Below are 144,179 nucleotides of genomic sequence, written 5' to 3'. Positions count from 1 at the left end.
TTGCGGAATTTGATTTCCCTACCTGTGCATGTGATGCCTATAGTGCTTACAGGGTGTGGCGCTTAAATCCGGACAAATTTCTGTTGGAATTTCTCGCCATACCGTAGCTCCGCCGGAGGTCACGATTGGCGTTCTTGAAAGTCCATAGGCACCTAGTTAACAGTCAGAATCACAAAATGTCCGAGATATTACAGGCAAGTGCGAAGTACAACCAAAGAACAGCGATTATCGAATCTTCGCTCTGGACTTTCACCCACCGAAATAGTCCGATTCCTCGTGTAATCGAGATCAATTGTTTGCGATGTTGTGGCCAAGTACAACGCTTCAGAGAAGTCTGGGGAAGCTTCATCTGACATGGCGAGAAAACCTCATTTGAGGAAACCTCATTCGAGGAAACTCGTGTCACGAATTGAGGCAGTCATCGAAAAGGCTTAGGCACTGATTTCGGAGGACCCGGGGCAATTGCAGAGGACATTGGCGTCAATATTGAATGTCAGTGAGCAAATAACGCGTCGCATGGCACAGGAATACCTGATACGGGCCATTTAGTCCAAAACTGGCTCTCGGAAAACGTTGACATTTTCCGGTCAAAGGAGTGCCGGCCCCCGAAAAGCACATATTTGAATTCCATCGGCTACTGTGTTCGGAGCGTAGTCGAAAGAGTTACCAAAAAGACGAAGCACTCTGATGTCACATCCCTACATGCCGTTACAGAAACGGCATTCGTGAGTATGAACGGCCCAGTTTTGAAGAGTGTGTGCAATCGGTTCAGGACGAGATTGGAGGTGTTTATTGTGGCTGAAGGGGGATACACCGAGTAATGTTCCTCTTACTCGAGTAACGTTACTACTTTTATGTAAAAGGATTTTCGTTTTCATTTATACTTTGTTTTAATAAATTTGCTTATAAAAAATGTTTCATTTGTCCGGATTTACGCACCGCACCCTGTATAGCGGCAATGACTTTTCCTCTTATTAGGTCTTCAAAGAATTTCTTTTTTCGTGCAGAAATCCTTAGCGTTGATAAAACACGAAGTGGCAGTGACCGAAAATATTAAGTCTTGTTTCTTGATGTCCCGTGTAGGATTAGGCTTAGGCCTCTTTATCTGTCGGCTTGCAGACATAGACCTGGATGTTATTCAAGAAGTGCATGATCTTCAAATAACGTCGCACGAAGTTTTTAGAAATTGGTTTTATTCTTTCCGTTATAACTGTCATACTTTATAGTATAATGCCGGGAAGAGCTCTTGTGAAAGCGCGCAGAAAGTCTTCCGTCTGATTACATTCCTGCTGTTGTGGATCCCAGGGAGTGATAGTTTCGTCAATACAATTAACTATTACAGTTTTGGGGGCTATGATGTGCTGTTCTGATCTTTCTTTGCATTTCACTTTGGTAGCAGAGTGACCATCGTTGCAGTTGCTGCATTTTGGTGTCTCTTTTTACAGATAAACTTTGCAAATAAAAATTATGTGTAGTCCACTGAATTTCCCACCACCGCGTCTATATCAGCAGATTTTCGAGGTGCGTCTGTAACTTTTGCAACTCCTGTGTTGCCTTGGTTGGTGGGGTAGGGTTTTAGATGGTTCTACCTTATGAGATACACAGTGTATTTTGAAACAGTTAGCAAATTTACTACTTGCGATTAGATATACGAGGGCTATTGGGAAAGTAAGGAATGACAGGTCACGAAATGGAAACCACAGTGAAAATCTAAACTGTTTTATTTGCAACAGTTAGCTACAACTTCCAGCTGCTTATATCCGTAGTCGCCAATCCGACTTAGACGTTTGTCGTAGCGTTGTACGAACTTTCCAATACCCTCGTTATAGAAGGCAACCGCCAGTGCTTTCCACCAATTCTCTACCCTGGCCTACAGCTCGTTGTCTTCACAGCCAGCGGTTCATGTTGTAAGTAGGCTGTTTATGTTTTCTTATTGGCAACGTTACGTAGCGCTCTGTATGAAAATCACTGGCTGTGCTGTGTGCAGTCTGTGGCTAGTTTGCATTGTTGTCTGCCATTGTAGTATTGGGCAGCTGGATGCGAACAGCGCGTAGCGTTGCGCAGTTGGAGGTGAGCCGCCAGCAGTGGTGGATGTGGGGAGAGAGATGGCGGAATATTGAAATTTGTAAGACTGGATGTCATGAACTGCTATATATATTATGACGTTTGATGACTATTAAGGTAAATACATTGTTTGTTCTCTATTAAAATCTTTCATTTGCTAACTGTGCCTATCAGTAGTTAGTGCCTTCCGTAGTTTGAATCTTTTATTTAGCTGGCAGTGGTGCCGCTCGCAGTATTGCAGTAGTTCGAGTAACCAAGATTTTTGTGAAGTAAGTGATTTGTGAAAGGTATAGGTTAATGTTAGTCAGGGCCATTCTTTTGTAGGGATTTTTTAAAGTCAGATTGCGTTGCGCCAAAAAATATTGTGTGTCAGTAATTTTTCTAAGGGGACGTTTTATATGTCGACCCTTAGCCGAGGATACCTGACTGGAATCATCTGATTTTTTCTTGTAGTTTGTGTAATTAGTGAAGCTTTTGTTTATTGCTAGCGCGTAATTGTAGAGAGAATTTCCTTTGTAGTTGTAGTTTTTCATTCTTGTACAGTAAAACAGTTGTGGCATGCATGTAGATTTGCACCAAGTATTTCGCAGCTGCGCTAGCAATTAACGAGGTATCATTTTCAATGCTACGTTAATGTGTTTTCTTATTTTGCTCTTCAAATTGTGCTTTTCTGTGTTGTCGTGTGAAATATTGTGACAATAATGGCGTGTGAAAAACATAATACTAGGCTCCAAAGTAAACTGAGAAATGACAGTGAAGACGAAAGCAGTGTGATAGCGCCACCGTGTAATGAAATAACTAATGTTTAAAGTAGTAATTTGGTAATCGTGCATAGGGAAATGGAGCGGGCGGCAAACAATGGTGTAGACAGTGAAACAATTAGTGAACAGGGAAGCATTATCGATCGATCGGTCGGCAACAGCCCGCCTCAGGAATCGGGAATGACAGGATACAATTTTGCAAATACTGCAGATTCAGGTTTTGGGTCCTCACCGTTTTCTCAAATAAGTCAAGACACATTTTCTGCTTGTCAAAATGTGAATGTTGCCGGTGCAACTTCACTGCCGAAAAGCACTGAGGAACATGTTTCAGACACCAGTGCATTGCTGTTACAGTTAATGCAACAAATGAGACAAAGGCTACAAAAGTTAGACACAATGGAACAAAATCTTCAAAAGTTAGACACAACGCTTGAACAAAATCAGAAACAAATGGGACAAAAATCTTCAAAAGTTAGACACAATGGAACAAAATCTTCAAAAGTTAGACACATTGGAACAACACCAGAGACAAACACAGCAACATTTAGACGCAATGGAACAAAATCATCAAAAGTTAGACACCACACTTGAACAAAAACGTGAAGATTTAACTACTGAGTTACATAAAATCGAATCGAAATGTCAAAAAGTCTGTAATGACGTAAAAACACAAATTTGTGAGCATTTCGAACCCATTTTTTCGCGTCATAAAAATGCATTACAGAATCACGAAGCAGCCATAAAGGAACTGCAAACTATTGTTCATGATAATCACGACACCTTGCAAGCTAAAATTAACTCAGTTGCATCTACTGATTCGGTTACGCAACTCGAAAAAACTCAGGAAAACTTAAAGGACACAGTAGATACTCTGAAAATTGGTTCAGAAAGACACATGGAGGAAATTAGTTCATTATCAGAGAAAGTAGTTGAACTTTCGGATCAGCTAAATAATTTATCTACGAAGGTAGATGATAATCTTAATGACCCAAAAACCAGTAGTCTTTAATGACACAGAAGAGTGCAAACAAATTAGGAAATTCAAACAAAATCTGAATCAAATTAATACGCAACACCAAAGAGAAATCCGGGAAATACAAGATCAGTTGACACAGGTAATACAGGAATTACATATGTTAGAGGCTACTCGTGCTCCAATACGGGAAGAGGGACATAGAAATACGGAACAGCCACAAAATAATAATTCAGGGCACTTCGGAAATTATGAAAGAAATTGGCAAGGTTCACCGAATTTTGAGATGGAACCGCCGAAACGACGTAACAATGACCGACATGCGATTCGCCGACATGATGGTTTTAACTATAAGCTGTTCATTACTACACGTAAATTCAAAACATTTAAGAATTCTGGCAACGACATTCATCCACAAGCGTGGCTCCATCAATTCTCTCATTGTTTTCCTCCCAACTGGTCATTAGAGCACGGATTAGAATTTATGTGTCGCTATTTAGAGAATGAACCAGCTGTAAGAATGCTATCGGTCATTCACGATTGCCACAGAGAAGGAGAATTTTATCATGCCTTCCTCTCAGCATATTGGTCTCAAGCTACACAAGACCGAGTAAAACATAGCATCATAATGATGAAACATTTCGAACAATCTGAATTATCCAGTCTTGTGAATTATTTTGAAGACATGTTGCACAAGAATCAGTACCTGTTAAACCCATACAACCCCTCAGAACTCATCCGCATTTGCTTAATCAAATTACCTGAACATTTGCGACAGATTATTGTGGCAGGACGTTGCAAAGACGACATTGAGGCTTTTCAGGGTCTCTTACAAGAGTTAGAAATTGACACTGCCAATCGCGGAACGCGAAAACAGGAACACAACAATTACAGATCACATCCGCCGCAATTCCGTGATGAAAGAAATAATAACTGGACACGACAAGGCTATTCTCACAACACAAATCGTGACCAAAACAGACTCCACCCGTATGACAACCGTTGGCAGAGTAGTAATAATTACAGGGAAAGATCACCTCTCCGTGGTAGTGACTATCACAGAGACAATCAGAGAAACAGACAATATGGGAACCAAAATAATTATTATCAAGGGAGACAGAATAGCTTTAGACGCAACAGTCCAGGGCGTAGTTACGATTCTGGGAGAAATTCTCCACCATGTGATCGACAAGAAAGGAACTATGGAATCTACCGACATGACGACAGACGATATGATCGTAACGACAGACCTGAATTGCATCAGAACTGGCGGGATTCCAACAGGGCATGGCCCTCTCGACAAGGTGAATTTATAGAAGTTAGGTCTCCAAATCCCAATATCGACGCGCGCCATCAAAGAGACAATAGGCAATGACTCATACCGCTGGTGCAGCCACAAAACGTACTTATGAAACTTACGACGCAGCTGCCGTAGCTAGTAATTACGTAAAAATGGAAGACATTAGAGACATCTTACTCCAGGAACACGATGTAAATCATAACAACATTGCATATCCTGTGATTCATATTACAGTAAATTATGTAAAATTTACGGCAGTACTTGTCTCTGGCAGTCCCATTTCAGTAATTAGTGAAACAGTCTTTAGCAAATGCAACAAATCGAATGATTGCCCCACACTTCCGTTACGTAAGATTAAATTACAAGGTGTAATCTTTGGAAAAAGTGTAGATGTACGCCAACAAACCAACTTAGAATTCTGTTGTCAAAGCCACAGCTTCTCTATGAACTTTCTTATTGTCCCATTATTGTCGACGGAAATTATATTGGGAGTGGACTTTTTTAATGAATACAAAGCAATCTTAAGCTTTCACGATGCTGAAATAAGTTTAGAGAAAGAAGGTAAGTCAATAGCTTTGAAATTTGAAGATTGGCTCTCAAACCATGACGAAGAAATTAATCGGCTTTACATCCTGTTAGACAACAGTATGGGATTTTCGACGGAACTTGACACTAACAATCACTCTGCAAGTACTGACAGGGATGACATCGATGGCGCATTTGATACTAATGGGTTAATTGAGAATAAAATTCAAACAATTTAGAATTGTAATGACACTGATAGGCAAGACCTTTTTGAGATTTTACAAGCACATTCCACAGTTTTTGCTCACAAAACAGGAACAATCAAGGGATTTCAATACCAATTTCGTGTTCATGAGCATACTAAATTTTGTGTTAGACCATACGTAATTTCGGCACATTATAGGGACCGTGTTAGAACAGAAATACAATCTATGCTTGACGAGGGTATTATTGAGCCTGCAGTAAGCTCATACAACAATCCATTACATGTTGTTGAGAAGAGAAATGGATTGATCAGGCTTGTCTTAGATTCGAGACAAATCAATACTATCATCATTCCTGAAACAGACAGGCCGCAAACGTTGGAAGACCTTCTGCAAAATTTTAATGGTGTAAAAGTGTTGTCTTCTATTGATCTCAGATCTAGCTTTTATCAGATCGAACTTCATCCAGAATGTAGAAAATACACAGCTTTCCTTTGTTTCGGCGTTTGTCATCAGTTTCGGAAACTTCCTTTTGGTTTGAACATTTCTTCAGCAGCATTCATTCGCGGGCTAAATTCCATATTACCTGAGTTCTTAAAACGTCACATCAACTTATATGTGGACGGTATTCTGATAGCAGAAACCTCATGGGAACAACACAATCGCAGCCTCAACAGCGTGTGACATATTTTTGCAGAATCTGGAATTACAGTTAACTTGGAAAAGTCTTAATTAGGTAGGACAAAGGTGAAGTTTTTGGGACATATTATTTCTTCTGAAGGCATTCAGCCGGATCCAGAAAAGTTAGAAGCAATCAGAGCCATTCCAGTTCCATCCGCAAAACAACAAGTCCGCAGTTTTCTAGGTCTCGTAAATTTTTACCGTCGTTTTCTGAATATGCAAATTCTAGTTACACCAAAACTTTGTTCTCTCACTGGAAAAAATACTATTTGGAACTGGGACGAACAAGCACAGTTGGAATTCAATTCTTTGAAAGAAGCGTTACTTAACGCGCCAATACTAGCTCATCCAGATCTGTCACAAGATTTCTGCCTTAGCACGGATTCTTCTAAAGTCGATCTTGGTGCCCATTTATTTCAAGAAGCCATAGAAAATGACACTACTGTTCAGAAAACCATTGCTTTTGCTAGCCGAGTGCTAACAAAATCTGAAAAAAATATTCCGTTACTGAATTGGAAGCTTTAGCTATCGTTTGGGCATTTAACAAATTCCGTTTCTTTCTTTCTGGTAAGCACGTAAAATTATACAGTGATCATCGTGCATTACAATTTCTTATGTCTTCAAAACTAAATCATGACAGGTTAAAACGTTGGGCATTGTTTCTGCGAGAATTCCACTTCACAATAGTCTACATTCCCGGCAAGGAGAACATTGTTGTGGACGCACTGTTACGCGCACCAGCTGGGCTTGAGAAAAGTAACACAGAAGGCAACCTCGAGAAAAATTTTAGTATTCTTTACATTCAGAAAGTCGCCTTTGAAAACTTCATCACCACATCTTTAAAGGACATTGCTCATGAACAAGATAAAGATCCGATTTGGAAAGATGTTAAAAGTAAATGGCATAAAAAGACACACACACAGATTCGGCATTATTATCTGGTTAGAAACAACATACTGTTCAAACGCTGCACTGTTGATGACAAGCTATGGGTACTTTGCATTCCAGATGATTTTGTTAATAAGCTCATTTGGTACATTCATTTCAGCTACGCACATTTTGGTCCACGATAATGTTATCATATTCTTCGGACGACTTGTTATTTTAACCATATGGAAAAGAGAATTCGAAGAGTCTTGTCTATTTGTAAACTATGTCAAAAGGCGAAACCATCTACTATCTCACATAGTGCTCCGTTGTTTCCTATCATTCCTTCTAAATTAAAAGAATTTGCTGATGTTGATCTCTTGGGACCCCTTGTCAGAACATCGAATGGATTTTCATACGTTCTAGTCGCTGTTGAACTTACTTCAAAATTTGTTTCTTTCACTCCGTTATGTAAAGCCACTGGACGGTCTGTAACCAACGTCTTTGTTAAAAATTTCTTACGTGAAGTTGGCCACGTTACTAAAGTCATTTCAGATAATGGACCGCAATTCAGATCTGCTGTTTGGTCATGCATGCTTCGGAACCATAAAATCAAACCTGTTTTTATTTCTTTGTACTCACCACATTGTAACCCGTCTGAACAGATTATGAAAGAAATCAATTAGCTTTGCAGGTTTTATTGTCACAGAAAGCATCAGCATTGGGACAGATATTTACACTTATTTCAAAATGTGCTGAATGAAATACCTCATGACTCCACTGCTTTACCACCTACTCTTGTACTAAAGAATGAAGAACCACCGAACATAATCAGAGAGCTTGTACCTTTCCCGAATACACGTAAACTGCGACACAAAGACATAATTGATTTGGCTATTAAAAATATAAAATCTGCAACAGACAAAAGAAGAAAACTACACGGTAAAGCAAATGCAAAGAAATTATATATTGGTCAAAAAGTTCTCATTAAAGCTCATTCACTGTCACATAAGAAGAAACACTTGAGTCACAAATTCTTTTTAGTTTACAATGGACCTTACAGAATCCGACGTATACCACATGATAATTGCGTTGAAGTTGAAACTCTGCGTACTAGGAAGAGTAAAGGATTACACCACATTTCACATGTAAAACCGTTGGTTGAAAGATAATCTGCTTTTTAACTTTGTTTTTGCCATAAAACTTTTCACTTCACATGTCTAGTATGCTTTGTCAGACTTAAGAAACTGTTACCATGCAACAATGTTTGAAGTTAAATATCCAGTCAAGAACCTGGGCAACTTATTTAGACAGTATTTACGAATGCATTGTTATAGTGAACAGACAACACAGTGTTATACATTCTTGCAACAAGTTGCACGACTACGTAACGACTATGAGGCTTACATAGAACTTATACTGCTAATGAGATTTTTGTGTAACATTTTGGTTTACTTGAAAAGATGCTCTTTATTCGAAGTTCATTCGGTGAGATTAAAGATGACTTAGCATTTGATTTGTTTGATAGCTACACAATGATATCATGATGCTATTAATATGTGACACAATTTACATCGTTGCTTTTGCGGTATATCTGTTTTATATCTGCACAATTTTTCTGTATTATTCTGGAAAGTAAAACATGTTTTAGTAGTAACTTTTGTGGTACAGCTACAATGAGACAGCCTTTTTCGTAGCACAACAATACGTCACATTATAGTACTTTCTTGATCACGGTAAGGTATGTAATAACCACGATATATATACGCAAAGCATTTCAGTTTCGTTTATGATGAGGTAAGTACATTGACTTCAGCAGAACTTTGCTTACAGAGGACGATAACTACGACACTTCCACAGAATTATCTTACAGCAAGAAGCACATTTAGCGCTACAGGACACGCATTTGAGTGATTAATTTTGCACTTAAACCATTTATTTTTTAAGATTTTTGAATTACAAAGAATGTTTTCTGTGATACATTTCCTTCCATTGCTGTAATCTGTAACACCTGAGGGTATAACTACATTAATCCTCAGGGGGGTACACGCTTACTTTGTGTATCATGTGTTTGGCAAGCACAAGGAGCCCTAGCTAATATGGTATTTGCTTATACAACTTTACACATCGGTACCATATTTTTCTAACACATAAATTACACAGCTATCTGATCATATAACTGGGAGAGAAAAACATTTATTTTTCTACATCAGTTACAGAGGTTTACGTAGTTACACAGTTGAATAAATTCACACCTATGGAACTGTATTTTGTCTGTACTTTGTGAACTGTTCATATTTTTTCGGAACCATTGTGATTCTATGAGAGCTTTGAATGATGTATTTGGTATGGGATCATGATTTTTAAAGTACGTTTGAGGTAGATGACACTATTGAAATGAGCAGAGAATTTTTTTTAGGTTTTAAAATTATTGCAGAAAGTTACGACGTTCTTGAGATTTGACTGAGGTGTTATGATGTTATTTTTACAACGACGATGTGTATTATGCTGTTGACATATGTTTATTATCAATAAGCTGATGCTATATGAGGAATTTGATTATGCTATCTATTTATTATGATGAAATATTGAAGAAGTGTCGACGAATATTTATATGTGTAACAAGGTAAGGAATAATGAGTAGTGGTTAGGGACTCTGACCTGTGAAAAATGATGTTGGAAACCAAGAATCGTACAATAAGAGTTATGAAATGTGTAAATGCGTGAATGTACCACAATGCCGACGAAAATTTTTTGGACAATGTTATAATTACAGGATTTTGTTTCTACACATCTGTAACGAAAATTCTCGACCTGTGAAATTTTATGTGAGACTGTCACAGTAGCGGAAACTGCTATTGTAAATATTTCGTTAAGCAAGGTAAGTGAACTTGACGTAATGCGTTTTGGGTGCCCAGCTGAGAGATAGTCGTCTGACAAAAGAAAGCCAATAGGTGGAAAAAAAAAGAGGCCATTTTCCTCGCTATTGACATTTCTTTGTCGAAAGCATGGCAAATACGACATGCTCAAACTTGAAAACATATGATTACACTGTGAAGCTCTTAATTTATGATATTTACTAAAATGCCTAACGAAATGATGAGAAACATTTTACATCTATTGCCTTTCTAGTTGAGAGATTGCTCATTTTGTTTAATATCTGGTTTCCAGCTGTGTTGCAGCATTGGCTTTATAAAATAAAATAAAGTTCATTTATTATGTGAACCCTTTCTGCCAACAGATCTATTAAATAATAATTTTATGATCCATATTCTTCGGAAAAGGAGCACTTGGAATGGAAATAACAATAAGAAGGGATTAATAACAATAACTGCATACATAATTTTCTTTTCAACTACTTGGTAATTTTTTTGGTAGATTAAGTTATCGTGATGCATCACTCTAATGTTAAGATGTGACAGGTATTAAACATGGCCATTTTTACTGTAATATTTTTTCTGCTTGAGCTTTGTCATGTTTAGGTATAAGCTATTGCATTTGCTGCTGCTGTTTGCCAGGCATAGTGCTACTAAATTTCTTTGTATTACTCTGTTAAGCCAGTTTTACTACTGATTTATTTTTCTTGTTGCTGCACATTGGCTCATATTAGTTGTAATGTTGCATTTGCTTGGTAATTTAGATTTACTGCTGCTTGCTTTGCCAATTTGCATTTTTTGTCATTGCTGTTTGTGTTAATTGATTTGTGCTGCTGTATTGCCTCGTCCCTTAGTTTAGCATCTGAGCTCAGTAGATTTAAGTTAGCTTAAGATGGGGTAGGCCCTATAAGAGAACAAGTTGGGATGAATTGGAAGAAATGCATTGAGAATCTATAAGAAAATGGTTTGGCCAAAAAAGTATTTTTGAAGAAGGATATGAACAAAAAAAGTAGGGTTTAGGGACAACAGGTTTAGGTAGGATTTTCTTGGAAATACATGATGAGGTAAGATAATGGAAAATAAATAATGAGGTAAGAAATATGTAAACATATCAATACAGAAAGCATGCTTGGATATGATTTTTTTGGTGGAAACAAATGTTGAAATAAGAGGAAGGATCTATGGAATGAAGTTTTGGGTTGGACTGCAGCACCAAATGTTACACTGAAAACGAACCCTGTCTTTCCTTTTGTATTATTCCGCTATGTGTTTATGTACCCTTGTGTATTTGTCTTTTTCCTATCTTTACGTGTTTAGCTAATAAGATTTATGTTGCAGAGTGTTTCAAATATTATGTTATTTTCTTTGTAAAGATGTTTAGGCATTATTTATTCTGTTCTGTTTCAATTGTCATGTGTGAAATTAATGTTTCCAAAACTATTCTCATTATTTTATGTATGTACTTATGTCATAATTCCTGTAACATGATGTATATGTTTATTTCTATTCTTTTGTAAAGCCCCTATTACTACAAATGTTATCTGTATTCTTATGTTCTTTAATGATGTATTTTGTACCTTTGTTATTGTATTCTCATGTTATAAAATTGTATTTGACACCAGTTCATCATATTATTAACTTGTAAGTAACATTTCACTGCACACGTTTCTGATGGTCATAGTATATGGACAATATGTGAGAAGTAGGGACTGTTAGTGTTTGCACGTGTGTTAATAATTCAGCAATGGTCTGGATAACAGCATTGCTGGTTCTAAGGACATTTAAAAAAATTGTGAGAGCACAAGTGGTGGTTTATGGACTTGCTATATTGTCCGCAAGACTCTTCGATGGTGATTGTGCACCTGCACAGTCGCAACAGATGGTTGCTGGCCGTCTCTACAAGGACTACAGTGGGTCTGCATCTTTGATGGCCCACCAATACCATTATTTCTACAAGGACCGCAGTGGGTCTGCACCTCTGATGGCCCAACAATACCATAATCTCTACCAGGACTGCAGTGGGTCTGCTCAGTGATCAGCTACCTACCAATATTCTTCAAAACTTCGACTGACTCTGCTGTGTACTATTTAACACAAAATGACATTAAAAATTTAAGTTATTCACGAGCTTCTAGTTGAGAATATGTATGAATTTCAAATGACAGGACGAACCGTCTCGTTCTGCATATGGATTCAAACCCAGGTCATGCAGACTAAGAAATGATTTCGTGACTGACGGAAACTAACAGTCATTCCTGACAAGGCACACAGAGAGTGATATACCTCGATTTTAGACAGTATCAGTTAGGAAATATCAACTTTAAATTACATAACGTAAACATTTTTAACGGACGCGAATTCCTACCCAGCATCTATTGTCCCTGTTAAAAAACTACGAGAGATGTCAAATATTGTTTCTTCACAAGTAGCTTACTTGAAATGCCGTGAGGTAAAGCTTTGTGTTGGACAGGGATTAGAACCCATAACCTAATCGGATTGATATCGAAGCACAATCAACTGTGACAGATCGGATTTCCTCGGCAGTAGCAACATGTTTTAACTGAAATGACGAGACGAAACATAATTTTTTTTCTTCCCAGGACTCCAACCCGGAACCTATCGCTGTTATATTCTAGAGAAAACGAACGTTAAATATGGGTTTGTTACACCAGCAGCGACATGTGCGCATGTTTGAACTACAAATTGTATGACGAAGAGCTCAGTGCTGGCTGGTAATCGAACACCACACATATCGTTGTTGACTACACACAAAGAGACGTCAGCTACCGAATCTTTCTCCACCAGCAGCTCGGAATAACTTCCTTGAACTTACGGTGATCTAGCAATTAGTTCCGTGTCTTACTGGGAGTGAAAAACGTCAGATATCGTTTGTGTCGACAACGAATGAAAATACATTAAAAATCCAAATTATTATCCACCAGCACGTAGGTGTTCTCATGCTAGAGCTTGATAACATATAATAAAACTTTAGTGCTGGGCCAGAATTCGAACCCATTCACGTGCAATATGTGGAGATGTTGAGGAATCTGCAGTTTTGAACAAACAACAAATTATAGTCCAGCTGTATTGTCACGAAGGGATCAAGTTCCACGTTAAGGTCTGAGTTGCATTCCCAGTTCAGAACCAATTTTATCAACATACAGAAGCTCAAATAAAAGATGGAATAAGTGTCCTGTGACCCTACGTAGCGTTTGTTTCGTCACTAGAAATAAATAACTAGTATAAGAAGGGTTACTGGTGATGGAGTTTCTACATGTCGCCACTCCCGACTTTAATGTGGTTCAATCAAATGTATACTTGGTAGAGAAGGAATGTCATGTTTAATGTGAATTTCACACCACAATGCCATTATAGCTTCTTCACCTGGCGTAGCCAGTAGAGAATAGTCTGTTTTTCCCTATCAAAAATCATCAGCAGCAGTTGGAATCGAACCCACACCACGTATGTATGAATCTATCAGCAATACAACAGACCACCAAATCCTCTTCTCTGTGGCACATTTTTCTTTTGTAACGCCGTTGCGCCACACTGGATAACAATTCGGACACACAGGCTCCTTGTAGTGGTTTGCAGCTTGTTCAGTACATTCATTTACGTGGTTGACCAAATCACCATGAACTAAATGCCTCGCCTACCCAGTGCATACATTCAACTCTATTCTATAATCACTGAAATAACATCACGTAACTGCCACCTACACTGAACTGCCAACAGTGTAGGATGCAGAAATTTAAATAGGCTGTGTTCCTTTGCACTTGAGCTCTATTGCGCAATCTGTTTGTTGAAAACGTCGTGCAGTGCAAAAGAAAATCTGTAACTGTCTGTCTCTCAGAAGTCTACATCTGGCCTTGTGCATTATCTCACAATACTGTAGAATGCGGAAGTTCTGGAGGGATTGTGTTCGACTTCTGGAGATGCTTTAGTTATGGTTCATCTAGTAGTGCAACGATAAATGCAGTGCACCGTAGACAAAACGTCGCGAGTTCAAATACATTCAGTGCTACATTTTTTAAAACGCAATTCTGCTGCCTTCTGAAGTTATCAATCTAGTGGAACTTTGAACATAATACCCTTCACTTCGCAACCCAGAATAGTCACATGTGAAAAAGGGCCAACTATTGCGACATTTTGTACTTTTCAGGTTTAATAGAAGGCCAGGCAGCAGATGCATCTCGAAACATTTGTATTATGTTTGGTGAGAGCGCATTGTGCCAAAATACGCCAGGAAATTATTTCCTACATTTGCTGTCATGTGGTAGTGGCATTTTATTCTTCTTCAAACTCTGACAGCTTTAACTCCGAACAAGTTTTCTACATGCATGTAATCAATAAACTGCATGTGCATTGTCAGACTGTTACAGATAACATCAGAGATTCGCAATTATCGTTGATGATTAATTTCTCTCTCATGTTTAAAATGATTTAAACAACACTAAAAGAAACCCCACGAAAATGCATAAGAAATGAAATAGAACTACCCACGATAACCTGACGACGAAAGTTAGTTTTAATACAGCTGAGTATCTGTACACATGCGTGCCTCTATCGAACATAATTAGTACAGTACTACTCACTTAGATTTCTATTTTTTATTGGTATACTATGTCATACTCACGAGGTATGCAAATGTAGCATTTCATACATAAAGTTACGTATTCCTAAAAATCCAAAATTTGCTTGTCAGCAACGGAAAGAGGCGTTTCCTGTTGCGCAGCATTGTAATCTTTTCACCATTGCACTATGAGCCGAAAGTATTTCCTTGCGTTTTCCTTATCGATGTTTGATCTGACTGCTTGTAGCTCTTTCACAGAAGGGATAAAAACGTCACGGTCAAGGAGACTGGAACCGCGAACCCCAACACTTTTTTTTTTTTTTTTACATGTCCACGTGTTACTAACTGGTATGTTCCAGGAATTCCTATTATTGGGCTAATAGTGGCTAGAACTCGAAAATCGCTATTTAAAGGACAAGTTTGTTTGCGATTTCCACGTGCAACGACTTTCCTTGGCTGAAAACCGTAAATTCACACTCTTTTGTTACAGCTCAAGCGATAATAACTCAGATTATTCAATGGAAATGACAGGAAAAAACAAGTGGACTTTGATGCTTAATTCCGTGCATACCAGGAAGTAAATCGTCGATCACAGAGTTGCCAGACATACCTTGCCTTGCTGCCAAATCTCAGTTACAGTACCAGCAGGAAGAAGACGAACCGATGTGTTCCTTCAGTGCGTTGGGAAGTGATCATAGCTGGCATCTCAAAGACGCGGCTGGCACGGCGTGGAATACGTAATGCGTCTGATTCGCGTTTCTGTAACCAGGTTTAGGGACTGGAGTGTAGGTACTAATAATATTCAGAACTGACTGTAAACTAAGCATCATAAGTCAGTAACTTTCATAGTTGTTTTATATTTCTTTCGTAAGTGTACTCAAAACTAAGAAACTCATTCATGGACGTTTTCGTGCCTGGCCGATAGTCGAGCACAACAAAGAAATAAAAATAAAAAAACAATGTTTGTGTGTGTGTGAGGGGAGAGAGAGAGAGAGAGAGAAGAGAGAGATAGAGATAAATATAAAATAGAATGAGAGAGTTAATAATTGTTGTAAAGAAATTGCATCATGGTATGTAAAGAAATATTTCATTAAAATGACATGTTCCACACCATTACGAAATGTCGTATTCATGATCTATGGAACAAATATTAATCTAATCTAATCTAATCATATTGCTGACTTGCCATGAAGAGTCATGAATTAGCGAAATTTTCGCCAATATCAGTAACCAAATCTAAACATGAAAATAAAAGACCACAGTTTTTGTAATAAACCAGGACTCCTATCAAGATCCTTTCGTCCCTGTTAACTAATCACAAAAGATGTCTGATATACCTTCATTCAGAAGGAACAAAGTGTGCATGCATTTAAAGATGAAGCGCATGGTGTGAAGTTCTGTGATGGAGGTACGAACCCAACACTTAATTGATATTTAACTAAATAAATTGAAATGTTATGTATCGGTTTTTCTTACCAACTGCTAGGTGTTTGAAACTAAAATAAGGATACAAATTTTTGTGCCTGAGCGACAATCGAATGGCACACCTACCGTTCTTCTTTATCATCCACGAATATAGCTGAAGTATCAACTCGTTACTCACCAACAATCAGATGTGTGCGTGTTTGACCAGAAATAACGACACCTATTGCGAATGTTGGCAACACATGAACAGCCATTAAAAATGCATGTTAGTTTTCACTAGCAGTCTGGTGTGCACGTGATAGGGTTTGAAATGAAATTATGAATATTTTTGTACTGGAACAGTATTGGGACCCACAGACTTAAGTTTGGAGGAGACCTACGGAAGATTGCAGTCCTGGGAAAAGAAACGAAATGATCAACTATATTGTTCCAAGAGACTCAGATCCTCGAGAGAGGAGATACGAATTCAAATCACAGTCCAGCACCACATTTTTCAACATCTGAAGTTCAATCAAGTGCAAGTAAAGTAAGAGCCCTGGTCCTTGAAATGGCTATCGGTTCATCAAGTAAAATAAAATTTTCTAATGTAAGTAAACTTAATGGCAACAGTATTTCTGTTTACCATGGCTTCCGCCGGTGTCACTTCCCAACGTAAACCGGCTCTGCCCAGTTGGTTATGGAGGAACGTGAAGTTTAATGCGGATTGTGAAATATAACGTCTTTCTCTTGAGGTAACCAGAGGTAAAGTAAATCTGTTTGTGCCACTTAAAAATAAATGCCTGAACCCATGCATTGCTGTAATGGATCATATGATTACCTTACAAAACTAGCCACTATGAAAAAAATGCGAGTCTATTAAGTGGTTAAGTAGAAGCAAGCTTCTGACACGGAGATTCTGCTGTTCTCATGTCAGCAGGATGTAAAGACTCTTCTAGGCATCTTATCCTCGATGTGAGCCATTTTGTAATTTTCACTAATTCAGCACATTTTTTAGTTCGGTAAAATCCACTGTGAAGTGTGAAGTTACCGCATAATTCGATTATTACCTACATTATTACGATCATTTACTGCATAGCGCTGCTGAAACATATATGCCTTTCGGTCGTTATAGAAGTATTTGCCGAAGAACAGGTTCTTTCCTTGTCTACGGAATTCTTTTCATGTTAATATCAAACATCAACACTTACTCGTAGATTACATTAAAACGGAAGTAATTGATGAATATGTCACTTTATAACAAAAACGCGCTGTCTTTCTTAGTTTACTTGTGCATAGAAATGGCTGCCGAATAGTGCCAAACCAAAAGCTAAGGTATCTTACTGCTTTCTGATATACGTCGCTGTCAGTTCTTCCATATGATTTGGTCGACGTGACCTGTTTCAAGTTGTATGTGATAGAGAGTGTTTTAGAAAATCAATTGTTTTCCTTTGCAATAAACAGAAAGATGTTCATTGTAAGCTATCCAAGTTCAAAATTTTCGCAATACTAGTTCAAATTTAATATTCGTTTCTGTAATGTGGGAAAGTATTTCACAGTTGCAAAAACCAGATTGACCCATTGACCTTACACTTAGTCGCTGACCGTAAATTCTAGCTCAGAGTGACACCAGTTTAAGTAACCTAATGTAGTGAAGGCTTTTTGCCAGTACTTTTTCTCACCGGAAAATTCGCATTTAACCCATTGGGGTCCATAAGTACACTGTAACAGTAATTTCTGTGTGTATACAATGCATATGGATTGTAGAATTTATTGGTTCTCTCTCTTCCACTTCTGTATACAATATGCCTGATTTAGACCGGCCCTTTATCATTATAGGTCCTGGGCAGTGGAACATCAGACTGACAACAGTAACTGCTAAGTATTCAAAATGATTATCAATCTAAGACTGAGTTCATTCACAAACTGAGGCGTGTTCATAATATTGAAGCTAGACTGTATACCCTTTTCTTCCTTGAGTGGGCACTGGAAGGCGTTTACACACATTTATACAATAATATTAAAACTTCAGACGCTATAGTTAACGTTGCTCTCATAAATAATTTTTTTTTAAATTCTTCTGGGTATCAGAGTGCAATATGTGTTCTAGATACAGTCTTAGACAAAAAAATTGACCGTCGAGTCGTTCAAGTAGGGTGGACAATACAGTCGTGCTCCCCACAGAATTGTATGTTCAGAAATATGCTCGATCTGTCAACATTGTAGGCTACTGCACTTCCTGGAGGAAGTCTTGACTGCTTTCTGAGTACATTAGTCTTGACTTCGACCTTAGTCTTGAGGTAAAACACGAGACTAGCTAATACGACATCTGTCAACAGAAAGCACATGTTGACCAAACTTTTATCGTCCCTTTCCTCTCGGTGCTGAATCTATGAGTGTAATTCAAGCGAATCTACAATATATTTCACTTTCTGTCACATTGGTAATAACAATTTGGTTCAACACTATTTTAGCGAGAGATTTATTGGCCGGCCATCTGCCTCTGAACACCGCATGTGTCTGAGTTCTCTGCGACCCGTTTGATGCCTAGCGGCGGAGGCTGAAGCACTGCGCTGTCTCGCCTTCTGCCGACAATGTCTGCTCCACTCCTCACTCTCGATGGTGGAACATGCTTTAATGTTGATGTTTTGTGACCCATAAAATTTGTCTGCAATTCGTGTTTCACACTCGATTGCAACGGAGGCACAAAACCGTTTTTATTTGATGAGTATTTTATTACACTGGTATGCAATACATCAGTGTGGCACATAAATAATTTCATTGTTCCTGATCAAGTGTGTTGTAATTAAAGCATCACATCCTGTTCTTTTTCCTTTCATATGAGAGTCTTCAAATAATTCATTTTTGTCGTGGATTCATATGTGTTAGTCAAGGCACAGAGAGTAAATGCAAAGTAATGTGTTTGGTTTCTTTCTTTGATTCCCTATGGTAAATGGATGTGAAACACTGTGTCAATATCTTTCAGAACCCGCTTCTATAGCTACTCAGGCAAATTGCTGGTTTTGAGGTCCATATATTAATTAATTGAGAAGTGAACGCTGTTCAAAAGTGATATTTATAATATTGAATTGGATTTAAGGCGACAAAATTGCCCATATTTGAAGTTACCCAGAGAAAAAGTAAGTTGCTAGAGCCGCCGTTAGCAAATGTCTGCAGAGAATTCCTAATTGCTACTGTGGAAATGTAGCATACAGGCCCTGTAGTAATCAAGAAGTTCATTTCCTTCATACTTATCAGCCCGGCATGTGAGTCTTAAGTGAAGAAAAATATTGAAATTCGTATCATTGACGGTCGATTCGAATTTCTTCAGAGACACTTCTATTGCGAAGCAGCTTGGCAGTGAGAAGGCCGAGATCTATGACCATTAACACAACTTGCTGTGTCGAGCTACCAAGAGCACTCGATGTGTAAAGGTTTTCTTCCGATTTCGTAGCAGAATTTTGTCTGGAAATTCGCAGCTCCATAAAATAAATCAGGAAAAAAGGTCGCACATACTGATCCCTGCCACAGTTAGAACTGACGACTCATTGAGCCGGTGTGACACGAGATACAGGTGGGGCACGGGGCTACGAACACACTGCAGCCAGCACTGCACTCTCATAATGGTATTGGTCACTCAGCCTCATTACACATCGTGAAAGATAATAAAACCTGTCACTTATGTGAAGAATAGCATTTCTTTAGCCAAAAATTTTAATTTTCAGTCTCAGTGTACATGAGGATTATATACCTCGAGTAATTCAAATGGAAAGGGAATATCAAGTGAATTTAGTGAGTCAGTTCATTATCATACTTGGAAGTGATGGCACTGTCACAGTACTGCCAAATTTTTGTGACTATGTTGCCAATTCTCAGTTGTGCTAGGAACAGCTCTGTAGAAGTATGCGAGGAGAATCCTGTGCTCATGTCATAGGACGATACGGAGAGGAGGCGCAGGGTTTGGTTAACATGCAGCGTTTATCCCTACCAGTCGCGTGAAACATTCAGGTGTATAAACTTGCATCACGATTACAGTTTCCCACAGAATATATACGAATAAATCACTTACCCTGTTACTTTGTGACAGTACAATAAAAGGTCTTTGGAAATCAACTTTGTCCAACTGTCACGTAAAGTAAGACAACAAACACTTAGCACCTCGAAATCGATGGCATCTATGTGCAGTCTTGTAATCATACAAGTAGAATTTCATGAATTGCACGAGAATGCAGAAAAATGTTGGTTGGAATGGGAGCTATGAAAAACACAGTTAACTAATTATACAGTGCCACGTAATAATCAATACATTTGAAAATTCGGAAGAGAAGAAACTAAAAATTAAGCCCATTAAGACAGAAACTAAAGTGCAGATGCGGGGACTGTGCAGATCTGCGCTTTTTCATCTTCAGATCTATACAAATAATGCATACTAACCAGCGTATTCATTGCTTTCGTACTGTTTCCCTCTTGTTTAGTCTTCTGATAATGAACTGGATCCACACCCATGAGTCTGGCTGTTTATTTGTATCCTTCCATCTACCATCTTTGTGTTATTGTTCGGTGTTCAAAAAGCAAAATGTAATGCCTGCTCCCACGAGGTATTAGAACGAGGTCGCATGAAAGCTAACGAAGTATAATCAAAATACACTCCTGGAAATGGAATAAAGAACACAATGACACCGGTGTGTCAGACCCACCATACTTGCTCCGGACACTGCGAGAGGGCTGTACAAGCAATGATCACACGCACGGCACAGCGGACACACCAGGAACCGCGGTGTTGGCCGTCGAATGGCGCTAGCTGCGCAGCATTTGTGCACCGCCGCCGTCAGTGTCAGCCAGTTTGCCGTGGCATACGGAGCTCCATCGCAGTCTTTAACACTGGTAGCATGCCGCGACAGCGTGGACGTGAACCGTATGTGCAGTTGACGGACTTTGAGCGAGGGCATATAGTGGGCATGCGGGAGGCCGGGTGGACGTACCGCCGAATTGCTCAACACGTGGGGCGTGAGGTCTCCACAGTACATCGAAGTTGTCGCCAGTGGTCGGCGGAAGGTGCACGTGCCCGTCGACCTGGGACCGGACCGCAGCGACGCACGGATGCACGCCAAGACCGTAGGATCCTACGCAGTGCCGCAGGGGACCGCACCGCCACTTCCCAGCAAATTAGGGACACTGTTGCTCCTGGGGTATCGGCGAGGACCATTCGCAACCGTCTCCATGAAGCTGGGCTACGGTCCCGCACACCGTTAGGCCGTCTTCCGCTCACGCCCCAACATCGTGCAGCCCGCCTCCAGTGGTGTCGCGACAGGCGTGAATGGAGGGACGAATGGAGACGTGTCGTCTTCAGCGATGAGAGTCGCTTCTGCCTTGGTGCCAATGGTGGCCGTATGCGTGTTTGGCGCCGTGCAGGTGAGCGCCACAATCAGGACTGGCTCAAAATGGTTCAAATGGCTCTGAGCACTATGGGACTTAACAGCTATGGTCATCAGTCCCCTAGAACTTAGAACTACTTAAACCTAACTAACCTAAGGACAGCACACAACACCCAGCCATCACGAGGCAGAGAAAATCCCTGACCCCGCCGGGAATCGAACCCGGGAACCCGGGCGTGGGAAGCGAGAACGCTACCGCACGACCACGAGATGCGGGCACAATCAGGACTGCATACGACCGAGGCACACAGGGCCAACACCCGGCATCATGGTGTGGGGAGCGATCTCCTACACTGGCCGTACACCACTGGTGATCGTCGATGGGACACTGAATAGTGCACGGTACATCCAAACCGTCATCGAACCCATCGTTCTACCATTCCTAGACCGGCAAGGGAACTTGCTGTTCCAACAGGACAATGCACGTCCGCATGTATCCCGCGCCACCCAACATGCTCTAGAAGGTGTAAGTCAACTACCCTGGCCAGCAAGATCTCCGGATCTGTCCCCCATTGAGCATGTTTGGGACTGGATGAAGCGTCGTCTCACGCGGTCTGCACGTCCTGCACGAACGCTGGTCCAACTGAGGCGCCAGGTGGAAATGGCATGGCAAGCCGTTCCACAGGACTACATCCAGCGTCTCTACGATCGTCTCCATGGGAGAATAGCAGCCTGCATTGCTGCGAAAGGTGGATATACACTGTACTAGTGCCGACATTGTGCATGCTCTGTTGCCTGTGTCTATGTGCCTGTGGTTCTGTCAGTGTGATCATGTGATATATCTGACCCCAGGAATGTGTCAATAAAGTTTCCCCTTCCTGGCGCAATGAATTCACGGTGTTCTTATTTCAATTTCCAGGAGTGTACATTGAGACGCCAGTTTGTCCGTCGTCGTGGTATTAAGATGATAGACATAGTCGGGTATTATTGCCTGCATCACCGGCATCCCATTGTCGTCTGCTCTTACTGAGATTTTCATTTTAACCTGAACACAAGACGCCGAGATAAATGTGTATATTCTCCGTGACGAAACATCCCACAATCCATTAATCCTGATCCATTCGTTACGTGCATCGGCAGCAATCAGTGATAGGAAAGTTGTTGTGAGATGACGAATAACAATAACGAAGGTAGTAGTAACAAATCAGTAATCAAGGATATTTACCGCATTACAGGCAATTGTTAACGATTAACAAAATAACCAAGAAAGGCTGAGTGTTCAATTGGCGCACTGCATAGATGTTCTTACCACTTTGTTACTGAATTCTGTTCTGGTTGTTTGCAGAGGGGAAAGAGAGAGAACCCTGTAGCCACACATATCGGTAGTACAACGAGATATTACCTCTCAACTATCCTTGCTTTACATCATGAGACGAACATGGCGTCACCGAGCTGATATCTGAAATACATTTTTGTTTTCTCTCTCTGTCTCTATTTCTCTCTTTAATTTTTATTTAATTTTATGAGGAAGGCACCAAGAAGCGCGAGTAATAGGCAAGCAGGCATATAATCTATTTACAGTTATTTTCATCGGGTTATATAATGGAAAAATACATCCTTTAGGTGTATTATTGCGTAATTCCAATTATTGACAGTATATTCGTGAGCTTGCGCGCATTCAGTGGGGTGAAGCCTATCACAGAAGCAAGCAAAACACAAATATTTCTTGCACCATGCGCAACACACAAAAGAAATCTCGCTGCACTGACGTGTTGTCAGATATATTGCTCAGAAAAAATATCTGATTCATGTTGCTAAATACAGCTCTATCAGATATCTATGTGGATGCCTACCAAGTGTATAAAAGTATATCTTGAAACACACAGAAAGACACAAAGGGGTATTCTGCTGATACATAGCCATGAACGAGATTTTAACTGGGGTCGACAGCATCGTCGTCTACCACCTTGACAACTAGAACGGTGACAGTGCACGACCGGTTACTTACGTTTACTGGTATCAAAGCTGCAGCATGAAAACGCAAAAATGTTAGTAACCTGAAGATCATTAACTTTGGAACCCATATTAAAGTAAATCAGTCATCAGTTAGAAGATGGGTTTGAACACTAGAGTGCTTTAATAGGCACAGTCCTCTTGGAGGTGGTATGCTGTTGCTTTCCCCCGACCTTTGAGTTGACTTGCCTAGCCAGTTAATAGGGGAACCTACAGTTTAATGTGGACAGTGCAACTCGGCGTTTTTCACTTCAACAAACACTGCCCGAGAGGAAATAAGTGTAAAATGGTAGATAAAATTCGTGGGACTGGCCAGGTATCGAACCCGAGACATTCGTACACGTACACAAACTATTTACCACTTTGCCGCCATGTAGCCACCACTGTTGCTTCCGCTTGGCATTAAAATTAAGGATCTCTTGTTTCTGCCTGCATTCTCACTTGCGCGTCCCTGCACCAAAGTAAAGAGAACTGAATTGAATGTAGTGTCTTCCAGTTGGCATTAACAGAAAAGGAGAAAAATTAAACAACATAAATGGTCTCTCTTTGATGCCTCAGTCTTCATTGCACTATGCGTCTTACGAGAAAAAAACGTACACTGGAAGGTCACGTTGTTTTATTTAAATGATTACAAAATCAGGTAAAACGAACAGTGGGATTGCCGGTAAGAACACATTACTGTTGTCACTATGATGTTGCACTGCCCAGGGCCTGTAATGATAAAGGGCCCGTTTAGATCAGGCATGTTGTACACAGAGATGGAAGAGAGAGCACCACTAAATTCTACAATCCATATGCACGGCATACACACAGAAATTTCTGTTACAGTATACTTATGGAGCCCAATGGGTTAAATGCTTATTTTCCGGTGAGAAAGAGCACTGGCAAACAGTCTTCACTACATTAGGTTCCTTAAACTGGTGTCACTCTGAGCTAGAATTTATGGTTAGCGACTAAGTGTAAGGTCAATGGGTCGGATCTGGGTTTTGCAACTGCGAAACACTTTCCCACGTTACAGGAGCGAATATTAAATTTGAACTAGTATTGCGAAAATTTTGAACTTGGATAGCTTACAATGAACATCTTTCTGTTTATTGCAAAGGAAAACAATTGGTTTTCTAAAACATTCTCTGTCACACACAACTTGAAACAGGTCACGTCGACCAAATCATATGGAAGAACTGACAGCGACATATATCAGAAGGCAGTAAGATACCTTGGCTTTTGGTTTGGCACTATTCGGCACCCATTTCTATGCACAAGTTAACTAAGAAAGCGCGTTTTTGTTATAAAGTGACATATTCATCAATTATTTTTAATGTAATCTACGAGTAATTGTTAATGTTTGATATTAACATGAAAAGAATTCCGTAGACAGGGAAAGAACCTGTTCTTCGGCAAATACTTCTATAACGACCGAAAGGCATTAAATTGTCTTCAAGCACATATGTTCCAGCAGCGCTATGCAGAAAATGATCGTAATAATGCAGGTAATAGTCGAATTATGCCGTAACTTCACACTTCACAGTGGATTTTCTCGAACTAAGAAATTTGCTGATTTAGTGAAAATTACAAAATGGCTCACATCGAGGATATGATGCCTAGAAGAGTCTTTACATCCTGCTGACATGAGAATAGCAGAATCTCCGTGTCAGAAGCTTGCTTCTACTTAACCATTTAATAGACTCGCATTTTTTTCATAGTGGCTAGTTTTCGTAAGGTAATCATATGATCCATTACAGCACACTCCTTGGGCTGGAAAATGTGGCCACAATGGCCTGGTGGAACGAACTATCACAGGTGAAATGCATGGGTTCAGGCATTTACATTTAAGTGGCACAAACAGATTTACTTTACCTCTAGTGACCTCAAGAGAAAGACTCTATAATTCCGAATCCGCATTAAACATGACGTTCCTTCAATACCAACTGGGCAGAGTCGGTTTACGTTGGGAAGTGACAAAGGCGGAAGTCGTGGTAAACAGAAATACTGTCGTCATTAAACTTACTTACATTAGAAAATTTTATTTTACTTGATGAACCAATAGCCATTTCAAGGACCAGGGCTCTTACTTTAATTGCACTTGATTGAACTTCAGATGTTGAAAAATGTGGTGCTGGACTGTGATTTGAATTCGTATCTCCTCTCTCGAGGATCTGAGTCTTTCGGAACAATATAGCTCAATCATTTCGTTCCTTTTCCCAAGACTGCAATCTTCTCTAGGTCTCATCCAAACTTAAGTCTGTGGGTCCGAATACTGATCCAGTGCAAAAATATTCATAATTTCATTTCAAGCCCTATCACTTGCACACCGGCCAGCTAGTGAAAATTAACATGCATTTTGAATGTCTCTTCATGTGTTGCCAACATTCGCAATAGGTGTAATTATTTCTGGTCAAAAACACACACATCTGACTGTTGGTGAAAAACCAATTGATACTTAAGCTATATTCGTGGATGATAAAGAAGAACGGTAGGTGTGACGTTCGATTGTCGCTCAGGCACAAAAATATGTATCCTTATTTTAGATTCAAACACCTAGCAGCTGGTAAGAAAAACCGATACATAACATTTTATTTTATTTAGTTAAATATCCGATTAAGTGTCACAGAATTTCACATCATGCATGCACACTTTGTTTCTTCTGAATGGAAGTATATCAGACATCTTTCGTGATTAGTTATCAGGGACGAAAGGATCTTGATAGGAGTCCTGGTTTATTACAAAAACTGTGGTCTTTTATTTTCATGTTTAGATTTGGTTACTGATATTGGCGAAAATTTCGCTAATTCATGACTCTTCATGGCAAGTCAGTTATAGGATTAGATTAGATTAGATTAATATTTGTTCCATAGATCATGAATACGACAATTTGTAATGGTGTGGAACATGCCATTTTAATGAAATATCTCTTTACATACCATGATGCAATTTCTTTACAACAATTATTTACTCTCTCATTCTTTTTTGTATTTATCTCTATCTCTCTCCTCTCTCTCTCTCACTCTCTCTCTCTCTCTCCCCTCACACACACACAAACATTGTTTTTTATTTTTATTCCTTTGTTGTGCTCGACTATCGACCAGGCACGAAAACGTCCATGAATGAGTTTCTTAGTTTTGAGTACACTTACGAAAGAAATATAAAACAACTATGAAAGTTACTGACTTACGATGCTTAGTTTACAGTCAGTTCTGAATATTATTAGTAACTACGCTCCAGTCCCTAAACCTGGTTACAGAAATGCGAATCAGACGCATTACGTATTCCACTCCGTGCCAGCCGCGTCTTTGAGATGCCAGCTATGATCACTTCCCAACGCACTGAAGGAACACATCAGTTTGTCTTCTTCCTGCTGGTACTGTAACTGAGATTTGGCAGCAAGGCAAGGTATGTTTGGCAACTCTGTGCTCGACAATTTACTTCCTGATATGCACGGAATTAAGCCTCAAAATTCACTTGATTTTTCCTGTCATTTCCATTGAATAATCTGAGTTATTATCGCTTGAGGTGTAACAAAAGATTGTGAATTTACGGTTTTCAGCCAAGGAAAGTCGTTGCACGTGGAAATCGCAAATAATCTAGTCCTTTAAACAGCGATTTTCGTCTGTTGTGGTTCGCGGTTCCAGTCCCCCTGACTGTGACGTTTTTATCCCTTCTGTGAAAGAGCTACAAGCAGTCAGATCAAACATCGATAAGGAAAACGCTAGGAAATACTTTCGGCTCATAGTGCAATGGTGAAAAGGTTACAATGCTGCACTACCTGTAATGCCTCTTTCCGTTGCTGACAAGCAAATTTTGGGTTTTTAGGAACACATAAAATGCAGACTGGCAATGGCAAGGAAAGCGGTTCTGAAGAAGAAAAATTTGTTAACATCGAGTATAGATTTAAATGTCAGGAAATCGTTTCTGAAAGTATTTGTTTGGAGTGTAGCCATGTATGGAAGTGAAACATGGACGATAATAGTTTGGACCAGAAAAGAATAGAAGCCTTTGAAATGTGGTGCTACAGAAGAATGCTGAAGATTAGATGGGTAGATCACGTAACCAATGAAGAAATATTGAACAGGATTGGGGAGAAGAGGAGTTTGTGGCACTACTTGACAAGAAGAAGGGATCGGTTGGTAGGACATGTTGTGAGGCATCAAGGGATCACCAATTTAGAATTGGAAGGCAGCGCGGAGGGTAAAAATCATAGAGGGAGACCAAGAGATGAATACAGTAAACAGATTCAGAAGGATGTAGGCTGCAGTACGTATTGGGAGATGAAGACGCTTGCACAGGATAGAGTAGCATGGAGAGCTGCATCAAACCAGTCTCAGGACTGAAGACCACAACAACAGCAACAACTTTATGTATGAAATGCTACATTTGCATACCTCTTGAGTATGACAGACCATAAAAATCGAATTCTAAGTGAGTAGTATTTTACTAATTCGGTTCGATAGAGGCACGCATGTGTACAGATACTCAGCTGTATTAAAACCGACTTTTGTCGTCAGGTTATCGTGGGTAGTTTTATTTCATTTCTTATAATACAGTGCACAATTTTCGTAGGGTTTCTTTTAGTGTTGTTTAAACAATAGTAAACATGAGAGAGAAATTAATCATCAACGATAATTCCGAATCTCTGATGTTATCTGTAACAGTCTGACAATGCACATGCAGTTTATTGATTACATGCATGTAGAAAACTTGTTCGGAGTTAAAGCTGTCAAAGTTTGAAGAAGAATAAAATGCCACTACCACACGACAGCAAATGTAGAAAATACTTTCCTGGCGTACTTTGGCACGATGCGCTCTCCCCATACATAATACAAATGTTTCGAGAAACATCTGCTGCCTGGCCTTCTATTAAACCGGAAAAGAACAAAATGTCGCAATAGTTGGCCCTTTTTCCACATGTGACTATTCTGGGTTGCGAAGTGAATGGTATTATGTTCAAAGTTCCACTAGATTGATAACTTCAGAAGGCAGCAGAATTGCGTTTTAAAAAATGTAGCACTGAATGTATTTGAACTCGCGACGTTTTGTCTACGGTGCATTGCATTTATCGTTACACTACTAGCTGAACCGTAACTACAGCATCTCCAGAAGTCGAACACAATCCCTCCAGAACTTCCGCAGTCCACAGTGTTGTGAGATAATGCATAAGGCTGGCTGTAGACTTCTGAGAGACAGACAGTTACAGATTTTCTTCTGCACTGCACAACGTTTTCAACAAACAGATAGCGCAATAGAGTATCTCAAGTGAAAAGGAACACAGCCTATTTAAATTTCTGCATCCTACACTGTTGGCAGTTCAGTGTAGGTGGCAGTTACGTGATGTTATTTCAGTGATTATAGAATAGAGTTGAATGTATGCACTGGGTAGGCGAGGCATTTAGTTCATGGTGATTTGGTCAACCACGTAAATGAATGTACTGAACAAGCTGCAAACCACTACAAGGAGCCTGTGTGTCCGAATTGTTATCCAGTGTGGCGCAACGGCGTTACAAAAGAAAAATGTGCCACAGAGAAGAGGATTTGGTGGTCTGTTGTATTGCTGATAGATTCATACATACGTGGTGTGGGTTCGATTCCAACTCCTGCTGATGATTTTTGATAGGGAAAAACAGACTATTCTCTACTGGCTACGCCAGGTGAAGAAGCTATAATGGCATTGTGGTGTGAAATTCACATTAAACATGACATTCCTTCTCTACCAAGTATACATTTGATTGAACCACATTAAAGTCGGGAGTGGCGACATGTAGAAACTCCATCACCAGTAACCCTTCTTATACTAGTTATTTATTTCTAGTGACGAAACAAACGCTATGTAGGGTCACAGGACACTTATTCCATCTTTTATTTGAGCTTCTGTATGTCGATAAAATTGGTTCTGAACTGGGAATGCAACTGACACCGCCCTTAACGCGGAACTTGAGCGCTTCGTGACAATACAGCTCGACTACAATTTGTTGTTTGTTCAAAACTGCAGATTCCTCAACATCTTCACATATTGCACGTGAATGGGTTCGAATCCTGGCCCGGCACTCAAGTTTTCATTACGTGTTTATCAAGCTCTAGCATGAGAACACCTATATGCTGGCGGATAATAATTTGGATTTTTAATGTATTTTCATTCGTTGTCAACACAAAAGATATCTGACGTTTCTCACTCCCAGTGAGACACAGAAATATTTGCGAGATCACTGTAAGTTCAAAGATGTTACTGCGAGTTGTTGGTGAAGAAAAATTCGGTAGCCTACGTCTCTTTGTGTGCAGTCAACAACGATATGTATGGGGTTCGATTACCAGTCAGCACTGAACACTTCGTCATATTATTTGTAGTTCAAACATGCGCACATGTCGCTGCTGGTGTAACAAACCCATATTTAACGTTCGTTTTCTCTAGAACATAAAAGCGATAGGTGCCGGGTTGGAGTCCTGGGAAGGAAAAAAATTATGTTTCGTCTCGTCATTTCAGTTAAAACATGTTGCTACTGCCGAGGAAATCCGATCTGTCACAGTTGATTGTGCTTCGATATCAATCCGATTAGGTTATGGGTTCTAATCCCTGTCCAACATAAAGCTTTACCTCACGGCAATTCAAGTAAGCTACTTGTGAAGAAACAATATTTGACATCTCTCGTAGTTTTTTAACAGGGACAATAGATGCTGGGTAGGAATTCGCGTCCGTTAAAAATGTTTACGTTATGTAATTTCAAGTTGATATTTCCTAACTGATACTGTCTAAAATCGAGGTATATCACTCTCTGTGTGCCTTGTCAGGAATGACTGTTAGTTTCCGTCAGTCACGAAATCATTTCTTAGTCTGCATGACCTGGGTTTGAATCCATATGCAGAACGAAACGGTTCGTCCTGTCATTTGAAATTCATACATATTCTCAACTAGAAGCTCGTGAACAACTTAAATTTTTAATGTCATTTTGTGTTAAATAATAAGTACGGTATGTTACTTTGAAGAGGAAATCATGAATACGACGAACTTTCTACGTGCATTACTTATGTGACGTAATAATGAGAGTGGTAACATTTCAGGTATGTCATTTATTGTAATAAATTTGAGCTTAAGGACAGTCTTATCTGTGATAAGGTGTTTCCTGCTATTTGTAGTCTCGTGGTATTACTCTTCATCTTGAGTTATTGCGATACAGAGCAGTGTTTTCTAGTGGTGATTTGTTGGAACCATTTTCAATAGTAAAACGACTGTACCAAGAATCGATTAGAGGATCTGCTAGACAACTGCGTTATGAGGGTTCTATCGGAATCAGGCGAAATGAAATTCAGGTCGTTCGGATACTTTTGAGCACGACTAAATAACGGTAAACGCATAAGTGAATCCGCGTTTGGAAGAAGGTAGAAAAATGCTGTGATATGTAAGCAGGGTTAATAATAGTGTACAATAAGGCACAAAAATGCGACGAAAACTAACGTAGTCAACAAAACTACTCGAACGACACAGCTGACTTCAGACCATCTAGTGGTAGGTAGGGTACTGTGAGTAAGACATCGTAATACCCTGCCAACACAATTTGATGGAGGCCCCATGCAGCGACTGCTAATATCCGCAACCTAGCGTAGTGCAGCCGTTACTATAAACATGACAGCTATCTCTAAATGTAGAAACATATAAGTTAGAACAAATGAGTCACAAATTCAGTAGCCGTGTGGGGTTAGCCGAGCGGTCTCAGGCGCTGCAGTCATGGACTGTGAGGCTGGTCCCGGCGGAGGTTCGAGTCCTCCCTCGAGCATGGGTGTGTGTGTGTGTGTGTGTATTTGTCCTTAGGATAATTTAGCTGAAGTAGTGTGTAAGCTTAGGGACTGATGACCTTAGCAGTTAAGACCCATAAGATTTCACACACAAAAACAGTAGTAAACAAGCAATGCATCAAACCAATCAAAGTAATACAAGTACGGCTTTGTTCATAAGCCTCTGAACAGTAACAGAAACAATCGTCTAGTGATTCCACACATAACAAGACAAAAGAATCACACACGAGTTGCAACGTAAGCGATACACGGAACAACTAATGTCAGTGGTACAAACTAAAAGAACATAGTGTGTCAGCTATGATCCACGCGTTTGCAGGCGCGGGTCGCCAGTAGACGGTGCGCCAGAAACCGTGACATGTACGCGCTTCCTGTAGATGGCATTTAGTGGCAGGCTCACTCTGATATGGTTGGCGTTTGATTTAAGTACACACTCGCGGCGATACTACACTCGGCACTCTCACTCTCAAACGCAGTAGTAGTCGTGTACAGCACATCTCTCCCCTGTGTGAAGAATGCGCCCATGGACAGAGGAGACGCCACTGATCTGGTGAGGGGGACATCCATCTGATCCAGAGCTGTGGCAACTGGTGCCACTGCCAGAGGAGGAAAACTATGCTGGGTGGCCACCAGAGCATACGGCCAGAACATGCAGAGACACAGGCATGCACAAGGACCAGCAATGCACATGACAGCTTCGATGAGGAGGATGCCATCGTCATCTCTCTGTCGTCATCAGCAGGCAGGTCCCAGTGGAGAAGACGAGCTGAACCAACCAGCATTGATGACGGAGGCCAGGGGAGGTGGCCCAACCAGAGCAGCATGCCCAAGCAATGGACACAAGGCTAGAGACAGACTGGAGCCCAGTGCCGGGAAGGTGGAGCTGCAGGATGCTACATGTGAAGGAGGCCGCCAGTGGGACAGGGGCGCTTCCACAGCAGGCGACAACGGGCTCGAAGCGGACGGCAGCATGGTGGGCTGCAGCATTGGGGGCCACATAGACAAACTGGTAACTTCTGGTGGGTAGTGGGGGCTTCATTGATCAAAGTGGCACGCCAACATCCAATTGGCCATACGCATGTCACAAGACACCGTACCTGGTGTTGGACATCAGTGGCCAATATCCACTTGTGCCAGTGGCCAAATCCTCGCTCACACTCTGGCGAGCCACACACAAAGCTGCTGGACAAACATAGATGGGGTGCAGGCTGCAGAAAGTGGAGTAGGATGTGTGGCTACTGGCCGTGAAGCAACTCACCCGGTCTCCGCTCCCCCACAGGCGTGAAGTGATAGGTGCTCAAAAAACGGAGAAGGGTGACGTCCAACGAAGAATCAACAACAAACTTTTCCATTTGGGACTTGAACATACCACTAGTCGTTCTGCCTCTTCATTTGATTAAGGGTGGAATGGCAGACCATAATATCACGAATGCCATCACATGAACAAAACAATTTAAAGGTGTGAGAAACGATCTGAGGACCATTATTAGAAACTAAGGTGCAAAGAAACCCCTTCGTAGAAAAAACTCTGAAAGTTATATGAATTTTGTGACCCCAGCTTTTGTCACAATGTTTGCAAAATGCATCTATAACCAAGAGCCAATAGGAATTCAAGAAGGTACCCATAAAGTCTTCAAAATGATTCCCCATGGCTCGTGTAGAGCAGGCCAGGGATACAGAGATGGTCTGGGAGATGCCTGTTGTCTGGCATATTCGTCACAAGCCACGACAAAACGGACAATTTCGCCATCAGTACTTGGTCAAATAACATATATCCTAACTAACAGGCTAGTGTACGAAACTCACCAAAGGCCCTGGTGGAAAGGGCGTAGAACCTCATACTGTAACGTGGCGGGAATGGCTACTCGGGGAGACAGGTCTTCTGTAGGCAACAGAAAAACACCATCAGAGGAAAAATAATTGCACAGGCTGTCTGGAGCCCGACCCAGTGGTTTATCTGGCCAGTCCTGTTGAACAAACCAAACCACCAGGCGGAGAACCGGAATGGTGGCAGCGCAACCTGCGCTTCCATATCAAAATGGAAGCAAATCAATTGTTCACAATCAAAGTCTCAATCAGGACCCACACAAAGGTGGAACAAGGCGTCTGCATTGGCATGTTTCGATGTCAGTCGAAAATGGATTTCGTAATTGTAGCAAGACAACAATAGCGCCCAGCGTTGTAGGTCGTGTGCTGCCTTTCCAGATAAGGAAATGCGAGGGTTAAACAAGGAAGCCAAGGGCTTACGGTCAGTAATAAAGTGAATCTTGGAACCAATAAAAAATAACATCAAATTTCTGGGGAGTATTGTCTATGGCAAGAGCCTCCTTTTCTATCTGAGAGTGACGCTACTGTGCCGGAGTGAGAGATTTAGAGGCGAAAGGAACAGAGTATTCAGAGCTGTCGGCATATCGTTGCACTAGAGCTGCGTCAAGGCAATATTGTGAGATGTCAACCGCCAAACGTATTGTGTGCTGATCTGGACAGAGCGTAGCTTAACAAGGGACCGAGAGTAGTTTGGATTTCAAAACGCACGTTCGCAATCCAGTCCTCAGCAAGAGGGTACATTCTTGCTTTACAAGGCATGTAATGTGTGGGTCAATGTGGCTGCCGCCGGCAGGAATATAGGATAGTAGGCTATGTTTCCTAGGAATGCCTGAAGATCCATCATGGCTTTGGGGTGAGATGTGGTCTGGCAGAACACACACACTGGTCTACTACGGAAATATATTATCTGATCAAATAATTTGTTCATTAAATACGAGAGGGAAGTCTTTAATATGTATTATGGTTCAAAATGTCAATGCTCGCTACTGCCGCGTCCGGCACAAGCCCTGTCCACCGATGTAGTGTTGGTATGCGCCTTTGGCAAAAGTAAGGAGTTGACAACATTTGGAGGTCGTGGTGCTATTCTAACTTACCTTTGCAGTGGACATGAGACGAAGAAGAACTTCCTTTGTTGCTTAGAATACACGAGAACAGGGATTGAGTTTTGCAGGAAAATTTTACCGAAAAATCTAGGTCTTATTCTTCTTTTAATTAGATCCATTCAAATCTGGACACATTTAAATACGAAGTCATTTGACTAGTTACCCCTTGATAAACGCATAAAGAGGTGTAAATTCTTACGGATTGTCAGCACCTCTTCTAAGAGTACTTCTCTTAATACATGAAGTCCATAACTTTTATCAGTGGCAAGTGCATTTGCTATCGCTTCTTCTACTAACTACTGAATCATTGGCCCATTGGTCTAACTATTCACTCAATGGGACCTTAGCCTAAATTATCGATCACTGGGCCCTTTGTCTAAATATTCGATCACTGGTCCTTGATCTAAGTCACTAATGGTCGTTGGGTCCTTAACAGACATTGAGGTTACAGGGGACAAGCAGCAATCAGTGTCTTGTTCCTGCTATTAACTGTCAAATCCTGGTAGTCTCCGTTCAGCGATATTTCAATGAAAACAAAAACATAAAGTGCTACTTATCTAACAGTTGTCTCTGTGTCCACCAGAACATTACCGTCATCTCGTAGCTGAGGGTTCCACTGCCGCATCAGTAGCTATTGCTAGGCGTCACTGCACAATGGCGTGTCGCTGGGTGCTCGTTGACTACTGCGTGAGTACTAATTCGATACTGACATTCTACGGCGTGTGGCTTCCCTTTCGTACACCATTCAAAGGACGTTCCTATGTAAGTGCAGCTTTCCCTAGCCTACTTGTCGGTGTTTTAGGAATATTCCGTCGCTACAGAACCACATTGACTTACTTCTGTCCGCCAGAGATCCTACTCGGAATCTTTCTACATGTACATAATGGTCCAGGACTTTAACCTTAGGTGGCCCACAGTGTATACCTCTGTAGACCTCGCCTCCCCACGTTTCCTGACCATCTAGTTCCAAAGTCGGTAGGTGGCGCATGAGGCTCAAGCTACTCACGAGTACCTACTGAATCTTTACAACATGTGATATTGTCTCTCGTGTTAGTTGTGATTTGCAATTAAAATAGTCGTGGGTCACGACGCTGCACTCTGGGTGCACACATTGTAAACAATCATTTCTGCCCACCAACGTCGACTGAAGTTTTCAATTTTGTAGTCACCGCAGCCAGTTTCCTGCAGCAGGCGGTAGGTATTCTTTTCTCATCCTCCTTATTTTGCACTTATTTTACATGTATAGCAGTCTAGAAAACTCATGCGAGCGTGCCAGTAAACGTTTCCACCTAAATCCTCAAGGCAGTTCGTCACATAATCTGTTTAGCATTCCGCACATCACCTAGAGTGTTTTGGAGTCTGGCGGCGGCCCCGAATGTGACTGCGTGACGCTGCAGAAGCTCCAAAGAATGGACAGAAGGAACGGTTCAGCGAGTCTCAGTGTCGTTCAGCTCTGTTGTCATAAGATCCACCTGACACCTACCTTGTGACGTAAGAAGATGGCGAATGACGTTATGATCTGCGGTTCCACTGCGTCCAATACGGCAACTCCTCCGTATCGAAACTTGCTATTAAGATTATGAGTGGTCGGTAAATCAGATATATGTTGTACTGTTTATGGCAAGGTATTTATTTGGGATGGATAATAAATTCTCATTGACACAAGTTTCATTTTCATAACTCTCTCACTCAGTTTTTATTTGGACAAATGTGAGATATTTTATTGATAACATGTCACACTTCACTGAGGTGACAAAGTCATGGGTAGCAGTATCGCACTTGCCCAGATGACGGTAGCAGCGCGTACGCAAGGTAAAAAAAGGGCAGTGCATTGGCGCTACTTAGGTGATTCATGTGTAAACGTTTCCGACGTGATTGCAGCAGCACGATTGGGATTAAAAGACGTTGAAAGCGGAATGGTAATTAGAGCTAGAGGCATGGGACATTCTGTTTCGGAGATCGTTTGGGAATTCAACAATTCCAAGATTCGCAGTGTCGATAGTGTACCGAGAGTAGCAAATTTCAGGCATTGCCTCTCACCATAGACAAGGCTATGGCCAGCGACCTTCACTTAAGGACCGAGAGCAGCGACGTTTGCATAGGAGTTCGTTGGGTTGTTTGGGGGAAGTGACCAAACTGCGAGGTCATCGGTCTCATTGGATTAGGGAAGGGCAGGGATGGAAGTCGGCTGTGCCCTTTCAAAGGAACTATCCCGGCATTTGCCTGAAACGATTTAGGGAAATCACGGAAAACCTAAATCAGGATGGCCGGACGCGGGATTGAACCGTCATCCTCCCGAATTCGAGTCCAGTGTGCTAACCACTGCTCTACCTCGCACGGTTTTGTGTAGAGTTACAGTGCTAAAAGACAAGCGAAAGGGCTTGAAAAAATCGCAGAAAAGAATGTAGGACGGATGATAAACATATGCGTTAAGACAGTGCAGCGATTGACTTTATTAATAGAACGACATCGTCTGTACAGCCTCTCTTGGGTTCGTGACCATTTGGGTTGGATTGTAGACGACTGCCATACCGTGGCCTGATCAGATGAGTCCCGATTTCAGTTCGTAAGAGCTGATGGTAGGGTTCGAGGATGCGCAAACCCCACGATGCCATGGTCCCAAGTTGTCAACAAGGCACGGTGAATACTGTTTGTGTCTTCATAATGGTATGGGCTGTGTGTACATGGGACATGGTTGTGTTCGACTACATGGAGACCATCTACAGCCATTCGTGGACTTCATGTTCGCAAACAACGATGCAATTTACATGGATGACAGTGCGCCACGTCACCGGGTCACATTTGTTGACGACTGGTTTAAGGAAAGTTCTGGACATTTCTAGCGAATGATTTAGCCACCCACATCGCCCGACGTGAATCCCATTGAACATGTTTGGGACATCATGGAGAGGTCTGTTTGTGCACAAAATCCTGCACTGCCAACACTTCTGCAGTTATGGACGGCTGTAGACGCAATATTACTCATCATTTCTGCAGTGTACTTCCCAAGACTTGTTGAGTTCATGCCACGCAAGTTGCTGCACTATGCCGGATAAAAGGAGGTACGGCACGATATTGTAAAGCATCCCATGACTTCCTCACCTCGGTGTAAGCTGTACATAATATTCCATTATAGTTTAACTTCAGGAAGAACATAAGCCCTTATAGTTCAAATTCCGGCACAAGTCCTTCATATCAGAATACTGTTTGTATAAATGCCTTTTTACATAATGTTCTTCCCTGTTTAAGACTAGCACACAGATTACACATTACTTTTTAACGTACGCTACAGTACCTTCATGTATCTCTCACTCATCAAGTCAACATCCCGACTCATAGACGCCATTACTCTAGTCTCGTGGAACATCGTCCTTTAACACTTTGCATTCACTTCGGGTTATATTTCACACAACTAATTAATTACTAGAGTCCTTTACTATACACAAACAGATGCTACCATGTTCAAATAAGCACATGATTTTATATAAAGGGTAAATTAGAAAACCGAGTCACTTGTTATTTGTTAGCGGACGCTGTTAATTTTGTCACTTCAGACAGATTCTATATTTATAGCTAATCACAGGCCTTAGCATGGTCTACAATGAAGAGATGAACACTCATGGAGACTACAACGTGGGTCTCGCAGCCAGAGAATGTTCATTTCTCCTCCTTTCCAGATTTCTCTCAGCTGCCGAACACAGCTCATGCTCTGGAATGGTGATGTTTGGGTTCAGCCACGCTAGTAACCTATTCTTGAGTACAGGTAGCGTTGTACCGTTGCAAATGAAAAATACGAACAGGAGTGGTCCCTGCATCATCGTAGTTATGTGTACATAGTACACAAACTGTGCTACTCCTTGTGCCTGATGAAATCCTATCCTAATAATCACACCTATCCCGCTCAAGAACACACTCTTAACCAACATAAAAACGATTTCTTTTTTTGAGCCATATTTTTTGTTACTGTAGATTCTGAGTCGAGTCATGGATTTCTTATTACGTAAGTAAATGTATCCCACCAGTCCAATAAAAACCAAATTCAAAGCTACTGAGAGTGAAATCCCTACGAGGAATATTATCCGACTGTACATCAGATAATATTTGTTAACCTTTTCCAAAGCAGAAGTTGCTGCACATGCTAAACTCCATGGTATTAGTGCACACAGCACCTGAAGACGGAATACCTTCGTTACTTCGGCAGGCAGTAGGTCGTTAGGAAGCTTAAGGTGACGAACACAAGCATACATTTGGTAGCAGAATGAGTTTAGCCAGATACAGCTGAGAAGTGTGAGGGCGCTATCGATCAGCACTGCTGTAGATAAGTCAGGGAAACCAGCCATACGATACACGACCTCAGAACACAGAATCTGGATTATACCGGTTATCTGAAACGCCAAAAATATCTTTCCTGGCAAATTACGTAAGTTGGGAAGGTACAAATATACTGCGGCAGTCAAAAAGCGGAAAATAATATTTACCGATATAAATGAGATTTCTAAAGGCTTTAAGCGGTCTATTTTGAAATCCTTGTATTTCAAGGTGGCGCTGATTAAACTGTTTTTGTAGTTCAGAGCTATTTCTGTTGGCTTTTGATGTTCTTCGCGGCCAAAAAGGTTCGTTATATTAAACATCACTGAGTACGATTCATCTGGGTAAAGTCTGACGCCACACTTCTCTGGAGGCTTAAACGAGGAAAAGTCGCGACACTTCAGCAACAGAATAGCTCTGGAAACAGCGCAGATGGCATCTGTAGCGTTAGATTCCAGACACGATTGGTCGTCAGGACAATCGAAATAGCAGCGAGCATCGTGCACGGATTGTATCATACTAAATGGGATGTCCTGACAAATGCTGAATGAAGTGACTGCCATCCAGGCCAGCAAACAGAGGTTGACGTTTGCCCTTTGCGTGTAAGCCAGGTAGCTGGTCACAGGTATGTCGGGCGACCTCTGAACCATGTCGTCCCACAGCTGCACACGGCACTGCTCGGACTGCTTAACGGCTTCCAATTGCAGGTCTTCCAGCGGACACGTGGGGTGGTCCAGGGCGTTCGCCAACAGGTGCATGCAGTTAGTATCCACCGAGAGCGTAATGTTGCTTCTGTCCTCCAGCTGCCACTCCTCATCTGCAAAAAAAATTACAGTAAGTAGGTCATGCTCATACACTAAACGTAGCTGAACTGAAAGTGTCCACTGGATGATATGATTGGGCGTTGTTTACCTAAATCGTCGAGGATCAGTGATTAGAAATGGTCACAACCAACAAATATCCAGTGTTCACTATCCGGAATAACGTAAGGCGGCATGTCAACACAAATTAAGAGTACTGAGAAAGACAGATATCAGAGTTTCATTGAGTGAATAATATGCAAGTCTATTTCATCTGCGGGGTTTCCAAGAAAACCCTGCATCGCTCTTGACTTAGATCATTTGAGGAAATAAATAGGTTTTATTGATACCTCTGCTTTGAAGCCGACAAAAACATTGTATTATTTTGTACTGTACTCTTTGAGTTGTGGATCAATTGTCAAATGGTTACAAAATTGTTCAAATGGCTCTGAGCACTATGGGACTTAACTGCTTTGGTCATCAGTCCCCTAGAGCTTAGAACTACTTAAACCTAACTAACCTACGGACTTCACACACATCCATGCCCGAGGCAGGATTCGAACCTGCTACCGTAGCGGTCGCGCGATTCCAGACTGTAGCGCCTAGAAACGCTCGGCCACTCCGGTCGGCAAACGGTTACATTTTAAAGCAGAGATAAGTGGAGTGTCTGTGGGGGCATGAACATCCACTGCTAGGAAAAACTGTGAAAGAGAGGACGAGATCATTTGCCACCGTCCACCTCGTACAGCAGCTCTGCCTGATTGAGAGAAATGTTTTTCTTTTTTTTTTTCTTCCTTTTTTCAGACAGTCTCAAAGACATGCCACGTATTGGAAGCAATAAAACGTGAGAGGAAACTCTTAATCAACTGAGCAGTCTCCAATGAAAGCCCTGTCCAAAATTGCAGTGGGACTTCAAGTATGGCGGTAAACAATGCACGACCGCACGAAAGGATTTAGGCGGTAGTTTGTTACTGAGTTATCTGACAAAAATATGGAGCAACAAGTTTCATCCTACCGTACATCGTTGTGACAAAGTCTGCCAAGCCTCGCTTAAGAGCATAGTTTTCTAATAAATGTGCGATTTTTCGCAGTTTGCACAAGTGAAACATTGTTTTCTGGTCTCGGGAAAAACCTCATTATCCGCAAGAGTAGTAAAGGAACCAACCTCATGTTATGTGGGCCAGGGTGGACTCACGATACCTGGTTGGACCACTTCTTTTTTGAAGCATACGTGAATGGGCACTTACATTTGACTGTCCAGCAGAAGTGTTTAGTACCTCAGTGTGATGACAAGGCAGTCACGGATCGTGTGTGGTTACAACAGGACGAAGATTGAGTACGTTTTGCTACTCAAGTGCGTGAGTTACTTTACGAACATCGTGGCATCGGATCGGGTGAGGGACATTTCAAGCCACATTAAAATGGTGACCACGAATTCCCATGTCAACAACCCTTGGAAATGGCCAAGACAAATTTCGGACCTTATCGCGCCAGCATCTCAATATGAGGAATAATTAAGTCCCATGTGGCTCAACGCTACAAGATTAATAGAAAATTGAACGTAAGTGTTGAGGAAGCCTTTCGAATCCTCTACATATCAAGGAAGATATATAGACACATAGATCTCTTTGTAAGGCGTGATCGTTCCTATACTGATGCGCTGGATACGTAGTTTTTATGTCTAAGCACTTAAATATAGAACACATTGTTTTGACCTAAGCACTCGGGGACTTACGGTCGTGCTGTACAAAGAAAGACGATGTAGGCCGAACTCCCGTCTTTATGATGTTTCAGTTTTTTCCAATAACCTAGTGACCCCATCACGCAGAGTTAAGAGAAGTGATGGAGCAGATGCGTCACCAGTTTGTTTCGTCAGTGCGAGGTTGTCGAGGAAAAGCATAATAAACTCCAGTAGCTGACGACTCAGGAAATATCTTTTACCACAATGTACCACAATGTACTCTTAATATTCTGTTAGCATAAATTCAAAAAAGCAAGCAGAGCAATGGAAAAGTATTACTGTATCTCTCATACTCCTTGTGTAATAAGAATAACGCAACAATAATTATTGCAATTCGGACATATCTTGCTCGGATTCTGAGTGGATGAAGGTGGGATTACAATTCCAGAGATCTGGGATTCAGGGATTCCTCCTGACATTTCTTCTGTTACTTATCACTTCTTCCACCTGCGACACTGATTCATCGAAGTCGAAAATGTCGGAACTGCAGCCTGGTTCGGAGACGCAATAATGCACCGAGTCTCACAACAATTAACTGGGTCGGCCACTTCAAATGTAGGAAGATGGCCAGTGACCACTACCAGCAGTAGCACCATGGCTGGCGAAGCACTGCAGTGACCAAACCAATATTCAGCTTGAGATCTTCGTTACCTGCTACACTCTGAGAAGTCCTCATCGTCGTTTTTCTCGAGCACCATTCAAGTTCAGAATGCAACTCAAAGAAAAATGCTACTGATACACCATACACCATCCACTATAGATAGTTCACTGGCACGTTGAGCGCAAGCGTAGACCCAGTAGGATGAACAGGTTCCAAAAGATACTTATACACAGGTAGATTCTGTGAAAGGCCGAAAACACGACTTTGACGTTGACAATTCATTTTCTTTATTATTCATTTCACTCCCACCACACGATGGGGTGCTGGTCAAGCTGCAAATATGTTGTTTCTCTTCAGACTATTGACGTTCAAAATACCTGTATATTTTTAATAGACAGAACGAATAAAATGGAAGGTTTCAAATAAATTTAAAAAACATACAGACGTGGATGTTGATGATGGTGCTATGGTGAAGATGAAGCTAGTGCTTCTGGCAAATCATTGGGAGGCCGGTCCCAATAACTACTAAGAGGGTAACTTAGTATGAGGGAGGTGTGGGCTAGGAAGGGTGTGTGAATTACATGATGTGGGAGTCGACTGGGAAATTCAACTCACAAGCTGTGTGTAAAAGGGAAGTGTGAAGGAGGGATTGTAGTGGTCAGGAAACTGGAACTGGAAGCCTTCATCTAGGGAGAATGTATAGAAGCTAGGATGTTGCTATGATATTAGCAGAATCAGCCAGCTAACTTTTCATTGAACAGGATATGGAAAGGGGATGGTTGGAGGAGGGTGTAACATGTTGGTATAGGCGCAGAAGAGGCCCAGGTATGCAGACGACTGAGGAGAAAAATATGGTTTTGAACCAGACGTTTATGGATTGTACAGAGTTTGTGAGAAAGTTTGCGGAACTTCAGAAGAGAGGGCAATCTAATTAGCTAGTAAGTATTGCGTTTGAGAGGGGAAAGATGATACAGAGTGCATGGAGTCCTAGATCTGTAAGGTCAATTCTTAGGGCTACAGATATCCAAGCTATGTTGGTGGAAGTAAGGCTGGGACAGTTAAAGGTTTTGGAAAAACGAAGGAAGAAACGAAATTATGGGCTAACGTCCTGTTGATGACAGAGCATCAACCGAAATTGGGACGAGCGGGGAAGTAGGTCCCTGTGTACCTCCAAAGGAACCGTCGTATCATTAACATTAAGCCGTTTAGGGACATACAGGGAAATTAATTTTGATGGAAAAATGGTTTTTAAGCCACCGTTGTACAACAGCATCGCCTCGTTCAGTGGGTTTTCCTACGTATAAGGGATGGTTGAATTATGGGATTTCCACATACGGCCAATTTGCTGTTGTCTTAATTCGAGTCTGTTATAGGCTGGGGATGTTTGATTAGTCCAAGATATTAGGAAGAGCGTGAGAATCGTCTGTCCATGTTGGCTGGGAGAAGTGGAGGGCAGGTCTGCCACCCAACTAAAAACGCTTATCTTCCTCCTCGTACATTGGGCACTAACCTTGTATTATGCGAGAATTGTGACTATAATGTATCTGTTGAATGTAAGTGGCTGTAATGGATGCGTTAACAGCTTAACGTCCGCAATTGAGAGACATGTTTTTGCGTCCTACGTTTACAAGCAAATAAATGAAACAGTCAATGAGCAGAACGCCTTACTGATTCAAAAGCGATATACTGGGTTTTAGCTTCTCGCTGCTGTGGCTTTGGGGGCACGTGTGGTATTAATTGAGATTCATTTACACATGAGTAGCTGAAAACACTGAGTAGCATTACAGTATGAGTCTGCAGCTAATGAACACTGAACGTTTACTGCAGCCGTGACGGATACGTGACTGTTGATGGTCCTTGACATTTCTGTACCTGCATGCCGGGACTAGGTTTGACTGAGCAATGTTACGATGACACTGCCCTCTGAAGGCAGAAGTGGAACTTCGTCGCTTATCTGCACTCGTGATGGAACTCCCATACACTCGTAGACAGAACAGTACTCAGAGTGGACTCCGACAGATCTCTTACCAGACACCGGCAGAACAGGAAACACTCGTCCCGCATGGTGCCTCGTGGCTGTGGGAAGAGTGCCTTACTGCTTCTTTATCATTGGCGACTGACGATGCCACTTAGAAATACAGCACGTCTGCGGAGGCTGATTAAGGATTTGCCGCAGGCATGACACCACACATGTCACCTTCAACAGCGTCACAGGCCCACATGGCATAAGACACTGAGGAGATATAATTTAATCTAGGACACTGACGGAAGAGGTGGTGATGGGAAACTTAGTACTTCCAGCCCCATCCCTTTACTGGGGAAATACTAGCGTTGGAAATATCTTACACTACCTGGATTTGAACCAGCTTACCTTCGAATCGGATGCCACCAGGGAGGCATCTTTGTGTGTGGTACGGTGGGAGACAGGGTGAGAGAAATGACTGGCAGTAGTTACCACCAAAACTGACTGTGTTTCTAACATAAATGATTTTGATGCAGCAGGGGCTACACCAAGAGGTGAAGTTTCGGAGAGAACTAAGGAAACTTGGAAGTCTGGTTTGGGGTAAGGAAGACAATGTTGTCGGCATCATGGAGCTGACAGAGCAGCTGGCTGGTGTATTTCAGCTTTGAAGAGGACATAGAGAACGTACAGATTTGATTCTTGACGCATTCCTGTAGACAGATCAAGATATGCTGTTGGGTAAAATTTTCAGTGACAAAAGATGGGTGATGTGTCAGACAAGGAGCTATGCGGCAGAGATAATTGATCGGGACAACATAGATTTGGAGTCTAAATATGGGACTTCCTTGCCACATTTCATCAAAAGTTTTTCGTTTTCTGGTGAATGAAAAATAAGCACAACCGCTTTTGCTCCTTATAGGAAAAGCAGATACTTGTGAACGTAACCATACTGGATGTTGTGAAGGCTTCTCTCGGTCGAGAACGCACTCTTTGCTAGTGCGACTCTGCTTTCTATGACCTTCATCTCAGTATAGTAGTTGCAACCTACATCCCCAATTACTTGCTGGATGTATTCCAACGACTGCCTTCCTCTATAGTTTTTCCCTTTGCAGTACCCTCTTGTACAGCAGAGGCTGTTCTCTGATGTCTTAACTGATGTCCAATCATACTGTCCCTTCTTCTTGTCAGTGTTTTCCATGTATTTCTTTCCTCCCGATTTCTACAAAGAAATTTCTCATTTCTCACTTTATCAGTCCACCAAATTTTCAGCATTCTTCTTTAGCACCACATCTCCAACGGTACGATTCTCTTCTGTTCCGGTTATCCCACAGTTCATGTTTCACTGCCTTACAGTTCTGTGCTACAAACGTAAATTCTCAGTAATTGCTTCCTAAAACTAAGCCCCATGTTTGAGGCTAATAGACTTCTCTTGGTGGAGAATGCACTCTTTGCTAGTGCGACTCTGCTTTTTATGACCTTGCTCCGTTTATGATGGATTATTTTGTTGCCTGAGTAGCAGAATTCTTTAATTCCATCTACTTTGTGATCCCCAATTGTGTTGTAAAGTTTCACGCTGTTCTCATTTCTGCCGCTTCTCATTACTTTCGCCGTTCTTCGATTCACTCTCAATCCATATTCAGTATTCATCAGATGGTCCATTCCTTTCAACAGATGCTGTAATTCTTCTTGAATTTCACTGAGGGTAGTAATCTCATCTCATCAGCTGATCTTACCACTGATATCCTTTCACCTTGAATTTTAATCCTATTCTTGAGCCTTTCCTTCATTTTCACCATTGCTTATTTCATGAATAGAAGTCTGCAGCTCGTGGTCGTGCGGTAGCGTTCTCGCTTCCCGCGCCCGGGTTCCCGGGTTCGATTCCCGGCGGGGTTAGGGATTTTCTCTGCCTCGTGATGACTGGGTGTTGTGTGCTGTCCTTAGGTTAGTTAGGTTTAAGTAGTTCTAAGTTCTAGGGGACTGATGACCATAGATGTTAAATCCCATAGTGCTCAGAGCCATTTGAACCATTTTGATGTATAGAAATGTATAGAGTGAACGGTGGCGGCAAAAGACTATACCCCTGTCTTACACCTTTTTATGTGTGCACTTCGCTCCTGGTGTTCCAGTGTTATTGTTCGCTCTTGGTTCTTGTGCATATTCTATAATACCCGTCTTTCCCTAAAGTTTACCCCCATTTTTCGTGGAGTTTCGAACTCCTTGCAGCATGTTTGATCGTCGATTGCTTTTTTCATGTTGACAGATCCCATGAACGTGTCTTGATTTTGCTCAGCCTTTCTTCCAGTTTCACCTGCAATGTCATAACTGCATCTCTGATGCCTTTATCTTTCCTAACTGCCAAAATGATCGACGTCTAACAGGTCCTAGATTTTATTTTTCATTCTTCTCTATATTATTCTTGTCATCAACTTGGATGCATCAACTATTAAGCTGATTGCACGATAATTATCGTATCTGTCGGGTCTTACTGACTTCGGAATTATGCGGATGATGTTTCTGTGAAAGTCTGCTGGTATATTGCCAATCTCACGCATTCTATCCCTCCTGCCTTATTCGATTTCACGTCGCCCAAAGCTCTATTCGCTCAAAGCTCTATTAAGTTATGAGTCTAATACTGAATCCCCTATCTCATACCTATCGACTCCTGTTTCTACTCCTGTCAAGTCATTAAACATGTCCTTATCCTCATAGAGGTCTTCAGTTTAATCTTTTCACCTATCCGCTCTCTCCATTGTATTTAACAGTGAAATTCACATTGCACTCTAATTTGGTTTCACTGAAGGTTATTTTGTAAATGCTGAGACACTCCTTCCCGCAATCGCATCTTTTTTTCCTTTCTTAACAGTTGTCAGGTAGCCATGTCCCCCTAGTTTCCGTGCACGTACCATTTATTTTATTCTTAAGTGACTTTTATTTCTCAGTTTCCCTGAACCTGTTTGTTCTTACTTCTTTCGTCGATCTACTGAAGTATTTCTTCTTTTATCCATTGTTACCTTCCTTATACCTATGTTTTTCTTCCCAGTTTTTTGTGATTGCCTTTATTTGAGTTAAACATTCTTCCTCATCTGAACTGCTTACTAGGCTTTTCCTTATCGCAGAGTTTATAGTCTCAGAGAGCTACAAGCATATCTCTTCAATCGTTAATACTTTCATGTCGCACTTCATGGCACACTGATTCTTCGTAATTAGTCTGTTAACAGTCAGCCTTCGCTTGATCAACCCTAAATTGTGATTTGAATCTACTTCTGCTCCTGGGTGCGCCTTACGACCCCATGCCAGATTTTGTAATCTCTGCCTCACTATGAAGTAATCTAACTGGAGTCTTCGTATGTGTCCCGGTCCGTTCCACGGACACCTCCTCCTCTTGTGATTTGTGAACAGAATATTCGCTATTACTAGTGAAATATATTGCAAAACTTACTTTCTCCTCTCTCATTCCTAGCACGAACCACATATACTCCCGTAACCGCTTCTTCTGCTCCTTACCCTACAACCACATCCCAGTCCCCCATGGCTATTAGACCTTTATCTCACTTTACGTACTAAATTACCCATCAGTATCCCCATATGCTTTCTGCGTCTCTTCATCTTTGGCCTGCAACGTCGGCATGTATGCAGGAACCTACGTTTTCGGTGTTGGTTTGCTGTCGATTCTGATGAGAATGACCATGTTACTGAACTGTTCACAGTAACTAACTCTCTGCCTCACGTTCCTATTCATAACGAATCCTGCTCCCGTTGCACCGTTTTCTGATGCTGTTGATATTATTCTACACTAGCAGAGCACAGATGTTTGTCATTTTTCCATTTCACTTCACTGACACCCACTGCATCTAGACAGAGCCTTAGCATTTCCTATTTTATAGCTTCCTAACCCATTAAGACTTCTGACATTCCACAACTCAATTTGTAGAACGTTATCCTTTCGTTGGTTATTCAATCTTTTTCTCGTGGTCACTTGCCCGTTGGTAGTCCCCTCCCGTTGATCCAAATGGGGGACCAGTCTTGAATTTTTTACCAATAGAGAAATCGTTACAACACGCTTAGTTACGGAACACATATCCTATGGATACACTTGGTGTGTCTTTAATGCTGTGGTCTCCATTATCTTATGCATCCTCATGCCTTTGAGCATTGCTGACTGTTCTGACTTTTAGAAATAGTTTCTCACCCCAAAGGCAAAACAGTTCCCAGTTCTCTCCTCCGCCATTAGTGATGGTTTTTATTCTAAATTTAAGCAGTAACGAGGTTCGAACTCAGGTACCAGGACGTTTTGATTAATAATCAAATACGTTACCCTTAGAACCTATTTTTTTCGCTAGGCATGATACACAAGCTTGTCCTTGTCTTAAGAAAGTTTCTAATGTGGTAAACAAGGACATACACTTTTTTTATTAGTGCAAACAGTCAGCTTCAACTCAGGTGGAGGCTAGGTGGGCAAGGGTCGAATCCTGGCCACGATGTCCATTCCCCCACCCCCACCCCTCCCCACTACCACACCTGTCACTGTACTGTTCCCTCACATACACATGGTACTAGGGTGGATTGTTTTTATTTCACTTTTCTTTCTTTTGTATTTTTTTAAATTTCTTCTTCATTTTTGTTGTTATTTGATTTCTGAAAAGAAAAACTGATAGACAAAAATTCGACAGTTCCTGGACTCAATAGGAACAAATACTTTCTCTGGGAGGAACGCAATGAGAGAAGCGTCCAGAGAAGAAAAAAAAAAGCTACCATATTTCTTGACGATTAAAGACAAGGTGCAACATGTTGTTGTTGTGGTCTTCATTTCAGAGACTGGTTTGATGCAGCTCTCCATGCTACTCTATCCTGTGCGAGCTTCTTCACCTATAAGTAACTACTGCACCCTATATCCTTCTGAATCTGCTTAGTGAATCAATCTCTTGGTATCCCTCGATGATTTTTACGCTCCACGCTGCCCTTCAATACTAACTTGGTGATCCCTTGATGCCTCAGAACATGTCCTACCAACCGATCCCTTCTCCTAGTCAAGTTGTGCCACAAATTCCTCTTCTCCCCAATTCTGTTCAGTGACTCCTGATTAGTTATGTGAGCTACCCATCCAATCTTCAGCATTCTTCTGTATCACCACATCTCTAAAGATTTTAATCTCTTCTTGTCTAAACTATTTATCGTCCACGTTTCACATCCATACATAGCAGCACTCCATACAAATGCTTTTACAAAACACTGCCTGGCACTTAAAACTATAGTCGATGTTAACAAATTGCTCTTCTTCAGCAATGCTTTTGTTGCCATGGCCAGTCTACATTTTCTATCCTCTCTGCTTCGACCATCACCAGTTATTTTGCTCCCTAAATAGCAAAACTCATCTACGACTTTAAGTGTCTCATTTCCTAACCAAATTTCCTCAGCATCGCCTGATTTAATTCGACCACATTCCATTATCCTCGTTTTGATTTTGTTGATGTTCATCTTATATCCCTCTTTCAAGACACTGTCCATTCCGTTCAACTGCTTTTCCGTGTCCTTCGCTGTCTCTGACAGAATTACATTGTCATGGGAATACCTCAAAGTTTTTTATTTCTTCTCAATGGACTGTAATTACTACTCCAAATTTTTATGTTTCTTTTATTGCTTGCTCAATACACAGATTGATAAACATCGGGGATAGGCTACAACCCTGTCTCACTCCCCTCCCAACCACTGCTTCCCTTTCATGCCCCTCGACTCTTATAACTGCCATCTGGCTTCTGAACAAATTATAAATAGCCTTTCGCTCCCTGTATTTTACCCCTTACACCTTCAGAATTTGAAAGAGAGTATTCCAGTCAACATTGTCAAAAGCTTTCTCTAAGTCTACAAATGCTAGAAACGTAGGTTTGCGTTTCGTTAATCTATTTTCTAAGATAAGTCGTAGATTCAGTATTGCCTCACGTGTTCCAACATTTCTACGGAATCCAAACTGATGTTCACCAAGTTTGGCTTCTACCAGTTTTTCTATTCGTCTGTAAAGATTGTTGTCAGTATTTTACATTTGTCGCTTATTAAACTGATAGTTCGATAATTTTCACACCTGTCAAGACCTACTTTCTTCGAGATTGGAATTACTACATTCTTCCTATCTCATACATGTTGCTCACCAGATGATAGAGTTTTGTCAAGGCTGACTCCCCAAGGCTATCAGTATTTCTAATGGAATGTTCTCTACTCCCGGGGCCTTGTATCGACGTACGTTTTTCAGTGCTCTGTCAAATTCTTAACTCAGTATCGTATCTCCCTTTTAATCTTCACCTACATTCTCTTCCGTTTCCATAATATAGTCCTCGAGTACATCGCCCATGTACAGACCCTCTATATACTCCTTTCACCTTTCTGCTTTCCCTTCTTCGCTTAGAACTGGCTTTCCATCAGAGCTCTTGATATTCATACAAGTGGTTCTCTATTCTCCAAAGGTCTCTTTAATTTTCGTGTAGGTAGTGTCTATCTTACCCCTGGTGATATATGCCTCTACATCCTTACATTTGTCCCGTAGTCATCACTGCTTAGCCATTTTGCACTTCTGTAGATCTCATTTTTCAGACATTTGTATTCTTTTTTGCCTGCTTCATTTACTGCGTTTTTATATTTCCTCCTTTTACCAATTAAATTCAATATCTCTTCTGTTACCCGAAGATTTTCACTAGCCCTCGTATTTTTATCTACGTGATCCTTTGCTGCCTTCGCTATTACATCTCTCAAACCTAAGTTTTTTTTTACTACTGTACTTCTTTCCCCTCTTCTTGTCAATCGTTCCCTAATGCTCTCTCTGAAACTCCCTACAACCTCTGGTTCTTTCAGTTTTACCAGATCCCATCTCCTTAAATTACCACGTTTTTGCGGTTTCTTCAATTTTAATCTACAGTTCATAACCAACATATTGTGTTCAGAGTCCACATCTAACCCTGGAAATGTCTTTCAAATTAAAACCTGGTTGCTAAATCTTTGCCATCCGCTGTGGCCGAGCGGTTCTAGGCGGTTCAGTCCGGAAGCGCGCTGCTGCTACGGTCGTAGGTTCGAATCCTACCTCAGGCATGGCTGTGTGTGATGTCCTTAGCTTAGTTAGGTTTCAGTAGTTCTCTAAGTCTAGGGGACTGATGACCTCAGATGTTAAGTCCATAGTGCTTGGTGCCATTAGAACCATTTCGAACCTAAATCTCTGTCTTACTACACTCCTGGAAATGGAAAAAAGAACACATTGACACAGGTGTGTCAGACCCACCATACTTGCTCCGGACACTGCGAGAGGGCTGTACAAGCAATGATCACACGCACGGCACAGCGGACACACCAGGAACCGCGGTGTTGGCCGTCAAATGGCGCTAGCTGCGCAGCATTTGTGCACCGCCGCCGTCAGTGTCAGCCAGTTTGCCGTGGCATACGGAGCTCCATCGCAGTCTTTAACACTGGTAGCATGCCGCGACAGCGTGGACGTGAACCGTACGTGCAGTTGACGGACTTTGAGCGAGGGCGTATAGTGGGCATGCGGGAGGCCGGGTGGACGTACCGCCGAATTGCTCAACACGTGGGGCGTGAGGTCTCCACAGTACATCGATATTGTCGCCAGTGGTCGGCGGAAGGTGCACGTGCCCGTCGAGCTGGGACCGGACCGCAGCGACGCACGGATGCACGCCAAGACCGTAGGATCCTACGCAGTGCCGTAGGGGACCGCACCGTCACTTCCCAGCAAATTAGGGACACTGTTGATCCTGGGGTATCGGCGAGGACCATTCGCAACCGTCTCCATGAAGCTGGGCTACGGTCCCGCACACCGTTAGGCCGTCTTCCGCTCACGCCCCAACATCGTGCAGCCCGCCTCCAGTGGTGTCGCGACAGGCGTGAATGGAGGGACGAATGGAGACGTGTCGTCTTTAGCGATGAGAGTCGCTTCTGCCTTGGTGCCAATGATGGTCGTATGCGTGTTTGGCGCCGTGCAGGTGAGCGCCACAATCAGGACTGCATACGACCGAGGCACACAGGGCCAACACCCGGCATCATGGTGTGGGGAGCGATCTCCTACACTGGCCGTACACCACTGGTGATCGTCGAGGGGACACTGAATAGTGCACGGTACATCCAAACCGTCATCAAACCCATCGTTCTACCATTCCTAGACCGGCAAGGGAACTTGCTGTTCCAACAGGACAATGCACGTCCGCATGTATCCCGTGCCACCCAACGTGCTCTAGAAGGTTAAGTCAACTACCCTGGCCAGCAAGATCTCCGGATCTGTCCCCCATTGAGCATGTTTGGGACTGGATGAAGCGTCGTCTCACGCGGTCTGCACGTCCAGCACAAACGCTGGTCCAACTGAGGCGCCAGGTGGAAAAGACATGGCAAGCCGTTCCACAGGACTACATCCAGCATCTCTACGATCGTCTCCATGGGAGAATAGCAGCCTGCATTGCTGCGAAAGGTGGATATACACTGTACTAGTGACGACATTGTGCATGCTCTGTTGCCTGTGTCTATGTGCCTGTGGTTCTGTCAGTGTGATCATGTGTTGTATCTGACCCCAGGAATGCGTCAATAAAGTTTCCCCTTCCTGGGACAATGAATTCACGGTGTTCTTATTTCAATTTCCAGGAGTGTATTTATATACTCTATCTTAAACCTTGCAGTGTCTCCAGGCCTCTTCCACGTATACAACCTTCTTTAAGGATTCTTAAACCAAGCGTTAGCTATGATTAAGTCATGGTCTGTGGGAAATTCTACCCGGTGGCTTCCTCTTTCATTACTTACCCCCATTCCGCATTCGCCTACTACTTTTCCTTCTGTTCCTTTTCCTACTATCGATTTCCAGTTCTCCGTAACAATTGAATTTTCGTCACCATTCACTATCAGAATAATTCCTTTTATCTCATCGTAGATATCTTACATCTTTTAATCATCCACGGGGCTAGTTGGCATATAAACTTGTACTACTGTGGTAGGCGTGAGTTTCGTGTCTGTCCTGGCTACAATAGAGCGTTCGCTATGCTCTTCGTAGTAGCTTACCCGAGCTCCTGTTTTTTAATTCATTATTAAACCTATTCCTGTATTATCCCTAATTGATTTTGTATTTATAACCCTGTATTCACTTGACCAGAAGTCTTGTTATTCCTGCCACCGAATTTCGCTAATTCCCGCTACATCTAACTTTAACCTATCCGTTTCCCTTTTCAAATTTTCTAACCTTCCTGCCAGATTAAGTAATCTGACATTCCACACTCCGATCTGTAGAACGCCAGTTTTGTTTCTCCTGATAACGACTTCCTCCTGAGTAGTCCCCGCCCGGAGATCCGAATTGAAGGCTAATTTACCTCCGTGATATTTTACCCAAGAGTATGCTATCGTAATTTAAACATACAGTAAAGATGCAAGCCGTCGGGAAAAATTACGGCTGTAGTTTACCCTTCTTTCATCTGTTCGCAGTACCAGCACATCAAGGCCGTTTTTGTTAATGTTAGAAGGCCAGATCAGCCAATCATCCAGTAACGTTGAAGCCTCTGCCGCATCGAATGAGCATTCACCATATATTGGTGAAAAAGAAAGGGGTCGCAATCGTTGTCACGCGCTACTACATAGCTGGCATAGTGTCCGAAGAACCATGTGATCAAATTAGTCTTGGTCCGACAGAGTAGGAGAACGCAGCTTCAACTGATCGGATAAGGAAAGCCAGTTGTCGGCGTATCAAGAGCCAGTGTTCTCGTCCACAACAGTCAAATTTATGTGGCAATGTATCAGATTGCTGACATGTGTCGCAAAGACCAGTGGGATTAAGACCAATGCAATGGAGGCGTTTGGTGGTCGGGGTCAGATTGCGAATGACCCTACACCACGATGAGGCGACTTCCATCTGGAGGATAGGAAGGCCAATGTGAAATCACACTGTTTTTCAGGATACCAATGGCGCAGCCATTTCAATTGGGGAGAGGGATGATGAACTCTCCAATCAAAAAGCAAGGAACTGGTGGTAAGGTTTGTCACTGATAAAATGTCGGCTCCCAGAACACTTAATGTAGCATAAAATCCAAGGAAGCGCCCCAATTTATAGTTGATCCGGCCAACATCGGCAGATGGAATCAGAATGGCCAGTCGAAGACACTTAAATAAGCGGGCTATAAGAGAATGAGTTGCTCGAGTAGATTTTAAAACGACACGATGTATAAACAGTACTGAAGCCAACCCTCCAATGGGACGGGGCCTTGCAACCACTTGATACCAAAGTCAAAAAATATGACATTTCCAAAGGAAACGACTGACAGGAGCATCAATTTGCGCGCCTTCATCGTGGGGAGAGGGAATATCTGTGCAACATGGTACACTTTGCCCAAAATGCAGCAATCTATGATCCGCACTTTGTGAAGAAGACTAGGGGAATGGCGTTCGTGATCACGAATTTCTCGTCAAATTCGAATCGTCTCCTCCCGCCAACTGAGTGCAGCCATTTTCATAGGACAACGATCCAAGGTAATTACCAACGATTTGTGGAAAGTAACGATCGTTGCCCGTGGAATGTGTGGAATGATAGCGTGTTGAAAACCCTGCAATGGTAATACGATACACTTCCGTTCATTTTTGCGGAACCCAGAGAAAACAATATGAATCTAATATGTCCTTGAGCAATGACATATTATCGACATGACGTAGCATTACCATAACATCATCCACGTCCTCTCATACCGAGAGGGTTTCTCCTAATACCTTCCAGCTACTTAATTAATCAGCGACACAACACGGTGAAGCAAAGGTTCTAAGGACAAGAATAACGCGACATGGAGAAGGGGCTCCCCTGCGGCAAGCCCCGCCGCATGGTGATCTGGGCTAGTAAGTTGTCCATTCACTACGACAGATACCTGAATATCAGTAAAAAGATTGGATAATACCTGACACGCATTATGATTGAGGCCGGTCGCCTTGAGCACCTGCATCAAGAAACCGCGACTGACCCTGTCGAATGCCGTACTAAAATCAACAAAATGCAAGGCTCCAGAGACAACAGTCGTTGCCGCCACCGAGACAACAATATTCGACCGCAGAAATCAAAATCCTGTACCCAGGCACACATCTTTACTGGACAGCAAGAATTCTCTCTAGCAGTCTCAACGTAAGGCCAATAAACACCCAGGTGACAGTTTTATAATGGAAATTAAGTAGTGTGATCGCGCGGAAATTATCAATGTCTGGACTCTTGTTTTCTTCGGAATTAGAATGATTTTACCAAACCTGGAGGGGTCCGAAATCAAACCACCCTGGATCACCTCATTTTCCAGTGACGTAATGGTATCACCTATAAGAGGCCAAAAATGTACAAAAAGTGTCGGCGATTTTTCCGTTGGTGTATCAACAACAAGGCAATACACAGGGTGATTATAATTAAAGTTAAACTTTCAAAAAGCTGTAGAAATAACACCACTGGACAGAATGTCGTCAAATTGCAACGGAATATTATCGGAGAAGGGGAAAACGTATGGCAGAAGAAAAAAAATAGTGTGAAAATTGATCAATAGATGGCGTTCGATGTGTCAGGATGCGTAAATGAAAACACCTGTCATGCGCATGACCCATTTCAAGTTACTATAAACAAGCCGGGTACACGGCGTAACCTTCTTTCGCGTCTGCGACGTTTGCCATGACTGTCCCAATGCAGGATCGCGCTCTGCTTGTAAAGCTGTATTACAGGAATGATGACTGTTCACACGGCACTCTGCAAAAGTTCCGAACACTGAAGGGTTTGAAAAAAGGCATTGGTCCGGTGACTGCTGTGGGGTCTGGAGGAAATGATTCGAAAATTCGAAAAGACGGGTTCTTTTGGTGTGCAGTCTGGTAGAGGGAGGAAACGAAAGATTCGTCGTTAGTGGAAGCAGTAGTCACAGCAGTGCAGGAGGAGAAGGGTGGTGGTGTGCAAACATGAAATGCAAGGAGAATTGCTCGAACATTGGATGGTGGTGGTGGTGGTTAGTGTTTAACGTCCCGTCGACAACGAGGTCATTAGAGACGGAGCGCAAGCTCGGGTTAGGGAAGGATTGGGAAGGAAATCGGCCGTGCCCTTTCAAAGGAACCATCCCGGCATTTGCCTGAAACGATTTAGGGAAATCACGGAAAACCTAAATCAGGATGGCCGGAGACGGGATTGAACCGTCGTCCTCCCGAATGCGAGTCCAGTGTGCTAACCACTGCGCCACCTCGCTCGGTGCTCGAACATTGGACATACCCGTGAGCACAGTGAGTAAAATCCCACGAAACATCCTTCTTTGCTAACTGTTCGAAATTACTCATGCATACTAAACAGCATACTGAACATGTTTAGCTTCAGTCGCACGGAAATTAATAATCCGATGCCATATGACCTTGCCGTAGTGGTGGACTTACGTAACTAACAGCATCACACCTGTACACCCGTACACACTAAGCAGTACAGTTTGCTTAACGTCGAACGTACACCTTAGGCATTGTTGTATGTTTCATTTCTCATTTGTAGTTGACCACTATTAAATTATGATGCTTACAGCGTCATCTATTGCTGCATTTTGTGACTATTTAGTTTTCTTCTGCCATACGTTTCCCGCCTTCTCCGATAATATTCCGTTGTCATTTGACGTCACTCTGACGAGTGATGTTATATCTACAGCAGTTTGAAACTTTAACTTTTATTATAATAACTCTGTATATTATGGCAACTGAAGTTAGTTAGAAAGTAATCGTTTAATGCCGGAGTAACCACGCAATCGAGGAGATGAGTAAACCTATCAGGGACAATTGTATCAGTATCACGGTCATCGTAAAGGTGAGTAAAGTAACTATAGATCGCAGTGGAGATGTCATGTTGCGACGTCAGTATGTGACCATAGGTGTGAGTAAGGGACGTGATACATTCTCGTCTGCGACGCGTCCGCAACCGGATAATGTGATACAAGGTGGGAACTGTAGGAATGAGCGGACTTTTGATCCCACCCAGAGACCCTCCAGCTGACGCCTGTTTAACTGAAGAAGTTTCGGCTTAACATGGCGGACATCACTAATCCGTAAGGGAGCTAGTCTTGTACAGTCAAGAAGTTGAATGAAGACGGAATAATAAAATTCCTGGGTCCGACCGAGATCCCTCGTCCTTTCAGCGCCGTACCGCATTAAAGCTTTCCAGAGCAAATATCTGGCGTGCCCTGATCACCATTCCAGAAGAGAAGGATAGCGGTCCAGCGAACACAAGCTACTGGCCTAACCTCTCGAACGATAATCTCGAGGGAAGGATCCTTTAAGAGGGAAGAGTTCAACATCCAAGGGATGCGACACGATCCGTGGAACGACCAGACCCTGGAGGGGCTTGTAGAAGAATCAAAGTAAGGTCACAAAAAGTGCAGCCTAGTCCTCGGACGTTATCAAGGAAGTCGAAATCAGTCAGCGGTATTCCCTTTCTGTAAAACAACAAAGTACCAGTAGATAGTTCAAGAGCCACATTAAAGAACGTAGAAAACTCCGGAATAGACAGAATTTCAAGTAACACTAGTTGCAAAAAATATCATATCAGCATCCGAATCGTAAATAAATTGTTGCAGCGTCGCAAGTCTAAGTTCGGAACCAATTCCGTTAAAATTCAAGGTAAGACAGGTATAGGCTTGCATCCATCGATTACCAAAAATAATCAGTTGATTACTTGCAAATGCCCGTTAACAATCCATGGCAGAGACAAGGGATGAATCTGAACGTAAAGAAGCGGATCTCTGTATACTCGCCTCTTTCTGGTTCTTTTTTTTTTTTTTCACTATGCCGGGCGCTCAGGTTAAAACGTTCTTTGTCGCGGGTGTGCGGAAAGGCCACTGCCGCATGGGAGAACGGTGCTAAATGGGGGGGGGGGGGGGGGGGCGGTTGTCTTGCGGAAATTCCGTTATCAGGTACGGGGTGGGCGGTACGGGTCCTGTGATTCAACGGAATCGGGAATTGACGGTACGTCTTTTACCATCACCACATGTGCCGCTGGCACACTTGGGCCGATCGGGGTTCTATCAGCAGCGGCTTGTGGTAAGCATTCTTCATCCGGGGACGCAGAAGAAGGATGGTAATACGCTACAGATTCAGGGATGTCCGGTAAGTCCGTAATTATTGTACGGAGCTCCGGAAACGGTCTAACCTCATGTGATTCCGGAGAGGTGGTCTGGGACTCTGGAGTCAAGTCGCAAGTCGCAGACATCACGGTGCAAGGCAATGGGGCGTCAAAATGGAATCACAAACGTGAGGCGCCAAGAGACAAACAACAATGTGACACTTACAACGACTCACACAACACTGATGACAAATAACGAGGCTCTCGCAGCGCAACGATAGAGGCGGGAACAGGTGGAACCTTCACGCCAGGCGTGAGAAGTGGGAAACGATCATGGATGAACCCAGTGACAGAAACTCGTATATAGTATGCCGTCATACAACGTAAGTGACTTAATCTGAAAGTAATGGAGTCCCGAGCGGATTATGAACTGTATTTTCAGGAATTTGACGTTTTACAGTCTTCCGTTGTAAATGCTTTGTTGAATTCGTTTTGTAGAGTTATCGACAGGTATTGTAAACTGTGAGCAAGAGATGCGGTGGTCGCATCTATGCGCCATTGTATTTACCGAATTTTCAAGCAGTCACTAGGTACAGTGAGAACACTGAGATATGAGACACTGAGTTTACCTTGATGCGGTTGTTTGGGAATCTGTGATTGTTATAAACGAGAGGATAATGGGGACAAGTAATGCTTTTCAATACATTGTTGAGTCTAGGGGAAGTGTGGTGTAGGTATTGTTAATGTACGTCAACAATCTCAGGATTTACTGGCCTGTAGAGGGATACAGATGTTTCGCTGGAGTTAGCAATGCTGTTTAAGACTATCTAGTCCTCTGACATCGCGAAAGAGTCGGTGGAGCCGACGGGGTTCTTGTAAGAGGACTGTAGTATTTGAGGGGAGTGTGGGAATTGTGGACCGAAACAATTATCCTGGGGGTTGGATGTGGTGAGATACGGCACTAGGTAGTAGGGAGCTTTCAAAGTGGGCATGCGTGGAGTCCCAGTAAGCGATGCAATTGATGTGTAAAATGTGTTACATGAATTTTAGGAGTGTTTGGATGGGTTTGAGTCTGTTGGGTTTGATGCAGAGGATTGCTGGGAGGGGATGATCACTTCCAGTTGCTTTGAGGGTAGGTGCAGTGATGCACCCAAGGAAGTTGGGTTAGGCAAGTACAGTATGGAGGATGGTGTAACTTTCAGGTTCGGTGTGTTGACATAATGTCACTTAGAAGTTTTTTCAGGCTGTTAACAAATTGACACCACCACCCAAGTTTGGCAGAGCAGCAGCTATGGACATTAAGGTGTGTGGTAGTACTGTGGGTAAAGATGATGTGGCGAATGTGGGTGAGGATGTCGTAGGGTCAGCTATGGGTAGTTTCACAGATTGACATTGGATTCTTCAAGTAAATGGTTAGGACGAGGTGCTGGAATCAGGTTATCTCACATGCAAGCAATGTCAACCTTACCTAATGGTATGTTGTAGGAATTATGTGTGCTTTGTAGAGTCTAGGGAGACAATGGCATTGTGTAGTGTCACTGTACCAACTTTTATTAAGATGTGGATGTAGAACTGAGATAACATGTGGGTGACGAAGGTCTGTTGTAGCTGAGAGAACAGACAAATGGATAGCATGTTATGCTGCTGGTATGTCTTGATGTATTATGTGATGAAATAGGGTTAGGTAAGGCTTTTAAGCTAATGTTTTGGCCTTACTGAAGACAAAGAATAATTGGTTTTAGGAGAAGGTGACTTAGATGTTAACATGGAAGGCGATTGGGTCTGTTATGGTTATGTATTGGACGATACGTGGACGTTCAAAGAGACTGGATGTCGTGGAGGACAGTGGTTTTAAACTGGATGTCTTTGATGGTGTGGATGCAACACAAGTTCAGCTGGATGGTGTTGAAAACTGTGGTTCTGAACTCTACATCTTTGTTGATGGGGATGCAATGCGTGAAGTTATCAAGGTAAGGATGGTAAGATCAATGTAGTGAATGTTGCCTTTACTTTCCTTTTTCTTTTGGAACATATGAATAGGGGCTGTGTAGGTGACACTTTTCTGCAAGGACTGTACATTTGTGCACAGTTTACATGGGTGACTTTTTTTGGACTTGGGACAGGCCAGATGGTTTTTGCCATTGTGGGTCAGATAATCGACACACTGGAAACATTTTGACTTCGGTATGCTGTTGGTTGCGATTTAGATGATTCAACGCAATTGCAGCTATAGCAGATCAAGGCTCTGTCATTGATGTGATGGTCTATTGTGGATGAGGATTCAGTAAACGCATAAGGATTGTTTGGGATAAGGAAGGTTTTGTGTAACTGGATGATCGGCGGGGAACTTAATTCCTGCTTAATGTGCTCCACTGTACGTCACATTCACCCACCTGCTTGACATCGGCGAAAATGAGTGGAGTCAATGAGATTGAGGTTGAGTGGGATTGAGGGGGATTGAGAGAGGTTTCGAGCAGAAATGGGTGTGGAACGTATTACTAGATATATTTTGCTTTTTTGTGGGTTGTGAGGTTTATGATGGCTGAGGCTTTTGTTAGATTTTGTGGCCAGGTTATGGCGTGAGGTAGTTCGTGGGACAATTGGAGTGAGAGAGTGACAAACTTTTGTGTTGCCAGAAGTGAGCATTTTTGTCAGTAGCCAACACGAACAGAATATACTCTCCTCATTATTCCACAATAATCAAATAGATCTTTCTTTCTGTGTATAAACTAAACTAAAACTTACTAAACTAAAAATAATGTGTGATGGTACTTAACATTCTTATATTTTTACAAATGTTGGTCCATTCAACTATCGTAATCGATATTGTATGACTACAGACTTACCATCTCATAATACATTTTATGGATTTTAATAAAGTAATTTTGGGTGTACGCCATGTCACTAAAAAACATTATCCAACTATACCGTCAATGTCTGGACAGTGGTAATCTAGCTATTAGGTGCTAGAGTCTGGGGGTAGTCTTCCGTGTACTTCCTGTTATGGCGGTTGTCAGGTTATTAACGACTTCACATTTTCAGGGACGTCAACGAGCAGTTCTAAATGTAGATTTCTATGAGAGGGTGGGCGTACTCTAGCAGGTGATTTGGTACGCAAGAGTGATTCATCAGCTTATATAACTGGGCATAGTATTTTCCTGCAGCCAGACGTTGATGCTGAAGGGCAGTTGTTTTGCGGTCGTTTATTTACACAGTTTCAAAACGTTTGAACTTGTATGCTCCGCGCAGAGTGGCCGCGCGGTTTGTGGCGTCATGTCACAGACTGCGCCGTTATTCCCGGCGGGGGTTCGAGTCCTCCCTCGGGCATGGGTGTGTGTGTTGTCATTAGCATAAGTTGTCCACCCCCGGTAGCTGAATGGTCAGCGTGGCGGATTGTCAATCCTCTGGGCTCCGGTCCGATTCCCGGCTGGGTCGGGGAATTTTCTCCGCCCAGGGACTGGGTGTTGTGCTGTCCTCACCATCACTCTATCATCCTCGTCATCTGTAGGTCGCCGAAGTGGCGTCAAATTGAAAGACCGGCACCCGGCGAACAGCCTGCCCTAGCCATACGATTAAGTAAATAAAAGCGTAAGTTAGTTTAAGTAATGTGTAATTCTAGGGACCGATGACCTAAACAGTTTGGTCCCTTAGGAATTCACACACATATGAAAATTTTTGAACCCTTATGTTCTGCGGCTGCCAGTCCGCAAATATACGCGGCACGTCATATTGAGACTTCTGGTAGCCAAGCCTTTCGGAAACTTGTAGCCATCCCTTCTGTTCATGCTATAGGTTTCCTTAGTTGTGTTCTCCCTCACAGAAAAATCAGTGAGTGCCTCTTCCCGGCAGGAGCGTTGTAGCAGCCTCCTGGAGGTTGTAAGCCATCTTCAACATCGGCTCGTGCTAAGATGAGATTCGCAACCACTCCCCCTTCCGTATTCGTTTGTTGTCTCGACCGAACTGCCATCAGTTACATCACGATAGCTTACCCCTAACGATATCTTCAATGTTGAACTTAAATGTTAGCTTCCAGATAAACGGATCGTTGTTCATAACTCTGTAACCTATTGTCGCTACTCGCTAGTACTGTAAATTGAGATGTAGGGCCAAATTATTAAAAAAATTAGATTTTTTTGTTACGTAATTTATTGGATTGATGATTTAAGAATAAAAACACCGCGAAGTTTCCTAACCGAATTCTGGCTAGAAATATGTTTCAAAAAAGCTTGCTTGGGTGCCTGCGCCTGCCACGCCCCCCTCTTTCTATGCTGTGATCCACACCTTCTATACAATAGCAATTTTTTGGGCGTTAATTATTCATTAACACAACCGAAATGAACCACAAATGAATCTAGAAGGGTGTGAGAAACATAATCTTTGCTTGTTACTCTATTTGCAACATGTTTTTTTAATGGTACTTGCTACAAATTAATTTCAGTTTTTAGTTTTCCACATATTAACCTGTTTTGCTCGAAATGAGTCATAATAATGGACGCCTATTTTCGACGAAGTTACTGAGTTCATCGTAGAAGAAAATTAGTGAAGAAATTGGTGATGCTATATATAGTGCCAAAGACGAGTATTCCTGTGGATTTAGGTTAGCCGAGTTAGAATTGCTTGCCCTTATGATTAATGTTTCATGTGCACGTGATAACTGTGGGTCAAAGGGCCTCAGATTGCATGATGGCAGTGACAGAATAGGCACTGTAATTAAGTAATATACATATTCTGTGTAAAGTTTGTAAATATGATGTTCAGTTCAAGACTTCTGCTCTCCATGGCAAGATGTGTGAGGCAAATACAAGACTGTGTTACGCCATGAGATGCTTAGGTGTAGGCAGAGAAGGCACAAATTTGTTTTGTGACTTGATAAACGTGCCTACACCAGTAGTTACAAGAAAGCACTCCTCAGCGTGCTTGTTAAGTTGTTTGCAAGAAAGACATGAAAGCAGCACTTGAGGAAGCTGTAGGTATTAACATTGTAGGGGAAGAAGGACACTAAGTAGTGAAGACAGATCTGTGTGCCTCTTGTAACATAACTTTGATGAATAGGGGCCATACATCACTTCATGGTGTACAATATGTCTTTAGTGTGTAAACAGGGAAAATCTTATACTTACAAGTAATGAGCAAATATTTATCTCAGTGTGACAAAGAAAGAACAATGATGGCAGTGAAGAAGAAAGGTGACAGCAGGAACACAAGAAACTGTGTAGCAAGAATTACCAGGGGTCAGGTAGTGGGATGGAAGCAGCTGGGATGAAACTAATATTCCAAAAGTCAGTTGAACAATATTAGGTATTTGAAGTATCTTGGTGATGGAGATTCCAGTGTTTTTAAGACTGTTTTAGAGAGCACTCCTTATGGCTCATAAACTAAAATGTGTGGGGCATGATAAAATGCGAATGGGAGGCAGACTTCTCAGACTGAAGAAAAAATGAAGGGCAAAAATTAGGAGATGGATAGCCACTAGGAGGTATTAACAATGACTGACAAGGAAATTCACACTTTACAACTATATTATGGAAAAGCTATCAGGGACTACTACATAATGCGAAAACAATGCAGCAAGCTGTATGGGCAATATTCTTTCACAAACTTCCCACCGACGATGATCCTCAATATTCCCTTTGTGACATATATCTTCAGGCAGAAGCCAGTGGAAAGCCATACACCCACAAACATCGTTTGCCACTTGCTGTTTTAGATGTTATAAAACCAACTTTCAGGTGCCTAGTCATTCATTAACTACTGAAAAAGTGTGTACACAAGTAAACACAGAATACAAATGAGAGCTATAATCACCTTATATGGATGTGTTGTCCAAAAAACCGTATTTGTGTCCTCATTTGTTCTGAAGACAGCTGGTTGTGATGCCTGTCTAATGTTCAAGAGTGGAAATGTAATTAGGATAAAGTGCTTGCAAGGACTAGGCTTCCATCCAGATGCATTCACACTGAAAATACTCAGAAGCTTCGATGAAGTGCGACTGTACAAATCTCAGGCAGTAGAAGAAAAAAATGCAACTAAGCAAAGGAGGCAGGGGAAGAGTTTACTTCAGAAAGACGAGAAAGAGATAAATATTATGAATATGAGCAGCATTTAGTCACTAGAGGGATGGAAATATTGTCAAAATTTGAAATAAAAACTTTGAATGAGAACTGCCGCAATCTGAATTGTTTGAGATATAACGTATCTTTTCTCAGGGACTATAAAGCCCAACATCGTGAAATTCGGTATAGTTCTTAAGAATTACTTACTGAATGAATCTTTGCAGCATTTTTCCTTTATCTTTACTCTGAGGAAAGTTTTCCCTTTAAATTTGAGAAAAGTAGAGAAGTCCTGGGTAACACAAAAGTGAAAAATTAATTTCAGAGCAATCATATGCTCGATTAGTTTACGAAAAAAGGTACATTATAGAAACAATGGTAATTAAAGATTTAAATCCTTATAAAACGTATGTCGATGCGCATTTTCAAACAAAAATTGCACAGGATATGTTGCAAAAAATAGTGTCTAGTTTTAATATTTTACCTGTAATATTTTTGAAGAGATATATGTTTACGTACAAGAATGAGTCTTGCCGTACGTCTGTCCTCAAGGAATTCAACACAGTAACTTTAGTTCACACATTTATTCACCGCTGCCACTACAGTTTCAGTCACAATTACACTCACGCGCTGCATAGAGCAACTCAGTCTAGCACTTCCCAACAAGTCTGCTTGTTTTTCTTTTTTCTTTACTTTTGTAAAGACTGTTCTTTGCACGGGTGGGGTTCCTGGTGATAGTATATGCATATTCTAATGATAACTTATCTTTTTTCTGTTGTAAGCCTGTCGATCTTCCCAGTTTCTTAATTAATCAGTTTACAACCCATTGAAACCCAACGAGTAGTAACGAATTCGATTGCCCGAAGCGGTCAAGATTGAGACCAGCAGGCATAATTAATTTTCCCGCTGACAGAGCCCAAGTGGGATGCCCTCTCTTCCTCTCATTTAAATGGAATCACTCTCTACCAAGCACGACGCTATCAAACAGTTACACAGAGAGAAATGTAACATTAGAACCTCTATCAAATCTGGTGCACGATAAGCAGATGGAGTGATCGAGTAAAGAATGACGTCCTGCAACGAGAATAAAATAATAAATATAAAAAAGATACGTAGTGATCCGACCAGATAGAACTGTGAAGCACATATGGCGACCGGTGCCGCTGCTGAAAATATTACTTAAAGTAGGGAAGGAAAGAATAAATCTCGGGTGCAGATCCGTTGAGAAAATTTGTGACGTTGTCCGGGGATAGTTCTTGAGTATTTTGGTGGAACTGACCCGGTCTCCTGCGGATTCTGTTGCTCAGTAATCGTTTCAGTGAAATAGAAGGTGGCCTAGAAATGCATACATGCTTTGTCTCGGCAAAACAAACACAGATTCCAGCTTCTGAGTTTCGTAGATGTTACAGATTTTCTCATTCCGTAAGACAGAACATTAGGGAAAAGCAGTGGAAGAGAACATGAGTGGATAGGTAACACAGTGCACCACAAAATGCTCCTTGTGAAGTTGTAGAAGGAACACTGCAAAGAAATAAAGGAAGACATGAAAGGGAATGACAATTAGAAAACATAGTGCAGGTAGTAGCAACTACATCATTAATGAAGAGTGATGGCAATTACTATTCGTTGGTTGAGTGCTTCAGGGGAGGGGACCAAACATGAGGTCATCGGTCCCATCGCATTAGGGAAGAATGCGGAAGGTAGTAGATCGTGCACTTTCAAAGGAACCCTCCTATAATTTGCGTGAAGTGATTTAGGGAAATCACGGAAACCTAAATCAGGATGACCGGACGTGGACTTGAACCGTCGTCCATCCTTATGCGAGTCCAGTATGCTAACCAGCAATTGCTGTTCACATCGAAACAGCGATGTAGCAAAAACGTGTTTGGGAACTTTTTAACTTTTACTTATGCATCATGACCTTAAACAAGATCATGATGCATATTTTTCTAGCACCTCTTAACACGCAATTCATTGAACAGGAGAGTAATTACCTGGGGTAATTGGTTAGCGACTGCACTCTCAGAGAAGAACCATATTCCTGATATTCACGATGGACCCATGAAATGGTCGTACGGGAAAATCCCCACTTCATCACTGCCTCGGAGGTGCAGAGTCCCATCGCCTGCACGCCGACTATAACACCATGTTGAAACTCACTTAAATCTTGATAACCAGTCATAGCAGCAGCAGATAGTTGTTGTCTTATACAGGAGTTGCCGACCGCAGTGCCGTCTTCTGCCTGTCTGCATAGCTTTGTATTTGAATACGCATGCCTATAGCAGTTTCTTTGGCACTCCAGTGTAGTATTAACATTTGTAAGAATAATATTACCAGCTTATCTTGTGCAATATAACTATTTAGTTACAAATATAAATAATATTCGTCATAGAAGACTAGTAAATACAAGCAATATCATACCAGAATCATATATGAGAAATTTAGAACTTTGTACCAATTACAGTACTGATAAAAAATTAGTTCGTCTGCAGCTGTTATGTTACTGAAATCAATCGTCGTTTCTAGAACAAGCCTTATACTCAGAATAAGAAGGCTACCGAATTGTACAGTGTTTAGAGAAAATAGAAAGAAACACTTCTTTACGTGACACAAATTTCACAGGTGTAGGATGGTCTTACCGCTGCTGATGTTCAGAGATGGAGTTCAAACTTCTGTGTGATGAATATCGTTTCAGAGACGTTGCTGGAAGGAAGATGAGGTGTTCAGTGTACAAGGCAACGGCAGACACTACAGTTGGCTAGTAGCCAGTTAAGCTGAGGCGGCAGCCATTATTTGTGAAACACAAACTTGTTTCGAGTGTGGAGTACAATCATTAGTACTGAGCTGCCACCTGAATAATGACTCTAATACGTCATCCATCACACTTCAGTTTTTCCACATTCTCTGAACATCACTAACGTTGAAACATTCATGCACCACTAGTAGGTAGAGGATACACCTGTGGCATTAATAACATATAAAAGAGTGTTCCTTTCTATCTTCTCTAAGCACTCCAAAATTTTGTACACAGTCTTTTTTACTCCCAGTATAGTAATGGAGTCGATAACACATCAAAAAGAAGAAGTTAGCTTGTAATATATCCAATCAGTCAAGAAACTGACTTCGGAAAGTGCACCAGCGATTATCTTGCATGACATACAAAATGACGTAAGCACTAAAACTGGACATACAGAACTCTATTTGAACCTCATTCCTTGAATAAGTGGACACCCGTCAGTGCGTAACAATGAAGTGGATGAGCCCCATTATCAAACTTACCCACAGGTTCGGTGTAATGCGCGTGGCGTTGATTGAAGAACCATACTGTATTATACCAGTAGCTATGAGAGAAGGCGTACAGCGCATCGGCGACACCAAACATTTTCGATGCCTCTGGCTGTCTCTCTTGGCATAGCACACTCATGTCATCGTAAAAGGAAAGGTATGACGGCTGATAGTTCAGTAGGCCATCATTCAACAGCGGTCGCCTGTAACACAAAAGCTGCGAGGTTACACCACTTCCAGTGTAAGTAAGAATGTAAAAGTATACAGAATGGATTTCTATTCAGCAGTGGATTACAAACTTCCTGGAAAACTAAAACTGCGTGTCAGACAGTGCAGGAACATAACCAAAAAAATGGTTCAAATGGCTCTAAGAACTATGGGACTTAACATCTGAGGTCATCAGTCCCCTAGACTTAGAATTACTTAAACCTAACTAACCTAAGGACATCACACACATCCATGCACGAGGGAGGACTCGAACCTGCGACCGTAGCAGCCGCGTGGTTTCGGACTGAAGCACCTACAACCGCTCGACCACAGCGGCCGGCAGGAACATAACAAACAATAGCAATCCCATTGGTTTCTTTAGTATTCTGGTATATGAAGATTTCATATTCAAATAGCCATCTTCAGAGCATTTGAGTGAGATACTGATTTTAACTATTCTTGCAAAATATTCATTCTGTTTTGCGCTGCTGTATGATTTGAATCGGTTTTAGACGTAAATTGCAGAAATTAAACAGCAGGACTGCAACGCTTGCAAATAGGATATACTTTGTCTTTAAATAAGAATTTCACATGCATTGCAAGAAAGTGAACATGTGATATTCATGTTAAGAATGTGAATGACTTGTTCGAATTTGTTATTGATGAAGGTAAGTGTACCGTGCGTCGAAAGAGATCGGCAGGGAAAGCAATGGTTGGAAGTCTGTGTAGCCGTCACTAAACTGTCACTGCGTCCAGTTTGCATTGACACACGAGTACTGAATAATTGAACGTTGAGCTGAGTAACTTTATTACTGAATACCTGCATATCTGTGTTCTGTGGTTGTTCGTGTTACAAAACTGAAGTTGAGTCGGCTCTTGTAGGGCGGTATTATTTCCAGTACTTCGTGAATGGTCATTTGTTTGTTCATGTTACAAAGTGGGAGGCCATTATTTGTACCCTTGTGTAGGACTATTCGTAAATGATTTATGTTTCAGGTCTTATCACGCAACTTTATGATGAGTTTTATGTACCGCCAGGAAGTGCACGCAAGACTGACGTATGAAATAAAATAAGATTACGTCTCTACAGACCCACTGAGGTAGCAGCTGAAACAGATTTGTTCTTGAGTTAAATAGTTGCCTTTTGTAATTTGTTCGGTACTCCTGTACAGTAATCGAGTAAATTTTGAATTGTGGTACGCGAAACTGGTGTGTACAAAACTTGTAATTTGTTGCGTGCCGGCCGCGGTGGTCTAGCGGTTCTAGGCGCGCAGTCCGGAACCGCGCGACTGCTACGGTCGCTGGTTCGAATCCTGCCTCGGGCATGGATGTGTGTGATGTCCTTAGGTTAGTTAGGTTTAAGTAGTTCTAAGTTCTAGGGGACTGATGACCACAGTAGTTAAGTCCCATAGTGCTCAGAGCCATTTGAACCATTTGTTGCGTATTTCACGTGAGTTTCTTAAATTGGATTTATTTGAATACTTTCTTAGGTTTGAATTTCTGTCAGTTTGTTATTATAAATGTGTTAAAGATTACCCCATGCATTCTGAAATAGCCTCAGGCATTTTAAACGTTTCATCACATATAGTTATCGATCTTGAGTCGAAACCTTTAGGTCCAAAGACAATGTTTTCTAATAATTTTTGGGTAAGAATTGTTATTAATAACTTTGTTTTGGAGGCTTCTGAATTCATGTTAGTCCGGCACCTTACCACACCTTAATAGCTTCTACCATACCAGTAAGTTGTCCATATTTGCATTGACTGAACTGTATACATAATAAAATTAAGAAGTGAAATACAATACACACTGTTCAACTTCTCATGGTTTGGGTTCACAATCATGTACAATTTCTGAAAGGATCATTTCACGACGTACAGAGCTTCGCACTTGTTTGATGTTACTGTGTATCTACAGTGGAAACGCTTATTTTAGACGATGAAATGTACACATCTTGGAGGATTTTAAAGTCTGACATGATTTGAAAGAAAATCTTCTACAGCACCACTTTAAAATGGCCGAAAGGCCAAAACTGCAATTGTAAAATAAATAATTTCTGCAGTCGATGGGGAATATGATGTCCTTAAGAAAACACACATTGAGCTAGCCAGGCACGAATCAAGACCTGCCGTCACAACTTTACCTTTGACAGTACCTCATCTTCTGCCTTCCAGCCATCATAGAAGCACTCCTGCATACCTTTCAGGACCAGCAGTGACCAATGATCTCGAGAATTGATTCATGAATGAATTACCACTCTGTAGTGGAAGATGCACTCTTTTGAAACGTCGGGGATCGACTCCCCACCCGGTACACAGTTCTAATCTGCCAGGGAGTTTCGTATCTGGATTAACTGGTGTGACAGTTGAGTAATTCTGCCTGTCAAGAGAGGTACGTCAGCTGAAACCAGAAAACTCACAGAAAGATGAGTTCCACTTTACCAGTCCCTTGCAGCTAATCCAGTGGTCGAGGCCATCGTAATATGATGACTTGAGGTATTTCTAATTCATCTTTGCATCCACTAAAAACGTGTTTTTCTTTCACAATACGTGTTTTGTTTTACTCATTTATACCATTATCAGTGATTGAATTTTCATAACATTTTTCCTTATATCCGGAAGTGCGTATTCCAGCGTTTCACATCGGTTTGTTTGACCTATTTGCAGCTTGACGTGCAGCAGTACATGTTTACTGAAGTAAAACACGACGAAATAACGCAGCACTATTGCACACAAATGTTTGTTTGCCTGGTTCTAAACCATTCGCTGGGGATCCCGCTTCGGGATTGGTTGGTATGGGTCTCTCGTTTGACAAAGCAAGTCCTCATAGGACAATTTTTGGCCGTAAGATGTTATCCAAAGGTCAGCGTTTTGTACGTCGATTCGATGAATCTGTTTCTGATGCGTCTTATGATAAGAATGGAAACCTCAAAGTTGATTTTAGTACATTAATATGAAGAGCATTCAATTGCGGAGTAAGATTTATTTTCCTAATTAATCTAAGACTGCGTTCCCTATAGCCCTATCAACGACGGAAAGTTTACTTACTGTCACATATGATGCAGAACAACCCGTACTCCTTGTAGCATGGTCCTTGGTTATCACTGTTACTAGAGAGCGACATTGCCAATTAATGGATGAGGCTGTAAGCTACATGATAACAAATTCCGATTGATTTCTGGGTCCTCAGTTTTACCGGGAAGCAGTCCTTCCCAAGACATGTGATTTCTTGGTGCCAAGGCTCGCAAATCATGTCCGTGTAACACATCCCAGCAGACTGTTCTGCCTCAATGTACAGTACCATACCTACTATATTAACAAGGTGGGACTCAGAATACGTGCCGTGATCAAATTCATCATTTGTATGCCACAGATGGAGAAAGTAGCTGTATACTGACAATGGTCTGAATAATCATCATACGGAGATTTGCTTGGAGACGAATTTCAGAAAAGAGATTCTTTCAATGTAATGGAACAAGTTCGCTCACTAAAGCAACCCAAGAACGGTTTTAAGTGCAGGGTGGGGGTGAATACATAACATTCACTAAAAGTGTAAAGAAAACCTCGAAACTTCTGGACAATTTGCCGCTAATGTACTACACATCAGTAATGATACAGTATTGACTGCGATATTTAGTTTAGAAACTCACAAAGTGGCAAATCAACCAAAGACGCGATAAACACTCGCCACAAGGAATTGGAGTGTCCAGACGCTCTGTACAAACGCGTGGCAGGCTACTACCATAACAATCGTCGTCAATTTGCCTACAAACGCTGTCTCCAGGCGTCAGTGTGCGATCCATGGTTTTGGCCTGTAGTGCCGGAGCCATTACTCAAGATATTATGCGAATCCAGTAATTAACTGGACTGGTGGAATCTAGAGATGATCCATTGTACGTGGTGATACGTGAGCTATAGAAGACATACGAAATGATGCATTTCCTGAACTAGAAGGACGGTATCAAAGCTCCACCATTGTCGTTGGAGATCTGTACCCCCTCATGCATCTCCTGTTTTCGACTTTGTACTGTCGTCGAACCGCGACAATAGACACATTGAGCCGTATGAATGAACAAGAGAACGTTCTCTGGGGAAGATTTTCAGAGCAAAATAACGTTCTCTGAGAGATCTCGTATGAATAAAAAATCTGAAGCATATTCTCTGAGGAGGGAGTTCCTTCTCACTGCCTCACCTCATTGTGGAGAAGGCTCTCAGTGTGTGTCGTCTGTCGTGTCCGGCAGAGAAAGCATGCATAATGTTACATTTCATTCAACTCACTCAAACAGGCGAGCTACTCAGCGTACAAACATGGAAGACATCAGTCTGTTTTAGAAGAAATGCGCGCTTCAGTCTGGAACCGTGCGCCTGCTACAGTCGCAAGGCTCGAATCCTACCTCGGGCATGGATGTGTGTGATGTCCATAGGTTAGTTAGGTTTAAGTAGGTCTAAGTTCTAGGGGACTGATGACCTCAGATGTTAAGTCCCATAGTGCTCAGAGCCATTTGAACCATTTGATTACAGGCAGTTTACTAACGTGCATTATATTGGAATGTTACCAAATTTTCAACATACGGGAAACTTTGTTGTTAATGAAGTTAGGTGAACACATTACGCGAACGAAATCTTAAAATATCCTGACTTTTAATCTACTTTTAACCGGAACTGTGTCAGAGTTTTCTAACACCACATCATTTGGCTTAAATACGACGTACAATGGTCTGCTCCCTGTCAAGTGCGTAAATGGTCGTCCGTGCGGTTCGTTACGTGAAATAGATCGCTAGGTTAGTAATAAACCAGTTACTAATATTTTCTGATCCGTCGAATTATTTCTAACATAACAAAATGCAATACTTATGCTGTCGGAAGATATGCTGATGAACACCTGAAGAAGTCAGTGGCGCATTTGTTTGGTGTAGGCACATACCTTAGCCTTCTCTTACATCAGTCTCAAAACTTGGGTGTTCTAAATAGCATCAAAAATGTTTTAATTTTCACTTCGTTTTAAAGGTTGTCCCCTTTCTTTCCCGATTTTCTGAAAAGAAGTTTGCCAGGCAAGGCAAATAATGTTTTTATTGCTAAACCCATATAAACATTTAGAGTTTCTCTCTTAAGCATTTCGTTTGTCTACGCATATCTTTTTCTGTCTTCCTACCAACATGTATTCCGCCGTTACGCCAAAACGTCGGTAAAACTGAAGCTCAACAGAACTTACTCAGCTCGAAGTATGATTTAAAGGTCACTTCAAAAAACGAAGAATGTTCTCCGCTTCTGAGAGGCTCCTCTAGTTTTATTCATCCTAAATCGGAGAACGTTCTTTGTTCTGAGCTACTACCCGAACCATTTTAGTGACGCTGAGAACATCCTCGGGTGAAATATATTTTTCGATTCGATCATTCATGCGAAATTGAGCATGTTGTCCGAAATTTCATGTGTAAAGTATGTCTCCATTTTCTTCATACGACCCTCTATTTTACGCCACCACCTCAGCTCTCTCATCTGCACTCTTGTAATTTTTCTTCGCCCATAATCTCCCACCCTTTGTCGTCTTATTCATTGTTTTAGCACTCACAAAGAGCTGTAATTTTGCAGGTTCTTCACCGTTGCCACCGTCAAATGCTCCAACAGCATAACTGTCACTTACACCATCGTCGACTCTGCCGCTAGCAGCGCTGCTATCTCAACACCAACACCATCACCAGCCCCAGTACCACGTCGCGCCACATCGCCCGCACAGTTGCCGGTGCCAGGAGTTCCAACCACATCCACCACCATTGTACTGTCATCACCTTCGCCGTAAACATACGTTAATGTCCTTTTACAAAGACCAAGAAAACGAAACTGAGCAGATAAATCCTCGCCATTCCAAATAAAACCAAATCACAAAAGATTTTACTAAATTCATAGACGTGAAATCAATAATTCCTCTCAATTATTGTCTTCCAGTCTACCCATCTCCACTTCTCAGTTAACTTCTCTAAGCACTCATACCTTCATGCCCATTGCCCAACAGAATATTCATACTTTTGTCCCATCACACTGTCAGCATGTCTCACTGTAACTTGCCGTGAACCAATAACCCACATCCTTTATCCATGGCAGGTGTGGAGTACTGAACCGAGACTCCCCACACAATAACCAGATATGGAGTAGCAGTAGGGCTCCTCGAAAACATCTACAAATCATGTTCAAACATCGTATAGAACATTTTATCCTGAGCATGTATTTTACCACCCTAACAGTCACCTGTGCTACTGCCTGTATCTGTCTGAATCATCCTATACCATATAATTTCCTTGCTCGCATCGATCAGTACCTCTCCACACCTGTATATCGCCATCGGTTCCTATGATGAACTTACCTGTGGGTGTCAGATCTTCACTTCCCATCAGAAGGCCTAGTCCACTTCCTAGAAACACCTATCCCTAAAATGTCTCCCCGCCAGCCTTTTCAGATATAGCTACAGAAGTTTTTCATCCAACTGGAAGCAATCACGATTCAGTTTAATTTTCCATCCTAATCCATATTTTCCCCTCCATAGCTATCCCACAATAACCCACCTAAAATAACCCAAGAACTATGCCACAAGAGCTGGCATGTATATTGGAGCTCACCCATTCCCAAATAGGAAACCAGCTTTTCACCGTCCATAGTAACAATATATCTCGTACACTAGTCCCTTCGATAGCCCCATACGTTTACCACTCGAGAGACAGCTGTTTCCCTTTCGCTCGCAACTTCCATCAAATACGCGCTATGTTACGGACTGATTTAAATACATCGATCATAGCAAGAAATATAAGAACCATGGCAATTTGCTTCCTCCATTCTGTTGACATCTTCCCCGTTTTTGTTTAATCCTCATCAATGCTTAGACTTTTCCTTCATCTGTTGAGTTTAAAATGAACTCTGGCCTCTTTTTCTCGCCGAATTGGTGCCGTTATTTGGGCTAGAGGTGCTACTACACGGTATTAGCGTAATTTCTCCTAGAGATGACTCGTTTTTGTCCCTCATAATGTGAAGACATACTCAGTTCTCGTGCCAGGTGCCAGAGATTTTGCCACATCATTGTTGCCACAAATAATATAAACTTTTTCTAGTCGAAGCAGTAACAACATTCATTATGATGGTTTGCTCCGCTTGTCTGCTGCATAATATGTGGCCCACTTTAGACAAAAGACGAACCACAAAATCAAAGATTAAAAGGAATCTGAAAACTTTGTAAATTACTAGTCTGTGTAATCACCTCCTTCACTTTTTTCTATCAGTCCTAGTTGTTTACTCCACACTGTATTAAATCATCACAGTAGTTTATAGAACATTTATGAATATTTCAATGGAAAAAAGTGAAATAAACATTAACAAAACATAGTGAGTTCGAAAAAAGATTTGAATGTATACTGGCTTATACCTGAATATAAAGTACCCGGGCCTCTCCTTTTCTTCTTCTGTCTCGTAGTACGCTGTCTGTTTGCTGACGGATTGCATGTCGTGTACCCATCCGCTCAATTTCGTGTGTAGCATGTCTTTCACACGTTCCGCATGCTTAATCCAGCCGTGGAGTTTCTGCTCACTCATGTGGTTACCCTGAGACACACAAGAAATAATTCATGTTACTTGCATAATATTCACAAGCATCAGCCAGTCTTAATTTACAGTTACAAGTACCACATCATATAACACTGAAATTACTGCCGGAGCATGAGTGTAGTCATTTAGTTCTGTGCAGGCATTAAGACATTAATGCAGAGTAGGTGCCTAGCGGTGTCATGTTAAATACATACAATTCTCAAACTACGCCATCAGATAAGAGAGCTGCAGATATTTCTGAGTAGTTAACAATACAAACGTATGAATACATGAATGCGTACTCTCGTGGCAATATGTCTGACCGAAATGCTCTGGGGCTGGCAGCTGCTTCAAGCTCGTCCACGTAGAGCCACTTGGAGGAACTGGGACTCTCGTGAGATTCTGTTAAAACTTTTGAACGATTTTGATAAAGAAAATCATCAGCTTCTGAGGAATCTGAATACATGTTGCTATCGTTTACAAACGTAACGGTAGACACCAACCGCTCCACATCAGAAAAATTATCTTAATTAAATGTGCGCAGATGAAATGTCAGTTTGAATCAAAATTTGGCTGTTTCGCGACTGCTCGATTTTGTCTAAAATTTCCGTTTGTTGCTCGTCATCTAACATTAGGGTCGTCTATATCTGAACATGTCTCGAATGTTGCAGATTGGAAGGAATGCAGCACAGTTTATTGACCTAATGAGTTTCATATGGGGAAAAATGTGCCTGTCCCACTTGTTCTAGCTGATGTTAACAGAGAAACCAAATCAGAGAAGATATCTCGAAATATCTCCGTTGGATGTAAAGAGAAGACCGTGGAATGATTAGGGTTTCAAGCCTCAGTCTGTAAACATGGAACCCTTACAGGATCACTTTCTTGTCCGTCTGTCTGTCCGACTGTTAAGAATCTTATTTGCTAGAAACGGGTGGACGCGTCAAGTTGAAATTCATGTCGCATATTAATGTCCATGGTGTCTATGATATTTCAAAATGTTAAGATTCTAAGTCACTCAAATCAAAAGATACAGCCATTTGTATTACATGTTTTGATAAACATAACTCATCAAGCCCTGAAGGGTGCTTCCCGTTGATCTAGAACCATTACATATGGTAAGAAGCAATATTTCGCAATAAGTTTAAAGGTAAAAAATCCGAAAATTGTTCATCTGTAATTATATAACATGAAAACGTGAAAAATTACATATATGTCATTTTTTATCAGTCTGTCTATTTGTCTGTCCGTTTGTTAGCACCCTTTTTCTATAACAGCTTTATGTCTATGTACTTTTGGCGACGTAAAAATTGTAAGCTTGTAAGTCAGTGCAGTCGAAAGATACGGTAATTTATGTCAAATATTTTGAAACTCGAAAACTCGCTAATCAGAATCCTTAGGATGCTCCCCGTTGGCTTATAATCATGCAACTTGGCAAGAACGAAGTAGTCCAGTACAAGTAAAGGAAAAACCTATTTTAATTATATCAAATAAAAGTTATCTTTCACCATTTGGACATACGGTGCATTCATCATCCGTAAAAAGTATATCACATAAACATTACTGCATGCAAACCAAAAATATAGGTTGCCGTAATGTTTTAGTAGGTACATCTAAATGTATTATTAAATCTAATCTCTGTACGTAGATAAACTGAAGTCCCCTGCTCGCTTGTTTTTCTATGTTCGGGCTAGGCTGAGGAACTACTTTAGAAATTCTGACATGGTCTTGGTATTCCCAGGACCGATATCTTGCCAGTATCGGTACCGACGACAGGCAACAATCGTTCGGATTCTCAGTTCCCAGGATGTATCAATTGTACGTATACACAATTAAGTCTGTGCAAAACCCTTGGTCTGCGAGTCCCTCTCACAGCTGCCCAATTTTTTTATTTACACTAAGAACGCCCAGTATGTTGTGCTGTAAGGTGAGTGTTTATCAGACACTAGGGTGTCGTCAGGAGCGTCCGAGGGAAGTGTGACAGAACTGCTCTTGCTCTGTATATGGGGTGTCCCAAATCTTCGGTGTCATTTTGAAACAGTGATAATGGTTCCAAAACTGATTGATATTGAGACAGAGAACCAAAGGTCAAAAATGCATAATTGTTGTGCTACAGTGTTGCTTATAGTAATTTTACTAAGCAACTACCTGCAGTCTCCATGCATGTACTACAATAATGCCTGCAGCTGCCATATTCTGGCAGAGACCCCATGATGTGTCTGTTGAGCACTGGAACATGTAGCAGGTGATGAACAGTGTACGTCCCTCACCACTAAACAGACTTATTGTGCACAACGTGGCTTAGAGCATGTGTGTCATGTGACCAAGGAATGCATCACACCGACCCATTAACCTCTGCCGCAAGCACACAATTATTCCTGATGTCAGTTGTCCACTGCATCAGGCAGCTTGTGATGTGCTCGTGGTGAGGTGTGTTACTGTGTACAGGGCATGACATGTGGTCCGAGAGGGAATATTACTTGTCACAAGACTCAGCAGACATGCATTTAATGCATAGTGTAGCAAGATTTATTGCCTGTAAAGCAACAAGAATGAACTGAGAGCTCTTTCTCAACAGGTGTCATCCTAACTGGCAGATGTTTACTTCTGTAGATACTAGCTTATGAGAGATGGGCTCATTCACGCCACAAAGAGCGAGCCAACGTTCTTACCAAAAATATATCTTAGCACCAGACTTTGAAGAGATGGTGTTGGATCGTGTGGCCGACCACCCAACAATCAGCACCTGTCAATTTACCCATGAAATGTACACTTCGACGGATAGAGTGTAGAGTACTGGTGGAAGAGATATTAAATCTCTATCATAAAGAAAGTATGCAAGCAATGGGACAAACTGCTTTTGAACCCCACGTCCACTTCTGTCAATGGATTTACTGTGCTGTAGGGCCAAACTTTGTACTGATAATCCTGTTCGTGGATGAGGCCCCTTTCACCCATGATGGTGTTTTCAACCACACTCATTGTTGGATTGCAATGGGGAGCTTCTATTTCATGGCCAGAGCGATCGCTGGATCTCACAACCCTGGATGTCTTTCTCTGGGGTTACATCAAGATGTTGGCGTATGAAACACCTGTGGATGTCGCTGAAGACCTGCTTGCCAGGGTCGAAGCTGCCTGTCCCCTCATACCACATTGTTGCTCATGCACGAGACTACCACGGCGAGTGTGGCCGCCTCACGTTTAAATATGTAGCTTTTGTCATATACACAGACTCAGTTTGAGTTTTAACAAGTTTCTACACAGTTGTTTCCTTGCCCCAGCTGTTCATAGCAATGAACTGAGACAAGACTCTAAAGACAATAGCGTGGTTGACTCCATTCCATCATGGTAAAAGCTGGGACGATACAGGAATAACTGGTGAGGATATGCTGACATCACTCCGAAACTTTGATCGCAGAGACAGCATTGTACACATCAAAGATCACGAAAAGGTAGTCTGAATGCAGCCATCTGGAATTTGGAGTTGTTCAACAGTCCTTTAATCATACATCCCAAGCAAGCCTCTTGTGGCGGAGAGGAAACCGGGTTTACATTGACTCCAGATGTGTACAGATACTATTACAATGGTTGATCAATAGAGAAATGTTTTGTAATAAAATTTTTGTAATTATTTACATATTTCCGACAAAATTTTTTACGGTTCTTTTGTTATGTATAGTTATTTAACAAGTGACATCTACCTTTTTGGATAATTGGAGAGATGATTTTCGAAGTCTGCAATACATCGCTCAAAACGTACCCGATCAGCAGTTGCTTGCAGCCAGCAGATTCCAATTCGTGCTTATCTATACACAGCATAATCTCATTCATTTAATACTTGAATTTTTTCTTCTTTCGAGAAATAAACCCAGTTTTGCTGCTTTGGCTCCATGCTTGGTATGTAATGATAGTAGTACCAAATGAGAGAAGCAGGTTCAGACATGTACCAACACGCTGAAAACCTTTCGTAATACGTTATTTGAAAGCAAAGTTATTGGTGAGAGAAGAAACATAATGAGCTGGTATTTGAATTCCTTTGATGTGCACGCTGCGTGGCTGAAGGGGCTTATAAATAGCCCCGCGGAGGGGACCCAAGTCTTATTCTCTCTCCGATTGCTAGCCAGCACTGAAGTCGAAATTAAACGCTCGTGTGATAACGGTGATGATGATGGTGAGTTTAGTAAGCGTCCATACACATTGGATAACAATTATGACACCACAGAGTTGTCACTCTTTACCGACAATGGTGTGATGTCATTCATCATGAGCAACTTGGCAGAGGGTGAAAGTAAATATAACTATTTAAATAGTGAACCACTGTTTGTGCTTTTGTTTGTGAGTTATTCTTGCGGTCTTTACTTCTTCCTTTCTAGATGCGATCAGCCTTGACTCGCTGTGGGATCTGAACCCAGTGGTTAAAGATGATGGTAAACCTTGAGGAATGGCTTCGATTGTTCAGGAGCAGATATGTGACTACTATTATTTTCATTATTCTGCAATATTAATTTTTCGTTGTTACCGTTGAGATGTTCTTGATTGTAGATGCACCCAATCACAATATCGGTTTTCTGACAGAACCACCAGCTATTGGTGGTAGCACACACAGACACATACATAAACACATACACACACATAAAACTAAAAATGAATATATATATATATATATATATATATATATATATATATATAATAATGATGATAAATTCTAAAATCTACTCTCTCTCTCTTTCTCTTTTTCACACACACACACACACACAAACACACACACATACACACACACACACACACACACACACGCACACCTCTCTGAGAGATTCAAAACAACTGCCAGTGACATCTTCAACAGTTCCACTGTCCGCCATCTGGTTTTCACACCTTCAACTGTTCCACTGTCCGCCATTTTGTTTTAACAGCTGGTAAACAGTGACAGTGGCAACTCAATATACAGAACTAGATAGTGAAGAAGATGACAAAAAGAGAAAACATAAGTGAAACATAATGTAAATAGACACACACACAAAATTATTAATTTCAAGCATGGCCATAAAAGTTTAGAGATCGTAATTTTTGCGTAAATATTTTGCCTACATTAAGTTGTACACGGTTGCACATGACAAACTATAAAGAGAAACAGACACTGTAAAAACATAATACAGCAGGAAAACCACACCATGTGGTAAGAAGGTCTGAATACATAATTTTATGTGCTCTTCAGAAATCTGTATTTACTATTTAGAAACTAATATTTACATGTATTTAAACAATAAAGAATATTCCTTATGTTCAACAGCCATAAAATAAAAAACCCACTGATAATGCTGCAACTGCAGTCATAGATGTCTGGGTCAAAAAACAAAATTGGGTTTTGCTAAAGATGGACACCAGCCAAAAACATATGTTGTTCTTAAAGCAAACACGGACCAAGGAGCTTCACATCAAGATGATTACCTACTGGTGCATTTGCATCTGTGTTGTCTTCTGGGTTTGTCCATATTCTCTCAGACACATCTCCCCCACCCCCAACGAGTGAGGTGGCACAGTGGTTAGCACACTGGACTCTTGTTCGGGAGGATGACAGTTTGATCCCATGTCTGGCCATCCCGATTTAGGTTTTCCGTGGTGTCCCTAAATTGCTCCAGGCAAATGCCGGGATGGTTCCTTTCCGGCTGACTTCCTTCCCTGTAGTTCCCTAATCTGATGAGACCGATTACCTTTCTGGTTGGTCTCCTCCCCCATAAAACCCAACCCCACATTCCCCTACCGACGCCACATGCCTCCACCAATACTCATGCTGGATACGCTCTTACTGACCAACATGCCTGTTGATGATCTGTTGCTGGAAGCGTATCCATCGATGAACACAACAATGACTTTTTGTGTAAGTATCCAGAATTTATTAATATTATTAATGAGCAGATACGATTTTTATATTCCTAAATCACTAGATACTTATCAACTGTCTTTTTATCTTCTTCTTCTGTGCAGGTTTATTAGGAGGTGGTCTTACGCAACAACCCAAACTTCTCGCTGGCTGCCATCATCGCTGCAGCTGCCTTCAAACTGACAGGCAGACTCTCTCTCCCAGAGACTGGCCCTTTAATTACCTCTGCCCTATGCTTTCACTATAGCACTACACCCTCCCCAGCAAGGTTCTTCCAACAGGTGCACGCTACAACTGCATGTGGTTGTAGCAATGCTGTATGTGCATGGCCCGTCTCCCATGGTCTGGGCCACGATCTCCATGCCCATACTGTTATGGATCACCTAGTAAGTCCTGAAGCTCCTTTAGACTACTTAATTATTGATGGCGCTTTTAATGATCGATGGCACTTTTGCAGACAGGATCTCACTTGTGTGAAACGATATTTTGAACGCTAGTAACCGAGATCCTGCCACTTTTCTTAATGCTTGTCTGACAGTTCTTTAAGGGGAGCTCCCTGGATAGGTCTGGAATACACAGTATCGCACCTTAAGTTCAAAGCAGTTCTCTGCTGTGAGCTTATACATCCCCGAAAGAGAACGTGGTGTTGAGGAGTAGAGCATTGTCCAAGTCTGGGGAGAAGTGAGGTGACATTATGGAATGAGTCGATCCCAGAGTGGTTCGGAAATTTTACCAAGAGAGTCAAACTGGGTAATTTTTCTGAGATTCAGGAAAGCGGTTCTGGTAAGACGCTCAGCTATATTCTCTACCTACACTTGTATTCATACGTTTTTGATCCACTTATTGCGGCATCCATTTACATCTCTCTTCCAAGGGATATATTTTTTAAAAATAAGCATGCATTAATGTCCAAAATCTTGATGAGAGCGATTTAAATTGGACTGCATGGTCGCTTGTTGCTAGCTATAGGGATTGCGTTATACATGCAGGGCATCAGATATGTACCAAACATCAGATGTCCACTTGCATTATAATTTCCAGTCCACTCAATCCCCCATAGAACTCCACTTTCTTCGAAAGATAGGTAGAGCCACAAGTATTTCATTTACGTATATGGACTGGACGTGAGTAAGCCAGAAGAAGAAGACGAACATGAGCACACTGTATGGAACAACAACAATGAAGTCGAGCTTAAAGTAGCTGGAGCAGACTTCTTTTGCGAATTATTCAATACGTTCCAGACATATAGATCTGCTGCCAATCTCTGAAACTGGTAAGAAACACTACATTTGGATCAAATGCATGTCACATCTACTTTTCTCCCAAATGAAAACAAAACTGGTCCAACACATTTTTGCTGTAGGTATCTCAAGTCGTTTACCAGGATTGGCTATACTGAAAGACACTTCATTGATTGATGGAGCTGGGAATGTGTGCAATTGATTATAAAGGATAAATATTTACTGACGTTTAAGAATGACTCTCACTAAGAGCTTTGTTTCTTCTTCGTTTACGTCGATTTAAAGCTGAAATAAAGATTGTTCTATCACGACGACAAACGGTTAATCTGTTTAGATGGGTTTGGGACGCTCCTGTATGCAGACTATTTGCTGGAGTAAATGAGTGTGTTTATTTATTTGTAAATAGTTGGTGCATGCAACTGGGTCTGTGTGGAATAATTTGATTAACCATTAGTCGTATCAGTATATATTTTGTGTGTAACATGTGCACACTATATATATATATATATATATATATATATATATATATATATCCCTGAAAGGTACTATTTTCTATACATGTGTGTGTGTGTGTGTGTGTGTGTGTGTGTGTGTGTGTGTGTGTGTGTGCGTGTGTGTGTGTGTGTGTGTGCACACGCGAGTGCATGTGTATTTTTTTGTGCTGCCATTTCTGTTGCTCTTGAAAGTATGTATACACTGATTTTTTCTCTCTCTCACAATTAGTAACAAGCGTTTTGTACATATTGTAAATTAAAAGAAATTACCTTATTCATAAAAAACGTGTATATTGTAATAGATATATATCAACTACGAAATTAAAAAAATGTTGGGTATATCACAATTATGAGAAGAATGGAAAGTAAAATAATGTGAGTTGCTTTCAGAAGACAGCTTTCCTTCTTTTCATTTTTTAATGAAGTACTTCATCTAAGACTGTCAGTTATATATTGATGACAGGTGTCAGAAGAAAAAGAAATCATTCTTGAACGTAATATTTTTTTATTTACATGTATACATGCATATTAATGCGCATTATTGTCCAAACATTTGATACTGATATACCCTGAGTTCGGATTGCGTTGTATTTACTCTAATCAGGCAAATACGCATTGGTATGCCATCAGTTCGTTCAGGTTCCATGAGTTTTCACTTACAGGTTCAACTTGTATAGATAGCGGTATATGTGAAGTATGTGTACTTATACACTAATCTAGCTCATCCAGCTTCACTTTGTTAGTGCACAAACAGCTAATAAAGTCACGGCATGCTGCTCCATTTTATTGTCAACAGCAACAGAATTTGTCTGAGATGTTCATTTATGCAGAATATGTGTCTCGTAAATTAAATACACTTGACTGTTTGTTGTATATGGCTACTCTGTGATTTCTTGAGTCGAGCATTGCCTTTCCATATACGTCCACTAGTGCTGCAACACACTTTAACATTCCAACATTAATTGATGTAAGCAATGGACTGTACTCATCAGTCAATTTTCGTCCGATGCATCCGATCATACCACACAAGTAGTCTGATTCTACCCACATACAGTGCACTTTAGTAACAATTCACAGCACATTCTCTATATCGGATAGCTTAACAGTCTTTGTCTGGCGCCAGTACTACATTCACATGCTTTCAACTACTTGCTGTTAAATTGTACTCATTAACAAACAGAAACAGCAGCAGCATTCTGCTGGTAGTAGTACGAGCAGCAGGATTAGTGCTGTGACTGTAATGCCACACTGCAAGTAACAAAGACAGTATATATATATATATATATATATATATATATATATATATATATATATATATATAGAGAGAGAGAGAGAGAGAGAGAGAGAGAGGGTGGCCCATCTGAAGTTTGGGATGAGATTATCTCGAAAACTATACATCGCGAAAAAATAGTGGGTAAGACAAGTTCGTAAGTTCAAAGGGGGACATCATATGATACTACACGTGACCTCCAGATCCCGCCCCCTTGGGTGGGGCAAGGGTCAACTTTTAAATCTGAAATGGAAACACCCATTTTTATTGCAGATCCAGATTCTCCATAACAAAAGTAATCAAGTTTTGTCTCAAACCTTTTTAAACCATTGACAGATGACGCTGAAATCGAGAAAAAAGTAAAATTGGAGAGGAGCTCTGATTTATTTAGCATTATCTGAGAAAGACGCATCAAATCGATAAAAAATGTGCACCAGTTCTTTCGTTACGCCTAATTAAACTATTTTTGTACAAAATGTTCTGCATCCTACTTTAAGCGTCACAACGACATAGACGTAGCAGAATGATGTTCCCATAGGGTGCTTCATTAGTGTGACTCCCCTAGCCTCTCACATGTTGGGGTGCTTCATTAGTGTAAAGTCCTTGCCTCTCACAATTTGGGTTGCTTAATTAATGAAATTAATCACGAAGAAATTGTTCAAAATTATCCCTATTTCCTTCAATGCATTAAGTCAATTGTGTGCGAAAGTTGTCCACAGTTTTGAGCAGCACATCCCTGGTATGGCTGCACACGCTCTGCGAATGCCTTGCTCCACATCGTTTCGTGTTGTGGGCTGTCTTTCATAAACAATATATTTTAAATAACGCCACAAGAAGATATCAGGGGATGTTAGATCGGGTGAACGTGGAGGCTACTGACTTGGTCCACAGCGTCCTATCCACCGACCAGAGTACCATAAGTTTAAAATGGTCCGCACATTTTCAGCATAATGGCGGTCTGTTCCATCCTGTTGGAACCACATTCATTGTCTAGTTTCTAAATCAACATCTTCCATTAGCTCCAACAAATCATCACGGAGAAGTTGTAAATAAGGTTCCTCAGTGATATTTCGGTCAAAAAACTACTGTCCTATCAAGCAACCGTTTAAAATTCCACACCAGACCATTAACGAACGTTTGTGTTGATTGTCAGCGGGTCGGTGCCAGTGTGGATTGACAGGGAACGAATAGTGACAATCATGACGATTTAATTCGCCATTGTTTATGAATCTGGCTTCATCGCTGAACATAACGTATCTAAAAAAGTCATTTTCACCTCTTATCATTTCCAGGACCCATTGGCAGAAATGCACGCGTATTGACATATCATTCGGCGTTAATGCCTGTGTCAGTGTGATGTGATACGCATGTTATTTATGTGCCTTCAAAATCCTCAAAACAGTTGCTTTCGGTATTGCAGTTTGTCTCTGCATCACACGACTACTAATTTCGGGATCCAGTAGAACATAGGCGAGAACGGTAAGGATACGAGCGTCATTTTCGTCTTATTTGCGATGACGAGGTGGACGGTGTATGTATCCATTTCGAGCTCGCTGAGTGCAATTTCGAATAATGTTCTCGCTTGGATGTCGCCTGTTTGGGAAACGATCCGCATAGAATTGCGCAGCTGCAGCGTAATTGTTACTGCTGTCACCAAAAATTAACATCATATCAACAGTCTCTGTAGGAGGATAGTGAGTCATGTTTCGCTAAAGAATAATTTAATTTCATCAGTTGATGTTTACGGTTCACAGTCTGAAAGTGAAGTAACGTCTGATCGCATTGCACCGACCTTTATACTGGGCCGTAGTTTGCAGTTGGGCCACGATAGCGCCACAGTCAGGTGATTAATGCAATTGTGAAGAGTTCCCTAACGAGATTTTAATACCATTCCGCCTCCCTCGATCAAAAACTGTGGCGCGTAGGATACATTTTGTAAAAAAAGTAGCTCAATTTGGCCTCATGAAAGAATTGGTGCACGTTTTGTACCGATTTGATGCGTCCTTCTCGGATCATTCTAAATAAATCGGAGTTCTTCCTCAGTTTTATTGTCTCACCCACTATTTTTACCCAATGTATAGTTTTGGAGATAATCTCATCCTAAACTTCAGATGAACCACTCCGTATATACACCTTCGTATAAATGCCAGTTATTACTCTGGATACCGGCAGGTGACATAAAATTATGGCTGACCGAGCGGTAATTAGAGATTGATACTAAAAATATAAATGTCGTGTGACTAGGGCCTCCCATCGGGTAGACAGTTCGCCGGGTGCAAGTCTTTCGAGTTGACGCCACTTCGGCGACTTGGGCTTCGATGGGGATGAAATGATGATGATTAGGACTACACAACACCCAGTGCCTGAGCGGAGAAAATCCCCACCCAGCCGGGAATCGAACCCGGGCCCTTGGGATTGACATTCTGTGGCGCTGACCACTCAGCTACCTTTTTCTTTTTTTTTGTTTTTGGAATAAATGGACTTTGATTTATGAATTCTATCAGTGTGAATGAGAAACATAACATATAGTCATGTTCTAGCCATTGTAGATTAATAAACTATTGTTCTTTCATTTTCCGCTCATGGTCTTCCCATATCATCACCTCGTCTGCATGTTACGATTTTCATGTCTCCTGATGTTGAACCTTGGCGATTTTTCCTTATGATATTGTCCATGACAGCATCCATGTCAGTGCGTAGAACTATTTATGTGCTACCTTATTAAATATTGCAGTTTGCTGGCTATGTAATCTCAGACCCCCTCCCTTCCTCCTTCTGAGTACACATCCCGAATAAGGAAAGATGCAGATGGTGACATAAAATGTCAGACATAGAATGTAGGTCAGTCTCCACTAAGGATATAACTAACAGGCTTAGACTTATAAAGTAGAATCTGACGCAAATTTTACGAAATCTGTTAAGGAAGTTGAGATAAAACAGGAAAAAATAAAGACAGGTACGATTTTCTTCCCTATACTTAACCATTCCGAGCTTAGGTTCTCTGTGTCATAACCCCACAAGGCTCACCGAGGTAGAAGTGGGTTCAGAGCTCTTGCAGAGGGTTGACATCAGAGCTAGAGAAACAAAGAGAGCTACAGTGTGAACCAGATAAACTAGGAAACAGACTCCGAGAACTGACCAGGCGGTGTGTGTCATTTTCTCACTCCTGGTGCATACAACGTATCTAATAAGAGTAGGAAACAACATCACTTACCACATGTTCGAATGCGAGGGGAACCAATAGCTGTGAGACGTGCGCCACACCAAATGAAACTAGCAGCGCGAAGTCTCGCCAGTAGTTGGAGAGGCGTTCTCGGTAAACCGCCTCCAGGGCTCGTAATTCTGGACAAGAGGGGAGACGACACACTAGTGAACAGTCCAGTAGGTCAGATTTCTGTAGGGAGCACATCTTTCACTTTCTGCCTTCACCAGCTCACAGAGCTTATGTAAGTAGATTTAAATTTTTCGAGACTAGATCAATATACACGGACAGTATTCGTAGGAGTTACCGCATGGATACGTTGACCAGACGTTGGAAAGGTCGTACTCCAGTGACACATTTAAAGAGCACATCATACAGAGTGAGAGGAGTACCTTAACTTAACGTAGATTCAGCCTCGTACGTCCTTTCTACACGGCCTAAGAGGAGAAGTATCACCCTATTTGAAGAAATGAAAATATACAATTGTTTCAAAAATCACCCATACGACTTGCTCAACAATCAGGCTGATTTAACAAATAAGAGATTTTAAGTAATCTGCAGTGAGTTTTATGATAGAAGGTAACATACATGAGGACACGTAGTTTGCCTATTTTAGTTTGACTTAATGACAAGCATAGGATGAAAATATTCGTACAGAATCGTGAGTATGTTGGTTTTATAACATGAGTAGTCCTTATGGCGTTTCCAATAAGTTGTATTGTTTGATATGAAAACGAGGAACAATCATGAGCACTCCCACACACCTTTATATTTAGGATGCTGTTATTTTAACATAAGCAATTCAAGAAAAAATTGTAGCACATGTTTTGCTTCTGTAGCTGACAGAGCCCTTTTCCAGCTAAACATTATAAGGAGCATGGGAATGTGTGACTACAGATGTACATGCACATTACCTTAAATATTAATAGTACATGTTACAATTAGATGATAGTACACATAATGTTGTGTAATTTGTGGGAAGTATGCCATCACATATCTTTATCTCAATTTACTATAATTAGTTTATTTTAATTTTTTGTTATTTGTTCTTTGGGATGAGTTCATGTGCGATGGATGTTGTGAATGCGATTTATGCCTTTGTGATGTTAATATGCTACCATCTATACACATGTAAAATGATATTTGATATTATTACAGCCATGTTTTTATGAGCATCCAGGCTATTGTAAGTGTTTGAGGACATGTATGATATGTAATACTACGCCACATCATAAGAAATAAATTACTTATTTATGAACTTATATCACATGACTATGTCATAAAACAGAATGCCAAATTCTGATAACGAATGTAAACACGATATTAAGATACTTGCGCAAAAACTTCTACTGTGGGACGTACAATTGTTGATGAGAGCGAAGAAAAACAACTTGTGAATATGTTCCCCACCGACTGCCTCAATTGCCACGCAAACAGTGTACATGAAAAGTGATTTAATGAGATTCACGTTAATAATGTTAACATCAGTAACAGTAAATGTACTTTATGCCATTTTTACGATCCTCACGTCGTTTAATGCTGATGTAATCTCAAAGTTAGAAAACTCACCATACATATACGACAATGAGATGTATACAAAAATGGTTCAAATGGCTCTGAGCACTATGGGACTCAACTGCTGAGGTCGTAAGTCCCCTAGAACGTAGAACTACTTAAACCTAACTAACCTAAGGGCATCACACACATCCATGCCTGAGGCAGGATTCGAACCTGCGACCGTAGCGGTCGCGCGGTTCCAGACTCTAGCGCCTAGAACCGCTTGGACACTCCGGCCGGCAGATGTATACATATCAGACGATTCGTAAATTTTGATGTCTACTGAGGCACAATGTAAGTGATATGCTATTTTTAGCATCTTTATAGTACAGTATAACTACAATATGGATGGCATGATAGTGTCATTTTATAAATTCCCTCTGTCCTTTATTTTCCAGTTTTTGCAGTATGCCACTTGATACTGGGCAGAAGATCGAAACTGCAGTCGAAAAATAATTTTAACAGTCAATTGCAACTGTGATGTCTATTAAAAAATTTGTCTCCTCTTTTTTGACGTCTGTGCAATATTTTTCGAGTTTCACCCTTACGCAAGCTTATTTTAGTACAGAAAAGATGTTGTGAGTTCGTGGTGGCTATTGTGTGTTTCGAACGGCGCTGGAATTATTTAAGGGCAGATCACAAAAGAAAATGTCCAAAGGATGTGCACGTGCAGTTTATGGGCATCCTTCTGACTTTGTAAGAGGTCGAATCTTTGGCATAAGGGAGATGAGAGCTTCATACTGACGGATTACTCAGACATTCAGCTGCCAGGAAATGGTTGCAGAACGTGTAGTGACGAGTTGGGGTCAAGACAATAGGGTGGTGAGAAGATCACTAACCATACAGATTGACCGAATCTGGGTTGACATATGTAGGTGCCATGTACCATTTACCATTGACACATTACCACAGGCAGCACAATGTACAGCCAGAGTCAGCTGGGACACTGAGTGACATTCTGTGGTATTCAGTGCTGGGTGTCACTTTTGTCTGTGGCAGTCAGGTCGAAAATATTTTGTTCTCAGATGAAGCGGTGAGAGATCATGGGAAGCAGCGATCCTTGATGCATGCCTCTCCAGATCATGGAGTCAAACAGAGGTTAGGAAGCCTAGGGATCAAATCATGTGGAAGGCATATGGAACAATCTTTCGAAATTCCGAAAATTGTGCAGGGATACGGAAACCAAACTTTTATTCCAGATGGTTTGTGAAGTCTATGGTCCTCGAGATATACAATCAGAATCTCGGCAAAATATCATCCACGCATTTCTAATGGTTGTAATGGTAGTAAGGCGAGAACATTCGCACAGTTGGATTAAGGATTCTCACATTGAAGTTGGTGACATGTATATGTGAGAACTCAAGCTAAGAGATAAAGAAGATTGGGCAATGCTATATGAAGATTAGTTTGGTTTTAGCAAAGGTGTGAGGTGGCAGAATAAATGAAGGTCAGATTTTCACCTTACATGAGAGCCTTATACATCACAACGAGAAGGTGAATGTGACACCTAATGTAATTCGGCGGTTATCAGCAAATTTGCCTACCAGTATGTAATGCAAAAAGGGATGACAGTCAATCGATACTAATTAACACACTGTTCATATATAATGCATGTCTTTGATCGGAAGGTGGAACAAACAGCACAAGTCGTTTGAGTTTGAAAGCCAGAGGGACAAGGGCAGAAGCGAAGGCGTGCCACAGGTGTTACCACACAAACCACTTAAAGGGGTGGCAGGCAGAAAGTCAACGACCTGACCAGGTGACTCAGGTGAGAGAAACGGATGCAGCGGCACATCTGCAGGAGGGACAGAGAAAAAGCTTTAGAAGGCTGCATATCGGAATTCCAAAGGGATACGAAAAAAAACTAGTATTTCGATCACGTGTCCAGCGAGTGCGACACATGTGAAGGTCAATGTACTTCAGACGGCTATAATGGCCACAAAACGTCCGATTGGCGGACACGCACTAGAAAGGAGAAAAATACTGAAGTTTCGACGCAGTTTACTAGAAGGGACTTTGCAATTGGTAGAGAGCGTTTCCACAAAATAAGAGGAACGCTCCTGTTGGTCGAAAACGGCCGTGACGTGAAGAACGAATGAACCCAGGTGGGGGAGGCAGTTCGGCCATGAGTAAGACAAGAGAGACATTATTGTGAACTCTTCTCTGAACTGGCGTAAAGTGCAGAACAGAGCACTTAACGCTCTGTATTACGCAGAGAAGAGATTTGTGTGAACACTGTGTTCACAACGGCTGAAATCCGGCTAGAAATACTACTGTAGCAACGTTAGGCTCCAATTGTGAAGAAACTAACTAACCAGTTAGTTAACAGTTCTTGCGAAAACTGAGAGGGCACTATTATATGCACACTGCTCCAACCATGCGCGTGTATATCGCCACCTACAAAGACTAGGGCTAAGTACATGCTTTCTAGCATAACGAGAAACATAGGCAAAGTTTCTGCTGGACAGTTCAGCAAAGGTTTGATTAGTTTTACAGGAATTTCAGCGGAAGAGGGCGGCCTAGCAGACGGCAGCTTAAGGTAAACACCGCGTGCAAAGGCGAAAACTTGGTTCAAATGGCTCTGAGCACTATGGGACTTAACATGTGTGGTCATTAGTCCCCTAGAACTTAGAACTACTTAAACCTATCTAACCTAAGGACATCACACACATCGATGCCCGAGGCAGGATTCGAACCTGCGACCGTAGTGGTCGCGCGGCTCCGGACTGAGCGCCTAGAACCGCTCAACCACCGCGGTCGGCGCATCATTTTGAAAAATGGTTCTTACAAGCTTATTCGATATCATACTAACTCTATCAAACTGTTCATTGGCTTTCAGAGGACATCGAGAGAGGTCAGGAGGAAGGATACCACAGCAGTTTTCTGTGCGTTGTAGAGCTTGTCGCTCGGTAATAACACGTCTTCAAAAGTGTTCAAGTGAGTGTGAATTCCTAATGGACCAAACTGCTGAGACCATCGTTGCCTAGACCTACACACCAGTTAAGCTATCTTAAACTAATTTACACTAAGAACAACACACAAGCCCATGCCCGAGGGAGGGCTAGAACCTACAGCGGGATGGGTCGCGCAGTCCGTGATATGGCGCCTCGAACCACGCGGCCACTCGCCGCGGTTATCACATCTTGCGGCAAGTTTAGGGTAGGCCCAAAGTTAATCGTTTTCACTTCCAAGAATTTTTTTAGCATTTCATGCTTTGTTTATTTTTTCAATTAATTACAGTGGAAAACATTTTTAAAATCACAGCTTCTTCTTATAATCTACAAGGTATATGGGACCAACAGCTCAAAATGAAATGATTGGATGTTTAGGGAACAAACTTGAAAATAAGCTGCTAGAAAAAATTAGAGCATTACCATTTTTCGCCATCGTAATGGGCACTACACAGGATACGTCGAAGGTAGATCAGCTAAACATTGTTCAGAGATACGCAGTAATAATAAGATAGGAAAATGGACAGCCAATCGATAGGAAAGTAAAAGATTAATTTCTAGGCTTTTATGCTGTCATCAAAAATTGCGCAACAGATTTAGTCAGGCAGGTGATTAAGTTATTTTTAATTGACAAAAATGTTAATTAAAAGAAGTGTGTGGGTCACTATTATGATTGGTCCAATGTCAAGACTGGTGTTTATCACGGTGTACAAAAACAGATTGAGAATATTCAGCCAAATGAGGAGTATGTACATTGCGCCAGTCATAATTTGAATTTAGTCGTAAATGATGCCGTTAGCAGTTCTGAGGAAGGAGAGACTTTTTCGTAACAGTTCAAGACTTACATAATTTTTTCGGGAACAGCATTAAGCACTTGGAGCTACTGTCGAAATGCACTGTGGAATTAGAAGCCACTCTAAAAAATTAAATCTGTTTAGATGGTCTAGAAGAGTTAAAACGACATCTGCACTAAAACTTCTGTTTTTTTATGTACATAAGCAAGTCTTGATCAGAAATAGTACTGAAGAGTTCCAGTAAAGATAAGCGTAGCGCAGCAAAAAGTATTAAAACAGAAATACTAAATTTCGAGTTCGCACTCCTTTATGAATTCATGCAGCAAATATTAAATGACATCAGTTTCGCATTCAAAATTTTACAAAAACGCGAAATCGATTTAGACGAGGAACGTACAGTTTTAGCAGATGTTAAAACAAAATTGATATTTTATAGAAATGGCTTCGAATCATTTGAGTGCGAAGTCAATGAAAGTGCAAAAAAGTATGACGTAGATCCCAATTTTCACTAAAAACGGCAAAAAAAGTTAAAATATATTTTTATGAATTATGTTCAGACCACCCGTTTCGAAACAGTGAGGAAGTATTTAAATATACTATTTTCAAAAATATTCTAGACACAATAACAGCTCAGTTAAATATACGTTTTACCCTCATGAGTGCAGTCTATCAAATATTTAATTTTTTAACACCATCATTTTTGCTCAGTATAGGCGAAGTAACTTTATTACCACACAGTGATCAATTCCAAAGGACATATGCTGATATAACATCCGTCATTTTTCGCTTAAATTTATTGATACTTGTTACCTTGTTCTACCTAAACTGACTCCGACATCGACCGTTCACTAATTACGTAAGGAAATTAACTAAATACGCTATACTAGAATGCGACATTACGGAAGAATTTACAGCAATTTTAGTATTTTATACAACACTTGTCACTTCTGCAACATCCAGAGGATCATTCAGAAAATTAAAAACAGTGTGGGTCAACCTCAGCTCCGACATTTGGCACTCGACAATCGAAAACAAGGCCTCGTCAGGTCTAGATTTAACGGTACTTATTGATTATTTTGCAAAACCTAAAAGCGGAAATGATTTTAGAATATCCGACCTCGGTGGGCGTGTGGTTCTAGGCACTTCAGTCCGGAACCACGTGACTGCTACGGTCTCAGGTTCGAATCCTGCATGGATGTGTGTGATGTGCTTAGGTTAGTTAGATTTAAGTAGTGCTAAGTTCTAGGGAACTGATGAACTCAGATATTAAGTCCCATAGTGCTCAGAGCCATTTTTTTTAGAGTAAGTTGTTAAAATCAAATTGTCTACTTCGTTGTATTGTCTAACTATATTATTAACTACAGCCATGAAAACATGACCCCTGCCTCCGACGCTTACGGACAAGTGCCAATCGGAAATCGTTGCTCTAAACGAAATCGGGGTGATGGGTACGGGTCCTGAGCTAACAGCGCATTAGTTTAGCGAGACAGAGTTGCCGGCATTGACAACAGCCCGCCTTTCCGCACCTCCTTGCCATAACGGACGTGCAAGTCTTGACTCGACTGTTCCCATCGTGCTTCGTGCAAAGGGTGCATGTTTCCATGGACGAGAAATATTTCTTCGTTATTTATATTTTACTAGCTTCTGCCAGCGACTTCATAGTCCTAGTGTGGACCAACACTGAAAATTATCCCACTGAATCCTTTTATCGGTACAAAAATATCCTATATCATAACGCAGGTCGAACTCTATGTGCGGGTAAAATTTCATCCAAATCCATCCAGTAGTTTCTGCGTGAAAGCGTAACAAACAAAAATTCACATTTGTAATATTATTAGGAAATACGATTACATATTATATGCAGCGTTACACATAATAATTTACTTAGTAGTACGCAGCTTTGCCTTATTATGTCATACAGTGGGCATCAAGGAGCTTCGTAACGCCCGAGCGCGCAGTACTGTACAGCCGAGTGATAACCAGAACCCTCATACGCACAGGATGTTGAAAGCGAGGAAGGAGGTGGGTGGAATCGGTCCTGTCTGCCTCATACTCTAGTACTGACATGACGATATATACTGTAGCTCCAAAGAAATTTGTATAAGCAAGCACATTTAAATACAGAGACATGTAAACAGACAGAACACGGCGCTGCGGTCGGCAACGCCTATGTAACCATTTCATGAGTCTACTGTGAATACCAGGAATCCGGTAAAACATCAAACCTCCAACATCGCTGAGACCGGAAAAGGGTGCTGCAAGAACGGGACGAACGAAGACTCAAGAGAATCATTCAACGTGACAGAAGTTCAACCCTTCTGCAAATACACTACTGGCCATTAAAATTGCTATCCCACGAAGATTACGTGCTACAGACACGAAATTTAACCGAGAGGATCAAGATGCTGTGATATGCAAATCATTAGCTTTTCAGATCATTCACACAAGGTTGATGCCGGTGGCGACACCTTCAAAGTGCTGACATGAGGAAAGTTTCCAACCGATTTCTCATACACAAACAGCAGTTGACCGGCGTTGCCTGGTGAAACGTTGTTGGGATGCCTCGTGTAAGGAGGAGAAATGCGTACCATCACGTTTCCTACTTTGGTAAAAAACGGATTGTAGCCTATCGCGACTGCGGTTTATCGTATCTCGACATTTCAGCTCGCGTTGGTCGAGATCCAATGACTTTTAGCAGAATATGGAATCGGTGGGTTCAGGAGGGTAATATGGAACGCCGTGCTGGATCCCAACGACCTCGTATCACTAGCAGTCGAGAGACTATCAGCTCGGAGACCATGGCTGCAGTTACCCCTTACGCTTCATCACAGAAAGGAGCGCCCTAGATGGTGTACTCAACGACGAACCTTCGTGCACGAATGGCAAAACGTCATTTTTTCGTATGAATCCAGATTCTGTTTACAGCATCATGATGGTGGCATCTGTGTTTGGCGACATCGCGGTGAATACACATTGGAAGCGTGTATTCGTCATCGCCATACTGGCGTATCACCCGGCGTGATGGTATGGGGTGCCATTGGTTACATGTCTCGGTCACCTCTTGTTCGCATTTACGGCACTTTGAACAGTGGATCTTACATTTCAGACGTGTTACGACCCGTGGCTCTACCCTTTATTCGATCCCTGCGAACCCCTACATTTCAGCAGGATAATGCACGACCGCATGTTGCAGGTCCTGTCCGGACCTTTCTGGATACAGGAAATGTTCGACTGCTGCCTTGGCCAGCACATTCTCCAGATCTCTCACCAACTGAAAACGTCTGGTGAATGGTGGCCGAGCAACTGGCTCGCCACCATACACCATTCACTACTCTTGATGAACTGTGGTATCGTGTTGAACCTGCATGGGCAGCTGTACCTGTAGATGCCATCCAAGCTCTGTTTGACTCAATGCCCTGGCGTATCAAGGCCGTTATTATGGCCAGAGGTGGTTGTTCTGGGTTCTGATTTCTCAGGATTTATCCACCCAAATTGCGTGAAAATGTAATCACATGTCATTTCTAGTATAATATATTTGTCCAATGAATACCCGTTTATCGTCTGCATTTCTTCTTGGTGTAGCAATTTTAATGGCCGGTAGTGTAGCAGCAGATTTCAATACTGGGCCATCAGTAGGTGACAATGTGCGAATCATTCAATGGAACATCATCGATATGGGTTTTCGGAGCCAAAGGCCCACTCGTGGACCCTTGATGAGGCACTACACCAACCTTTACACCTCGACTGGGCCCTTCAACACCGACACTGGACTGTTGATGATTGGAAAATTGTCGCATCGTCGGACGAGTCTCATTTCAAATTGTACCGAGCAGATGAATGTGTACGGGTATGCAGACGACCTCTTAAATCCAGGGACCCCGCATGTCAACAGAGGACTGTTCAAGCTGGTGGAGGCTCTGTAATGATGTGGGGTGCGTGCAGTAGGAGTGATTTGGTCCCCTGATACGTCTAGATACGACTCTGACATGTGACATGTACTTAAGCATTCTGTCTGATAACCTGCATCCATTAATATCCATTGTGGATTCCGACAGACTAGGGCAATTGCAGCAGGAAAATGCGACACCCCACACATTCATAATTGCTATAGAGTGGCTCCAGAAATACTCTTGTGAGTTTAAACACTTCCGCTGACCAACAAACACGCCAGACGTGAACATTATTAGGCATATCTGGGATGCCTTGCAACTTGCAGTTCAGAAGGGGACTCCACCTTCTCGTACTCTTATGGATTAATGGACAGCCCTGCAGGATTCATGATGTCAGTTCCCTCCAGCACTATTTCAGACATTTGTCGAGTCAATGCCATGCCGTGTTGCGGCACTTCCGCGTGCTCTTAGGGGTCCAACACGTTGTTAGGCAGGTGTACCAGTTTCTTTAGCTGGCTCTCAGCACTATGCGATTTAACTTCTGAGGTCATCAGTCGCCTAGAACTTAGAACTAATTAAACCTAACTTAACTAAGGGCATCACACACATCCATGCCCTAGGCAGGACTCGAACCTGAGACCGGAGCGGCCACTCGGCTCCAGACTGTAGTGCCTAGAACCGCACGGCCACTACGGCCGGCGCTTTCTTTAGCTTTTCAGTGTGTAACTGACAGGGGCAAAGTGGTATCTGACAATACACACCTTCAAAGCAAGCTTCTTAATAAGTGACTTACTGATTTTACACCTCCTTCCCATTGTACCAATGAAGTTGTTTGGTGAATGTGTTTGTTGTCAAAAGAGTAACATCATCATCGTCATCGTCATCCACTCTTAAAGAAGAATTCAACGTCACTCAACTACTCTTCTCTACATTTACCAGGCCTTCTCTATGATTTCTCCAACTAAATCGGACTGTACAAATAATAGCACAAAGAAACACTTGTCGAATAGCGACACGTGACGATGCTTACCAGTCACAACTTTAACGAGCTTTGGCTTTTAAACGTTGCAATTGGATCGTCATTGTTTACTACTCCTGGTGGTGTCAGGCAGGAGCTACTGAGAAACAACAGGTACACGAGCGTTGAACAGCTGTGTGACTGCGCTTGTCAGAATTCTGGCGCAAATCTCCGCGCAGGATTGATAGCTTTGGCTCATATTTTGCATGTGTGCCTTTCCTTTCCTTAAAATATGAGAACGAGTTGTTGATATTCCCTCTTTAGATGCAATTGTTTGTCAGTAGATATTGTTTCTTTTCCACAATGTGGTTATTATTTAGTTCTAAGGCTTTTATTTCTATGCACTTTAATTAGGACACAGTTTTGACCCCTCTCAGAACCCCATTAGCATGTATTCATTAACTTAGACGAGATTTTCATTATAATATAACTTAATGAGCACATTATACTTTATTTAATAATATCATACTTCCAAATAAGATACTCACCAGTTTTGTTCAAGTCCCTCCGCAAAAAATCAGGTCGGTGATACTGCTCACATTGTCCCCTGGCGAGAATGGCTCTTGTGATGCGGCGAACAGCGTACAGTGACTGCGACAGGATAGGGCGCCTCAGATGATCAGTTTGTAGCGTTGTCACGTTCCATTCCATGTCGTAAAACCTACCAAAATAAAATGGAGTCAGCTGATGTAACAAACGATATTCGGAGACTTGACTGCATTTTGTAGAGTAGAAAAGTGAAAACTAAACTCAGCTTGCCCCTTATCCAGCTTATACGTTTCCCATTGATAGAGATCACCAGCTCATTAGAGATGAGTCAAGGCGTCAGACAGTTATTCTGGCGTAAATTATGACTGGTGTGTGAGTCTGCTGACATATTCTGATGAACTGTTGAAATACAAGAACTCCCATACAAATATTCAGCCAGAACTATGAAAAGACAAGCACGCCAGACCAGCTTTAAAAACATAGAGTGGACAGTTCTCCACAACATGTCTCACCATCTGTTCCGTGACACCACAGCCACAGGTAGCACTTTCTCTACTACCTACTTCTTCAAGATGTGGCGATGTCACCCTTGTGCCAGTTGGATGAGATTTGAGCTTGAGCTTTTGCGAAGACAACGAAACTTTGTCTCGAAACCTGGCAGAAAATCCAAAGAGATTCTGGTCGTATGTCAAGTATGTTAGCGGCAAAAAACAATCAACGCCTTCTCTGCACGATAGCAATGGAGATACTATCGACAACAATGCTACCAAAGCAGAATTATTAAACACAGCCTTCCGAAATGCCTTCTTAAAAGAAGACGAAGTAAATATTCCAGAATTTGAATCAAGAACAGCTGCTAACATGAGTAACGTAGAAGAAAATATCACCGGAGTAGTGAAGAAACTTAAATCACTTAATAAGAGCAAGTCTTCTCGTCCAGATTGTACACCAATTAGGTTCCTTTCAGAGTATGCTGTTACATTAGCTCCATACTTAACAATCATATACAACCGTTCGATCGACAAAAGATCCGTACCAAAAGACTGGAAAGTTGCACAGTTCACGCCAATATTCAAGAAAGGCGGTAGGAGTAATTCACTAAACTAAAGGCCCGAATCATTAACGTCCATATGCAGCAGGATTTTGGAACCTATATTGTGTTCGAACATTGTGAATTACCTCGAACAAAACTGTCTATTAACACACAGTCAACATGGATTTAGAAAACATCGTTCTCGTGAAACACAACTAACTCTATTCACATGAAGTGCTATTGACAAGGGATTTCAGATCGATTCCTCGTTTCTGGATTTGCGGAGGGCTCTTGACACGGTACCACACAAGCGGCTTGTAGTGAAATTGCGTACTTGTGGAATAGCATCTCAGTTATGTGACTAGATTTGTGATTTCCTGTCAGAGAGGTCACAGTTCGTAGTAACTGACGGAAAGTCATCGAGTAAAACAGAAGTGATTTCTGGCGTTTCCCAAGGTAGTGCTATAAGCCCTTTGCTCTTCCTTATCTATATAAACGATTTTGGAGACAATCTGAGCAGCCGTCTTAGTTTTTTTGCAGATGACGCTGTCGTTGATCGACTAATAAAGTCATCAGATCAAAACAAACTGCAAAACGATTTAGAAAAGTTATCTGAATGGTGCGGAAATTGTCAGTTGACTTTAAATAATGAGAAGTGTGAGATCGTCCACATAAGTTTTAAAAGGAATCCGTTAAACTTCAGTTACACGATAAATCAGTCAAATCTAAAGGCCGTAACTTCAACTAAATACCTAGGAATTTCAATTACGAACAACTTAAATTGATAGGAACACATAGAAAATGTTGTGGGGAAGGCTAACCAAAGAGTTCGTTTTACTGACAGGACACTTAGAAAATGTAACAGACCTACTAAAGGAGACTGCCTACACTAAGCTTGCCCGTCCTCCTTTAGAATACTGCTGCGCGGTGTGGGATCCTTATCGGATAGGATTGACGGAGTAAATCGAAAAAGTTCAAATAAATCAGCACGTTTTTCACTATCGCGAAATATGGGAGAGAGTGTCACTGAAATGATACAGGAGCCGGCCGTGGTGGCCGTGCGGTTCTAGGCGCTGCAGTCCGGAACCGCGGGACTGCTACGGTCGCAGCTTCGAATCCTGCCTCGGGCATGGATGTGTGTGATGTCCTTAGGTTAGTTAGGTTTAATTAGTTCTAAGTTCTAGGGGACTGATGACCTAAGATGTTAAGTCCCATAGTGCTCCGAGCCATTTGAACCATTTGAAATCAGACAGAATTTCGGCTGTGCATGAGTAAAAGCAAGGCGTTTCTCGTTGCGACGGAATCCTCTCACGAAATTCCAATCACCAACTTTCTCCTCCGAATGCGAAAATATTTTATTTACACCAACGTACATAGGGAGAAACGATCACCACCATAAATTAAGGGAAATCAGAGTTCGTACGGAAAGATTTAAGTATTAGTTCTTTCCGCGCGCTATATGAGTTTCGAATAATAGAGAATTGTGAAGGTGGTTCGATGAACTCTCTGCCAGGCACTTAAATGTGATTTGCAGAGTATCCATGTAGACGTAGATGTAGAGGATGATCGAACTGTGAAACCTTCCTCAAATGGTAGATTGTGCAATTCTCTGGAGTCTGTCTTAAGAATTAGCACCCTGGCGTCTTTGATTGTGAGATTATTTGGGACAGAACTGGATAGAACAGGCAACCACTATGTGGAAGCTGTTGTGGTAATGCCATTAATAGTCAACATGCCCCTTCTGTCTTATTTGTATGTGCGCTGTTGTCCATTGCTTTAGCGTAATATACAGCAGTTGACTGTGGCCAGACAGTTTATTAACTCTGTACTTTCGCCGAAAAGAAATTCAGAAACCTCTGCACCACCAGAAGCAGATACGAATTTTCTTCCGTGGAGAGTAAGTCCGGATGATCTCTGAACAGTAGTAGCTTTTGAGGTGGCAGTATCTATAGGAGTTAACGATATTCTTACGACCGCCGCTGAAGAGATGTAGCTTTCTATGCATAGCCAATATGAGGCTCAAAAGACCTGTTCCCAAAAACCATCAAACTCCTTTCTCTCCATGTTCCTTTATTTTCCAGTGTACTGGCTACTACTTCCTTTCAGCAAGACGATCGAATGATGGGTTGGAATACGTCTGTCAAATGCAGATTTCTCAATATATTTAGAACAGCAAAATACTTGAACATTATGGATCTAAATCAACGATTTTTCTTATTTTTTAGTGATGTTTCCGTTTGAAACAGGGAATACATGGGGAGAGATCCGGCGACCTTTTGTTCAAGGTATGGTTTGTCAAGCATGAAGAGGAAATCTCGCCGGGTGCGGGCGGACATTACCTTGCTGAATCGTAAGCCCTCTGTGGCTTGCCATGGAGGGCAACAAGACTGGGCATAGAATATCGTCAACGTATCGTTCTGCTGTGTGGGTACCACTGATGCCTGCTAAAGGGGTCCTGCTATGAAAATGAATGGCACCCAATACCATCCTTTCTGGTTGTTGGGCCTTATAGAGGGCGACAGCCAGGTTGGTAATCACCACTCTTTAGGGCATCCCCAGATTCGCCTTAGCCGGTCATTGGGGCTCAGTTAGAAGTGGGATTCATCTCAGAAGACAATTCTATTCCAGTCAATGAGATGCCTGGACGAAGTCGTGTTTGGAGACGTCCCGGACGCCGATAGAACACAACCTGAATGTCGCGCGCCATATGGCCTGACGACCTGGAGTGATGATCAGCAGGGTCATTTTTCATGGCAGGACTTCTTCGCCTGTCTTCCTTGGCGTCCTTACTGCACAGCGGTTCGTCGACGGTGTTCTACGTTCCGTTATGTTGCCCTTCATCGTAATCATTCTTGCCTAACATTTTTTCAGGATAACGCCCACCCACAAACAAATTTCTACTAATATGTATTTGGGCTTTCCGAACTCTATCTTGGCCAGCAAGGTCGCCGGACCTCTTCGCAATTGAGAATGATGGGAGCAATATGCCGTTTGTGGTGTAATTCACTTGCACCATGCAAACTTCCATTTAATGAGCGCGACATTCTCGCACTGACATCACAGTACATTTAATTTCTTATAAGATTTTCGGATGTCAACGTGCACTAGTTTGAAAGGATTAATAGCAGACATTCAGAGGACGCAAGACAATAGAAGGAACTGAGGCCTGGTAGTGTCAAACCTAAACTCTCCAAACTCAACCTAAAAGATTTCTGCTGGCAATATCTTATTTCTTGCAGAAGTACTTCAGCTCCACTTGCATTCTACGACTATAATTAACTTGAATGAATGGAATAGTCGACAATGCATTTGGTACCTGGGAGCTTCATGGCTACCTCAAGAAGCACAAGACACTAAAATGCATTCAAAAGCTCGTAAACTGTTCATCAAACAAGGATACCCGATCCCACTATCGTGACGTGGGTTTTCTCTATGTGGCCAAGGAGATGCCGAAAACATGCATACCAAAACACCATGGCTGACATCTTCCTATTCCGAGAATGAGATACCGGAGAAAAGGTAAGTTCAGAATTCCCGCCGTGAATATAAGTCCCAAGTCTCGTCTCGATATTTCAGTTGATGTGAGCTACGTCTTCAAAACGAAGAGGACTGGGTTTCAGTCCCAGCCTGTCACGCTGTTTCCATCTGATAGTTAGATGCAGATTTCCGTTTGTCCCATTACTGATAAATTTAATTTGAAATAAATTTATTACCATTGTCATTACTACATTCGCTGCTATTAGTTGCTGTCGTCTTTGGCTCGAAGACTGGTTTGATGCAGCTCTCCATGTTACTCTATCCTGTGCAAGTCCTTTAATCTCCAATTAACTACTGTAAACTGCTTTCCCTTGAACCTGTTTACTGTACACATCACTTGGCAACCCTCTACAATTTTTACTCCCTCACACTTCTTCTCCTTTACCACATGAACGATTCCCTGGCGCCTCCAGAGGGGCCCTGTCAACTGATCCCTTCTTTTAGTCAAGTTGTGCGTTATTGTTTTAGTTTCTAATTCGAATCAGTACTTGCTCATTAATTAAACCATCTACCCACCTGTTCGTCAGTAGTTTGTTCTAGTACAACATCTTCTATTCTCTTCTGGTGTCAGCTGCTTATTGTCCATATTTCACCTTCGTACAAGGCTACACTCCAGACAAATACCTTCAGAAATAACTTCCTAACAGTTAAATTTGAATTAGGAGTTAAAAAAATCCTCTTCTCTAGATATGCTTTTCGAACTGTAGCTGATCTGCATTTTATATGCTGCTCACTTCGGCTATCGACTGTTATATTGCTGCCCGAATGGGACAACTCATCTGCTGCTTTAGTGTATTATTTCCTAATCTAATTATACTTTTGAATATGGCAGGTCAACATTTCAGGAATCTTATTAGCTTGCTTGATAACCCTATATGTTAAGACGTATTTCACTACATAATGTGACGGAGACATAACCCATTTGACAGATAATGAAATTAAATAAACGAATTATTCTTCGACGCTTGACGGAACATGACAATAACATCATAAAAGAAACATTTTTCAGATGTTGTGCAGCCGTCACTAGTTTAATCACAATCCATCATGTTGTCACTTGATGATAGCATAAGAAGCTGAATCCCAATTTGTGAGTAAATAAATAATAGTTGCAGAAACTCACGAAAGTTTTCCTTTGTGATATCGAAAAGAAGCATTCTGTACAATTGAAGAACTAAGACCTGAAATTTGTAAATATTCAGTGAACTGTACATGTATGCCTCTAACAGTAACAACAACAAGGAACTACTGCCTTTCGACATGTCTATGATCAGACCAAGAGTAAAGTTACACGATTTGTTTTCGTATCAATGTGTGCGGTCCAAGTATCTACAAGGAATAGTGTACTACTCGTAGTGATGTAAGGCAGCGTAAGAACAGTCACGTAAATGGATCCTAGCCGACGGGATCTGGAGACTCGTGTCACTCAGTGACGATCGCTTTCAAACCAGGCACGAGTTGCCACTGCCAATGAATGCATGTCCATCTGAACCAGCTGCCGAGCAGTCATCGCGAAGGTAGCTGCACAGGCTCGAAATTTCGGGTAGGAGACAGGAGACATACTTAGCTGCACGTCTTGAGTGGGCCAGACAGTACAGAGACGGCCTGTGGATGGGTGGAGGTGTGTAACGTTGTCAGGCAAGTAACTGCGTCTCTTCTGAAATTATCAACGTGTCGACTGGACTAACGGCCCAATGAGGCGTATAAGCTGCAGTATGTAGAGCTTGTAGTTCAGGACAGTGGTGGTTCTCTGCTGTTTTGGGAGTGTTTCTGTTACCATGACTTTGATTCGCTCAATAAGGTTAATATGAATCTGAGCCAGAAGGATTATTTCAACATCGTCGGTGACGAAGTGGTTCCCTGTCTTCTATATCTTCCTGGTGAATATGCTGTGGATACTCGCACTGTAGAAGATGACTACAGTCGTTTTCTCAGGGCTGCATGAATACATTACTGGTTTCACGAACACCCAAGCATCATACCGCACGAGATGGCCATTGGATAACCCAATCCTTGTGCCGCATACAGTGTCTGGAACTATTTGTAACAGTAGCTGACACACGGCAGCTGACATACCCCTCAGATTGGTAGCTCTGCGGCATCTCATCGTCAGTGGGAGGCTTCAGATGGATACTGTGTATCTGAAGAAACTTTTGGTACTCTCTTCCTCGCCGAACTGACGGAATTTTCGATGATAGAGACGGTAATACCGTGATGCCATTGCGTGATCCTTCAAGCAGATCCTTGAAGCTGACTGTCTTATTGTAACTTATTGATGTAAGGAAACAGTGGGAATCGTACAGTTAACTGGTAATATGTCAAAAATTTATTCAAAGCTTTATCTATGTTTCAGCAGATATAAACCTTTGTTCCCCTGAAGAACTAGTAACGCGTCTTAAATAATGTACGAAAAGATAAACCAAGTCATAAGGTTCAGTCAACAGTGCAATTATGCTTATAAATGCTAAGGTATAGCCACAAGATTTATCAACAGTAAATCTAGGTAAAAGTTTGAATAAGCTTTTGACGTGCTACTGGTCGGCGTTATGATTCCTATAGTTTCCATAATTTTGCTGTTGCTGACTGCTGCAGTGTTCAAGATTTTACTGACGTTTGTATAGTAGATGATGTGGAGCATTAGTACTAACTTATGGTGCAGAGTGTTGACTCTACGCCGGCTGCGGCGGTTTTAGGCGCTTCAGTCCGGAACCGCTCTGCTGCTACGGTCGCAGTTTCGACTCCTGTCTCGGGCATGGATGTGTGTGATGTCCTTAGGTTGGTTACGTTTAAGTAGTTCTAAGTGTAGGGGACTGATGACCTCAGATGTTAAGTCGCATAGTGCAGAGAGCCATTTGAACCATTTTTTTTGTTGATTCTGCAGTTACTTGTTTCGCATAATAATTAATGTAGCCATGGATGGTGTTTCTTCACTTTTAAAGTTATCTCCAAATAAAGTCGACATCAAGCTACAGTGATTCTTTCATCATCGCTAATAACATCGTACTTTTATTGAGTTTTGATAATATTGTTAGGGACAGCGATATAAATACAGTTTTACTCGTAGTAAGGCAATCAGTCGCAAAATGTGTTATTGATGGTTGCTGGTTTCAGTCTTTGACTATCACCAACGTACCGTTGACTGTCTACTGTAGCGATATGTGGAGACAGCAAGCGCAGTAAGACGTATGGCACAAGGCACATCGGTCAACTGCTCGGTGTCCTCTGTGAACGGAAGAGGAGGCGTCACAAGCTGCTAGCATGAAGTCTCCTTAGTTCTGACCTATGTGTGCTTACTGACAGATGGTTAATTTCAGTAAATAGGAGAAGTGGGAGATAGCATACAGAACAAATATAAGGATAGGAGAAGAGGACTGAGTGTCGTACGTACCCCTGTACAAAGCAGGAGTCGATACAGTCAGCAGCGATCCGGCAGCCGAGTTCCACTTTGAGTTCCCTGGACTGGCTCCACGTGAGGTGTCGGAGCTCCGCCACGGCTCCGGCGCACCCATCCCACTCCCCCGGCCCTGCAGGCGGCGGTGGCGGTCTGTAGCTCGAGATGCTGGCTGTCAGGTGGGCCACGGTTGGCACAATGGCGGACGGCGACTCCAGGGTTTCGCAAGTTCCGGTCAGCATGTGGACTGCTGCAAAACGATGTTCGGTCATCTCGGACTCTGCGCTCTGACGACTCACAAAAGCTTTCGTTGACTACTTCTGTCTATAACTATACTAACGTGCGCGCAGTTTATGATGGCGGCCGAGTTTAGGTTCGTTCTGCGCCTCTGACGTCACAAAACACAGTCAGCCAATGAACAGAGAACGACGTTGCCAGAGCTCGACTGCAGTGCAGATCACGGACGAGTGTCTTCAGTTTTAGAAACGTTCAGTCATAAATAAAGTAATTGAACAAAAGCAATGTCTTGATAGCAGTCTTTCTTTTACAGAAAGTTTGGAAAAAGCATTCTTTATACCAATTGCTTCATATTCTATTAATTAATTAAACCAAACAAGCAATAAGCCTCCTAATTCAGGCGATAGCAAGGAAAGGTGTTTGTATCATTCTCACTATCGCTTTTTCGTAATAAAGAACAGCAGTAATTGTTCATTTCCTATTGTACTTCGACGAAACGTGAGTAATTCATAATCATACCAACAGTGTTTGTCGGTATCTTGCGTGATATTTTAAAGTCCTGCAGGAGATTTATTGAATGACGAGCTGCGTTAGTGTAATGTTTAAAGTTTATGGCTGTTAAGCAAAAGGTTCTGAGATCAAACCTTGATCTGAGCTTAATATTTTCTCTATTTTAAAAACAATATCGAAGTGTCTTACTTCATGAATTTTATTCGTTTGAGTGTAATTTTTTGAAATTTCTAGTGGCAACTAAAATCGACCATACGGAAGGTATACGTTATGGACTTTTACCTCTGCAAACTCTTCAAAATTTCGTGCAATGGTTTACTACATCTAATGCTGCACAATAACTGCATTGAACATCGAAACAAAATTAAGTCATTTATGGGGGGAAGGTATCAGTCAAGAAGATGTGTAAAAATCAAATTTTTGGGCCAAATAGTTTTTGTGAAATCGAATGATAAAGTGTGTCAAAGCAGTCGAAACACCATGTGTCAGCACAGGTCTGCACAGGCGAGCAGTGCAATGATGACAAAATCGCGCACATCGCGGAATGCGGGGAGCACGTCTCTGTAGCAGTGAAAGAGTTAATGCGGCCGTGGTGGCTTTACTTCATAAACTGCGCGGTCCCCCCTAAAGTTTGCGAAGTATACTATGGCGCTGCTTCCCTTGGCGCATAGAACTGGCAACGCAGCAGTCTCCCGCGTCTGGGGGGGGGGGGGGCATGCACGAACCGCCATGTTAAAAGAATTCAACTATGGCAGCCACTGAAAGTGAAACACTAAGTCAGGAGCAATCAACGCAAGTGAACACGGCAGCAGGTGCACTACACTCTTTCACAAGCAAACGACTAGCATTTCGAAACTAGAATTATATATTAATACCTTCAGGTGCTGATGGGCTTTAACATATATCAACGAGGACAGGTGATAATATGTGCCCCGACCGGAACTCGAACCTGGGATCTCCTGCTTACATGGCAGCCGCTCTATCCATCGGAGACACCGAGGGCACAGAGGATAGTACGACTGCAGGGACAATCTCGCTCACGCCTCCTGCGAGACCCACATTTTCACCTATCATATCCACACACTACAGTCGTAGTGTCCCACTCCAACATACTCATTACTCGTGGAAGACATTCTTACCAAGTCCCGTAAGAGTTCGGCGAATATGTGTGCATCCGCACAGAAGAAGAAAGCCATGGCCGGTATTGCCAGAACTATATACTCATATGGATATGGTGTCTGTTCTCTCGGACATGTCCGAAAGAACAGACACCATATTCATGTAAGTATATGATTAACATTTCAGCTGATTGTCAGCTCGGTCGCCACTGCTGTCGGTCAATTTGATGTATAAGTGGAGAGAGCTGCGCCGTCAGTGTTCTGCACAATGACAACACTTTACACTAGGTTGTCCTTTTAGACGAGCGCTCATTCCGATTACATCACAACGGATGCATCCGTGAGTCGAGGCTCCAAGCAAAGTGAGCGGTGCCAGGTTGCATTCGTCATTTTAGAACTTGCCCATCACCTGGAGTCATTGCATCGGGACTCATTTGGTACAGCCGGACGTTGTGGCCGAGGGGTTCTAGGCGCTTCAGTCCGGAACCGCGCTGCTGCTACGGTCGCAGGTTCGAATCCTGCCTCGGTCGCGGATGTGTGTGATGTCCTTAGGCTAGTTAGGTTTAAATAGTTCTAAGACTAGGGGGCTGATGACCTCAGATGTTAAGTCCCACAGGGCTCAGAGCCATTTGAACAATCAATTGGTACATAACACAACACGGATAGCAGCCGTTACATTTCTTACTCTTCTGACACTTCTGACTTGCCCTGTCTTCGATAATCCATAAAAGAATTCGACACCGCATGTTGCCCCTGCTGTTTTGCCTGCCTCGACAGAGACCGTGTTCGACTGTTGCCCTGACTGGAAATTTCTCCCCATCGCTCGTCCTTTCTCAACATCTGGTCACTGATTGCAGCGACACTGCCAAGGCACAACTACTGTCTACTCACCTCGATCACGGTATGATGTGACCGTGTGTGTCAAAATGGTTCAAATGGCTCTGAGCACTATGGGACAACATCTGAGGTCATCAGTCCCCTAGACTTAAAACTACTTAAACCTAACTAACCTAAGAACATCACACACATCCATGCCCGAGGCAGTATTCGAACCTGCGACCGTAGCAGCAGCGCGGTTCCAGACTGAAACGCCTAGAACCGCTCGGCCACAGCGGCCGGCGACCGTCTGTGTAATTCGACCAAGATTCGACTCGATGCCTGACTAGATTAGAGTCATTGTTGATGACTCTGGTGGTAGAAACGTGTACTAAATTCTATACCCTTTATACCCACCATCACCTACAAATATAATCATCTTTTCTGCCTGCTCCACTGTGTACGCGCAATAAGTGAAACTTCGTTACTTGCTGTCCTTCGTGGTGCTGCAACTGTAATGTACTTGTACGCCTGTAGTTCAGTGACCACTGTCCAATGCTTGGCAGAGTGAGCTTTCCACTATACTACGAACTAGTGATCTTTGGCCTTTTGCGTTTCCATTCTTTTATTGTGCAGAAGAAGAATGACTTCTGAAATTACCCTGTGCTTGCTTTAATTACTATAATATTGTCATCATCGACGCTGAGGCAGCGGTATATAGGACAGTATCTGACGGTTACTGCTGAGTGTAACCGCTCTCTAAACAGCAGTCCATATGAGAAAACCAGTTGCTTCTTTAAATGTGGTTATTCATTCTCTAGGTACTTTGGCTATGCATAGCTCCATTTAAAAATAATAGATCGATGTATTCGTGGGGTCAAAGCGCATACACCTACTTTCATGCCGAGCAGTTAATTCACGGCAAATAATAATCTACAGCTGTGATCCTGCAGTCAGATACAGTACGCATTGGCCACCGTTTCGACTGAGCGTGGTGGCACAATTGTTAGCACACTGGACTCGCATTCGGGAGGACGACGGTTCAATCCCGCGTCCGACCATGCCTATTCACGTTTTCCGTCATTTCTCTTCATCACTTCAGGAAAATGCCGGGATGTTCCTTTGAAAGAGTACGGCCGATTTCCTTCCCTAATCCGAGCTTGTGCTTCGTATCTAATGACATCGTCGTCAACGGGGCGTTAAACACTAATCTCCTCCTTCTCTTCCTAGAATTTCGTGTTGATAAACTACACAGAAATGCAAAATAAAAGTTAAATAAATAATTTAAGATAAGGATTTTATTCTAACGTCTGTAACTGATGCGCCGGCCGTAGTTGGACGAGCGGTTCTAGACGCTGCACTCTGGAACCGCGCTGCCGCTACGGTCAGGGGACTGATGACCTCAGCAGTTAAGTCCCATAATGCTCATAGGCATTTGAACCATTTTTGTAATTGATGCAGACGACAGAGAGCTATGTTGAATAATGTTTGGTCAAGTAAGGACATCTCAAGTAAACGGGAAGTGGTCCTACGACATTTAGTTAAAACACATACCCTTACTAAATGCAGTACAGTTATGTTGAGAGTGTTACCTGAGTGGTAGCAAAATCCCCAAACTAAATAGTCATCAAAGATATGCCGCGACTAAGTCCAATTCGTAATCACAATACACAAAACATTCACCAGCTCAAACCGGTTAAGAGTTTAACAAGATGAAATACAAATTGTCGCATGCGATACCAAGAATTGTTACTCATACTCTGTCCATCCTCCGTCCTGTAATACAAGCAAAAATGTTGGAGTCCTACACAGAGCAATTTCAGACATCCCGAAGTGTAAATTCCCTTCAGAAGTTATAGTAGCAGCTGTTCACTGCCTAGAACCAATCACCTATATAATTGAATCATGCATGTAACCTCAGGGAGGTCTTCCTTCTTTAAGAAATCGACATAAAGTGCCCGGCATAGCTCACTTGAGCTCTTCATTCCTAAAGTTCCAGTCTCCACTTGACTTCCGTAGAGTTGCACTACTGCCTGCTTTTCCATGGGCTGAAGGCCATCCCCACCATCGTCTTAAGTTATAAAATCATTATTTGATTATAGATGACTTCTCTCCAGACTAATACATAAGAACAATATTTAAACAAAGAAATTTCATAAACATTCGGCTACACTCTGATGATTTACAATAAATATAAGTAATGGTTGAAATAAATAGATAAGCCAAGATTCTTGCACAAGTGTGCTCATGATAAATTCCAACAAACTGCCATTAAATATTGTTTGTGCAATTATTTATGCCTTCTTGACACAAGTGCCTTTTGGTTATCTTTGCAATAACGTTGTCCACTAATGCATGTGATTGACCAATTTTTAATTAGCTGATTCTTAATAGCACTTATAGTCAATGTTCACATAAATTTACTGCCAGAACAGTAAACTGTTCATTAAATAACAATGGGTGTAAGGCAACATGTGATGTATTCATGCTTCATTCATCAGCTGTGTAATTGTGGAGAACTCAATATTCTGATAAACATTTGCGCAGTATAAAGATATAAAAGCTGTCGTAAATCAACAAGTAAAATAAAGACAGACGAATGGCTCTCTGCGACTATAGCTATCACGTATTCTGTCACTTACGATATCGTTTGTTGGAATCATATGAAGCATTTAAAAGTTGACAATTCAGAGGTTCATTGTGAAAATTTTTATTAACTGTGATATATTAACTTCTGTAGCTTCAAAGATATTGAAAGTATTGTTGTATCATTGGATGCACTTCATTTTTCTGAGATCGGATATATACTCAGATTTGCATTAATACCTTATTATACGTTCTCAAGAAGCTCTAAGGAGCCATCTTTCAGCTTCTATAAGACTCTTCCATTCTTAGGGCATCTACTGCATCTAAATTCCGAGTTTCTAGATGTACCCAGTTTTAGTAACGCTGCTAGTTTCTGCACCTTGCTGGCCTGTGCCAGTTGCTGGGGGTTGCTCTGCTATGGTTCTCTCACTGAGGCAGCGTTACCGCGCACTGAGCCCCAGGCCCCTATAAAGGCACATTTGCATGCCGAGCGTGAGTTTCCTCGGAAACGCGAAATATTAATTAAATAAATAATCAGTGACAAATAAATAAAGCCTATGGCACACAACTGCAGCGCTGTGTCGCTGATAAAACAAAAGCACAATTACGTTACTCTTATGTTTGATTAAGAAAGGGAGAGCTCTGGTTGAAGTGGTGCGAGAAGCACGTATTTTATTTTATTGTCTGGCACACCGCCATATTTCATGTTATAGAAGAATACTGCGAGTTGCAACCACACTAGGCACTCGATTCTGTAAAGAATTTATATTTATAAAAGTAAGTAGGATTATGAACTGTAGGCTTATTCATTGAATACATCTGATTTAACTAACTGTGTAACTTTTTTATGTTTAGTAGACAATCACCTCTGTACGACGTATTGGCATGGCTGGCAAATTATTGTAATATTGAGATTTAGATTATGAGTCCGCACCTACCGCAGCAGTCTTTGGAAACGATTTAATTACGAAGTCCGATTATTCAGTTTTATTTCACGGTCAACTACGAGTAACATTGCCTTTACGAAAAAGCCATTGTCATGCGTCTGATACCGAATAATTAAACGTCCACGTTCCAGATAAGCAAATACAATTGCAATCACAATCACCATCATACAGATAGAATAATTAACATACTTAAAATAACAATATTTTTTTATTTATTTTATTTATTTTATATTGGCGACTGCGTGTCGGACTTGTTATTTTGTCATTTGTTACATTGTTCTCTTTGTTTCATGTAAAAAATCAACTTTCTGGACCTGGACGTCAATGTATGAGAGATAACAAAATCTGAAGATATTTTCCAATTCTGAAATTTTGCGGGAAGACGCAATGAAACTTCCAGCAAAATAAGGTAAGACGCAGCATCTTGCATTGGTAGGCTTGACCAGACGTATAATTCAGTGTATTAGCTTTTCAGTAAATTCTGTAGTGTTTCTTTTCTGCATAACAGTTTCAGTGATAAATTTCATTCTCAGTACTTTTCCCTAAACAATAACGTATGCAACAATACCAATACACGAGTGTACAATATGGCCGACTTCTGTACGATATCATGTAACATGGCCAGCAGCCATTACCAATAATCTCAAATTCAGTTTATATTTTTAAATTAACAGACAGCCATTGTTGCTACGAGCGATTCATGCTCAACTACATTTTATTTTAAAATCAGTGTCAAAAATTTTCTTGAAACATATATCACGTGTGGCATGGTAATAACTAGAAAACAATACGCAAAAATGGAACAGCAAGGACGTACTATTCAGACGCAATCCGACTCGGACGTGAGACAGGTGTTAGAAAATGACTTTACGACAGCAACCGGTAGTGACGATTCATCAAACATTGACGCAAGTGTTGACGAAAATTTTGACGATAGGCCGTCCACTACAAAAATTTCAAAATCTCAATCAGAGCCCATGTTAATGCATGACGTCACGTCTAATGACGCGGCGGGGACAGAGACCTTGCAAACGGTAAACATTGCCGACATGTTACAAATGCTAATGAAACAAAACGCCGAAAACATGGCAACCTTAAAGGCACAATTAGAGACACAAAATGAACAGTTAAAAACACAAAATGACGAAATCAAATCTGATCTCATAGCAATCAAGATAGGTAATGACACTTTATGTAATGAAACATGTATGTAACATAGCAGCGATGGCGAGGCATTGTAGCATCTGTGACCAGAGAGTATGCGCTTGACCGCGCGAGTGTTGCGAGCGGTTCTCAGTCTGTCAGTTAGTCGTTGCGAGTCTGTAGCTCTATCTAGTTGAGAGCAGTACTCTAGTAGTAGTCGTGCAGTGCAGTACGCCAATAGTCGTCATGGAGAGCGGTCGGCAACACTGGTCAAGATGGTGAATAAGGTATACTGTTAATTAATATAATTATTAGATAATGCAAAATTTTATTTATTGTAACTATTCTCCAACAAGTCCCCAATAATAATTTTTATTTCAAAAGCATTTTTTTTTCAAAAATTTAATTTTTATTGAACTAAAGATTTCGTTGCACTTCCCATTTCACTCCACTTCTTTAAAAGAAAATTTTTAGTAAAATCACAAAAAAAGAGAATATTATTATTTGCAATGCAGTTCCTCCAAGCGGTGCGCAACAACAAGAGCAGAAATGTGACATCCATTTATTCTGAGGTAAGACTTTAACTCTGATTGTTTTACACAGGGCCAAAGACCGATGTTTCGGTTTAATTGTATTTTCTTGTCACTGAACGGACTTTAAATTTTGTGAAAAATTTATATTTGAGTCAGATTGCGAATTTCACATTTTTGTTGCCATTGTCAGTACATTTCATTGTGGGCAGGTTACGCTTAGCGCAATGTCCATTAGGATTCATAATTAAATATTGTCATATTTCTTTCTTTCAAATTTTTGTGGGGAGGTTACACTTGGCTCCCATTTGTATTAAGTATTGCCATTTATTTCTTTTAAAAATTACGGTGGGGAGGTTACACTTGGCGACACCCAGTCCAGGATTGAATTTCGTTGAGAGTCTTTTGAACAACAGTCAGATATCTGCTCTTGTTTGCTTAACTATAATTAGGATTTGGCGCTACGCTTTTACTAATTTTGTGACTCTCTTTCCACAGATCAACGACAATTCGTTTGCTCTGTTGTATTTGTGTGTTGCTTTTGCATAGTGCTTATTTGTTTTGTGAATAATTGTGACTACTGTAAAAAAATGCCGCGAAAGACTGTGAATAGTGTATCGCGAGGTATTACGAGCGAAATTACCGGCTCAAACGACTTTACCGATAGGACATGTGACACGCAGTGTAATGATGTCAATCCTGCGTTCACCAACAATCAGTGCATTACAACCATTAATGATGACTTTTATCTTAATGATGAACAAACGAACTCAATTGTCTCTTCTGTTAATTTGACGACAATTGATGACGTGGGACGCTCCATTGTAATGAGCGCTACCCAGCTTAACACACCCGATTTGGAAAACTCAAGTAACGTACAGACAAATTTGTCTAATGAAAATGAACAGGATACTGAAAGTACGACGGATTTATTTAATTCCAGAACAGTGTCTGACAATGTACATCCGACTGATCAACGTTTTTGTAAATTACAGAATGACCAAATGGTCACACAAAACGCGACAATTGTAGATACACCGTCAAACAGTACAGAGAATAGAGCAGGTAATGCTACTGAAGCTCAAATTATAGCATTTTTGCAACAAATGTTTAAACAACTTAATGAAAGACTTGATGAACGGCACAAACAACTTAGCGAAATGATTGATAAAAGTTTCAAACTGACGAACGAAAAAGAAGACAACCTTAACGAACGGAACAGACAAGTTAGTGAACAGAATACAGCTGTTACCGTGCAATGCCAGGACATTAAAGAACAATTACGTGTGAATACCAAGACTTGTGCTAATAACAGTAATGAAAAAGTTGGCACTGTTGCACAAGAATCAAGTAGCACACGTGTAGGTACAACAGAATCACATAAAGACAAGACTAATGCAGTCACTGAACAATGTTCAGCGAACGAAACACAGATACATGAAATTAATGCAGTCACTGAAGAATGTCCTAAAAACGAAGTACGGATTCGCGACGAAATTAATTTAGAGTCAGTGGAAGTTTCACACACTCTGAATACGGAAGATGACGAGAAATTTGCACGACACAACAACCAGATTGACGAAAGTATTAAAGTAACAGAATTAACAATTATTTCAGTCAACAATACGTCACAGAATCCGCCACTTAGTGAACATTTGTCAGAGTCACGCAGCGTGTATAATGTGAGCAATTTACAGCAACTACGCGACTTACAATCCGAAAAGCCACGCGACTTAAAATCTGAAAAGCTATGCAACTGGAAATCCGAAATGACACAGACGAACAGATTCACACACAAATCTGAACGTGTTATCAAACTGAGTGACGAGAACGTAGATTTCGAGCAATTTGCATTTGTAAGAAAATCTAAAGAACTTAATAATGACAGCGTACAGGTACACGCTTTGCACTGTATACGACAATTTATCTTTGTACATTCACCGCTATTACCTGTAATGCAAAAGCTAGCTTTGAACCAGATGCGACAATTTATTTTCGTATTTACAACAGCGTTGCGTGTAATGAGGAAACTTGAATTAACATGGATACAACAATTTGATTTTGGATTTTTACCGCTATTGCCTGTAACGCAAAAGCTAAAATTTAGTTGCAGTGCGTAATTGACCTCAGGGGATTCATTACGCTTTAATGAATATGTGCCGTAGCGAGCATAGGGCCCCGAGCTGTAGTAGTGCTGTTTCATCTTTAGTTTTCTGCACTGCTGCCTTTTCTTCTACTATCCTTTATATCTATCCAAACTGCTCTTTAACTATTGCTCTACCTAGTATTAAGAAACGAGTAATGAAAACCGGATATGACAAACTTTTACCGAATGTGACAATTTTCAGTAGGCACTCCCGTAATGACAACTACCGCCGTAATTTTCATTACAGATAAAATCGTAATCATCAGTATGTATAAAATTTTGAGTAGTCGCAAACGCATTTTTTGTAACAATAGACGTTTTTCACCGCAACAGCATGAAAGTCAGCCGCTTAGCATACGTAACCAACAATGCAGTCTACAAGGTCAACCAAACTTTAATGTTTCGCCGCGTGCACGTATAGTCCCAGCTCCAACAAATAGTAACGCATGGCAGCAAAGAAATAACTACGTACAGACGACACACTATTTCAACTCGCATCGCAATGCGCCGTATAGAAATTACTATCAGGACAGACGTAAAAATGATGAGCACAATTTTCAGCGTACATTTAATAACAGTCGATCTTATGAGCAGCAACAACATCAGCAACAACAAATAATCATGAATGGAACGGACAATAGGTGTCATCCATAGCGTAACACGTCAGTAAGAAATAACAGAACAGTTCATATAGTGGATATGCCACAACATTCTCCCGTAAATAATAACACATACGATAGATTTTAACCAGATACAGCACAGATTGCATATTCCAGTAACGTAAGCAATAATTTAGACACGCAGAATTTTGTTCACGAGAATGTTATTTGAAACATGCTTTGTTGAATGCTCCGCTTTTATCGCACCCAGATCTTACTAGAAATTTTTCCATTGCCACCGACAGTTCCAACACCGCCTTAGGCATACACATTTTCCAGGAAATTGAAGAACATGGTTCAATAGTAATTAAAAACATCGCATTTGCAAGTCGCGTTCTGTCACCTGCTGAACGAAATTATTCTGTTACAGAATTGGAAACATTATGTGTTGTATGGGCTTTTACGAGATTTCGGCACTTTCTTTATGGCAGACATACCACCGTTTACACAGACTACAGAGCGATACAATTTTTACTTTCAGCTAAATTTACTCATGATAGATTAAGTAGATGGAAACTATATTTACAAGAATTTAATTTTACGATTGTCCACATTCCCGGCACACAAAATGTTATAGCAGACGCACTATCGCGTTCTCTCGGCGACAATCAGCAAGACGTAGCAACCAACTTCTGCAAAACAAATTTCAGTGTCATGTACATTCAGCAAGTTGCATTTGAAAACTTTATTTCATCGTCATTACAGGACATAGCAAAGGAGCAAAATAAAGACATTGTGTGGAAAGAAATTAAACCCCTTTGGCAAGATAAGAATAATGTTACGATTAGGAACCACTACACTGTACGCAATGACATTCTGTTTCGCCGCTCTCATCCTGACAGCAACAATTGGTTATTATGCATACCTGACGAACTGGTTAACAAATTAATTTGGTACACTCATTTAAGATACGCACATTACGGAGCAAGATAATGTTTTCTTATACTGAGACAGAACTGTTACTTTACCAACATGGGGAAACGTATACGACGAGTTTTAGCGTCTTGTAAAATTTGCCAGAAAGCTAAATCAGACACCACTTCACATATTCCTCCTTTATATCCCATTATACCTGTTAAATTAAGACACATGGCCGCAGTAGATATTTTTGGTCCGATTCCCAGAACTAACAGAGGTTTTTGCTACATATTTGTCGCTGTTGAGCTCACTTCAAAATTTGTTACTTTCACTCCATTACGCAAAGCTACTGCTAAAACTGTTTCGAAAGCATTTGTAAAACATTTTCTATCTCATGTAGGACATGTGATGAAAGTAATTTCTGACAATGGATCTCAATTTCGTAGTAGCGTATGGACACGCATGTTACGAGCCAGAAACATTTCTCCGATCTATATATCCAAGTACCACGCTTCTTCGAACCCCTGTGAAAGATTAATGAAAGAAATTGATAAGCTGTGCCGAATATACTGCCACAAAAGACATATTGATTGGGACACACACATATTCTCATTCCAAGATGTAATTAATTCCATTCCAAATGAATCCACTATGCTATCTCCGTCTGTTATACTGAAAAATGCTGAACCACCTAACAAAATTAAAGAATTAATAACATTTCCTACATCTCGTCGATTACGACACCACGAAATAATTGACATTGCGCTGAACAACATCAAACGTGCCGCAGAGCGCCGGAGAAGACAGCAAAAACAGGTTTGTACACGCCGTGACTTTCACGTGGGACAGAAGATACTAGTACGTACACACTATTTATCCAGCAAATTAAAAGGTAAGTGCAGTAAATTTGAACTTCTATACGCAGGTCCATATCGGATTCGCAGCATCCCTCACCCCAATGTTGTACACGTCGAAACTTTGAGAACCAGAAAATCGAAAGGCAATCACCATATCTCAAACATTAAACCGTTTATTGAATGAAGACACTTTATGATTCAACACATTATGATGCCATTTACTAATGCAATTATTTCACCTTACTAATTACTGATGATTATCGTATTTTTTTTGGCAAGTGCCCGGCAAGGTAAGGTTAGCAGGTCGCTTTTCTTGTCGTTACACATCAGACCGTGCATATTTTTCCAGATGAACTTACGTATTTTATGAATAATTATGCAATTCTATGTAATGACGTATTAATTTTATCAAATTCTCTTTCCATTAAAGTCTTTAATTCTCGCCTCTATACAAGCTGAACACAACGAACGTCACATTTTGTCTTTTTATGTATGATTGTACTCCAGTTTTGTTTGTATGCACTGTGAAATAGTTAAGATATAACACGCACCAGTTGACTTTGACATTTTTTTTGCCTTATGACATCTCAACATCGTGACTGTTTTACATTTTTTTGCTGCTGCATCGTATTATTCTGTGTACATTTTTGCATCTGAACACTGTCAATGTCTTTGACATATTACGTTTTCTGTCATGTTATGCTGTATGGTTAATTATGTCACCATAAACCAGTCATTATTTAGTGGGTATATGATTTAAATGCAGGACATTAATCTTTGTTCATCAATTTCAGAAAGAAATGATGCATGTAAGAAATAAATTCAACAGAAATGGGAATTTCACCTAGGGAATAAACAAAAGAAGATGCAATAACTTTATGAGGAAGAGTAAATGGATCAGGATTGGCAGGCATTAACAAGAATATACTATACTCATCGTAGAATAGCAGTCTTAACTAATTTTTTCTTTCAGAATACAAGGTGATTGATGCAGGCTGTCAGAGAGAACTACACATCTTAGTTTTTAGTGATGAAATATGCTAGAGATAAGGAATAGTTGTATAATGAGTAATGAAGTGATTTTTTGCAGATGATAATTAATACTGATGAATGATGATGAAGGATATGATGTTATGAATAATGAAGTTTTTCTTTACAGGTGATGATAATAATGAAGTTATGATAATATGGATAATGAAGTGATGGATAATGAAGTTTTTTCTTTACAGATGAGGATAATGTTGAAGTTATGTATTTATGCTACGTAGTTATTTAAGTATTTGTTGCAGTTTGCTTTGACAGCAGGTGTTACATTGCATAGTAGGATGACACAAAGTTTTGGAAAGGACAGCTATGGAACACATTTTTATACACATTTCACTGCCTGTTAATTCGAAGTTCACTACTTTTCAGCATAGTGTGCGTTTCTTCTTTCAGGTCAATAATCCATTTTGTATTTTTTTCCAGGAGAAGCTTTTCATGATACTTACTAAACCTGTTACTTATTATACCTGTTCTAGTACTTGCATTTTTTATTTTTTTTACCCATTTGTGTCTATCATTTATAAATGTGATCACATATACTGCCTTGTTACATAATCTTGCTACAGCTGACTCATGACGAATGACGTTACCTATCCTCATTTGCAGCAATAGGCCAAAAGCAAATAGTGTTATGCCTCAGCAATTAATTATTGATCTCAACGCAATGCATTGCTAACAAAAAAAATGTATTACCAGTCCCAAATAGTGATACCAGTTTGAGAAAATTCTGAATAATACTGATTAGCTCTGAATAGTATGTCACTTGAGTAATGACTTCTTAATGAGACAAAAAAAAGGTATATATTTAAAATAATGCCTTGTCACTAGCTAATAACTGCCACTGTTTATTGTAATGAGACTACTTATAATGCCTGTGATTATTAATGCTTTGACTGTAATTAACTGATTTTAATAATGACTTTGTAATGATCTGAATACTACTGAATGAGGAACACTGTTTATTATAATGAGACTACTTATAATGCCCATGATTATTAATGCTATGACTGTAATTAACTGATTTTAATAATGACTTTGTAATGATCTGAGTAATACTGAATGATGAACTATGTTTTTTTCTTTTCAATACTTGCTGGCCACTGAGTGCCAATAATTAATGTCACTGGAAGAATTGTTATTAATTATGCCATTAATTAGCCCTTTTTTTCCCATGTTGAGTTTTCATGTTTTGGTTAATGGCCAATAAGTGCCAATAATTTGTATCACTCAATGTATTATGTTAATGCTAGGCCAATAATTGACTCTCCTTTTCAACTAAGACTTGTGATGAACATTATTCTGTCATACTAAATATACTTTGTAAGTGGCCAAGGACTGCCACTGTTTATTGTAATACGATTACCCATGATGCCAGCTAGTGATTCTTAATAGATTGGAATGACACATAATTAATTAACTATGGTACTGTTTAATAATGCTTTGTAATTAGGAAAAGGCTAATAATTAATACTATTAGAATGACAAATGATTAATTAACTGTAATTAGGAGAAGACTAATAATTCTTACTATTGGAATGACAAATGATTAATTAACGACAAATGATTAATTAACGACAAATGATTAATTAACGACAAATGATTAATTAACTGTAATTAGACAAATGATTAATTAACGACAAATGATTAATTAACTGTAATTAGGAAAAGGGTAATGATTATTATTGGAATGACAAATGATTAATTAACTGTAATTAGGAGAAGGTTAATGATTCTTAATTACACTCTGTAACTGAAAAGAATGCGATTATTTGTAACAAGGAAAAGAAGGCTACTGATTCCATGTAAAACAATTAATGAACATTTTTCTGTAATACTACATACTTGGTACAGAAATGTTCAATAACTGGGCTATGAATGCCACAAACTAATTAAGTCTCTAATTGTCAATATTATGTGACTTGATGTCCTTCACCTCATAAGCTGACTACCCTGAATTATTGCAATGTCCATTTGTCCTGTTTATCCTAGTGATCATGGAGCACTATATTTGGTTTTGCACTAATTCTACGTTGGTGCGCCTTGTAAGAGCGTGGTGTTGACACGAAATGCTGTCCACCACCGTGAGCGATGAAGACATTATTATGGTCCCACTGTTTGGTGTACCTAATGTACTGCCAAAATGAAAACATGAAACATTACTACGACAGTTCAGTGTCTTGGCTACACTGATAAATTCTGATGGGAAAAGAGCTTCAAATTGTGTCACTTGGTGTTGTACTTCTTGGAAAGATATGGACTTTCAGAACAGCTGTGTGCAATCTAAAGTGCTACAACCATGATGCAATCCTTCCCTTTCCTATCCTAATTCTTGTCACATAATGAAAATCATTTCTGTTCGTAGGTTATACATTTTTTTCGATTCGCTGAACTTCAGTGCGAGTACACTTATGTCACTGGTCAACATGATGTTTTGCCATTATGTTTATTTGTTGTGAAAATGCTAAAGACATTTTTTCAGTGCGTGTGCACTTTGGACATGATGTTTTGTCATTATGTTTATTTATTGCGAAAATGCTAAAGACATTTTTTTGATTTGTTCTGAAGTACAGTATATGTACACTCTTATCTTTTATATTGTATATACATTTTTATTTTTATGATATGTTCTGAACTACAGTGCATGTGCACTTCTGTTAGGTGTTAATATGTTTTCTACTGAACTTCAGTGCCTGTACACTTATCTCATTTTTCAACATGTTTTCTACTATTCTGTATATTCAATACTTTAATGCGAATGCACTTATGCCATTTGTTACTAATTGTACATACATTTCATCATTTACTGATATGTTCTCAACTCCAGTGCATGTGCACTCATGTCACTTGTCAACATAATATTTTTTGCCAGTCTGTTTATTTGTTCTAAATATGCCAATGAATTTTTTCAGTGCCTGTGCACTTTGTTATCTGTCAAATAATTTGTATATACATTTTTCTGATTTGTTACTATGTTTTGTACTCACATTTTGTCTTTGTCTGATATATCTTGTACTTAGTGCGTGTGCACAACATTTACTTTATGTACTACATCTAATTATTCTGTAAATTGTAGAAGTTTATTAGTTAATTAAAAATTTTGCCGCGATTGGCAAGTCCAAATGACTCACCATCGCTGCCAAATTTTTGCCCCCCCAGTGGAGGGTTATGAAACATGTATGTAACATAGCAGCGATGGCGAGGCATTGTAGCATCAGTGACCAGAGAGTATGCGCTTGACCGCGCGAGTGTTGCGAGCGGTTCTCAGTCTGTCAGTCAGTCGTTGCGAGTCTGTAGCTCTATCTAGTTGAGAGCAGTACTCTAGTAGTAGTCGTGCAGTGCAGTACGCCAATAGTCGTCATGGAGAGCGGTCGGCAATACTGGTCAAGATGGTGAATAAGGTATACTGTTAATTAATATAATTATTAGATAATGAAAAATTTTATTTATTGTAACTATTCTCCAACAAGTCCCCAATAATAATTTTTATTTCAAAAGCATTTTTTTTCAAAAATTTAATTTTTATTGAACTAAAGATTTCGTTGCACTTCCCATTTCACTCCACTTCTTTAAAAGAAAATTTTAAGTAAAATCACAAAAAAAGAGAATATTATTATTTGCAATGCAGTTCCTCCAAGCGGTGCGCAACAACAAGAGCAGAAATGTGACATCCATTTATTCTGAGGTAAGACTTTAACTCTGATTGTTTTACACAGGGCCAAAGACCGATGTTTCGGTTTAATTGTATTTTCTTGTCACTGAACGGACTTTAAATTTTGTGAAAAATTTATATTTGAGTCAGATTGCGAATTTCACATTTTTGTTGCCATTGTCAGTACATTTCATTGTGGGCAGGTTACGCTTAGCGCAATGTCCATTAGGATTCATAATTAAATATTGTCATATTTCTTTCTTTCAAATTTTTGTGGGGAGGTTACACTTGGCTCCCATTTGTATTAAGTATTGTCATTTATTTCTTTTAAAAATTACGGTGGGGAGGTTACAGTAAGCGTGTGGAACTTATAGACGCCACACTGACCAAACAGATGACCGAACTCAGTACTAAATTTTCCCAGCTCAATACGAGACAAGAAAAGACTACAACTGACGTAGCACTTTTACAGACACAAGTAAAAAACCTTAATGTCACGTGTGAAGTTCTTACTGAACAAATTCAAACATATCCTTCAGTACATGACAATCTTGAAAAACGAATTACTGACGTACAGAATAAATTTGACAATGTTGGACAACACCTGACTGACATCTTACAATCAGATGCCACAGTTCATTTTCAAAATATTAATAAAGAATTTCATGATTGGGTTGAGAACAAAGACAAACGTTTTGATAGATGCTTACGTGAAAATTTACCAACAATTGTGCACGACTCCGTAGCGCAATACATTACTAATAACAAACAGCTGATCAGTGACGCAGTACAATCCGTCACTGCACCCATGAGACAATTCACCGATCAACTACAGTCTGAATGTAACGAAAATATCAGTCAAAATGTACAGTTCAGAAACCAATATACATTCGAGTATGATACACACATTCCGCACACGACAAATACACAAGAACAAAACACACCACGACTACAACACATACCACGATGTGGAAACACAAACACAAGCTATTATCATGGTAAACCACAGCAACATTATCGTAATTACTCGCCAGCTGAACATACCAGTAATTACAGTGGAATAAATCCATATCACAATGCGAAGGAAGATGAAAGCTTAATGAAACACAGGCAATTTCAGATTTTTATCCCAGAAAAACGAACCATTCATCCGGTGATTTTTCTTAAATCTTTTAGTAACGCATTTCCACGCACTTGGAGTGACCGGAAAAAGATTTCATATATTGTCGGTTACATCCAAGGCGATGCAGCTGTCTGGGCATACAGTCAAGCTGACGTATGTACCACGTACAGTGAGTTTGAGCGTGCTTTTCTGAACAAATTCTGGTCGCAATCCGTCCAGGAGCGACTCAGAAGACAAATTTTAGAACCTGAAACTTTTAACAGTAAAAATGGTAACTTACGCAGATATTTTGAAAAATACTTGAACATGGGACATTTTTTAGACGAACCAGTCGCAACGCGTGATATACTCCGAGCGTTGAAGACCAAATTGCCTTTCAACATTAAGGAAAAACTTCTACATATCCCGGATGACGATTCAGATTATTTTTTAACAGCTTTAGATTCGATTGACATGTTACTTGAAGATCAGCGCTTCGCGCGGCAAAACAGCAGCCACAATGTTTACACTAGTGGTATGCAAAACATGCAGGCTTGCCAACACAATTCTGGCGCGCCCACAGTTGGATACGCGGTACAACAAAAACAGCAAACTCACATGCCGTCTCAGTACGGAAATCAAAATCAACACGCGTATTCCAATACAAACAATAGTTACAACAGTAATAACATTTCATGCGGCAATCCATACAAAAGGCACCGCGGTAATAACTACAACGGTAACAACGGATACAAAGGTAATAACAAAAACACAAACAGAAATAGAAATAATAATAACTACGAGCCAAGACAGCATCAAGGTTGGACTCGTAACGATCAGTACTTTCATTCAAACTCTGCTTTACCACAGCAGCCACCAGGACAAAATTGGAGCATACCTTACGACCGACAGGTAAGTCATAATGCGCAACAGCAACAACAACCGCAAAAGTTTGGAGATCATAATAGGCAATATCCGAATGTGAATATAATAGAAATGACACCTGATGCACAACCTCAATCTGTGTCAGTACCTAGTACAAATGATAATCCAACAAACTAGAAACAGTCACTACTTTGCCCCAGGTCGTGGCTGAAGAATTCTTGGGGGGCGACTTCAATGTTAATCAGTTATTTGACACCACACTTGAACAACAGAATAATGATATGCCGAGTAATTCTAAACAAAAACTACCTGTTTTATTTATAAGATACAACCACAATAACAATATATCAGATGAACTTTTACAAGACAGTACACAATGTCGTTTAAACACAAATGAAATTGTTTTAGCATCTACTACTGGTGTAGTAGGTGGGATTCCAACTACTATTATCCCAGATACAGGTGCAGCTGTGAGCGTTTTGTCTTTTAATTTCTATAAAAAGATGTGTGAATTGGAACCTGTGCCTGAGTTTCCTGCCCAAAACTGTAAAATAACTACTGCGCTAGGTAATAAGTCATGTAGGGTTACGAAGCAAGTTTTTGTAAACGTTAAAATAGGTAATGGAACCGTACAATGGCCATTCCTGGTCGTACAAAACCTTGTGACAAATTGCATATTAGGAATAGATATTATGAGCGAGAAGGACTGCATTATAGACTTCTCCAAAGGTAAATGTATTTTAAATGATAAAGGCAGTGTAATTATTATTGATTTGGACAGGAGAACTCTAAAGCATGACAAACACTGTACAGGGTACAAGGTTCAGTTAGTACTTGACAATGACATTCAAGACATGCAAACACACTCATCTGACACAGAGCTAATGGACTTGAAAACATTGCTTGATCATAAGATAAGTGAAGCTACAGCTCTCAGTGTACATGGAAGCATTAGGTTAGTGTTAGACGCACGAGCTATTAATGAAATAATTTTACCGGTTCACACAAAACCTGAAAATTTAGAAGAGCAATTACAGAAATTTCTAGATGCAAAATATTTTTCCACAATAGATCTCGCTAATTCGTTTTGGCAGGTGGTATCACTCCTGATTCTCGGAAATATACTGCATTTATGTTCGGGGGGCGAACCTATCAGTTTTATGTTCTACCCTTCGGACTGAATGTCAGCTCTGGGGTATTCATTACAGCCCTGGATACCGTGCTTGGCGACGATTTAGTTGAGACAGTCACACACTATGTAGATGATATACTGATAGCTACACAATCTTGGAATGAACACGTTGACACTCTTCAAAGAATTTTAGAAAAATTTGCACAAGCTGGAGTCACAGCCAACCTAAGAAAATCAAAATTTGGTTGCAGTGAGATAAAGTATTTAGGACATATCATTAATTCACAGGGCATACATCCGGATCCTAGTAAATTAGATGCTATCAGAAACTTTCCTAGCCCTCGAACTAAAAAGCAGTTAAAATTATCCCTTGGGCTATGTTCATTTTTCAGACGTTTTTTGCCACAACCACTTTTGAACAGTAAACATCTGCTAAATCTACTCAGAAAGAATCAAGTTTGGATCTGGTCGGAACAGTGCCAGAATGACTTTAATACAATTAAACATGCTTTAGTGAATGCTAACATATTGAGCCATCCAGATTTCAATTTAGATTTTTGTATGACTTGTGACGCTTCACGTACTGGCTAGGGCTGTTGCTTATTTCAAGTTGTAAAGAATAAAGAGGAGGAACAGATAAGAATTATTGGGTTTGCGAGTCGCACTCTAACTGAATGTGAGCGTACATACTCCACTACTGAGTTAGAAACACTTTCCATAGTATGGGCATTCAAGAAATTCAATTATTATTTATTTGGAAAACATACGGTAATTTACACCGATCACCAGGCCCTGACATTTTTGTTAACTTGTAAACTTGTACATCCTAGACTATCACGATGGGCAGTTACACTTCAGAACTACTCTTTTGAAATTAAGTACATAAGAGGTAAGGACAACACCATTGCAGACACTTTGTCTAGACTTCCACAAGGTATGAATGATACCAACAGTGACTTAGAAAATATAAATGACTACAGGATTCTCTTAATGCAAGACAAGCAGTATCACCAATATTATATTGATATGTGCAGAAACATGGCTGAATTACAAAAATCTGATCCTCACTGGTATAAGATAATAACATTAATGGTAGAAAAACACAATCATCCTTTGACTAAGTATTACAAGTTACACAATGATGTGTTATTTTACCGTCGACATCCAAATGCTACTAACTGGTGTGTATGCATTCCCAAAGAGTCTGAACGTAATCTAATTTGGCACACACACTTAGTTTGGGGTCATTATGGGACGAAAAAGTGTTTGGCAAAGCTCAGTACATACTGTTATTTTAGCAATATGAGAAGAAAAGTTTACAGGGAACTAAAAACATGTGTCATATGTCAAAAATCAAAACCTCAGAATTTATCCACAAAAACTGATTTACATTCTATTTTACCTAGTAAACCCCTGGAAATTCTGTGTACTGACATCAGTGGACCGCATCCAGCAAGCTCTGGAGGCGTCAAATATATCTTAGCTTTTTACGATATATTTTCTAAACATGTAAAACTTTATGCTTTAAAATCCGCCACTGCAAATGCTATAATACGAAGATTCTCAAGTGATTACCTGACGCACGTGGGAAAACCTAAAGCAATTCTATCAGATAATGCAGCATACTACTCTGGGTACAAATGGAGAAATTTCTTGAAGGACAATAACATTAAAAGTATATTTATTTCGAGGTTTAGTCCACAATGTAACGCGACTGAGAGACTTTTCCGAGAATTAAATCGATTCATGAGGACCTATATTTCATCAAAACATACTAATTGGGTGTCCTACCTAAGTCTTTTCGAAGACGTACACAATAACTTAAATATTTACGATACGAATTACACATCTAACGAGATCATGTTCAATTGCAAACAGAACGATCAGTGGATAGAACCATTACCTAAGTTGTCAGACAAGGAAATCACACCTGAACAGAAAATAAAAGAAGTATTGACTACATTGACACATCACGCACAAATACGAAACAAAATTCACAGAAACATAATAAAAAGAAAACAAAAATTCGAGGTAGGAATGCTTGTACTACTTCGTACTCATCATAAATCTGTAGCACTCAAACGACGCAACGCTAAGTGGCGTCTGCTATATGAAGGACCTTATATAATTGTTAACATACCGCATCCTGGTGCGTATATGTTACAACATCCTAGAACTAACAAAATTATTGGGCTATACGCACACCGAGATCTTAGAGCATTTCATGCTGAATAATGTCAAAGTCATACCCATCAAAATATTGCTAAGCAACTCGAAAAACTCTGTTGTTACAACACAGATAATAAGTAGTATAGAAATTTTCATTTCAGCGGTTCCAGTGACGCAGTTGAAGACAGAAGAACTCTTCTTTCAGCGCGCGCCTCCACCTGAAAGACAGAATATTAAAGTAAAATTTATGATTACGTAGCAGTGGATGACATACTAATTTTTCACGGAACATTTGTTACTGAAGGTACCACTGACTTGGTGTGACACCTGACGAACTGACAGACGTCATCTGTGAAGCGATCTTTTACTTTGAGAAATAGATTAGACGCACATCTCTCAACACGAAAAGCATCTATCAGTAGTCAAGGCCACACAGACACTCTACACACACGCACAAAACGCGAGGAATCGAACATTTTCTCTCTCTTACTATTCTGAATATTTATTGAGTAGTGAAAACGCCTGGTCTTGCCTACTGATGTAATGAATGTTGTGTCTAACCTATCTTAATTTCAGATGACATCACAAAAAACATCGATAATATCCCAGCAAAACCGCTAAAGAGGATGTAAATATCTGCAATTCATGTAATCAAATGTGACACAATGTAATAACCTATAGCGATGTAATGATGATGTAAACATGTTTATGTGCAACTATATTATGTTTATGCTAAGAAAATATGTGACGTGTGTATGTATAATTACTTATTTTTTTAACTGATGTATAGTGTAACTGTTACTATGTAAAAATTTGAACAAAACAAGTGCCAAAAAGACATTGTATAGTGAACCACTGTTCACGGACATTAACGAACATTACTAACTCTGCAACTACGCGGAAACCTATGTGAAAGAAACTGTTAATGCCATTCATTATGCAGCGTATCTATATAAACGCGATGAACGATTTCCTTGATTAATAACTACGAACATTTAGGTGAGCTATATTCAGCAAAAAACTGAAAATGTGAAGTGCATAATTCGTGCATCGTCTAGTGACATTACTACAGTACCCAACTTCAAGATGTTAACTGGATTAAATGGACACAAAGTGCCTGTCCAGAAAACAACACGACGGGTGGAAGAATTTTGGTTGGAACTTCAGGGAATGAAATGTTCTCGAAATGTGACGGACACTCTTACCTGGACTGTCCAAAGATCGACGCCAGCTATGTGCCGTCCGAGGTTCTGCAACCAAGCTTCCACGGAATGTAAAAAACGAACTGCACGTGGACCAATTCCTCGACGGGTCACGTCTGATCTGTAATAAGCAATGCTTTTAGTCACAACGAACTGCATCGCTACGACTATAATGGAAATGAGAAATGGACACGCTTATGTATTAATCACGTTGTTATACAACGATGTTACTGTGATCAAAAAACTTTACCACGACGATACTAACCTGTAAAAAATTATTGTGCAGCGGATGAATATGAACTGTAATAACGACACGATGTGTATAGGTCAACGCACCTGAAAAATATGGACATTTTTCTTTGAAGTATTTCAAAACAATACTATGTAACTAAGAACATTCAACAATCTAAGTTGTATTGTGTTATAACAAATATTGTAAATTTAAAACTAAGTTACCTGTCATAGAATGTAGTCTTCATATGTAATCTTGGTTGAATATTTTCTTTGTGCAACGACTGAAAAACGCGCGCACACGAACAATATGATCTGCAGTACTGTGCCGCGTGATCTAACTGTACGATATAACGGCAGTGCCGCAGTTACACAGACGCTTCTGCGCATGCGCGCCCTCTATCTGCCAACATTAGAACTTTTACGGCGCACCCGCGTCATTCAAATTTTGTATATAATGTGTATAATGTGTAATGTAAGTCATGTAAATAGTTGTAGATAACTTAGATTTTCTTGTGCCTTTAGGTGAATTGCTCGCCAGCAGATGTGTCCTTTCGCCTCGCAATTCAGGGGGCAATATAAAGGCACATTTGCATGCCGAGCGTGAGTTTCCTTGGAAACGCGAAATATTAATTAAATAAATAATCAGTGACAAATAAATAAAGCCTATGGCACACAACTGCAGCGCTGTGTCGCTGATAAAACAAAAGCACAATTACGTTACTCTTATGTTTGATTAAGAAAGGGAGAGCTCTGGTTGAAGTGGTGCGAGAAGCACGTATTTTATTTTATTGTCTGGCACACCGCCATATTTCATGTTATAGAAGAATACTGCGAGTTGCAACCACACTAGGCACTCGATTCTGTAAAGAATTTATATTTATAAAAGTAAGTAGGATTATGAACTGTAGGCTTATTCATTGAATATATCTGATTTAACTAACTGTGTAACTTTTTTATGTTTAGTAGACAATCACCTCTGTACGACGTATTGGCATGGCTGGCAAATTATTGTAATATTGAGATTTAGATTATGAGTCCGCACCTACCGCAGCAGTCTTTGGAAACGATTTAATTACGAAGTCCGATTATTCAGTTTTATTTCACGGTCAACTACGAGTAACATTGCCTTTACGAAAAAGCCATTGTCAAGCGTCTGATACCGAATAATTAAACGTCCACGTTCCAGATAAGCAAATACAATTGCAATCACAATCACCATCATACAGACAGAATAATTAACATATTTAAAATAACAATATTTTTTTATTTATTTTATTTATTTTATGCCCTCACAAGCAAATTCACCTCGCCTGATAGCAGTTTCAGGCTACTTCGTTAACTCACTTACATACAGATAGCATTACAGTGATTCTAGTTCAATCCCAGACTCCTCGCCTAATATTGATTCTTGATACATTGTAGGCTCTCACAGGATAGCTGGCTTCTGTCTTCTACCAGTTTCGATCTTCTATCAGTAGGTGGGATTATACTAGGCATGGCCTTCACCTCAACAGGAAGGGGAAGGGTAAATTGGCTGGGGAAATAGCAAGAAAGTTAAAGGGGGGAGGCACTGTCATGAGTGGTAAAATACCAGTGGTTATAGGATTCAGAAAAGACCCTTTTTTAGGGTAGGGAGGACAGAAAGAAAACAAATTTTAAGAGAGGTTAGAACTGAGACAAACCTTCAGTTTGAGAAAGAAATCAAAAAACATAATTCCAGCTTATTACATCAACATAAACAGCCATTGGTTAAGAATTTTCAACTGTCAGCAGATATTTTAACTCCACCCAATTTTAAGTCAGTCAATGTGAAATGTCAGCTATCTTTATTGCATCAAAATATTCGAGGACTGAGAAATAAAATTAATGAATTAACTATCTGCATAGATGAATTAGAGTCTTCAAACCCAGCTGACATAATCTGCCTCTCTGAACATCATGTGACCACTGGTATAGAACTTTTAAGTGTTACAGGGTTTAGGTTAGCATCTCACTTTTGTAGATCAGAAATGGAGAAAGGAGGAGTTGCCACATTCATCAGGAACTGTCATAAATTTAAGAACATAGACATTCATAAATTTTGCCTAGAACAGCATATGGAAGCATGTGCAACAGAATTAGATTTTCACAAAAAATCTTTCATAATATTAAGTGTATATCGAGCACCTACAGGTAACTTTAATCTGTTTGTAAACCACCTTGAAGCTGTACTGGCCCATTTAACAACCAAAAACAAAGAAATAGTGGTTGCTGGTGATTTCAATGTAGATTTCCTTAAAGACTCTCCCAATAAGAACCTATTTGAGTTAGTAACACTATCATTCAACTTAATTCCCACAGTAAAGTTCCCCACTAGGATAACCACTTGCTCACAAACAGCCATTGATAATATCTTTATAGAAAAGTCAAATGAACAAAATTATATTACAAAACCAATAGTCAATGGCCTCTCAGACCATGACATGCAGTTCCTTCTGTTAAATGTTAATACTGAACAGGATATAAAATCTGTTAAATCTGAGCTCAAGAGGGTAATCAGTAAGCCAAAAATTGATTATTTTAGGACACTCCTCAGAGACATTCACTGGACTGATGTTTACAGTGCTCATGGCATGAATGAAAAATATAACATTTTTGCTAATAAAGTGCTTACCTTATTTGAACACTGCTTTCCCCCAAAACTTACCAAGGTTAGAGCAATGTCTACAAAGAAGCCATGGATTACTCGAGGAATAGGGGTATCTTGTAAAACAAAAAGAAAACTGTATCTGTCAATCCGAAACATTTCCAATGTTGATGCTATAGCACATTATAAGAAATACTGCAAAATATTAAAGACTGTAATACGGATGTCAAAGCAAATATATTACAAGGAAAAGATAGTCATATCAGATAACAAAATAAAGACAATATGGGATATAGTGAAGGAGGAGACCGGTAGAACCAGACATGAAGAGGAACAAATAGCATTAAGAGTAAATGATGCATTGGTGACAGATGTGTATAGTGTTGCAGAACTTTTTAACAAACATTTTATAACTGTTACTGAAAAGATGGGGTTGTCAGGTTCGGTAGATGCTGCTATGGATTACCTTAGACCAGACATTTCAAGTAACTTCCATAATATGAATTTGACCCTCACTACCCCAACAGAAATAACGTCCATCATAAAATCTTTAAAATCAAAACATCTAGTGGGTATGATGAAATATCAACAAAGTTAATTAAAGAATGTGATTCTGAGCTAAGTAACATATTAAGCTATCTGTGTAACCAGTCGTTTATCAGTGGAATATTTCCCGAATGGCTGAAATATGCTGAAGTTAAGCCACTGTTTAAGAAGGGAGATAAAGAAATAGCATCAAATTTCCGTCCAATTTCACTGTTGCCAGCATTCTCAAAAATTTTCGAAAAAGTAATGTACAGTCGTCTTTATAACCATCTTATCTCAAATAACATACTGTCAAAGTCACAGTTTGGATTTCTAAAAGGTTCTGATATTGAGAAGGCTATCTACACTTACAGTGAAAATGTACTTAATTCATTAGACAAAAAATTGCAGGCAACTGGTATATTCTGTGATCTGTCAAAGGCATTTGACTGTGTAAATCACAATATCCTTTTAAGTAAACTAGAATATTATAGTGTAACAGGAAATGCTGCAAAATGGTTCAAATCTTATATCTCTGGCAGGAAACAAAGGGTGTTATTAGGAAAGAGACATGTTTCAAGCTATCAGGCATCATCCAACTGGGAACTAATTACATGTGGGGTCCCACAAGGTTCCATTTTGGGGCCCTTACTTTTTCTTGTGTATATCAATGACCTTTCATCAGTAACATTACCAGATGCCAAGTTTGTTTTGTTTGCTGATGATACAAACATTGCAATAAATAGCAAATCAAGTGAAGTCTTAGAAAGATCAGCCAATAAAATATTTGTGGACATTAATCACTGGTTCCTAGCCAATTCTTTGTCACTAAACTTTGAAAAAACACACTACATGCAGTTCAGAACTTGTAAGGGGTGTCCCAAGAGTATATGTCTAACATATGATGACAAGAAGATAGAAGAAGTGGACGGTGTTAAATTCTTGGGATTACAGCTTGATAATAAATTCAACTGGGAGGAGCACACCACAGAACTGCTGAAGCGTCTTAACAAATCTCTGTTTGCAATGCGAATTTTGTCAGACATAGGGGATATAAAAATGAAAAAGCTGGCATACTATGCTTACTTTCATTCCATAATGTCATATGGGATTATTTTCTGGGGTAATTCATCAAGCCAAGCTAAAGTTTTCCGGGCACAAAAACGTGCAGTAAGAATTATGTGTGGTGTGAACTCAAGAACATCCTGCAGAAGCCTGTTTAGGGAACTAGGGATACTAACTACAGCTTCCCAATATATTTATTCCTTAATGAAATTTGTCATTAAAAATATATCACTTTTTCAAACCAACAGCTCAATTCATGGAATCAATACTAGAAATAAGAATAATCTTCACAAGGATTTAAAGTCACTCAGTCTTGTACAAAAAGGTGTGCATTATTCAGGAACACACATTTTCAATAACTTGCCAGCAGCCATAAAAAGCTTAACAACCAATGAAATTCAGTTTAAGAGAAGCCTAAAGGATTTATTGGTGGCCAACTCCTTCTACTCCATTGATGAATTTCTTAGGAAAACCAACTGATTTGTATATAAGTACAACATAACTTCTGCACAATTTCAGTGCAGTAATGTGTTCACTGAAAATTTGTGTGTGTGTGTGTGTGTGTGTGTGTGTGTGTGTGTGTGTGTGTGCTTGTGTGTGCTTGTGTGTGTGTAAGTATAATCTAACTTCTGCACCATTTCAGTGCAGTAATGTGTTCATTGTAAATAAGTATTGCAGTAGTTGTATTACATGTTTCTTACCTTATAAATAAATAAAAAACTTTTTTATTTTAAATTCAGTGCAATAGTATTTGTAAAATGACTCTTAGTGTTCATTAAAAAATGACGATCATTCCACTTGGGACCTGTGGAATGGTACATTAGCTTATTTGTTTTAGTTGTAAATATTTGTCATGTATTGTTGTTTTTCTGACATGTTCCACATCCTGGAGGACCTCCTCACTACGGATCAATTGGAATGAAAGTAAATCTAATCTAATCTAATCTAATCTTACAACTTTCTAGGCACGCGCTTCTGAAACTCAAACCACCCTGTGACCATCATTGTGGCTTCTTTGTAAACCTTCCATATCACTCTTACTCCAATTTGGTACGCACCCCAAACATTTCAATAGTATTCCGGGATGATTAAGGCTCCTATAATGAATGACTGCATTTTCGCAGCTTTCTACCAATGAAGTGTAGTCTATCAACTGCATCACCTATGACTGAGCCTATGTCATCGTACCAATTCGTATCTCCACAAATTGTTACACCCAGCCGGTCGCAGTGGCCGAGGGGTTCTAAACACTTTAGTCTGGAACTGCGCGGCCGCTACGGTCGGAGGTTCGAATCCTGCCTCGGGCATGGGCGTGTGTGATGTCCTTAAGTTAGTTAGGTTTAAGTAGTTCTAAGTTCTAGGGGACGGATGACCTCAGATGTTAAGCCCCACAGTGCTCAGAGATACTTGAACCATTTTTGTTACACCCAGGTACTTCAATGAGTATACTCTTTCCAGATAGGAAGAGAATATATAGCGCTAGTTTTCAATGTTTGCACCACATTGAAATCATATCAATACCTGGCTGGATATTTAAGCAACTCTTTCAGACAGCACTTCGTTATAGATAACTGTGTATGTAATATTACTATTAATATTTTTTGCTGTCTAATTAGCGTATAACATGAACAGTAACGGTGACAACGGACCTCTCATGAGTCGCCATCCATGGTGCATCGTCCCTACCAAAATCCAGTCACAAATTTCGTTCGATATCACATATGTTCGGCACTTCACTGTTTTCTGGTTTTAATCGCTGGGAAGGGCCTCTGAGCTACATTTTTCCCGTGGTGAAATATTATTCGGAAGTTAATAAATATTGTATCAGATTGCCTAGAATCGTTGCTTTTAGAGTTACTTGTATTAAAAGCGCTATTTCGGTCCCGCATGACCAGTGTCTTTCATACTCAGCGTGGCACAGAGTGGCCATTTTGTTCGAGGTACTTGGATTTTTCAAGTAGCAGATATGAAAATGTTTCAGACAGAGAGTTCAAATACTCACAGCTGCCACAGAACTGGGACATTTCTACAAGCTGCCCAAACACAAAAACGCAAAAATGCAAACAGCCGTGAGTCACCATCTGTCGGTTCTGAACTTCAGCACTGACCAGAACGAGTGCTACCAGAGGAACGTAGAATGTACTTGGCCACAGGCAGAGAGTTTTATTCAAGGCAAAAATAAATTTAATGTTAAAATTTGGAATTTGTGGTACGTTCTATGGGACCAAACTGCTGAGGTCATCGGTCCCTAGGCTTACACACTACTTAATCTAACTTAAAGTAAGTTACGATAATGACAACACAGACACCAGTGCCCAAGGGAGGACTCGAAACTCTTACAAGGTGAGCCGCGCGAACCGTGGCAAGACGCCAAAGACCGCACGGCTACCCCGCGCGGCACTTCATGTTAAATGTATTGATTGGCGAGATGGCTAATATGAGCTGACCAATAAAACATGTGAACACGGGCACATAAATCTTCGCAGAATACTAGGGGAGAGGCGTTAGAGTGGGAACTGTGAGTACGAGGCTTCACGGGAGACTCCAGGTTGGTGGAGACGCAGCTAAACTGCAGGCGGCAGGGCGCTGCAGACCCCGGAAGTAGACAACATTCCATTAGAACTACTTAGAACTACTGAAAGCCCTGGGAGAGCCAGCCATCACAAAACTCTACCGTCTGGTGAGCAAGATGTATGAGACACGCGAAATACCCTTAGATTTCAGCAAGAATATAATAACTTCAATCTCAAAGAAAGCAGATCTTGACAGGGGTGAAAATTACCGAACTATAGATTTAATAAGTCACGGCTGCAAAATACTAAATCGAATGAAAAAACTGGTAGCAGTCGACCTCGGCGAAGATCAGTTTGGATTCCGTAGAAATGTTGGAACACGCGAGGCAATACTGACCCAATGACGTATCTTAGAAGGCAGATTAAGGAAAGGCAAACATTTGTTTCCAGCATTTGTAGACTTAGGGAGAAAGGTTTTAACAATGCTGACTGAAATACTCTCTTTCAAATTCTGAAGGTGGCAGAGGTGAAACACAGGGAGCGAAAAAATATTTACAATTCGTCCCGAAACGGGGGTGGCAGTTATAAGAGTCGAGGGCATGAAATGGAAGCAGTGGTTGGGAAGGGAGTGCGACAGGGTTGTAGGCTATCCTCAATCTTATTCAATCTGAATATTGAGCAAGCAATAAAGGAAACATAAAAAAATTGGAGTAGCGATTAAAATCCATGGAGAACACATGGAAACTTTGAGGTGTGCCGATGACATTGGAATTCTGTCAGAGGCAGCAAAGGACGCGGAATGGTCAGCGTCTTGAAAGGAGGATATAAGATGAACATCAACAAAAGCAAAAGGAGGATAATGGGGTGTAGTCGAATTAAATCAGGCAACTCTGAGGGAATTAGTTTAGGAAACGCGACACTTAAAGTAGCAGATGAGTTTTGCTATTTAGGGAGCAAAATAACTGATGATAGTCGAAGTAGAGAGGATGTGAAATATAGACTGGCTATGGCAAGCAAAACGTTTCTGAAGAAGAGATATTTGTTAAAGACGAGTATAGATTTAAGTGTCAGGAAGCTTTTTCTGAAAGTATTTGTGTGGGATGTATCCATTTATAGAAGTGAAACATGGACGATAAATAGTTTAGATAAGCAGACAATAGAAGCTTTCGAAATGTAGTGCTACAGAAGAATGCTGAAGATTAGACGGATACATCACATAAGTAATGAAGAGGTACTGAATAGAATAGGAGAGAAGGGGAACTGCTGGCACAACTTTACTAGAAGGAGGGATCGGTTGGTGGGACACGTTCTGAGGCAACAAGGATAACCAGTTTAGTATTGGAGGAAGGCGTGGAGGGTAAAAATCGTACTGGGAGACCTACGGATGAATATACTAAGCAGATTCAGAAGGATGTAGGTTGCAGTAGTTACTCGGAGATAAAGAGACTGGCACAGGATAGAGTAGCGTGGAGAGCGGCATCAAACCAGTCCCTGGACTGAAGTCCACAACTAACAACAACAAGTTTTACAGTGAGTCTGAACTTGCGTTACGTATACATAATGTAACAGTAGAATGTGACATAGCTAGAATACTCAGAGGGCTTGTAAATTTCACTTCAGCTTTAGATGCAGTTGTGAAAGAGCACATGAACGGTGCTGCTCTCTTTTAGGGTACATACAAGGATATACAAAATAATTAACTACAGTGCAGGTTACATGTGTGTCATGAGGAAAGTAATTCATAAATAGCTAAGTCAGATTTTGTGTCTGTGATAGCAGATGAAACTTCTGATTTATCTTCTAAATTTCAGTTGGTTGTAGTATTTCGTTATCTGTTATCTACTGTAGAGCCTGTTGAGATAATTAATCAATGACGTAACGATGTTTCCTCCTAAGCTGCTTCAATTAAAAATGTACCCACCGATGTTGTCCAAGAACAGAAAGAACACATAAAATCGTAAAATTTTGACACAGCCATGGATCCTTCACGAAAAAGGAAAGGAGGATGGATGGACTTTCTCTATTCGTCTACAGGCGTTTCAATCCCATGAACGTAGTAAAGCTCATTTTAAAAATGGCTCTGAGCACTATGCGACTTAACTTCTGAGGTCATCAGTCGCCTAGAACTTAGAACTAATTAAACCTAACTAACCTAAGGACATCACACACATCCATGCCCGAGGCAGGATTCGAACCTGCGACCGTAGCAGTCCCGCGGTTCCGGACTGCGCGCCTAGAACCACTAGACCACCGCGGCCGGCTAGCTCATTTTAATTTAGTTTTAGAACTACAAAAATTTTTAAATAATTTATGAAATTAAATTATTAGGAAAGGTAAATTGTATAATGCAGTAAAGGTAGTGAACCTCGTTCCAGTCACTTAGGCATCAGTCGCCGCTGCCTCTACTGTATCTCTGACGATACGTTCTCTGTACGTTCTCTGGACCACGATGACAGGATGGCCGTTGTTAATAACTGACACGAAGAATGTTATCCGCTATTTTCTCTCATCACAGTGAAGTTCCCACTTTTCATTGTGCTTGCGCAACGATCTAAATTACTTTGTATTTCATTCTATTTCTTGTCGATGTGTTGCTGTACATTAGATAGTTAAGAGCCGCTTGGCGTCGCTATATTCATTTTGAATTGTTCTCTGTTGTAATATCAATCTGCATAATTATGTAGAAAATAAAGTTAAAGAAAATCCGTGAACGGCGCGATTATGACGAGGTACGTTAAAACCTCTGCACGAACGTCTTTTGGCAACACAGAACCTACTCATTACTTTTACTTCTATCTGTTCCCAAACATCTGTAAAACGTTTTGGGCTCAGTTAAGAGATGTAGATATTTAATTTACACCTTCTCACTCGCAAAAGGTTAATCAAAGTCCATTGACAGAAAAGGCTGAAAATGAAATACGGTTTGCCCCTAATAAACATTGTCCTTCACTGTCAGGCTGAAAACGTTTGGTCTTCTTTGATAACAGCTTGCGCAAGCCAAGTCGCCTGTGAGTGGTTGAAAACTGCACTGTGCATAGCGTTATGTAAATCCGCACCGAAAGAAAAAGCACTTACCGAAATATTGACAGTACTCCAGCCATATCTGATGTTCACTCTCACTGATTTCGCTTCTCCAGTGTCTGCCATGGTCAGTAAGGTTGATGAGGTGGTTGCAGACACAATCCAGCACCGAGGTCCCATTTGCTACGAGCAGTGCCAGCACCGACGCAACTGCGCCCGCGGCATGCATTGTCTGTTGTTGATACTCGGGAACAAACAGAAGCAGTGTGCATAGCAGGTCGCGCAGGCTCGCTATAACGATAAGCGCAGCGGAAGTCTATCGCAGGATGACTAAACCGCAATAACTGTGACGTATCTCGTCCGGATCGAAGCCATATTCCTGTTTGATGTGAGAGTGACCAGCTGCCAACACACAGTCTTCACACAAAAGTATTCGTTCGTTTTGTGTCACAGGCTTTTAGGGTGACAGTGAGTTCCACCAACAGACGCGTATGGGAGAAGGCTGGACGTGCTGGTTTACCAACACATATTCGACTGGCCTCTTTCTAGTACTGAATTGCGAACTGAGTGAGATTGTACGTAAGCGCTCTCATAGTAAAAATAAATTTGTTGTTCGCAATGACTGATGATCGACATACTATGTGGAAAATGCCATCACGTAGCGTTGTGAGCACATGACGCAGTAAGTCCACCGAGGCAGCGAGATGGTAACATACTGTAAGAAAACTGCAACCTCGAGCCGTTTAAAGAGGGACAATACCATCATGCTACAGTGAAGGGGGGATGGGGTCAGGGGGGTTCCTATCGAGCCACAGAAAGATTCACCCTTAGTCTCGTGCATTCCAGCTACACTGAGGTTTTCTTTTTTTTCTCTCTCTAAGGAGCTTACAGAATGTCCGTCACTCTTTCACGCGTCCACCACTTCACGATCTTCGAGGGGAGGGAGATTCTGAAACAATGGAGCAACCGTGGCAAGAGGCTGTCGGGCAAAAAGAGTATTGTACTGTAAGTGAATATTTTCGAGCTGCCTGCCTGACTCGTGGCGGTGAGGAGGGGGGGGGGGGGGGGTCTGTGGAAACCTGCCGGGTGAGTTAAAAACAGTGCGGCGGCCCGCTAAAGCCGCTATAGGGCGGCGGCACACCTCGCTACAGGCTGCTGGTTGGAGGAGGACGGGGTGTAGGGGGGGGGGGGGGACAAGTGCCGTCTGTTTACTTGTTTCACGTATCTATCATGACTTTGTCAGTACGTGTAAGTGTAGGAAACTTTTCATTATTCTTTTGTAGTATTGGAGAACAGGGTGTTCCAGCATGCTTGAGGTATTAAATTTCTTTCATTTGAACCTCAACGAATGTTAACTGTGCGTCATGGTATGAAAGTATCATCATAACTTCTCAGTAACCATCCCTGTCTTCCTCCAGACAGTAATATATGCTGTTAGCAAAGTTTGTACGTAGCGCTGACGTAGACATGACGAGCATGATAAGCTATTTACCTTTTTTCTACTTAGTAAAGACAAGGGGTGGACGACTTACACAATTATACTACATCATACAGACAAGAAAAACTTCCGTTGCAAATGAATGATTTATCTGTGTAGCAAACATGTTTCGCCTATGCATGGCAGACATCGTCTGTGATGTATATTAGATAAGAAAGTTATTTAATTATAGATATTTAGATAAAAGATCTTTACTGATTCTTTGTGGTTGGTTTCTGTTATCTAGCTGTTTACAACTATATGGTTGTGTTTATTATACCTACATTCATTTTCTTGCACTTTTCAGGTATTCATGGGTCCTTCTGTGGGCGGGGGGAAGGAGGGGGAGGGGGGGGGGGGGAATGGAGGGAGTGAGGGAGGGTTGGTAGTGCGGCATGATGTGTGTGTGTGTGTGTGTGTGTGTGTGAATTTTTCTGTGGTAAAATGTCAGTTAGTTTGAATGTTGTTTTTCTTTATCCCTTTCATGCAGATATTGTTGGTACAGTCATCACGAGCTTTGTAATATAATGTATCCACTTGTGCAAAGAAGGACTTCTTGATTTGTAGCAATCCCTTGAGCTGCTTACAAGTAGTATCTCAGTGCTACCCTAGAAACTTTCTAGTCGCCAACATCCGAGACCTATTAATTGACCTTCACAGCTCCGGAAGTACCATACCACTTATCTGTACACTAAGCCATGTGGGCATGAACTCGCTGCAAATTAGGTAAACACCAACGACAGGGAGCGAATTTGAACCCGGAGCAGCGGGCACAGCCCCAAGTCTTCAGCTGTGGAATCTGTGGTGTCACCGCCAGACACCACACTTGCTAGGTGGTAGCCTTTTAAATCGGCCACGGTCCGCTAGTATACGACGGACCTGCGTGTCGCCACTATCAGTGATTGCAGACCGAGCGCCGCCACATGGCAGGTCTAGAGAGACTTACTAGCACTCGCCCCAGTTGTACGGACGACTTAGCTAGCGATGCAACACTGACGAAGCCTCGCTTATTTGCAGAGAAGATAGTTAGAATAGCCTTCAGCTAAGACGATTGCTACGATCATACAAGGCGCCATCACCAAGTTATATTGAGATGATAATACTGTATCAACAAGACCAATGTTCACCAATTGTGGATTAAAGTTAAGTATTCCAGCAGCTACGTACTTTTCTTTATAGCATTCATTACGTATCCTGCTTCAGACCTCACGCCAGCCTGCGTGAGCTCATAGCGTGCATTTCGGCTTCCTCAAACAACACGGTGTTGGCACTTCTGCCGACACTTCATATTGGCGACGAGGCCTAAAAGAGGATTTTGCTTTCGTATTGCTCTAATTTATTTGTGCCATGGCTTCGCCACAATCTCCAGATGTACTGTCCGAATTTTATCGCTTCCAGAATCAGCAGACGCAGGCGTTATTGGATGCCCTTGGACAGCTCGTCCAGGGTCAACGTGCAATGCAAAACGATGTGGCAGCCGCCTCCCCACCGCTACCGCAGCCACAACATGCTGTTGCACCACCGTTTCGGCCGTTCGATGCGGCGATGGAAAGCTGGACGGAGTGGTCACGCCAATTTGGATTTCATCTCGCCGCCTACAGAATTCAAGGTAACGAGCGGCAGCCTCATTTATTGGCGTGTGTAGGGGTGCAAACGTACCGTGTGATAGTGAAATTATTTCCCCGACGCGACGTAGCAACGCTGTCCTACGACAAAATGTTGTCGGCATTAGATGCATACTTCAAAGAATCAGTTAATGTAGTTGCAAAACGGTATACGTTCTTTTGTACAAAACGTACGGCCGGTCAGACTAATCGGGAGTGGGTTGCCTTTTTGCAAGGCCTTACTAGGGATTGTGCTTTTGAGTGTGAATGTGGACTCCCTTATTCAGATATTATGGTACGTGATGCAATTGCACAGAACGTTTATGATGTTCGTATACGGGAGCAAATTTTGAAACTAGTCAATCCCTCCCTTCCACAAGTGATAGACATCTTGGATAGGCAAGACACACTTGACTTTGCTCAGGAATCATTTGAAACTTCGCCAGCTGTGTGTCACATTAACTGGCCCGCCGTGCGAGCTGCACGGAACTGTAAACATCCCTCGCGCACGTCCGCGCAGCCACGTGTCCCGCGCCAGCATGCAAATGCAGTACTAAAGTCATGCCCGCGGTGTTCTACTAGACATTCGCGTGAGAATTGCCCATCACGATAAGCTATTTGCTTTTTCTGTAATAAAAAAGGACATGTTCAGAGTGTTTGGCAGAAAAAGCTCAGATTGGACACTCACAACGATTCCAGGCCCTTTGCTTCGCGCCGGAATCGAACCAAGAATACTCAGGCTCGTGAACCTTCGCCCATGGAGATTCATGTAGTTAATTCCACTCCGCCCAGTGCCACTCTCTCTAACAGTGACTGTGTTCGTCCCACAAAAAGTGTGCGTCGACACTGACGGAAATCACGTCACGTCGCAAGTGATTCTGTACCAGTGTCTGTTCACGTTGCACAAAACAGTCGCTCTTGTCGTCAGCAGGACAATAAACTTTTTGTAGACTTACACATTAATGGCAACGTGATCCCATTCCAGCTCGATACCGGAGCTGCAGTTTCACTAATCAATAAAGACACGTACAAACAACTGGGCAGCCCTCCGTTGCGTGCCACAAATGTTAAGCTCACTAGTTATTCACGACAGCATATCCCTGTGTAAGGACAGTGCAGCCTTCTTGCAACATACAAGGGACAAACAAAACTTGGGTCATTTTACGTTCTTCGTTCTTCTTCTGCAATGAACTTGTTTGGTTTAGATTTATTTCAGTTGTTTAACTTGTCTATCGTAAATCAGGTCCTATCAGCCAGTGTTTCTCGTCTATGTGAAGAATTTGCAGACATTTTTGCACCGGGCCTAGGTTGCGCTAAGAACTATAAAGCATATTTGGAACTGAAAGTAAACGCGCAACCGAAATTTTTCAGAGCGCGCAATGTTGCCCACGCGTTGCGTGATGAGGTCGCAAGAACATTACACGATTTAGAATCACAAGGTGTAATTGAACGTGTGCAGGCTTCTCTCAGGGCCTCACCCTTAGTAATTTTGCCAAAACCTTCCGGAAAATTGGGACTTTGTGTGGACTTCAAGGCAACAGTGAATCCACAACTAGTGATTGCCACTTTTCCTTTACCCCGCGCGGAAGATCTTTTTGACAAACTGTGCCCGGGTAAATATTTTTCGAAGTAGGACCTCGCAGATGCGTACTTGCAAATACCGGTGGATGACGAAACCCAGCGTGTATTGGTGGTTAACACGCATCTTGGTTTGTATCGCTTCAAAAGACTGCCATTCGGGTGTGCATCCGCCCCTGCATTGTTCCAGCAATATTTACAAACTGTTTGTGCGTCGGTCCCTACTGCAGCAAACTATCTGGACGATACTGTGATCTCCGGACAGACGGAAGGAGAACATCTAGCGAACCTCCGAACTTGC

At 41.0% G+C, this 144,179-nt stretch overlaps 1 protein-coding gene across 1 annotated transcript; it reads right to left on the bottom strand.

The window, feature by feature from the left end:
- Positions 1 to 36,573: 36,573 nt before the first annotated feature.
- On the bottom strand, positions 36,574 to 139,454 carry LOC124777392. Its single transcript, XM_047252784.1, has 6 exons — positions 139,274 to 139,454; positions 97,684 to 97,856; positions 86,998 to 87,125; positions 74,743 to 74,918; positions 67,123 to 67,331; positions 36,574 to 39,446 (listed from the first exon to the last, which is right to left on the bottom strand). The coding sequence occupies exons 1-6, from the start codon at positions 139,297 to 139,299 to the stop codon at positions 37,948 to 37,950; spliced, it is 2,211 nt and encodes a 736-aa protein (XP_047108740.1). The 5' UTR covers positions 139,300 to 139,454; the 3' UTR covers positions 36,574 to 37,947.
- Positions 139,455 to 144,179: the final 4,725 nt, after the last annotated feature.

Source organism: Schistocerca piceifrons, chromosome 2, assembly GCF_021461385.2.
Source record: "Schistocerca piceifrons isolate TAMUIC-IGC-003096 chromosome 2, iqSchPice1.1, whole genome shotgun sequence".
NCBI lineage: Eukaryota > Metazoa > Arthropoda > Insecta > Orthoptera > Acrididae > Schistocerca > Schistocerca piceifrons.
The sequence above is the reverse complement of the archived record's forward strand: the minus strand, read 5'-3'. Positions and strand labels throughout refer to the sequence as shown.

Excerpts from the sequence above, each read along its gene's own strand:
- LOC124777392 (XM_047252784.1), bottom strand. The coding sequence starts at position 139,299 with ATGGCTGGAGTACTGTCAATATTTCG. Across the intron at positions 97,857-139,273 it reads GGAGTACTGTCAATATTTCG|GTTTTACGACATGGAATGGA; the intron begins GTAAGTGCTTTT and ends TTATTTTGGTAG. Across the intron at positions 74,919-86,997 it reads CCCTCGCATTCGAACATGTG|GGTAACCACATGAGTGAGCA; the intron begins GTAAGTGATGTT and ends TGTGTGTCTCAG.